A 143,504-nucleotide genomic window follows, 5' to 3' on the forward strand; every position below is an offset into this window, starting at 1 on the left:
ACCAATGCCACGTTGCACCACAGACTGTCCGGGAGTTGGCGGATGCTTTAGTCCAGGTCTGGGAGGAGATCCCTCAGGAGACCATCCGCCACCTCATCAAGAGCATGCCAGGCGTTGTAGGGAGGTCATACAGGCACGTGGAGGCCACACACACACACACTACTGAACCTCATTTTGACTTGTTTTAAGGACATTACATCAAAGTTGGATCAGCCGGTAGTGTGATTTTCCACTTTAATTTTGAGTGTGACTCCAAATCCAGAACTCAATGGGTTGATAAATTTGATTTCCATTGATAATTTGTGTGATTGTTGTCAGCACATTCAACTATGTAAATAAAGTAGTATTTAATAAGAATATTTCATTCATTCAAATCTAGGATGTGTTATTTTAGTGTTCCCTTTATTTTTTTGAGCAGTGTAAAATATGTAGGTCGCTGGTCTATTGGTTTATTGGTCCCTTCTCCTCAGATGATTATTTCAGGAGAGTTATGTAATTTATTTACAGACTGGAATGGGTAGGAACTTCAACAAACACCTACCACTACAGTAGAGACCAGAACGCAAGCAAAGGAGCAGGAGAAAAGAGAAGCATAGAAATTGACGGAGAGAGAGAAAGAGAGCTGAACATGTAAATGATCTGTAAAACGGGGAGCCAGAGATGATTGTTGTGATGGTGGTAGGGAGGATGGAGGAAGAAGCCTTTAGACAGAGTAGTGCACTGGGAACAGGAAACTCTGATCAGGACTGACGAAGTGCTTGGATGTGCAGGCTGAAGATAAGGCCTTACTGATGGTATGTGTTGTGGACTGGACCATACACTGCAACCACTCTCTCAACAATCCTCACGTTACTGCATACCTGAGGGGCCCATTCACTAATCACAACCCATTCTTAAGCTCCAATCACAATCTTCCCAAGATACTCAATCACCAAAGTTCTCTTGAATACAAGGCTACGCATAAGCCATGGAGAGTACTGGGATCGTATGGAAAATATACATCATACAAACACTCCCGAGTGGCGCAGCGTTCTAAAGCACTGAATCTCAGTGCTAGAGGCATCACTACAGATCCTGGTTCGATTCCAGGCTGTATCACAACCAGCCATGATTGGGAGTCCCATGGGCGGTGCACAATTGGCTCAGCGTCGTCTGGGTTAGGGTTTGGCTGGGGTAGGCAGTCATTGTAAATAAGAATTTGTTCTTAACTGACTTTCCTGGTAAAATAAAGGTAAGTCAAATAAAAACACAAAGATAAGCTTGGTCTTCATGTATTTCTCAGTCTAACTCACCCTGGTGTTAAACTATGCATGCAACTTATTGTGAGAAGTATGAATCATATCCACTTATCTGGTGCAGATCAGAGGGCACATGCATGGTCTCTGTTAAAACTTCTTATGGCTTGAATCCCGCTAACAGGACCGATATGACAACAGCCAGTGAAAGTGCAGGGCGCCAAATTCAAACAGAAATCTCATAATTACAATTCCTCAAACAGAAGTATTTTACACCATTTTAAAGATAAAATTGTTGTTAATCCCACCACAGTGTGCGATTTCGAAAAGGCTTTACGACAAAAGCACACCAAACGATTATGTTAGGTCTGCACCTAGTCACAGAAAAACAGCCATTTTTCCAGCCAAAGAGAGGGGTCACAAAAAGCAGAAAGAGATCAAATTAATCACTAACCTTAGATGATCTTCATCAGATGACACTCATAGGACTTCATGTTACACAATACATGTATGTTTTGTTCGATAAAGTTCATATTTATATACAAAAATCGGAGAATACATTGGCGCGTTACGTTCAGTAGTTCCAAATCATCCGGTGATTTTGCAGAGAGCCACATCAATTTACCGAAATACTCATAACATTGATAAAAGATACAACTATTATGCATGGAATTATAGATACACTTATCCTTAACCTCTTTAATGCAACCGCTGTGTCAGATTTAAAATGAGCTTTCCCGAAAAGCACACCATGCAATAATCTGAGTACAGCGCTCAGACAATAAATCAAGCCATACAGATACCCGCCTTGTTGTGGAATCAACCGAAGTCAGAAATAGCATTATATTCACTTACCTTTGATGATCTTCATCAGAATGCACTCCCAGGAATCCCAGTTCCACAATAAATGTTTGATTTGTTCGATAAAGTCAATAATTTATGTCCAAATACCTCCTTTTTGTTCGCGCGTTTAGCTCAGTAATCCAAATGCTCAATGCGCGATCGCTTAGTTCAGACAAAAAATCCCAAAAGTTATATTACAGTTCGTAAAACATGTCAAACGATGTATAGAAGCAATCTTTAGGATGTTATCATAAATCTTCAATAATGTTCCAACCGGAGAATTCCTTTGTCTTCAGAAATGCAATGGCACTCAAGCTAACTCTCACATGAAATCGGGTGGTCAGCTCATGCCACTCTGCCAGACCTCTGACTCATTCCCTCCTCCTTCACAGTAGAAGCATCAAACAAGGTTCTAAAGAATGTTGATATCTAGTGGAAGCCTTGGGAAGTGCAATTTGACCCCATAACCACGGTGTATTCGATAGTCAAAGAGTTGAAAAACTACAAACCTCAGATTTCCCACTTCCTGGTTGGATTTTTTCTCAGGGTTTTGCCTGCCATACGAGTTATGTTATACTCACAGACATCATTCAAACAGTTTTAGAAACTTCAGAGTGTTTTCTATCCAATAGTATTATATCTAATACTATGCATATATTAGCAACTGGGCCTGAGTAGTAGGCAGTTTACTCTGGGCACCTTATTCATCCAAGCTACTCCATACTGCCCCCAGCCAAAACAAGTTAATGTTTTGATCAACATCTAGAATGCTGTTTTTCCTCCACAGAATCAAAAACCTGTTGACAATGACCATCTGAGGAGCAGAGTGAGGTTACGCACACACAGAGAATGTGAGACTTACTGGAAGATGATTGGGCAGTCCTCTCTGGACATCCACTGCCATTGGATGTGTGCGGGGGTGGGGATTCCACGGGCTGTGCACCTGAGGGTGGGGCTGCTGAGGGTGGGGCTGCCATACATGTAGACATCAGTGTCCATGACAACCCCCTTCTCAATGATATGGGGACATACTGAGCAGGCATGAACAAAGACTTTACAGGTGAAATTCCACATGGCCCTGGGAGTGCAGTGTGAACGAAGCACTGGTGACATCTGTGGTGGCTTATGTCTGCTTTACCAAATGAGGAGAGTTACAAACTTCACACAACAGTCAGAGTTATACTTAAACTACATCTTTAATAATAAGAGCTTTGCAATAGCAATTTGACTTTCAATGATGCACCATTTCTAATGAACCATTGGAAGTGACATCAGAAAAGTACAAAGATATTTTATAGCCAATATACAACCCTCTCAACTTACATGACGAACCGCAGATCTTAGAAACAGTTCACAAAGGAAAACTTACACACACACACACACACACACACACACACACACACACACACACACACACACACACACACACACACACACACACACAGACAGAGAGACAGAGACAGAGACAGAGAGAGAAAGAGAGAGATCCTATAGCCAGATAGCATTCGCTATAAATTATCGTTCAGTTTAGTCCCTAAAACGAGGTTCTAATCTCGTTCCTCGTACTTCATAGCACAGAACCATTACCTCATCCAATGGCATAACTCAATTGTCAACTCTAGATACTCCCATCTCAAGTGAACCCCCTCTTGACCCCACTCCTGGACAAGCTCACCGAGGGCAGTGACTTGTGCACAGACATTGTGGAGACAAGTAATTGGTTCCCCCTTAATCACGCCATTATGACCGCATTATCTACCAAGAGAATTCTCTTCGATTATAGTCACAGCTGTGTATATCCCTCCCAAGCAGATACCTCGAAGGCCCTGAAAGAACTTCACTGGATTCTATGTAAACTGGAAACCATACATCCTGAGGGTACATTTATTGTAGCTGGGGATTTTAAAAAGTGAATCTGAGAACAAGTCTTCCTAAATTCTATCAGCATATCGAACGCATGACACAGGCAGGTAGCATTCTCAACCATTTCTACTCTAACTTCCGCAATGTATACAAAGCCCTCCCCCGCCCTCCCTTCGGGCAAATCTGACCATGACTCCATTTTGTTGCTCCCAGCCTATATACAGAAACTAAAACAGGAAACGCTTGTGCTCAGGTCTATCCCATGCTGGTCTGACCAATCGGATTCCACACTTCAAGATCGCTTTGATCATGTGGACTGGGATATGTTCCGGGTAGCCTCAGACAACAACATTGATGTATACGCTGACTCAGTGAGCAAGTTTACTAGCAAATGCATCGGTGATGTTGTACCCACTGTGACTATTAAAACCTTCCCTAACCAGAAACCGTGGATTGGTGGCAGCATTTGTGCAAAACTAAAAGCGCGCCTTCTTAGCCCTCTCCTGTACTCCCTGTTCACCCACGACTGTGTGGCCATGCACGCCTCCAACTCAATCATCCAGTTTGCAGACAACACTACAGTGGTAGGCTTGATTACCAACAACAACGAGACGGCCTACAGGGAGGTGAGGGCCCTCGGAGTGTGGTGTCAGGAAAATAACCTCTCACTCAACGTCAACAAAACAATCGTGTACTTCAGGAAACAGCAGAGGGAGCATCCCCCCATCCACATCGGCGGGACAGGTGGAAAAGGGGAAGGTGGAAAGTTTTAAGTTCCTCGGCGTACACATCACGGACAAACTGAAATGGTCCACCCACACAGGCAGTGTGGTGAAGAAGGCGCAACAGCGCCTCTTCAACCTCAGGAGATTTAAGAAATTTGTCTTGTCACCTAAAACACTCACAAACTTTTACAGATGCACAATCAAGAGCATCCTGTGGGGCTGTATCACCACCTGGTACGGCAACTGCGCCACCCATAACCGCAAGGCTCTCCAGAGGGTCAAGGACAAAAGATCAAGGACCATGACCCCCCACGCCACTTTTATAAAGTCTACATATCCTACATTACTCATCTCATATGTATATACTGTATTCTATACCATCTACTGCATTTTGCCTATGTCGCACGGCCATCGCTCATCCATATATTTACATGTACATATTATTATTCATCCCTTTACATTTGTGTGTATAAGGTAGTTGTGGTGAATTTGTAAGATTACTTGTTAGATATTACTGCACTGTCAGAACTAGAAGCACGAGCATTTCGCTACACTCGCATTAACATCTGCTAACCATGTGTATGTGACCAATAAAATTTGATTTGAACCCATGCTTGTGGTTGTGTCTTCACATCTTCCTACATTTCTGAAGGATATTTTCATCTAGGTCATATGAAACCGCTAGCATTTGCAGTGCACTTTTGAGAACTGTGTTTTCCCACTAATTGCATTTTGGAACATTTGCTCTTACTGCCGTGTGCGCATTGCTGTGATTATAATGTGAAGAAATAGCCTAACAGTTTATCAACATTTTAAGCTAAACGTTCTGATCTGTTGCAACAGCCTCATAGCTTTTAAAAGTGTGGTTGTATTAATTTGGATCTATCGCGTCCCACAACAGTCCCAGCTTGTCCTTCTCACACAGAAGGACAAGCTGACCAATAGAATAGGTAAACTTTTGTACTATGGGATATAGTAGATTGACATAGGCTAGTGCTTTTGCTGTTCCTTACTCATCTTGTTGGCTGACAAAGTAAATGTAGACCGTTCTTCTAATTTCTTGTCAATATGTGCCTCTGAATTTGATAAGAAGGAGGTGCGACGTTGCATCCCTGATGCGTCTGTCTTCACTTGTAGACTACTTTGGAGCTGCAATACCTGTGAGAAGGATCTGATCAGGTGAAGGGCATTGGCTAATAAGAATTTAGATATCTGAAAGAGCCATGTAAGTGAGAGGTGCTTTAGAGCACAGATGATTGGCAGTCTGGAGAAGGGAATTATATTTATTATATTCAGCCCAAGGGCACAATGCACAGATTTTGAACGCTTGCTCGGCATCACTACTTCCCACGACTATGCCTGCAGCATGTATATATATATATATATATATATTTTTTTTCCTTTATTTTTAAAATTCATAATACAAAATGATCAACAACTTACATCGCTACATCAAACATGTATAATAAAACAGGTATACAGGTATAAACAAGAAAATGCTAAAAATTATATCAATATATAAAACTTTTTTTTTTAAAGAACGACAATTCTAATGCAATTGTATACACTCAGAAATAGGGATATTGTCTTAACGAGATGATTAAATTCAATCAAAAATATTTGTAATTTTGGTATAGAATTCTGGAACTTTTGTTTGTGTATAAAAAACATGGGGGTAGTGTTCAAAATGGTAAATATGTATTCTGCAAGGTTTTCCCAAAATTCTATCACAGATTTACATTCATAGAACGAGTGAGTCAGATTTTCACATTTTTTTGCAGAAAACGCAGATATCATCAATAGCTACAAATTTGTACAACATAGAATTACATGGATATATCTTATGTAGAATCTTAAAGTGCACTTCCTTAAATTGGTTTGGTATACAATATTTGTAAGGCATCAACCAAGCTTTTTTCCAGACAATGTCAGGAATAAGCATGTTCCAGAAAAATGTTCCTCTAGGCGTTAGTTGGTTCCGTGAATGGAAAATGTGTCTTATGTATTTATTACAACAAGATTTCTCAAGTAAGCCCATGCCTTCCAAACTGAGTTCTGGATACGCTTTGTGATCATCACCAAAGCTAAGATGAGTTTATTAGTGTAGTTAGACCACTGGAAATGGCTTCGATCACAGAAATAAACTCTCTAAAAGGTATTGCAAACTCATTCAATGTTATAAATTGTTCATATGCAAGAATATTAACCCTGCTGTCGAAAACATCAAAAACAATGTAAATATTCCTCTCATGCCAGCTAGGGTAGAACAATGACTTATTCATTAAAGTTATGTCTGAAAAAATGTGCAGGAAACATATTTTCCAGGACATTAAAGCTTGTTGGTGAAACCTAGACAATTTAGCGGATAAACACTTCCAGACCTCCTTCAGCTGATATATTTGAGAGGACTGACTTTTTTCCGTTAGTAAGATTTATTTTTCCAGATTAAGTTAAGAAAGTTCTTGATGATCTCTATACAGGTAGAGGGATTTACAAATACAGATAATGAGAAGTACACAACGCGTGACAGTCCCTCTGCCTTGGACAGAAGCACTATCCCAAGCATAAACAGATCCCAATGATTAAATATGTTTTCTTAATTTTAGGAGAAATTCGAATGTTGTCTGACTAACATGGGTTTGCAAGCATCTCTAGTGACATTTTCCATGACATCTAAAAATTGAAAGTTGAAATAGCCAATGACAGTACTGCAGAGTAGGTACACGTAGGGACATTACATACACGCCCTCCTTTCAGCGGTCCAATCACATAAGTGGTTTGTGTACTTGTCTTTCAGGTAACAACTTCACATACCGTATGAGTTCTATCAGTCAGTGAGGGACAGATTGCCTTTACTAGCTAGCTATGTAGTTAGGCCATTTACAGCTAATTATACCGAGTAATTCATGCAGTCAGGGGGCAGTCATTTTTATAATTTAACACATAGCTACGCTACTACAAATTGCCCGTATTATCAGCATTTTAACACAATCTGCACGCTTCGCTGAAATGCTTCTCCTGGCCGGCGTAAGGGATGGAAGGGCTAACAGAAGTGTGATATGCGTTCTGCTGCCCATGGCTGTCGCGGTGTTGCTGTCGGTCGGAGTTGCTGGGATCCAGGAGGAAAACAAACATGTCCAAGAACAAACGCCACAAGAGGTAGTTAGCTAGCAATCATTAATCAAATGCAATACACCGATGTTTCGCATGCATGCTAACGGTAGCATACTAGCTAACTATGGTTAGCAACTCGAAAGCATTCCACATAGATAGCTAATGCTAACTAGCTAGCCAAAGCAACGTCACCGCCACCAGTATATATTCCCCTAGTCACTGACCTCCTTTCGAGGTTCACGTTTTAGGGTCGACATAGCTAACGTTAGCTGGCTGTTCCTTTCCAGCTCGTGTGGTGTTCAGTTCCGCGTTGTTATGTCCATGTCACGAGCCCAAGTCAGGAAGTTGAACTGGCAATGAGTGAAGTAATTGATTCTCATAGCTAACAAGTATTATTGTGCCCCTCCCTCTACGTGACTTGACTACCTGCTTCAATTAGACAGCCTTTACACATTCCAAGATACAGTATGTGGACATACAAATCATAACATGGTTTTCATGGCCAACCTGTTCTGGACCTCAAGTGACATGTGTTTCCCCCTTCAACAGAAAGCACCTACTGCTCATGCCATTGGCCCCGAGGTCAGTGGAAATGACTCCAGCAAATCCGAGAACCTGGGCTTCATCCATGCCTTTGTAGCTGCCATCTCTGTCATCATTGTCTCTGAGCTGGGAGATAAGACGTTCTTCATCGCGGCCATCATGGCAATGCGCTACAACCGCCTGACTGTGCTGTTGGGGGCAATGCTAGCTCTTGGCTTTATGACCTGCATCTCGGGTTAGTGGATGAGATGGGGGGGCTGATGATCCTGGGGTTTTTCCTGGGGGGGGGGGGGGGTTCTGGTTCAAAATGGGGTATACAGTTGAAGTTGGGAGTTTACGTACACTTAGGTTGGAGTCATTAAAACTCATTTTCCAACCACTCCACAAATTTCTTGTTAACAAACTATAGTTTTGGCAAGTCGGTTAGGACATCAACTTTGTGCATGACACAAACAATTGTTTACAGACAGATTATTTCACTTATCATTCACTATCGAAAATTCCAGTGGGTCAGAAGTTTACATACACTAAGTTGACTGTGCCTTTAAACAGCTTGGAAAATTCCAGAAAATGACATCATGGCTTTAGAAGCTTCTGATAGGCTAATTGACATAATTTTAGTCAATTGGAGGTGTACCTGTGGATGTATTTCAAGGCCTTACCTTCAAACTCTGTGTTTCTTTGCTTGACATCATGGGAAAATCTAAATAAATCAGCCAAGACCTCAGAAAAAAATTGTAGACCTCGACAAGTCTGGTTCATCCTTGGGAGCAATTTCCAAATGCCTGAAGGTACCACGTTCATCTGTACAAACAATAGTACGCAAGTGTAAACACCATGGGACCACGCAGCCGTCATACCGCTCAGTAAGGAGACACGTTCTGTTTCCTAGAGATGAACGGACTTGGTGCGAAAAGTGCAAATCAATCCCAGAACAACAGCAAAGGACTGTGTGAAGTTGCTGGAGGAAATGGGTACAAAAGTATCTACATCCACAGTAAAACGAGTGCTACATCGACAACCTGAAAGGCCGCTCAGCAAGGAAGAAGCCACTGCCCCAAAACCCGCCTTTAAAAAAGCCAGACTACAGTTTGCAACTGCACATGGGGACAAAGATCGTGCCGTTTGGAGAAAAGTCCTCTGGTCTGATGAAACAAAAATAGAACTGTTTGGCCATAATGACCATCGTTATGTTTGCCGAAGAACACCATCCCAACCGTGAAGCACGGGGGTGGCAGCATCATGTTGTGGGGGTGCTTTGCTGCAGGAGGGACTGGTGCACAAAATAGATGGCATCATGAGGGAGGAAAATTATGTGGACATGTTGCTTCAATATCTCAAGACATCAGTCAGGAAGTTAAAGCTTGGTCGCAAATGGGTCTTCCAAATGGACAATGACCCCAAGCATTCTTCAAAAGTTGTGGCAAAATGGCTTAAGGACAACAAAGTCAAGGTATTGGAGTGGCCATCACAAACCCTGACTGCAATCATATAGAAAATGTGTGGGCAGAACTGAAAAAGTGTGTAAGAGCAAGGAGACCTACAAACCTGACTGTTACACCAGCTCTGTCAGGAGGAATGGGGCAACATTCACCCAACTTATTGTGGGAAGCTTGTGGTAGGCTACCTGAAACGTTTGACCCAAGTTAAACAATTTAAAGGCAATGCTACCCAATACTATTTGAGTGTATGTAAACTTCTGACCCACTGGGAATGTGATGAAAGAAATAAAGGCTGAAATAAATCACTCTCTCTCCTATGATTCTGACATTTCACATTCTTAAAATAAAGTGGTGATCCAAACTGACCTAAGACAGGGAATTTTTACTAGGATTAAATGTCAGGAATTGTGAAAAACTAAGTATAAATGTGTTAGGCTGTATGTAAACTTCTGACTTCAACTGTAAGTGGTGGGCATGGCCATGGTCGATGGTGTAGTAGGTGACCAAACATTTTAGAGGCCTTCCTGTTTCCTGCAGTGATCCAATTTAGCTTTTTTTAAAGCTAATTTTATGCAATTCTACACATTTTGCCATGTGGCGGAGATACAATGTTGCAGTTTGCTAATTTCCTGCAATTATACATATTTTGCTTTGAGGCTGAGAGAAAGAAATTCAGTTTTAATACAAATTTCCTGAAATTCTACACAATTTGCCATGACCAAAATACTCTTGAATGCCTAGCTTTTATTTTGGTGATTGTTAGTTATCAAATATTATCTTATTTAAAAATATCTAGGTCTATTATCTTTTCTACATACTTTATTTCGTAAACTTAAGCAAAGTTTGAATTGTTTAAGTTTACACGGAAATATTTGTTTTAATGTTTGGACATAGGTGGCCTGAAAAAAACACTTTTCTATGCAGAAAGCCCCCTGTGACTGGATATGACATGGCTTCTAAGTTCATTAATGTATCCCAATTAGTGGAGGTACCACTGATGAATCCTGGGTTTGTCCGAATGTTTGTCAGAATATTTGGATCTGTACAGACTACAGGGCCGTCACCTTGCCTGTTCTTTGTCTTTCTGTTTTTATCAGTGATGTTTGGCTATGCCACCACCATCATCCCCAGGATCTACACATACTACGTGTCTACGGCTCTGTTCGCCATCTTTGGTGTGCGCATGCTGAGAGAGGGGCTGAAGATGAGTCCAGACGAGGGTCAGGAGGAGCTGGAGGAGGTGCAGGCTGATATTAAAAAGAAGGATGAGGAGGTCTGTACACACACACACACTGCCCATACCTACATTTGCATTTGTTATGCATTTTCATATTACCCTGCTGTATCTTGTTCTAGGGATTCAATGTTTGGTTGTATTCCTATTTCCTATAGCTGCAGATGTCTAAGCTGCTAAATGGGGCTGCAGATGTGGAGTCGGGCTCAGGATCAAGCCATCCTCAGAGGAAGTGGCACAGCTTCATCTCGCCTGTGTTCATCCAGGCCTTTACCCTCACCTTCCTGGCAGAGTGGGGAGACCGCTCTCAGCTCACCACCATCATCCTGGGTGCCCAGGAGGTGAGTCCTGACAGAGCCACTGTCGAGTCTGTCTGCTTGCCTAGTCAAAATGGGACATACTGGCAAATGTTACACTGACTTCAAACCAAGGCTATAATGCTTAGGTGTGGCAGTGGATAGAAAGTCAGTTAATGATTATGGTCAGGATGAAGAGTTACTGTTGCTGTGTATGCTCAAAATGAATTATATTGTTAGGGAATTATTGTTGTGTGTTTTTTCTACTGTACTGTCATGCTTTTTGGTTCTGTGAGAATGTTAAAAATGTCATAAACCAATGCTCTGTCTCAGGATCCTTTTGGAGTGGCGGTGGGTGGTACTCTGGGGCACTGTCTGTGCACAGGACTGGCTGTGGTTGGAGGAAGGATGATTGCACAGAAGATTTCTGTCAGAACTGGTAATGTTTTATTTTCTTCCTTTCAGTGTTTCTGGTCAAGTGGTCATCATAGCCTATACTGTAATACATGTAGTAGTCATCAGAATTGTGTTATGGACTGTTTTTCTCTCCTCCTCAGTTACAATCATTGGTGGGATCATGTTCCTGGCCTTTGCCTTCTCTGCCCTCTTCATCAAACCGGATGCTGGATTCTAATTGGAGGGAAGACTTTCAGGCAAATTTTGTACATATCTGTAAAGCTCAACTATGTTTATTTAGTGTGTGTGTGGTTGAGAGGGAGAAATATGGAGAATATTCTCTAATGGGACTGAGCGAGTGTGTGTGATTTCTGTTCTCTTGTCTTACTAAGTCTGTGATCCCTCACCAGTCTGAGTCCTGTGGCCTACACTAAGAACAAGACTTACCTCTCCCTCACACTCAGGCCCGTCAGTACTGAGCTTGGGTCTGTTTATTCATTAATTCCCCATCCTTATTATTATATTATGCTTTAAAGTCCTACTCCAATCTAATTTTCACCTCATTTAACACCTGATTTACGTAACGGGGGGCGCTTTCCTCTTTTGTTCTCTATTGCACCAGTATTGTTCCTCAAGCAAGCCGGGAAGTCAATGACATCATAGGGCACCATCAGACAAACTCATCAAAAGCCCTACTCCTTGAAGTTTGCAAAAAAAACACCTGTGGCAAAAAAAACATCTTCTTTTTTTTACCCTTGTGTACTTTAATGTATTTATACTTGGGATATTGCTTTTCAATAGGAAAAGTACAACAACAACAAAATATGCCGGCTGAACACTGACTCCAGGTCTGTCCCATGGAGTCCAGTGTTATGGCCACTGTGAAGCGATTCAGTCCCTTTGATCTATGGCCAGGCCTCAGGCCAACTCCCATAAGTTTTGTTCCCCTCAGAATATCATCTGAGAACAGTAACATTGGGCTGCCTTTGCTTCATAAACCACATAATTAGTTGATCTACCATTTCTCCAGCTGTATCAGGGATGTGAATCTTTTCACGGTTGTGAGTATTACTGTTTTCCATCTGCTAGACAGGACATGCCAGTTCTAAGCATCATGGGGATCTTGAAGCAGCAGTAACCCATTCAGTGTCAGTATTCTACATTCCAGCTTCAAGGCAGCAAAGGGGGGAAAACACTCCACGGCCAGTGTGTCCCAATGGAGGCTGTGGGGGGAGCTATAGGAGGATGGGCTCAATGTCTGGAATAGAACCGTATCAAACCCCGTTTGACTCCGTTCCATTAATTCCATTCCAGCCATTACAATGAGCGCTTCCTCCTATAGCTCCCCCATCAGCCTCTGGTCTGTCTGCCACTCATATTGCTACTAGGGTTTATTAAGAGGTTGTGTCTGATGCCTACTGGCGACGAAATCATGGAACAAAATATTTCTTTGCTTCCTCCTAAATTTCACTGCTGATAAAAAGGACCTAAGCCACTAAGTCTACTGCACCTGTCCTGAGTGGTTGGTTATGGTAGTTATTTACAACTTTGAGGCACAGATGAGGATTTTGTTCTTGTTAAGGTTTGTATTTTTGAAGGTACTGTAGAGAATAATCTTTTTTTTTTTTAAGTGCACAGGGTAATGTGACTCCATTGTCAATATTTGACCAGTTGTACCCTGTGACGACCAAACAGGCGTGTACATGTACGTGGTTTGAGACAGATGAACTTTTGATTGTTGTAAATCCTGATCAATGCTTAAATGCTCAATAAAACCTGTCTTGCCTAGACTCTCTTACCTTAACTACTTTTTCAGCCCCTACATTTTATGTACCAAGTTATTCTGGATATTTACATTTGTTATTTAGCAGACGCTTAGTCTTATCCAGAGAGACTTACAGGTGCAATTAGGGTTAAGTGCCTTGCTCAAGGGCACAGATTGATGTTTCACCTAGTCAGTTCATGGATTTGAACTAGCAACCTTTCAGTTACTTGCCGGATATGAGTGATTGCAGCGAATTGCAAGCAGGTTTCTTACCTGACCATTGACACTCGATTTCTGGTTTGGTTTGTCCATCAAATGATTCTTCAACTGAAAACATCAAGTTGTTTTTATTGAGTAAGGGGAGAAAACAGCACTGTTTGCTTTAAAATGTTCCATTATATTTAGTGTACGTATGATTAGTCTGGCTCTAGAAACTCATTTATAGCAGTACACTCCTTGCAGGGATATTAAAATGCCTTCAGAATATGTGTCTTAAGGTTTTCACACAACTTAATTTAGCTATGCTGCAGTGCAGGGTTAGCACCATAGACATAAAATGGGTAGAACAGACTGCACTCTAAGTCCACACAGGGTTCAAGGAATGAAACTCCAGAATGTGAAATGTCAGAATAATAGTTAAGAATGATTTCAGCTTTTATTTATTTTATCACATTCCCAGTGGGTCAGAAGTTTACATACACTCAATTTGTATTTAGTAGCATTGCCTTTAAATTATTTAACTTGGGTCAAACGTTTCAGGTAGCCTTCCACAAGCTTCCCACAATAAGTTGGGTTAATTTTGGCCCATTCCTCCTGACAGCTGGTGTAACTGAGTCAGGTTTGTAGGCCTCCTTGCTCTCACACGCTTTTTCAATTCTGCCCACAAATGTTCTATAGGATTGAGGTCAGGGTTTGTGATGGCCACACTTTGTTGTCCTTAAGCCATTTTGCTACAACTTTGGAAGTATGCTTGGGGTCATTGTCGATTTGGAAGACCCATTTGCGACCAAGCTTTAACTTCCTGACTAATATCTTGAGATGTTGCTTCAATATATCCACATCATTTTCCTCCCTCATGATGCCATCTCTTTTGTAAAGTGCACCAGGCCCCCCTGCAGCAAAGCACCCCCACAACATGATGCTGCCACCCCCGTGCTTCACGGTTGGGATGGTGTTCTTCAGCTTGCAAGCCTCCCCCTTTTTCCTCCAAAGATAATGGTCATTATGGCCAAACAGTTCTATTTTTGTTTCATCAGACCAGAGGACATTTCTCCAAAAGGTACAATCTTTGTCCCCATGTGCAGTTGCAAACCGTAGTCTGGCTTTTTTATGGTGGTTTTGGAGCAGTGGCTTCTTCCTTGCTGAGCAGCCTTTCAGGTTTGTCGATATAGGACTAATTTTTACTGTGGATATAGATACTTTTGTACCTGTTTCCTCCAGCATCTTCACAAGGTCCTTTGTTGTTCTGGGATTGATTTGCACTTTTCGCACCAATGTTCGTTCATCTCTAGGAGACAGAACGCGTCTCTTTCCTGAGGGGTATGACGGCTGTGTGGTCCCATGGTATTTATACTTGCAAACTATTGTTTGTACAGACAAATGTGGTACCTTCAGGCGTTTTGAAATTGCTCTCAATGATGGACCAGACTTGTGGTCTACAATTTTGTTTGAGGATTTCGTTAGATTTTCCCATGATGTCAAGTAAAGAGGCACTGAGTTTGAAGGTAGGCCTTGAAATACATCCACAGGTACACCTCCAATTGACTCAAAATATGTTAACTAGCCTATCAGAAGCTTCTAAAGCCATGATGTCATTTTCTGGAATTTTCCAAGCTGTTGAAAGGCATAGTCAACTTAGTGTATGTAAACGTCTGACCCACTGGAATTGTGAAACAATGACTTATAAGTGAAATAATCTGTCTGTAAACAATTGTTGGAAAAATTACTTGTGTCTTACACAAAGTAGATGTCTTAACCGACTTGCCAAAACTATAGTTTGTTTACAAGAAATGTGTGGAGTGGTTGAAAAACGAGTTTTAATGACTCCAACCTAAGTGTATGTAAATTTCCGACTTCAACTGTATGTTGGTCCGTTCTACTGATTTCTGGGCACCCTCAAGGATTAATGTGTTTGAATTTTGTGGTTCAACTAATATGGTGTCACAGAACTACCCAGAAGTTGTGGAATTTTTTACTTGACTAAAATGCTAAGAAATGCATTGAACTACAAACTGTCCATTCTACTTGTTCTAACTCTATAATTAAAAGTATTATGGGTTAGCCCCAGTCAAGAACAGCTGGTGTAAAAAGTGACACATGGCACAATTGAGTCATAGCCAATGGCTAAGAGATATTGAGTATTAAAACAGCATTTTCCAGTTCCAGGTGCTTTCTGCAAAGTGTACTGCACAGATTAATTTCATGAGCCAAACAAGTGTTCTGCAAAGAACACCACACACACAAAGATTAAATGATAGAAAGAAGAACACTCACTGATAAGACATTCAGAACATCTAGTGCATACAGTACCAGTCAAAAGTTTGGACACCTACTCTTTCCAGGGTTTCTTCATTTTTACTATTTTCTACATTGTAGAATAAATGAAGATATCAAAATGATGAAATAATGGAATCATGTAGTAACCAAAAAAAGTGTTAATATAAAATATTTTCATTTTCATTTGTTTAAAGATTCTTCAAAGTAGCCACCCTCAGCCTTGACAGCTTTGCACACTCTTGGCATTCTCTCAACCAGCTTCATGAGGTAGTCACCTAGAATGCATTTCAATTAACAGGTGTGCCTTGTTAAAAGTTAATTTGTTTTATTTATTTTTAATGTGTTTGAGCCAAGCAGTTGTGTTGTGACAAGGTAGGGTGGTATACAGAAGATATATAGCCTTATTTGGTACAAACCAAGTCCATATTATGGCAAGAACAGCTCAAATAAGCAAAGAGAAACAACAGTCCATCATTACTTTAAGACATGCAGGTCAGTCAATCTGGAAAAGTGCAAGAACTTCAAGTGCAGTCGCAAAAACCATGAAGCGCTATGATGAAACTGCCTCTCATGAGGACCGCCACAGGAAAGGAAGACCCAGAGTTACCTCTACTGCAGAGGTGACACTGTCAGTCATTTATTTAGAATTCAAGGCACACTTAACCAGCATGGCTACCACAATATTCTGCAGCGACATGCCATCCCATCTGGTTTGCGCTTAGTGGGACGATCTGTTTTTCAGGACCATGACACAACACACCTCCATGCTGTGTAAGACATCAGACGACCCCAACCGAATTGAGATGGTTTGGGATGAGTTGGATTGCAGAGTGAAGGAAAAGCCGCTAACAAGTGCTCAGAATATGTGGCAACTCTTTCAAGACTGTTGGAAAAGCATCCCAGGTGAATCAGTTTGAGAGAATGCCAAGAATGTGCAAAGCTGTCATCAAAGCAAAGTGTGGCTCCTTTGAAAATATATTTTGATTTGTTTAACACATTTTTTTGGTTACTACATGATTTAATGTGTTATTTCATAGTTTTGATGTCTTCATTTATTCTACAATGTAGAAAATAGTAAAAATAAAGAATCACCCTTGAGTGAGTAGGTGTGTCCAAACTGACTGGTACTGTACATTAGAACATGATTCACCACCTTTTACATTGGGCTTCCCATCTGGGTATTAAAACCAGGTATAACCATTTATTCCCATCTTTCACTTTGGATACAACACATCAATACCACTCCCTCCATTTTCCCCACCTCACAAAGTCTGGGTTGAATTACCTTATTGTAGCCTTTTGAGAAACAACATAGGGGATCCCTACTTTGATACGTCCAATAAACATGTGGATAAGTCTTAAGGGTCATTTGTTAAAAGGTACCATGAATGTGGTCATCCTAGAGATGATCCAAAATATTTAAATCTAGCATTCCTAATTGTTAAAACTTAATAAAAACAAAAAAATGTATCTAGTATTCCTCATCACATTTTCAGAGAATTTACAACATTTATTGGGAAAAAGAAACCAATTACATGGGGGGATATATGATGTTAAATAGGTATTTCTTTAAATATTTCTGTACACCTTTGCATAACCATGAGCTTGTGATGAGCTCATGATGAGTTCTGTTTTGGGTACATTAGATCAACAGCATGTCACAGTTTGTTTAATTCCTTTCTCATTTGAGGTAACGCATTGGGTAGGATTTTGTTTTCCTTTCTTTTCTACACAGAGAACGCAGTATATTACAGTGTATGACCTTATATATCTACCTACTCGCTCAATTCATCGTTTGAGGTCTAGCTTGGCCATAGAAAAATAATCTTAAAATCTGAGGTTTGTTTTCTGTTAAAATATTTTTAACTAAGCCCTCCTCGTCTATTCATTTATTTATGCATGACCATCTTCAGACAGCTATGTTAGCGTTTGATATTGAATTACATTCATTCAAGTATTGCACTGCCTGACCCGGTACTGGTAGCTGTAAGGTTTATCACACCATTGGTGGCACAGGTTTACTTTGTGTCCCAAAAAATATTATAAAATCACAGTGACCAAACAACTTTACGTAAGAGTCACGGACAGTTTCGGTACAACGTGTTGAATAAATCTGTGTCGATATGCATTACTGGCAAGACAATAACTTTGTGGTTATAAGAAGTACCAGCTAAGTTCTGCTGTACATGGCAATGCACCACCAATAACCTAGCAGCAGGGACCACCATTTGCACTAAGCGTGAATTTCAAAAAGCAGAGACGAGCAGACTGACTTACTGCACTGTAAACACAAGGGCCTGGGACTGTTTTGCCATGAGGTACATGAACATACTGTGCATTTGGAAAGTATTCAGACCCCTTGACTTAATCCACATTTTATTACATTACAGGCTTTTTCTAAAATGTATTACATATTTTTTTCCTGATCAATCTACACACAACACCCCAAAATAACAAAGCACATACAAATGTATTAAAAATACAATTATTCAGACCCTTTGCTATGAGACTCGAAATTGAGATCAGGTGCATCCTGTTTCCATTGATCACCCTTGCTGTTTCTACAACTTGATTGAAGCTCACCTGTAGTAAATTCAATTGACTGGACATGATTTAGAAAGGCAAATACCTGTCTTTATAAGGTCCCACAGTTGACAGTGCATGTCAGAGCAAAAACCAAGCCATGAGGTCAAAGGAATTGTCCATAGAGCTCCGAGACAGGATTGTGTCAAGGTACAGATCTGGGGAAGGGTACCAAAACATTTCTGCATCATTGAAGGTCCCCAAGAACACAGTGGCCTCCATCATTCTTAAATGGAAGAAGTTTGGAACCACCAAGACTCTTCTTAGAGCTGGCCGCCCGGCCAAACTGAGCAATTGTGGGAGAAGGGCTTTGGTCAGGGAGGTGACCAAGAACCCGATATCACTGACAGAGCTCCAGAGTTCCTTTGTGGAGATGGGTGAACCTTTCAGAAGAATAACCATCTCTGCAGCACTCCACCAATCAGGCTTTTATGGTAGAGTGGCCAGACAGAAGTCACTCCTCAGTAAAAGACACATGACAGCCCGCATGGATTTTGCCAAAAGGCACCTATAGACTCCCAGATCATGAGAAACAAGCTTCTCTGTTCTGATGAAACCAAGATTGAAGTCTTTGGCCTGAATGCCAAGCGTCACATCTGGAGGAAACCTGGCACCATCCCTTCAGTGAAGCATGGTGATGGCAGCATCATGATGTGGGGAGTTTTTTCAGCGGCAGGGACTGGGAGACTAGTCAGGATCGAGGTAAAGATGAACGGAGAAAAGTACAGAGAACCTTGATGAAAACCTGCTCCAGGGCGCTCAGGACCTCAGACTGGGGTGAAGGTTCACCTTCCAACAGGACAACGACCTTATGCAGACAGCCAAGACAATGCAGGAGTGGCTTCGGGATAAGTCTCTGAGTGGTCCAGCCAGAGCCCGGACCCAATAGAACTCTCTGGAGAGACCTGAAAATAGCTTTGCAGCAACACTTTCCATCCAACCTGACAGAGCTTAAGAGGATCTGCAGAGAAGAATGGGAGAAACTCCCCAAATACAGGTGTGCCAAGCTTGTAGCATCATACCCAAGAAGACTCGAGGCTGTAATCACTGCCAAAGGTACACACAAAGTACTGAGTAAAGGGTTTGAATACTTATGTAAATGTACTATTTTTTATTTGATACATTTGCTAAAATAAAAAATAAAACGTTTTTGCATTGTCATTATGGGGTATTGTGTGTAGATTGAGGAAGAAAAAAACAATTTAATCAATTTTAGAATACGGCTGTAACGTATCAGAATTAGAAAAAAAGTATAGGGGTCTGAATACTTTCCCAATGCACTGTAGATTGGAGCAGCCAGCCATGTTAGAGACCGGAGCAGGAAATGACCCCTAGAGGGCCCAGACATTCTACATAGTGTTGTGCTATGATACCAGAGAGGTTTGATATGTGATTTTCTTCCACCAATAAAAAGCGAAATAATGTAGGTTTCACACAGTCCTCAATTAAAAAAAATTGCCATCTATTAAGAAAAGTCCATTGAAATCGAACAGACCACAAAGATAAATGCTACCAATTAAACAATAACTTCTTTCTGACCACATGATTCAGGATTGTCACACTGAAAATCGAGGAATGAGGGAAATGCCCAAGCAAGCATAACTAAATAGTTTGGCTATAGTTTTTTTCTTGAGATGAACATAACTTGTCACGGTAAGGGACAGGATTAGTTAACATTCAATACGACTACTACTAAAGTGCCATTCTACAGAGGCCCCTGACAGGAAATGAGCAGCTTGGAAAACCAGAGGCTCGACCCCCAAGAGCCCCACTCCACAACATTTACAATAGAAACCTGGAAATCCCCTATAGAAGTTAATATGGCAACGTACAACAACCAGTTCATAGGACCCCACTCAACAAACATCGTTTTAAATTTGCCATGGCAAGCGACACCCCATCAGCACGACAATCAAACCATCACCTTATAACACAGTAACACGGGGATAAGTACTGTCTGACAGAAGCGGCAGAGGAGCAGGAGCAGAAAAACTTCAAACATACCACATCTGTTATCCGTATGATGAATTGTTTCAATTCATTCTCTTGGCAGGTCCAACTAACACCAGTTTCACTTATTTCAGAGGTAATTTGTGTTCTAGGCCATGGATCAAATAGCCTTAGCATTCGCTCTATACTTGTCTGGACTGGGCTTAGCCATAGTACACATTAGGAAACATTTTTGTAGTTTCTCTTCTCCCATTCAAACAACTGAGAAGTGGAGAATACTGTCTGTAAGGGGTACTTAGTGTTAGAGAGGTATAAATAAGTGCTATATGTTTACTTTAATGACCCCAGCAGCTCAGATTTGCATTTCTTGGTTAAAACAGTAACCCCCCCCCCCCCCCATCCCATCCCACCACACACTATAATGCCTCCAGCACTGTCTGACTGGCTTTAGATAAAACAGACAAGCTCACTTTATTAACACATGAAGATGAACTCAGATCACAACAATTGCTAGCGGCATTCTGTCCAAACACTTATTTGATGAGATCCACCATCATTTAATGTTCTAAAGAGGAGAGAGATCCCTCGTTTGTTTGTTCTGACATTGCCAACCCATAAAACGCTTAATAGGAGATAAACATGCTGTAGTTGCAAGTGACAGGAGAGAGTAGGAACATAAGGGGATGCATTTCATTCATAGAACAGACACTAGATTTCTAACGGCAGAAATAGGATAATGTGCAGAAATATCACTGCGTGAATTGCATTTCTGAGTTTAAGGTAATTTTTGTGACTATTTAAAACGTAATTGAATATATATTTCTATGAGAATACTCGTTTTTCTACACAAGCCTTTAGGGCTAAAAAAGTACAGTATTGTAAAGCACTAGTATAGTCTGTACCTAGAGGTACTTTGCATGCATCGCTATGAGCGTTACGAGACCACACTAAAACAGTCATAATGCCTCACTCATATTTAAATCAACTAAAGATAAACACTAAGGACTTTTTAAAAGTAAACATTTTTTTATGAATAGCTATGGCAACTGTTATGAGGCATGATGGCAGAGAAAATAATGAGCTCATAAGCTTTCCATAGGATACGTTGAAAGTATTTTTGGTAAACTTTGGGTCTTTGCTTTATTTACAATTTAAAATATTGTTCTGAGTAAAATCATGTATCTATTTAGTCCTCAACATGTCGCGTTGGACCACATTATATATTCTAAAAAAATATTGTAACTTTAAAACATTTCTGTTTTTAATCTCAATAGAGGAGTTTTATTAAAACTACGAAAGTGAGGAAGAGGATGAAACAAACTGTGACATGACCAGCAGCATCAGCTACACAGACACCCACGGTCCCAAAAAGACACACGGCCCCTGGGAAGAAGAAAATCTGTGAAAAGATCAGCCATTAAGCGTGTTTAGGTTCTTTTTTTCATAGAGTACTAGAAAAAAAGGTATATTCAAAGCTACAAATAACAGACTATGCTTTTAATTTCATGCATCATATAAAATATTAGTTATTTCTTTTTTTCCATATATTTACATATTCTTTTTTGTTCTGTACAATAAAAGTTCAATCCACATGACATTCTTAAAAATATTTTCTGACCCATAATTACTTTGACATGAAAAACAATATGAGAAAACCAGAAAACAAACGAGGCGTCTGTCTACTCTCTGTAGGACTTCTTTGAAGCCTTGATTGAAGCTCCAGACTGGATCGTCCTGCATAAATAAAATCTGTGAGGGTGACGGGAGCACACACTGAACACACAACAAGAGGGCAGGGTAGGGGACAAGCACTGGCCCCTGTCACAGTGGTGAGGGGACCTCGACAGAGTGGAGGTCTCTGTGGGAAAGAGTTCTAAGCATGGCCATGAAGCGGAGCGACTCCGTGCTCACTGTGAGCACAGCATTGTTTTCTATCTGACGCACCAGTGGCTCATGAGTTCAGTGCAGGCAGCCAGAGATCCATCTATTGATCCATCACAAACTCTACAGACCAAGTTGAAGCAGGGTAGTCTTAGAGGCATAGTTTCAATACTGCTTTCTCAACCGATCTCTTCACCCCATCACACAGACTTGGTTCAGTCCACATGTCTGATCGGACGTTGCCAGGTTACTGGGGCTGTGTGCTGGAGCGGCCTGACATGCTATCTGCCCTGTGAGAGGCCAGCTGCTGCTCCTGTTGCTGCTGTTGTTGGAGCTGTTGTTGCTGTTGTTGTTGATGCTGCTGGAGTTGTTGCTGCTGCTGCTGATGTTGCTGTTGTAGCTGCTGCTGCTGCTGGTGTTGTGTGCTGGCGAAGGCTCCTTGCTGCTGCAGTGGGAATGCCGTTTGCAGGATCAACTGGGTGGACTGGTTTCCATGGAGCAGCCGAGGGCCCTAGATAGGAAGAACAGAGAGGTGAGTGGCTGGTCAGAATAGGGACAAGTACCGGATCTACCTTTAGAAACGTTACTCTCTGGTGGTCACCTCACCTGGAGGAACTGTGTTTGTTGCTGGGCCAGCCCTTGCTGTGTGGCTTCGGCCTGAGACTGAGCCTGCTGCTCCTGCTGCTGAGGCTGCTGCTGGGCAATGCTGATGGTCTGAGTCTGGCCCTGCTGAGGAGCGAATGCTGTCACCACCTGGCCCATGAACATGGTTGTAGGGACCATGACCGCTCCACACGCCATCGGCCCAGTCACCAGCTTAGTCAGCAACTGAGAGCCAGCAGGGAACCTGAGAGAGATGAGGGAGTGAGGGTGGTAATGAATGAGCAACAGATTTTTTTAAACAGACACATGAAAATGTATGCAAATCCTGTGGATAATCAGCATATTTCTCAGTAACATCAGCCACTGAGTGTGGCGCATACCGAGTGAGAGGAGAACATACCCTGTTGGTGGCATCGTGTACCTGATCTGTCCCGAGCGGTCCTGGGCAAAGTTTGCCATGGCAGCTGTGTTGTTGCTGCTGTTCTGGGCCAAGTTGGTAGCGATCTGGACCACATTGGCCTGGTTGGGCTGAGAGATCATCATGGTGTTGTAGAGGGAAGCCGGCAGGGCACTCTGCTGGGGCGGCAGAGAGTGGGTCGACCGCACTGAAGACTGTGAGAGGACAGAGCTGGTGTCTCGTAACAGGTTCTGTTGTTGGGGCTGGGACTGCTGCTGGGGTTGTTGTTGGACCGTATGCTGCTGTGGAGTGCTGCCCTGCAGACTGCCTGCAGACACCACTTGGCCATGCATGGTGAGAGCACCCCCTGGCTGCATGGTGGTCCCGTGTGCCAGCTGCACAGAGCCCAGGCTCAGCCCACTTGTACCCGGCTGGAGAAACATCTGCACCAGAGCAAATACCACAGAGTAAGACGAATCTCCTTTCATAGACAAACACAGGCATAATGACAGATGCATGCATCCACGCAAATGTGCAGACATTTTGGTTCAAGTACTCACACAGTTCTACATAAGAGGGCAGGTGGTTAGTATATGAGGCCCAATAGCGCTATTCCCCAGACAGACATTAGGGGGCAGTGCTCACCTGTAGGCCATGGCCCTGCACCTTGTTGAGCTCTTCCTGGATCTGCCTGAGCTCCTGCTGCTGCCTCTGGATGTTGGCCTCGATCATCCTGGTCCTCTGCTCCAGCTGATCCTTCAGGTGCTGCATTGCGTCCAGCTGGGTGGAAAACTGTACCATGGGCTAACAAAGTTAACTGTCTTTCAAAGATAATTCGTAAAAATCCAAATAACTTCATAGATCTTCATTGTAAAGGGTTTAAACACTGTTTCCCATGCTTGTTCAATGAACCATAAACAATTAACGAACATGCACCTGTGGAACGGTCGTTAAGACACTAACAGCTTACAGACGGTAGGCAATTAAGGTCACAGTTATGAAAACCTAGGACACTAAAGAGGCCTTTCTACTGACTCTGAAAAACACCAAAAGAAAGATGCCCAGGGTCCCTGCTCATCATGCCTTAGGCATGCTGCAAGGAGGAATGAGGACTGCAGATGTAGCCAGAGCAATAAATTGCAATGTCCGTACTGTGAGACGCCTAAGACAGCGCTACAGGGAGACAGGACGGACAGCTGATCATCAACGCAGTGGCAGAACCACGTGTAACAACTCCTGCACAGGATCGATACATTCGAACATCACACCTGCGGGACAGGTACAGGATGGCAACAACAACTGCCCGAGTTACACCAGGAACGCACAATCCCTCCATCAGTGCTGACTGTTCGCAATAGGCGGAGAGAGGCTGGACTGAGGGCTTGTAGGCCTGTTGTAAGGCAGGTCCTCACCAGAAATCACCGGCAACAATGTCGCCTGTGGGCACAAACCCACCGTCACTGGCCCAGATAGGACTGGCAAAAAGTGCTCTTCACTGACGAGTCGCGGTTTTGTCTCACCAGGGTGATGATCGGATTCGTGTTTATCTTCGAAGGAATGCGCGTTACACCGAGGCCTGTACTCTGGAGCGGGATCGATTTGGAGGTGAGGGTCCGTCGTGGTCTGGGGCGGTGTGTCACAGCATCCTCGGACTGAGCTTGTTGTCATTGCAGGTAATCTCAACGCTGTACGTTACAGGGAAGACATCCTCCTCCCTCATGTGGTACCCTTCCTGCAGGCTCATACTGACATGACCCTCCAGCATGACAATGCCACCAACCACACGGCTCATTCTGTGCATGATTTCCTGCAAGACAGGAATGTCAGTGTTCTGCCATGGCCAGCAAAGAGCCCAGATCTCAATCCCATTGAGCACGTCTGGGACCTGTTGGATCGGAGGGCGAGGGCTAGGGCCATTCCCCCCAGAAATGTCTGGGAACTTGCAGTTGTCTTGGTGGAAGAGTGGGGTAACATCTCACACCAAGACCTGGCAAATCTGGTGCTGTCCATGCATGAGGAGGAGATGCACTGCAGTACTTAATGCAGCTGGTGGCCACACCAGATACTGACTGTTACTTTTGACCCCCCCTTTGTTCAGGGACACATTATTCAATTTCTGTTAGTGACAGTGTATGTCTCAGTTGTTGAATCTTGTTATGTTCATACAAACATTTACACATGTTAAGTTTGCTGAAAATAAACGCAGTTGATAGTGAGAGGACAATTTTTGCTGTTGTTGAGTTTCTGTGTCACTGACTCTAGCAAAAGAAACTGCCAAATTACAATCATGAGGAAGATTTCTCACCTGGACACTGGGCTGGATCTGAAGCTGCTGCTGTTGAGGTGGTGGTTGCTGCTGTTGCAGTTGTTGTTGTTGCTGCGGTTGTTGTTGTGGAACCATGGACGGGGTCATGTTCTGCCCTGTGTTCTGGGTGTGCTGGGAGCTCATCGATTGCTGTTGGATACAAGCACAGGAACTACATTAGGAACCAAATCACTATCAAATATAGAGAGAGGCTTGACCGCAAGCTGAAAGAAACCCACTCTGACCTGACTGCTGATGGATGATCTTCGCTGTGATGTCATCTCAATAGCAGAGACGGACTGGCATCCCGGTGTACCCCTGTCTGTCTTAAGCTTAGGTGCTGAGAAGGAAAAAACAAACACCTTACTCTTAGGATCAAAGAAGCTCTCAGGACAGATGACATCATATTAGACAAGATGGATGTAGTAACGTCATGTGGTCAGCGCTTACAGGCTGGGTTGGAGATGGCAGTGTGGGACGAGGACTTGCGGGAGCTGTGTGAGGAGGCCGAGGGCGTCCGGCTGCGGTCAAAGCCCTCTAGGGCCTCCTTCAGACTGGAGGTGTTGAGCTGGTGTTGAGACTCAGAACCCGAGTCCTGAGACTGCTGTGAGATGAGAGAGCAGAGAGAACAGTCAGTAGAGACTCACTACTAGAACTCCCAAGCCTTGTTAGAACACTTGGGAAATACATCCTTCCTTCCTCTCTTGCATGAGGTAATCACTGATCTAACACAGTTGGATTGGTGAAAAGAAGGATCGTACTACTGGGATTGAAGGACGCATTCAAAACCCATAACCCCACTGTTTGCTCACCAAAGATGTTTTCACATCCTCCTTGTTGTCTGAGCACTTAACCATGTCTTACTCCAGTGAGAGTCACAGACAGTGAGACATCGTATCCCTTAAACTGAACAAGACCTCATTAACCAAACTCAGCCATCTCTTTATTCCTGCTCAGTGATTTCTTATGGTCAGTGGTCAGCAAGTTCTCACATTGGTCTTATAAGTGTCTCACCTTATCTACTGCAGAGATCTCTGGCGGTGACTCCTCAACAATCCCCAGCTCTCTGCGCTGTTCAGCCCTCACCTCAGCATAGCTGCTCCACAAGAGAGAGACAGTGTTGAACACCATGCCCGATGGTGGTGTATGTGATAGTGTTTAGGATGTCAATGCAATACTGCTGGTTATATGTAGTATGACTGACACATTGATACTTGTTGCGAGATATGCATATGAATATCCTTTTTAGTGCTTAGTCGATCTTCACCTGACGACAGTGTGCGTGCAGACGATGAACTCGGGCCTGGAGTTCCACTGGTGGTAGGTGATGTAGTAATGGGTTTGGAGCCAGATCCACTGTTGACCTTTGGTGAGAAACCTGTAGTAGCACGATTTCCCCTTCCCATACTGCATTACTGCAGAATGCAGCAAGAGAGAGAGAGGAGAGAGATGATGTCACAGATCTGTACATGCGACAGTAAAACACAAACACACTCATAAAATGTGCACTTACAAAATACACAAATGCGACAAAAAAAATTACTCACAGTGTTCGTGGCATTTGGCCAGTGTCTCCAGGTCATCTACGTGGTAGTAGTCATATCCAGATGTACCCAGAACCTCAAATGGCAGGTAACCTATTATGGGCGGAGCCCTGGGGAGATAAACAAGCAATGTTATTAATGTGACAGCATAACCCATTTAAATACAATGATATACAGTTTCTCAGCCTTTTAAGCAGTAATGACACATTAAAACCCCATACAAAGCATTGTATTAACCTCTGGACATAGTGTCTACAAAGGTCCATATAATAGAGGTTTTCAGTAGCAGTGAAACACTAAGTACTCCATCTAGTGCTGTTGCTCCTAAACGGTTGAGACTCAGAGCTGTCTCCTCTAGAGAGCAAGCCGACTGACTGGCCCAGATATAGAACATAGCAGCCAGCTAACAGAGTTAACCCAAACACACTCTCACTGGGTCTGTGTTCTGACTGATGTGCTGAGTCTCACACAGCTAGAGGCTAACTCTCTCTTGCATGACATAGGCAAGTAAGCACACACACAGACATGGATATAGACAGCACACATTACCTGTGGTCCAAGAAGAGGAACTTCCATTCTAAGCTGTGTCTAGAGGTGAATTCTTCATTGGGTTCTTCAACAGTGCACATCTCCTGTGGGGTGAATTAAGAAAAACTAGATGTTTACATCTCACACAAAGAAAATAATTTACAGTGCTCCTACTAAGAACACTTTACAGTACAACATTAGACATATTTGGTTACCTAGCTACCGAAATATGCAGTCTGTGATATATAAGTCTCTAGAATTCCAATTGTCTTACCTTGATAAACTGTGGTTTGGCTAATCTCACAGTTGCTATGAAACAGACTCGGTCCTCAAAAGCGGGCCGGAGTGACCGCTGGATCACCCCTTCCAAGCCATTTCGAGTTGAGTTAGGCACTATAGGAGAAAGGGAAAATTAGTCATTGTTGCCTTTTGGTCAGTCTAAGTGCATTTATGGTCACAAACCAAATACAGGCCAGCTACTTGTGTACTACATTCAAAGTCAAATTTTTCCTAAATCAATATAATGAAAACGTACCATTATTCAGGGACTTGAAGTTTCCGATGAACTTAACATACTCATACACAGGAGGCTCTTTGGGGTCGATCGTTCCTCGGAGCATGTGGCAACAGAATTCTAACTGGTTTTTCGCTGAAAACAAATTAAATCATACAATAAAGCAGAGTACAATTTGATAGACTTGGTTTAAATAAACTCATCTAGTTCTGAAACAAATCATCTACTCATGGCATGCTGTGGCCAAAACTTGACATAGGCCATTTAGACCATGAACATGATAGAAACTACTAGACAATACTGAAACAGCTCCAGTACTTACTCTTGAGATACTCTGGCGTTAGCGTCTCTCCCTCCAGTATGTGAGACGACAGGGCTTTATACACGTCTGAATGTTCCCCCAGGGGCAGGAAGTTCAACAGGTTCTGATCCACCAGGTCAGACTGAAACCAACACACACATGTATGTCATCCTTGGTCATGGATGTCAACCTCACATACTGTAGGCATTAACTCATGTACAGTGCCTTGCGAAAGTATTCGGCCCCCTTGAACTTTGCGACCCGTTGCCACATTTCAGGCTTCAAACATAAATATATAAAATTGTATTTTTTTGTGAAGAATCAACAACAAGTGGGACACAATCATGAAGTGGAACGACATTTATTGGATATTTCAAACTTTTTTAACAAATCACAAACTGAAAAATTGGGCGTGCAAAATTATTCAGTCCCCTTAAGTTAATACTTTGTAGCGCCACCTTTTGCTGCGATTACAGCTGTAAGTCGCTTGGGGTATGTCTCTATCAGTTTTGCACATCGAGAGACTGAAATTTTTTCCCATTCCTCCTTGCAAAACAGCTCGAGCTCAGTGAGGTTGGATGGAGAGCATTTGTGAACAGCAGTTTTCAGTTCTTTCCACAGATTCTCGATTGGATTCAGGTCTGGACTTTGACTTGGCCATTCTAACACCTGGATATGTTTATTTTTGAACCATTCCATTGTAGATTTTGCTTTATGTTTTGGATCATTGTCTTGTTGGAAGACAAATCTCCGTCCCAGTCTCAGGTCTTTTGCAGACTCCATCAGGTTTTCTTCCAGAATGGTCCTGTATTTGGCTCCATCCATCTTCCCATCAATTTTAACCATCTTCCCTGTCCCTGCTGAAGAAAAGCAGGCCCAAACCATGATGCTGCCACCACCATGTTTGACAGTGGGGATGGTGTGTTGCTTTTACGCCAAACATAACGTTTTGCATTGTTGCCAAAAAGTTCAATTTTGGTTTCATCTGACCAGAGCACCTTCTTCCACATGTTTGGTGTGTCTCCCAGGTGGCTTGTGGCAAACTTTACACAACACTTTTTATGGATATCTTTAAGAAATGGCTTTCTTCTTGCCACTCTTCCATAAAGGCCAGATTTGTGCAATATACGACTGATTGTTGTCCTATGGACAGAGTCTCCCACCTCAGCTGTAGATCTCTGCAGTTCATCCAGAGTGATCATGGGCCTCTTGGCTGCATCTCTGATCAGTCTTCTTGTATGAGCTGAAAGTTTAGAGGGACGGCCAGGTCTTGGTAGATTTGCAGTGGTCTGATACTCCTTCCATTTCAATATTATCGCTTGCACAGTGCTCCTTGGGATGTTTAAAGCTTGGGAAATATTTTTGTATCCAGATCCGGCTTTAAACTTCTTCACAACAGTATCTCGGATCTGCCTGGTGTGTTCCTTGTTCTTCATGATGCTCTCTGCGCTTTTGACGGACCTCTGAGACTATCACAGTGCAGGTGCATTTATACGGAGACTTGATTACACACAGGTGGATTGTATTTATCATCATTAGTCATTTAGGTCAACATTGGATCATTCAGAGATCCTCACTGAACTTCTGGAGAGAGTTTACTGCACTGAAAGTAAAGGGGCTGAATAATTTTGCACGCCCAATTTTTTGATTTGTTAAAAAAGTTTGAAATATCCAATAATGTCGTTCCACTTCATGATTGTGTCCCACTTGTTGTTGATTCTTCACAAAAAAATACAGTTTTATATCTTTATGTTTGAAGCCTGAAATGTGGCAAAAGGTCACAAAGTTCAAGGGGGCCGAATACTTTCGCAAGGCACTGTATATGCATGGAGTGAATACTTACAGGAAGATGTTCCAGTAGAGATGTAACGCTCTCTGAGACATAGATTATGTTCCCATCTGTCATAATTGCTAGGAAGAAGCCGTCTAATGCCTAGCAGATACAAAACAGTGTGTTAAAACACCATCTACTTGCAAAATAGAATGTGAGAAAGTGAACTATGTAGAAAACAGGTACCATTGCGCTCAACCTTGAACTTGAATAGTCCTTGGTGCGTTAAACCAAAAAGGGTGGGGGGGTTTTCTTGCTTACACAGCAGGCAGGGAAAAAAATTCACAGACGTTTCGTTGTCAACCTTCTTCAGTTAACTACAAAAACAGTACAGAATGTTGCTACTGATATCCTTGGACTGACATCCTTTCTTTCAGGATACTTCTTAGTGAAAGGATGTGCAAACTACTGTACTTTAGTGTGTCAAGTGCCACTGACCTCCAGCATCAGCTGTGTGAACTCTTCATTACTAAGAAAAGGAGGTTTCCAGTCCTGTCGGATCTCACTCGACTCTGACTGCGCAGCTATTTCTGACAGAAACACAGATGGGGGAGTTACTGATGTTAAATACTCAGACAGCTTGGTAAAAACACAGAAATGTTCCTATTCTTCCAGACATGTTGATTTCCGAGGGCTAGGAGGAGAGGTCTTTACCTTTATGCTTGCGTAGGAAGTCGATGCTCTTCTGTAAGATGGTGGACTTGTCCATCTTTCGGGTGTTGCCTGGCAGCATGGTACCCAGCTCCTTGATGAGGACATTGAACTGGTCTCTGCGCTTCTTCTCAGACTTGTTACGGGACACTCTGGAGGGTTGGACATGAGAAACAAGAATACACATACTAAGATTCTAACAAAAACAACACAATGATTACATGCAACATTCGCACTGAGCTAAAGGGTAGAGCTGCCACTTTCAAGGAGCGGGACACTAACCAGGAAGCTTATAAGAAATCCCGCTATGCCCTTCGACGAACCATCAAACAGGCAAAGCATCAATACAGGACTAAGATTGAATCGTACTACACTGGCTCAGACGCTCGTCTTATGTGGCAGGGCTTGCAAACTATTACAGACTACAAAGGGAAGCACAGTCGAGAGCTGCCCAGTGACACAAGCCTACCAGACGAGCTAAATAACTTCTTTGCTCGCGTCGAGGCAAGTAACACTGAAACATACATGAGAGCATCAGCTGTTCCGGACGACTGTGTGATCATGCTCCCTGCAGCCGATGTGAGTAAGACCTTAAAAAAGGTCAACATTCACAAGGCCGCAGGGCCAGGCGTATTACCAGGACTTGTACTCCGAGGATGTGCAGGCCAACTGGCAAGTGTCTTTACTGATATTTTCAACCTCTCCCTGTCTGAGTCTATAATACCAACACGTTTCAAGCAGACCACCATAGTCCCTTTGCCCAAGAACACTAAGGTAACCTGCCTAAATGACTACCGACCCGTAGTGCTCATGTCTGTAGCCATGAAATGCTTTGAAAGGCTGGTCATGGCTCACATCAACACCATTATCCCAGAAACCCTAGACCCACTCCAATTTGCATACCGCACCAACAGATCCACAGTTTATGCCATCTCTATTGCACTCCACACTGCCCTTTCACACCTGGACAAAAGGAACACCTATGTGAGAATGCTATTCATTGACTACAGCTCAGCGTTCCAACACCATAGTGCCCTCAAAGCTCATCACTAAGCTAAGGACCCTTGGACTAAACACCTCCCTCTGCAACTGGATCCTGGACTTCTTGACGGGCCACCCCCATGTGGTAAGGGTAGGTAACAACACAGCCGCCACGCTGATCATCAACACTTGGGACCCTCAGGGGGTGTGCTAAGCCCCCTCCTGTACTCCCTGTTCACTCATGACTGCATGGTCAGGCAAGACTCCAACACCATCATTAAGTTTTCTGATGAAACAACAGTGGTAGGCCTGATCACCGACAACAATCAGACAGCCTATAGGGAGGAGGTCAGAGACCTGACCGTGTGGTGCAAGGACCACAACCTCTCCCTCAACGTGATCAAGACAAAGGAGATAATTGTGGACTAACAGGAAAAGAAGGATCGAGCACACCCCCATTCTCATTGACGGGGCTGCAGTGGAGCAGGTTGAGTGTGTTCCTTGGTGTCCACATCACCAACAAACAATCATGGTCCAAACACACTAAAATAGTAATGAAGAGGGCACGACAAAGCCTATTCCCCCTCAGGAGACTGAAAAAAGTTGGCATGGTCCTCAGATCCTCAAAAGGTTTTATAGCTGCACCATCGAGAGCATCCTGATGGGTTTCATCACTGCCTGGTATGGCAACTGCTCGGCCTCCGGCCGCAAGGCACTACAGGAGGTAGTGCGTACGGCCCAGTACGTCACAGAGGCCAAGCTTCCTGCCATCCTGGACCTCTATACCAGGCGGTGTCAGAAGAAGGCCCTAAAAATTGTCAAAGACTCCAACCACCCGTGTCATAGACTGTTCTCTCTGCTACCACACATCTAGGTCCAAGATGCTCCTAAATAGCATCTACCCCCAAGCCGTAAGACTTCTGAACAACTAATCTAATGGCTACCCATAAAGCTGCTGCTACTCTGTTATTATCTATGCATCGTCACTTTAATAACTCTACCTACATGTACATATTACCTCAACAGCAGTGCCACCGCAGATTGACATTGTACCGGTACCCCCTGTAATAAAGCCCCGCTATTGTTATTTCCCGCTGCTCTTTCATTATTTGTTTTTCTTATCTATTACTTCATTCTTTAGGTATTTTCTTAAAACTGCATTGATGGTTAAGGGCTTGTAAGTAAGCATTTCACTGTAAGGTCTGCACCTCTTGTATTCGGCGCATGTGACAAATAAAATGTGATTTGATTTGATCAAACTAAGCCTACGTACAGAGTTGTCTTTAATGTAGCGCTTGAGCTCATAAAGACCTCACCGTTTTGCTTTGTCCTTTTCATCTTCTTCCATTAACCCATCAAAGATACTGCTGGCGTCATCCCTGCAAAACAAACAACCAACCATTTTTATTTCGGGCCAAAACGCTGGTGCAGATAGCATTGGTCAGACTGCTACCCCAGCCCGGTCCGTAGAGGGCAGTGCGAAGCATAGTCTAAATTTAGACAGAGCCCATGCTCAATGACTCAGCTGGTATTGAGGCAGAATGACCAGGAATGCAACTCATTTGCCTTGGAAGGCAGAACCTTTTGCTTACTCAGCAGACTAGGACTGACGTCACTAACATGTAGGTCAGATGGTCATTATTAGAACCTTGACAAGTGGCATAGCTAATGTTCTGCCTGCAGTTAGAATAATAAACCTGAAGTAGTGTCAGCATGGATGTGACCTATTGTAGCCTATGGTGTTGTGTATGTGCCAGTATGCATGTAGCTGTGTGTATATAAGTGTGTACACCCAGTAAATGTCAATACACACCTTCAAGAACAGAATTAAAGTGCTCGTCTGTCTGTTTGCATGCGTGGATATTCAGGTGCACTTTCCTCAGGTCCAGGTGAGCGTTCACTGTGCTCCTCAGTCCTTCCAACCAGTTCTACATTGTTGTTATATACACTACATGACCAAAAGCATATGGACACCTGCTTGTCGACCATCTCATTCCAAAATCATGGGCATTAATATAAAGTTGGTCCCCCTTTGCTGCTATAACAGCCTCCACTCTTATGGGAAGGCTTTCCAGTAGATGTTGGAACATTGCGGCAGGGATTTGCTTCCATTCAGTGACAGTAGCATTAGTGAGGTCGGGCACTGACGTTGGATGATTAGGCCTGGCTCGCAGTTGGCGTTCGAAATTCATCCCAAAGGTGTTCGATGGGGTTGAGGTCAAGGCTCTTTGCAGGCCAGTCAAGTTCTTACAAACCAATCTCGACAAACCATTTCTGTATGGACCTCTGTTTGTGCATGGGGGCATTGTCATGCTGAAACAGGAAAGGTTCTTCCCCAAACTGTTGCCACAAAGTTGAAAGGTCATAATTGTCTAGAATGTCATTGTATGCTGTAGGGTTAGGATTTCCCTTCATTGGAACTATTCCTCCTCCAAACTTTACAGTTGGCCCTATGCTTTAGGGCAGGTAGCGTTCTCCTGGCATCTGCCAAACCCAGATTCTTCTGTTGGACTGCCAGATGGTGAAGTGTGATTCATCTTTCCATAGTAACGCGATTCCACTGCTCCAGAGTCCAATGGCGGCAAGCTTTACACCACTCCAGCTGACGCTTGGCATTGCGCATGGTGATCATAGGCTTGTGTGCGGCTGCTCGGCCATGGAAATCCATTTCATAAAGCTGCCGACTAACAGTTCTTGTGTGGACATTGCTTCCAGAAGCAGTTCGGAACCCGGTAGTGAGTGAAGCAACAGAGGACAGATGATTTTTTACACGCTATACGTTTCAGCACTTGTTGGCTTACCACTTTGCGGCTGAGCCGTTGTTGCTCCTAGCTCTAGCAGGGCAGAAATTTGACGAACTGACTTGTTGGAAAGGTGGCATCCTATGAAGGTGCCACATTGAAAGTCACTGGGGCGCTTCAGTAAGGACATTTTATTTCCTATGTTTGTCTATGGAGATTGCATGGCTGTGTGCTTCATTTTATACACCGTCAGCAATGGGTGTGACTGAAATAGCTGAATCCACTAATTTGAAGGGGTGCCCACATACTTTCGTGTGTGTGTGTGTGTGTGTGTATTTGTCAATTTTTTCATACACTCCAGATTCAAACCACCCATGCTATCCCAATAATAAATGATTCGATTTTTCCATTGTGTCAATTATGGCAGATTGATTGACTTCCAAGTTTTTTCAAGATGAGAAGAGAATTGTCCAGCCCATTGCGCATCTCACTACACCCAGTGCTTGACTTGGGATGGAAGAATTGCAGGAGCTGTCTTTTTCCAAGTCGGTACATTATACTATGTTCACCGAAATTCACAAATTGCATTAGGCTATATAGACCTCTATACTTTTAACCATATTTTGATGACTTATTATAGCCTACATGAAAAAGTAAACATTATTGACACTGGAAAACTTTTGTCTAATCCCATGTAGATATACCAACTCCTGCCATTGATCAAGGCACTTAGCCCCCACATAACATGTGACTAACAGTTCAGTTCTATCAACATGTGGTCAACCCTCCATCAGGAGAGCTCCTTGGTGTGCAGGCTTGACTTTTTCAACATCACAACCAAATACTTTTGTCTTTATAAAATTATTTCTTCATTCAATAAATCAGGGATCAAATGGATAAGGTAGGCTACTTCAAAGCAAGATGTCTAAGTAGACGACGGACAGACGCAACGGACAGATCAAAAGCAAAGGTTTGGACACCTACTCATTCAAGTTTTTTTTACATTTGTAGAATAATAGTAAAGACAACAAAACTATGAAATAACACATGGAATCATGTAGTAACCACAAAAAAAAGTGTATTTGAGATTCTTCAAAGTAGCCACCCTTAGCCTTGAAGACCGCTTTGCACACTCTTGGCATTCTCTTAACCAGCTTCATGAGGTAGTCATCTGGAATGCATTTCAATTAACAGGTGTACTTTGTTAAAAGTTAATGTGCAAAATGTATTTCCTTCTTAATGCGTTTGAGCCAATCAGTTGTGTCGTGACAAGGTAGGGGTGGTATACAGAAGATGGTCTTTTACCAAATAGGGCTACGTCCATATTATGGCAAGAACAGCTCAAATAAGGAAAGAGAAATGACAGTCCATCATTACTTTAAGACATGCAGGTCAGTCAAGTTTCTTCAAGTGCAGTTTTAAAAACCATCAAGCTCTATGATGAAACTGGCTCTCATAAGGACCGCCACAGGAAAGGAAGACCCAGAGTTACCTCTGCTGCAGAGGATAAGTTCATTAGAGTTACCAGCCTCAGAAATTGCAGCCCAAACAAATGCTTCACAGAGTTCAAGTAATTTCCTTATATGAACTCTAACTCAGTAAAATTGTTAAAATTGCTGCATGTTGTGTTGATATTTTTGTTCAGTATAGTTAGTCTCCAATTATTTTATACCTGCTACTGAAATGACGCACTCTCTCCCCTCGGGCAACGACCCACTCACACTGGCACACACGCAGCACCAGACATGCACTGAAGGGCCATTCCGATAATGGCTGATATGTGCTTTCATGAATTATATTAACAACAATTATGAAACTAATTTCCATGACTTTTCCTGACTACACAAACCCTCATTTGACCCTCATCTGGCACATTTTTAATCAGTGCAATCTCGAACAGCCTACTGTCACTCAAGGATTCACAGACTAACGGCAAATAAATTGAACAAACCGGAAATCAGGAAATGAATGCCCACTCTCCATTGCTATTCAATGAAGATCCCGCCTTCATTCCACTTTGATGAACCTTTTTTGCCAGAGTGTGTGAATCTGGGCCAGCAAAAGGCTACTTTATTTTTGTTACCGGTATGCAATTCCCCAAAAATTGAAAGTGCCAGTATGGTGTTCCGGACAGCTTCAGCGCAAGTCAAGCACTGAATACACACCCATAGGCACGTCTTAAAATAGGCAGGCAGACAGATTAAAAGTACATTTACATTGTAATACTTCTGACAGCCAACTTTCTAGCGCTGCCCACAACTTCCACACTTTATAGCATTCCCAGAAAGCATGGATTATGGAATCATTATTAGTTTTACACTTAAAGACATGACTCTGCAGTTGTGCTGTAGAATTTGTGAATTCTCTCATGTATAATAAATTCCATACATTAGTTTATACTGGATTAAGCCTATATTTTCATAAACTGTCATTTTGTTAGTAATGCTCCAACTTTCCCTCCATCTTGTGCCAACATCAGTTACTTTGTATTTTTTCCTAAGAGATTATCAGTTGGATATGCTCTCTGCAAGGCTTCCTATATCTTCCCTGTCATATGAACATACATTTCTGACTCAAATAAGATTCCCTCAAGGTTTCTCCCTCCAAGGTCTATTTTCACTGCACACTTCTCATTGAACAATAATTAATGGACCAATGGGGGGGAGGGGGGGGATGACATATACTGGCATGCTTTTCTGTATGTGTGCATGTGTGCCTAATTTGCCTTCATGCATTTCTGTGCATGCTGTGTGAGCATGAGAATAATGTGGTGCCTGTGTTTTTTTACCCCAGGGCTACTTCAAACAAATAAGCTCCAATTACACTCACCAATGCTATTTTTAGACAAGCCCATTAAAGTCAACAATGTAGAAACACAATAGATTAATAGCAAACAACAAATACAGTAATGAAGAGTAAACAAGCATTTTACAACAATGTGCTGGGCGATATGAACCAAAAGTAATATAAAATGTAACCATTTTGCTTGATAGAGATATATATCTCAATCGTTGTATTTATCACTAACGTATTTATTTATATATATTTTTTTTAAATGGACAATTATGCCTACTTTCCATTAGTGGCAGTTTTTTTGTTGTTGTGCCAAGACAACTGAGATGGTATAGCCTATGATAGAAAATGTTAATTATTTCCAGGGAATGCATGATGGATATTTTGATGTGCAAACCTGTCAAAATAGGATCCAGAATGATCAGATTTGTTTTGAGGTCTTCAGAGATGAATTTGCCCACGCCTATTGGCCTTGGCCACAGGTGTCAAATTTATTCCACGGAGGGCTGAGATGTTTGCAGGTTCACACTCCTCCTTTGTACTTGATTGATGAATTATGGTCACTAATTAGTAAGGAACTCCCACCACCTGGTTGTCTAGAGCTTAATTGAAAGGGAAAAACCCAAACCCTGCAGACACTAGGCCCTCCATGGAATGAGTTTGACACCCATGTTCTAGGTTATATTGTTCACCACGTGTGGAAGTGAGAACTCAAAACACTTAGCCATGTAGAGTTAGCAATCTAGCTATCAGTAAATGTAATGTCCAAAAAAACTTTTCAGTACTAGGCCTAGGCTACTTGATGTAAGCATATTCAGCGCAAATGGTGCACTCCGCTCTGTGGCACATCAAAACCATACTCCGGTTGTAAAGTGGTGCCATGAACTCAATATTAAGAGGTGAGAAAAAACAGTAGTAACTTTGAAAACAGTCTGTCGCGCAATTGCATTTGGAGCAATGGTCATATGCTTGTGCTTATCAGAAAGCATCCCTCCCTCCTCTGTGCGCACAGTGGGGAGAGGGAGCGATCAATGTTGGCCAAATAATCGTCTTAGAACAAAACAATATGTGCAGGAACGTTGTGTAGAATTTTTTTAAATTACCGACCTAAGCAAACTGCAATGGAGGGCAATGTCAGTGTGGGTAATTTTGGGTTTATCATCCCAGCTCTCTTGTACATCCCACACCAAGCCAAAGATACAGTGCCTTGCGAAAGTATTCGGCCCCCTTGAACTTTGCGACCTTTTGCCACATTTCAGGCTTCAAACATAAAGATATAAAACTGTATTTTATTGTGAAGAATCAACAACAAGTGGGACACAATCATGAAGTGGAACGACATTTATTGGATATTTCAAACTTTAACAACTCAAAAACTGAAAAATTGGGCGTGCAAAATTATTCAGCCCCCTTAAGTTAATACTTTGTAGCGCCACCTTTTGCTGCGATTACAGCTGTAAATCGCTTGGGGTATGTCTCTATCAGTTTTGCACATCGAGAGACTGACATTTTTTCCCATTCCTCCTTGCAAAACAGCTCGAGCTCAGTGAGGTTGGATGGAGAGCATTTGTGAACAGCAGTTTTCAGTTCTTTCCACAGATTCTCGAACTCTGAATGATCCAATGTTGACCTAAATAACTAATGATGATAAATACAATCCACCTGTGTGTAATCAAGTCTCCGTATAAATGCACCTGCACTGTGATAGTCTCAGAGGTCCGTTAAAAGCGCAGAGAGCATCATGAAGAACAAGGAACACACCAGGCAGGTCCGAGATACTGTTGTGAAGAAGTTTAAAGCCGGATTTGGATACAAAAATATTTCCCAAGCTTTAAACATCCCAAGGAGCACTGTGCAAGCGATAATATTGAAATGGAAGGAGTATCAGACCACTGCAACTCTACCAAGACCTGGCCGTCCCTCTAAACTTTCAACTCATACAAGGAGAAGACTGATCAGAGATGCAGCCAAGAGGCCCATGATCACTCTGGATTAACTGCAGAGATCTACAGCTGAGGTGGGAGACTCTGTCCATAGGACAACAATCAGCCGTATATTGCACAAATCTGGCCTTTATGGAAGAGTGTCAAGAAGAAAGCCATTTCTTAAAGATATCCATAAAAAGTGTTGTTTAAAGTTTGCCACAAGCCACCTGGGAGACACACCAAACATGTGGAAGAAGGTGCTCTGGTCAGATGAAACCAAAATTGAACTTTTTGGCAACAATGCAAAACGTTATGTTGGCGTAAAAGCAACACAGCTCATCACCCTGAACACACCATCCCCACTGTCAAACATGGTGGTGGCAGCATCATGGTTTGGGCCTGCTTTTCTTCAGCAGGGACAGGGAAGATGGTTAAAATTGATGGGAAGACGGATGGAGCCAAATACAGGACCATTCTGGAAGAAAACCTGATGGAGTCTGCAAAAGACCTGAGACTGGGACGGAGATTTGTCTTCCAACAAGACAATGATACAAAACATAAAGCAAAATCTACAATGGAATGGTTAAAAAATAAACATATCCAGGTGTTAGAATGGCCAAGTCAAAGTCCAGACCTGAATCCAATCGAGAATCTGTGGAAAGAACTGAAAACTGTTGTTCACAAATGCTCTCCATCCATCCTCACTGAGCTCGAGCTGTTTTGCAAGGAGGAATGGGAAAAAATGTCAGTCTCTCGATGTGCAAAACTGATAGACATACCCCAAGCGACTTACAGCTGTAATCGCAGCAAAAGGTGGCGCTACAAAGTATTAACTTAAGGGGACTGAATAATTTTGCACGCCCAATTTTTCAGTTTTTGATTTGTTAAAAAAGTTTGAAATATCCAATAAATGTCGTTCCACTTCATGATTGTGTCCCACTTGTTGTTGATTCTTCACAAAAATATACAGTTTTATATCTTTATGTTTGAAGCCTGAAATGTGGCAAAAGGTCGCAAAGTTCAAGGGGGCCGAATACTTTCGCAAGGCACTGTACTTACACAACTGCCATCAACATACCTTAGACCACGTGTCAAACTCAAGGCCCATTTTAATCTTGTTTTTGTAAATTTTCCCCTGAAAAACCATCTCAAATCGACAATGAAATGACAAAAACCATATCGAAACTGTGTAGAAATAATGGACCTACATTTAGTCTCTTCACTCTGTCCAGCTTGCTATTAGTCATTGAAACGAAAGCTAGACAGTCAGGGAATGTAGAAAATTCCAGAAGCGATTGATAGAGGACAATTTTTTGCATGTTTTGACGGCGAGGAAATATCAATATTATGTGCGGCACTCAACCTCAGTGAAGACCAAGTGCAGCCCACAGGGCAAATGAGTTTGACACCCCTGCTAAACTATCAACATAGCTTACACAAAACTAATAAAGGACTTTTGACAAAGGGTATTTCTATAGCGGTTGTGCAGTTTGTTTTCAATCATCACAAATCATTACCATTTGTTCCTTTAAGTAGCAGCTAATGTGAATAAATAAATGGATTTAAAAATGTTTTAACCTCTATTCAACCCCGTACACTTGCTGGAGTTGTCCTATATGAATAGGGCTAAATTGAAATGTTTCTTACAGAAGTAATATGGAAAATATATGCATAACCATGGCAGCAATTTAAAAAAGGGGAACATTTAGGAGATTATGGGAAACATTTTAGACTAAAAGGTGAGGACAAAACAGTTCATCTGACAAGACTGAATCCAAACATTACACTGTTGATTATATATGCATTTTACATTTGCTGTACTTTCATTGCATTTGTTGATAACGAAATCTGACAATACTCTGGATACATTCAGTAACATAATATTCATGGCAAATTTGGGGTAGGTGCAAAATAGGATGAAAATATGACAAGGTTTTGAGGGAGAGGTCTAACTAGTGTCTCCAAGTGGCCACATACAGCGTCTCCAGAAATGATTCATAACTCTATACTTTTTTTCAAAATGTTGTTGTGTTACAGCCTGAATTTCAAATGTATTACATTTTGATTTTGTATCTCTGATATGCACACAATAAGCCCATAATGTCAAGTGGAATTGTCTTCATAGAACCTTCAAAATGTAAAAATGTGCTTAAATTCACATAAGATGCATGGACTCATTCTGTGTTCAATAATAGTGGTTAACATGATTTTTGAATGACTAGCCCATCTCTGTACCCCACGCATAAAAATAATTGTAAGGTCCCTCAAATCGAGTAGTGAATTTCAAGCACCGATTCAACCAAAGACCAGGGAGGCTTTTCAATGCCTAACAAAGAAGGGCACCGATTGGTAGATAAAAAGCAGACACTGAAAATCCCTTTGAGCATGGTAAAGTTATTAATTAGGCTTTGGATGATGTATAAATACACACAGTCACTACAAAGATGCAGACGTCCTTCCTACCTCAGTTGCCAGAGAGGAAGGAAACTGCTCAGGGATTTCACCATGAGGCCAATGGCGATTTTAAAACGGAGTTTAATGATTGTGATATGAAAAAAAGGAGGATGGATCAACAACATTGTAGTTATACTCCACAATACTAACCTAAATGACAGTAACTTTTTGTCCTGAATACAAAGCGTTATGTTTGGGGCAAATCCAACAACACATAACTGAGTACCACTATTCATATTTTCAAGCATTGGTGGTGGCTGCATCATTTTATTGGTATGCTCGTCATCGGAAAGGGAGTTTTTTTTAGGATAGAAAGTAACAATACAGCTATGCACAGTCAAAATCCTAGAGGAAAACCTGGTCCAGTCTTCTTTCCAACAGACACTGGGAGACAAATTCACCTTTCAGCAGGACAATAACCTAAAACACATGGCCAAATCTACACTGGAGTTGCTCACCAAGATGACATTGAATGTTCCTGAGTGGGCTAGTTAGTTTTGACTGAAAATCTATGGCAAGACTTGGAAATAGCATAATAGCAATAACCAACTTGACAGAGCTTGAATAATTTTATATTGTACAATCCAGGTGTGCAAAGCTCTTAAAGACTTATCCTAAAAGATTCACAGCTGTAGTCACTGCCAAAAGGTATTTCTAACATGTATTGTCTCAAGATAGTGTTTTATTTGTCAAATTTTTTGTTTGAATTATTCTTCCACTCTGACAGAGTTTTGTGTAGACCGTTAGCAAAAATTACAATTAAATGAATTTTAATCCCACTTTAACATGTGGGAAAAGTTGAGGGGTGTGAATACTTTCTGAAGGCACTGTACCTCTCCAAAGTGTGCACGGTTCCTACATAATTCCAATGCACTTTTATGACTCAAAGAAGAGTCTTCAACTATAAAGGTGCTATTTTTAGCTCTCAGCTGTGCTGTCGAGGAACTAGAGCAAACAGACTTGTTTGTTTTCTTTTGGAACACAGCCCAGCATCCCCACTATCACACAATTACTGTTGTTGTTTATGCATTCCAAAAATGTTCCATTATAATTCACAATCCGGTCTGGTGGGCATTATTTGAAAGCATGTTCTACGGCCAACATGGAAAAGTTGTAAAATATGATCTTACAGTGTTAGGCTTTCACATGGCAAGTGCACATACAGTGCATTCGGAAAATATTCAGACTCCTTGACTTTTTCCACTTTGTTACGTTACAGCCTTATTCTTATTCTTTTTAAATTTCCTCCTCAAACTCCACACAATAACCCATAATGACAAAGCAAAAAACAGGTGTAGAAATTATTTGCAAGTTCATTAAACATAAAAAAAACTGAAATATACATTTACTTAAGTATTCAGACCCTTTACTCAGTCATTTGTTGAAGCACCTTTGGCAGTGATTACAGCATCGAGTCTTCTTGGGTATGATGCTACAAGTTTGGCACACCTGTATTTGGGGAGATGCTCCCATTCTTCTCTGCAGATCCTCTTAAGCTCTGTCATGTTGGGTGGGGAGCATCGCTGGACAGCTATTTCCAGAGCCCGGACTTGAGGAAACCAATCAAGGAAACCAATCTTGGTTTCATCAGACCAGATAATCTTGTTTCTCATGGTCTGAGAGTCATTTAGGTGCCTTTTACTGAGGAGCGGCTTCCGTCTGGCCACTACCATAAAGGCCTGATTGGTGGAGTGTTGCAGAGATGGGAGAACCTTCCTGAAGGACAACCATCTCCACAGAGGATCTCTGTAGCTCTGTCAGAGTGACCATCAGGTTCTTGGTCACCTCCCTGACCAAGTCACTTCTCCCCCGATTGCTCAGTTTGGCCCTGTGGCTAGTTTTAGGAAGAGTCTTGGTGGTTCCAAACTTCTTCCATTTAAGAATGGAGGCTACTGTGTTCTTGGGGACCTTCAATGCTGCAGAAATGTTTTGGTACCCTTCCCCAGATCTGTGCCTTGACACAATCCTGTCTCGGAGCTCTACGGACAATTCCTTCCAACTCATGGCTTGGTTTTTGCGCTGACATGCACTGTCAACTGTGGGACCTTGTATAGACAGGTGTGTGCTTTTCCAAATCATGTCCAAACAATTACAAATGTACCCCAGGTGGATTCCAATCAAGTTGTAGAAACATCAAGGATGATCAATGGAAACAGGATGAACTTGAGCAAAATGTTGAGTCTCATCGAAAATGGTCTGAATACTTGTGAATAAGATAGTTTTTTTATTTTTAATACATTTGCACAAAGAAAAACCTTTTCACTTCATCATTATGGGGTATTGTGTGTAGGTTGAGGAGGAAAAAATGTATTCAATACATTCTAGAATAAGGCTGTAACGTAACAAAATGTGGAAAAAGTCAAGGGGTCTGAATACTTTCTGAAGGCATTGTAGAAAAGAGTGACGAGTGCATTCAAATGTGTGTTCCCCGCCAAACATCTTCACAATATGACAAACATAGGCTCATTCTGTTCAGGACAACCCAGGGTATGACACCATGTCAACTTGTAACTGTACATCAAGCAGTGTGGTCATAAACGTTGACACAATGAAATTTGTTTTATGATATGGAAATGTGAAGTGCAGATTTAGGTGTGTTTGGCTCGCTTGTAAGACATCAAAGTGGTATTTATTATAATCCTTAACGACTCAATATATTTATGAGACCTCTATTTAGAGCATTTCCCTTACTCAGACAAAAAAAAACTGCGGGAGGTGGGGCAACTTCTTGCCACACGCAGTGTTCACATTCAGAACGGCTGTCAGTCAAAACCAATACTGAGCTGTAAAGCGGAGACCTTGAGCTGACATCATGTTTTTGTACACCACATGCATTTCAATTTAAGCATTTATCAGCATCCAAATCTGCTATTTTAACTAGAGGTCGACCGATTATGATTTTTCAACGCCGATACCGATTATTGGAGGACCGAGAGAAAAAAGCAGATTAAAATCAACCGATTTTTTATTTTTATTTGTAATAATGACAATTACAACAATACTGAATGAACACTTTTATTTGAATTTAATATAATACGTCAATAAAATCAATTCAGCCTCAAATAAATCATGAAACATGTTCAATTTGGTTTAAATAATGCAAATAATGTTGGAGAAGAAAGTAAAAGTGCAATATGTGCCATGTAAAAAAGCTAACGTTTAAGTTCCTTGCTCAGAACATGAGAAAATATGAAAGCTGGTGGTTTCTTTTAACAAGAGTCTTCAATATTCCCAGGTAAGAAGTTTTAGGTTGTAGTTATTATAGGACTATTTCTCTCTATACCATTTGTATTTCATATACCTTTGACTATTGGATGTTCTTATAGGCACTTTAGTAATGCCAGTGTAACAGTATAGCTTCCGTCCCTCTCCTCGCCCCTACCTGGGAACACATCGACAACCAGGAACACATCGACAACAGCCACCCTCGAAGCATCGTTACCCATCGCTCTTGCAGAGCAAGGGGAACAACTACTTCAAGGTCTCAGAGCGAGCTATGTCACCGATTGAAACGCTATTAGCGAGCACCCCGCTAACTAGCTAGCCATTTCACATCTGTTACACCAGCCTAATCTCGGAGTTGATAGGCTTGAAATCATAAAAAACTCAATGCTTGAAGCACAGGGAAGAGCTACTGGCAAACGCACGAAAGTGCTGTTTGAATGAATGCTTACGAGCCTGCTGCTGCCTACCACCGCTCAGTCAGACTGCTCTATCAAATATCAAATCAGACTTAATTATAAACATAATAGCACACAGAAATATGTCATTAATATGGTCAAATCCGGAAACTATCATTTGAAAACAAAAAGTTTATTATTTCAGTGAAATACGCAACTGTTCCATATTTTATCTAACGGGTGGCTTCCATAAGTCCAAATATTCCTGGTACATTGCACAACCTTCAATGTTATGTCATAATTACGTAAAATTCTGGCAAATTAGTTCGCAACGAGTCAGGCAGCCCAAACTGTTGAATATACCCTGACTCTGCGTGCAATTAACGCAAGAGAAGTGACACAATTTCCCTAGTTTAATATTGCCTGCTAACCTGGATTTACTAAATATGCAGGTTTTAAAAAATATACCTCTGTGTATTGATTTTAAGAAAAGCATTGATGTTTATGGTTAGGTACATTCATGCTTTTTTCGCAAATGCGCTTTTGTTAAATCATCCCCCGTTTGGCGAAGTTGGTCTTCACACAGTTCGCAACGAGCCAGGCGGCCCAAACTGCTGCATATAGCCTGACTCTGTTGCACAGAACGCAAGAGAACTGACACAATTTCCCTAGTTAAAATAAATTAATGTTAGCAGGCAATATTAACTAAATATGCAGGTTTAAAAAGATATACTTGTGTATTGATTTTAAGAAATGCGTTGATATTTATGGTTAGGTACACATTGGTGCAACAACAGTGCTTTTTTCACAAATGCGCTTGTTAAAAAAACGTTTGGCGAAGTAGGTTATGATTCAATGATAAATTAACAGGCACCGCATCGATTATATGCAACGCAGGACAAGCTAGATAAACTAGTAATATCATCAACCATGTGTAGTTAACTAGTGATTATGTTAAGATTGATTGTTTTTTATAAGATGTGTTTAATGCTAGCTAGCACCTTACCTCCTTGCTGCACTCACATAACAGGCAGTCAGCCTGCCACGCAGTCTCCTCGTGGAGTGCAATATAATCGGCCATGATCGGTGTCCAAAAATGACGATTGTTATGAAAACTTGAAATCGGCCCTAATTAAAATCGCCCATTCCGATTAATCGGTCGACCTCTAATTTTAACCTATATACGGGTATGAGTGTAAAGAGTTAACCAGGCAAGTCCATTAAGAACAACTTATTATTTCCAGGTCCAGAGCCACCCACACACACAGGTCAGTCACACACACACACACCTAAAGATCCACCAAATGTTGCTTGAAATCACCACTAAATCCAGGGAAAGTAAAGCACCGATTGAGAACATTTAAAAAATGTTTTATTTTATAGATTGTTAGTCACAGATGATTTGACAGACAGACCAGTTAGATGAGTAGGTAGGGTAGGATATCCATTTCTCTCAAGTTTAGGAGGAGATTGGTAGACTAACTCACCCGCCTATACTGGAAGTCATTTTGTAGCCTGTTCAGGGTCGCAGTTATGGAGAGGGGCCTTTTAATCGTGAGGTAGACATTTGTGAATGAACCTGTCAGAAAAAGCGAGATTAACAGTGATGTACATGTACAGTACATGGCCTGAAACTAAAAATAATGTACAGTACCAGTCAAAAGTTTGGACACATACTCATTCAAGGGTTTTCCTTTATTTTTACTATTTTCTACATTATAGAATAATAAAGACATCAAAACTATGAAATAACATATGGGATCATGAAGAAACCAATTAAAAGTTAATTTGTGGAATTTCTTTCCTTCTTAATGCGTTTGAGCCAATCAGTTGTGTTGTGACTCCTTCAAGACTGTTGGAAAAGCATTGAAACATGAAACAAAATGTTGGACTCATCAGACCTGGGTCTTCCTTTCCTGTGGCGGTCCACATGAGAGCCAGATTCATCATAGCACTTGATGGTTATTGCGAATGCACTTGAAGAAACTTTCAAAGTTGTTGAAATGTTTCATATTGACTGACCTTCGTGTCTTAAAGTAATGGACTCTTTGCTTATTTGAGCTGTTCTTGCCATTATATGGTCTTTTACCAAATAGAGCTCACTCTGTATACCACCCCTACCATGTCACAACACAACTGATTGGCTCAAACGCATTAAGGATAGAAATTCAACACAAACTTTTAACAAGGCACACCTGTTAATTGAAATGCATTCCAGGTGACTACCTCATGAATCTGGTTGAGAGAATTTCAAGAGTGTGCGAAGCTGTCAAGGCTGAGGGTGGCTACTTTGAAGAATCTCAAATATAAAACATATTTTGGTTTGTTTAACACTTTTGGTTTCTAAATGATTCCATATTTGTTACTTCATAGTTTATGTCTTCATTATTATTCTACAATGTAGAAAATAGTAAAAATAAAGAATAACCATGGAATGAGTAGGTATGTCCAAACCTTTGACTGTGTGTGTGTGTGTGTGTGTGTGTGTGTGTGTGTGTGTGTGTGTGTGTGTGTGTGATATATACAGTGGGGAGAACAAGTATTTGATACACTGCCGAGTTTGCAGGTTTTCCTACTTGCCAAGCATGTAGAGGTCTGTAATTTTTATCATAAGTACACTTCAACTGTGAGAGATGGAATCTAAAACAAAAATCCAGAAAATCATATTGTATGATTTTTAAGTAATTCATTTGCATTTGTGTGTGTGTGTGTGTGTGTGTGTGTGTATGCATACATGCATACATACATACACAGACTCCACAAATTTCTTGTTAAGAAACTATAATTTTGGCAAGTCGGTTAAGACATCTACTGCGTGCATGACAAGTAATTTTTCCAACAATTGTTTACAGACATATTATTTCACTTATAATTCACTGCATCACAATCCCAGTTGGTCAGAAGATTACATACACTAAGTTGACTGTGCCTTTAAACAGCTTGGAAAATTCCAGAAAATGACATCACGGCTTTAGAAGCTGCTGATATGCTAATTGACGTCATCTGTGTACCTGTGGATGTATTTCAAGGCCTACCTTCAAACTCAGTTCCTCTTTGCGTGACATCATGGGAAAATCTAAAGAAATCAACCAAGACCTCAGAAAAAACATTGTACACCTCCACAAGTCTGGTCCATCATTGGGAGCAATTTCCAAACACCTGAAGGTACCACTTTCATCTGTACAAACAATAGTACCAAGTATAACCACCATGGGACCACGCAGCCGTCATAGCGCTCTGGAAGGAGATGCATTCTGTCTCCTAGAGATGAAGGTACTTTGGTGCGAAAAGTGAAAATCAATCCCAGAACAACAGCAGAGGACCTTGTGAAGATGCTGGACGAAACAGGTACAAAATTATCTATATCCACAGTAAAACAAGTTCTACATCGACATAACCTGAAAGGCCACTCAGCAAGGAAGAAGCTACTGCTCCAAAACCACCATAAAAAAAGAGACTACGGTTTAAAACTGCACATGGGGACAAAGATCATACTTTTTGGAGAAATTCCCTCTGGTCTGATGAAACAAAAATAGAACTGTTTGGCCATAATGACCATCGTTATGTTTGGAGGAAAAGGGGGAGACTTGCAAGCCGAAGAACACCATCCCAACCATGAAGCACGGGGGTGGCAGCAGCATGTTGTGGGGGTTCTTTGCGGCAGGAAGGAGTGGTGCACTTCGCAAAAATAGATTGCATCATGAGGGAGGAAAATTGTGTGGATATATTGAAGCAACATCTCAAGACATCAGTCAGGAAGTTAAAGCTTGGTCGCAAATGGGTCTTGCAAATGGACAATGACCCCAAACATACTTCCAAAGTTGTGGCAAAATGGCTTAAGGACAACAAAGTCAAGGTATTGGAGTGGCCATCACAAATCCCTGACCTCAATCCTATAGAAAATTTGCGGGCAGAACTGAAAAGGCGTGTACGAGCAATGAGGCCTACAAACCTGACTCAGTTCCACCAGCTCTGTCAGGAGGAATGGGCCAAAATTCACCCAACTTATTGTGGGAAGCTTGTGGAAGGCTACCTGAAACGTTTGACCCAAGTTAAACAATTTAAAGGCAATGCTACCAAATACTAATTGAGTGTATGTAAACTTCTGATCCACTGGGAATGTGATGAAAGAAATAAAAGCTGAAATAAATCGCTCTCTACTATAATTCTGATATTTCACATTCTTAAAATAAAGTGGTGATTCTAACTGACCTAAGACATGGGAATTTTTACTAGGATTAAATGTCAGGAAATTTGAAAAACTGAGTTTAAATGTATTTGGCTGAGGTGTATGTAAACTTCCGACTTCAACTGTGTGTGTGTGAGAGATATACGTATATCTATCTATCTCACACAGAATAACCCACAGCCTCTATTCCTGAAGGGCAGCAGCACCCGGCCCAACCTTACCTCCTGTCTAGCAGACTCTGTGGGAGGATGAGGAGTGTGGTGTAGGATGAAGGTCCACCCAATGTGGAGGCACTGTGGGGATGGCAGAGGTCTGTGTCCCCCCTAGGGGAGGGGGGTAGTTACAAGAGTCACTGGGAGGATCCTTTGTCAAAGGCCAGCGGTTGTCAACGGCTCCTTGCTGAGCTGAGCATTCCGCCGTGCTGGGCTGTGGATGTACCACATGACAGCTACATCGGATGCTCTAACTGGTTACAAAACAGAAGACATTACATGAATTAACCTGTAAAGTGGTCTATTTACTCAATCCCAATTCAACCATAGCCTCTGTACCGTAGGTTCTTGTCTATCTGGAATTAATTTATTCGATAAATGTTATATGGCAGAAATTCCACTTAGCATATCAGTGGGCTAAGCATAGCTATATGTTTAGTACAGAGCAGAGGTGAGCACTTACCAATCACATGGTTCGTCTGGAGCCGCTATGGTACTGGACTAGAAAAGAGATGTTTTCCTTCGGGGATCTAAAATAAGAAAAAAAACACACAACATATACCCTGAAAACACACACATCCTTTAACCCTGCAACAGACACACTAATAACCTTACGTATAGACGTACACAGTACCTTATATCCTTAGCGATGACATGATGGAAAAGCTGATTCAACCGATTGCTGCAGCTGTACATAGCCCATCTGTAAATAGCCCACCCAATCTACCTACCTCATCCCCATATTGTTTTTATTTAATTTTCTGCTCTTTTGCACACCAGTATATCTACTTGAGCAGATGATGTGCATCTATCACTCCAGTGTTAATTTGCTAAACTGTAATTACTTCGCTACTATGGCCTATTTATTGCCTTACCTCCTCACGTCATTTGCACACACTGTATATAGACAATTTTTTTATATTGTGTTATTGACTGTATGCTTGTTTATTCAATGTGTAACTCTGTTGTTGTTTGTGTCGCACTGCTTTGCTTTATCTTGGCCAGGTCGCAGTTGTAAATGAGAACTTGTTCTCAACTGGCCTACCTGGTTAAATAAAGGTGAAATAAAAAATAAAGAGCCAGAAAGGTCATGACAGCCACAGCCTGAAATACGCAACCAAAAACACAAACTGACATGATAAAATCCTGGTTTAGACACATGCCCTAGTTTCTAAACTAGTTAGGGATCCTAATAATGCCTAATTGTGGCAATGCGAGGACGTCAACAGTGGAGCTCGACTGACCAATATGTCTCTAATAGTGAGCTTTCCTAAAATGACCAGCATCATGATTAATCCCATTCTGACCCAACAGACTGCAATGCTTTCACACAAACTGGACTAATTCCTGGATAGAACAGAACATTAAAGTGAATGTTTTCCAACATGTTAAACTATGAACATATTTTTGGGAGAGGAAGAGAGTGACAGACACAGAGACAGACATAGGGGTGTGGTGGCTGTGGCGGAGTGTCTAGGTGAATGAGGGGAGTGCTGGGAAATCTATAGAGCATCTACAGATGGACTACCCAAATAAAGTGTGACCCCAAGTGCCTGAAAGGAAGGGGGAGGGGCATTGTCACAGCCCATTGACTTTCAGCTATGCCCATTTCTCTGCTCTCTGGACGTGACTTAAATGCAAGTAAAACTAAAAATGCATGCTATTCAATCGATCACTGCCCGCCCGTCCAGCATCACCACTCTGGACGGCTCTGACTTAAAATACGTGGACAACTACAAATACCTAGGTGTCTGGCTAGACTGTAAACTCTCCTTCCAGACTCACATTAAGCATCTCCAATCCAAAATTAAATCTAGAATCGGCTTCATATATCGCAACAAAGCATCCTTCACTCATGCTGCCAAACATACCCTCGTAAAACTGACCATCCTACCGATCCTTGACTTCGGCGATGTCATCTATAAAATATCCTCAAACACTCTACTTAACAAATTGGATGCAGTCTATCACAGTGCCATCCGTTTTATCACCAAAGCCCCATACACTACCCACCACTGCGACCTGTATGCTCTCGTTGGCTGGCCCTCGCTTCATACTCGTCGCCAAACCCACTGCTAGGTTTTTTTACATTTTATTTGACCTTTATTTAACCAGGCAAGTCAGTTAATTAAGAACACATTCTTATTTTCAATGACGACCTAGGAACGGTGGGTTAACTGCCTTGTTCAGGGGCAGAATGACAGATTTTCACCTTGTCAGCTCAGGGGATCCAATCTTGCAACCGTACAGTTAACTAGTCCAACGCTCTAACCATTGCACTCCACGAGGAGCCTGCCTGTTACGCAAATGCAGTAGAAGCCAAGGTAAATTGCTAGCTAGCATTAAACTTATCTTATAAAAACCAATCAATCCTAATCACTAGTTATAACTACTAATCCAGTTTAGCAGGCAATATTAACCAGGTGAAATTGTGTCATTTCTCTTGCGTTCATTGCACGCAGAGTCAGGGTATATGCAACAGTTTGGGCTGCCTGGCTCATTGCGAACTAATTTGCCAGAATTTTATGTAATTGTGACATAACATTGAAGGTTGTGCAATGTAACAAGAATATTTAGACTTAGGGATGCCACCCGTTAGATAAAATACAGAACGGTTCCGTATTTCACTGAAATAAACGTTTTGTTTTCTAAATGATAGTTTCCGGATTCTATCATATTAATGACCAAAGGCTCGTATTTCTGTGTGTTATTATGTTATAATTAAGTCTGATTTGATAGAGCAGTCTGACTGAGCAGCAGCAGGCCCGTAATCATTCATTCAAACAGCACTTTCGTGCGTTTGCCAGCAGCTCTTCGCAAGCACAGCGCTGTTTATGACTTCAAGCCTATCAGCCTAATGGCTGGTGTAACCAATGTGAAATAGCTAGCTAGTTAGCTGGGTGTGCGCTAATACCGTTTCAAACGTCACTCGCTTTTAGATTTGGAGTAGTTATTCCCCTTGCAGCGGGGCCGCGGCTTTTGTGGAGCGTTGGGTAACGCTGCTTCGAGTGTGGCTGTTGTCGATGTGTTCCTGGTTCGAGCCCAGGTAGGGGCGAGGAGAGGGACGGAAGCTATACTGTTACACTGGCATTACTATAGTGCCTATAAAGACATTCAATAGTCAAAGGTATATGAAATATAGAGAGAAATAGTCCTATAAATACTATATTAACTAGAACCTAAAACCTCTTACCTTGGAATATTCTCCTTTTAACATAGTCTCATGTTAAAAGGAACCACCAACTTTCATATAGTCTTATGTTCTGAGCAAGGAACTTAAATGTTAGCTTTTTTTACATGTCACACATTTTTATATGGCACATACATGGCACATATTGCATATTGGCACATCTTACTTTCTTCTCCAACACTATGATTTTGCATTATTTAAACCAAATTGAACAAGTTTCAGGATTTAATTGAGGCTAAATTAATTGTATTGATGTATTATATTAAGTTAAAATAAGTGTTCATTCAGTATTGTTGTAATTGTCATTATTACAAATGTTTAAATAATAATAAAAATAATAATAATAATAAAACAAAAATACGTTTTTAAAAAAATAGGCAGATTAATCGGTATCGGCTTTTTTGGTCCTCCAATAATCAGTATCGCCGTTGAAAAAAAAAAATCGTAATCGGTCGACATCTACTGGTCACCCCCAAAGCCAATTCCTCCTTTGGTCGCCTTTCCTTCCAGTTCTCTGCTGCCAATGACTGGAAAGAACTGCAAAAATCACTGAAGCTGGAGACTCATATCTCCCTCACTAGCTTTAAGCACCAGCTGTCAGAGCAGCTCACAGATCACTGCATATAGCCCATCTATCTACCTCATCCCCATACTGTATTTATCTTGCTCCTTTGCACCCCAGTATCTTTACTTGCACATTCATCTTCTGCACATCTATCACTCCAGTGTTTAATTGCTATATTGTAATTACTTCGCCACCATGCCTATTTATTGCCTTAACTCCCTTATCTTACCTCATTTGCACTCAATGTATATAGACTTTTGTTTTATTTTTTCTACTGTATTATTGACTGTATGTTTTGTTTATTCCATGTGTAACTCTGTGTTGTTGTATGTGTCGAATTGCTATGCTTTATCTTGGCCAGGTCGCAGTTGCAAATGAGAACTTGTTCTCAACTAGCCTACCTGGTTAAATAATGGTGAAATTAAAAATTAAAAAACAGATACATTTGACCTGCACAAGCAGCACGACACACAGGGTCTCACACCACAAACACATCACACAGAAAATGTGAGGGTCTCTGTCGAAAACATAAGGTTACAGGTTTAATAAATTCTCAACATGACCATGTATGTAACAGTAGCAGCAGAGTTTCTATCCACCTTATGTAACCTGGCAACAAGGGCACCATCTGATTGGTCCAGAAACCGATGGGTTGGGCCAGAGCCAGAACACGTGGACAAGCAGCGAGGGAATTGGTCATTGGCTTTGATACTCATTGGTTAGAGATGCTCAAAAATAGCTGTTGACACCTCTCGTCACCACAAACAACTTCAATGATGTCCGTCTCACACTCAAGCATGTGGCAAACAGAGCAGCGGATGAAATTAGTGTGAGTCATCAGGCTATAAATAAAGTGCATAGAATTGTAAGATATTTTCATTTCATGGTGGGGGAAAACATTGAAAATGTGTTTTCGTAGTATAAGCACTCGGAAGCCGACATTAGCATAATTAGCATTCCCATAGAGTTAACATGGCAGGTTAGCTAGTTAGCTTTGAGGCACAACAGATCAAATATCCTAATGTTATTTACATAAAACATTTCGGGCACAATTTGTCTTTTGTCATTGATATTCTGCGTTAATGACATTGTCCATTCAAGCATTGATTGAAAAAAATGTGGCTAACATTAAAATGTTTTCAGACATTTTCATCAACAGATAACATATTTCAAATTCTGTGCACATTATTTAATAGTTTTGAGAAATGTAATTCATATTTTACAATGGTTTTACTTGTGTCAATGTGCAGGAAGTTGAAATACAAACACGTTCAAAATAGCTCAGGTCAAGTGGGCAGGGCTACATAAGGTGAATATGGGTCACAGCAAGTGAGTGGTGTCTCATCTCACCTACAGCTTTTGGAGGGGTAATCATACCAAAGCATAGAGCACGGTTTCATTCATACACTGTTGTTTTAAAAGCTGCCAATCACAAACTTTGTCAACACTGAAAAGAGTCAGTGTTTTGACAGTGGGAAAAGACATGCAGACAAAGCATGATGTGAGAGCAAAAGAATGATAGGAAGTAGGGTTAAGTGTAGCAGCAGGAACACAAGCGGTAGCTGCAGCAAAAAGCTGTGCTTGTATAACTGCACTCAGTGCTTCACTGACCTGCTGACACAATGACCTACTTTCTTCCTCCTTCCCCTTTAAACTTCATCACAGCTCCACTTGCAGCCAATAACAGAGCACTTTCAGTCACCGTAAAACCCTGAGCAGCCAACCAGTGAGCAGAGTATGTCACCATGAGCCCTGAAGAGCCAATCAAGTCCCTAACTGGCATTTTACAACATTTGGAAGCTAATCACACAGTAACCAAATGCATCCTGGCTTCCCCGGGGCAGTAGTGAGACAAAGGAACTACGAAGAGAAGAGAGGGAGGGAAATGGAAAATGAAGTGGTGGAAGGGAAAGAGAAATGTTTAAAGCAGCCACTCAAATCACTGATGCCGCAAATGATCTTTCTCCCTCATATACACCCGAACAGACAAATACACCTCCCACACAGAAGCCCCTTCATCATTTCTCAGTAGCCTCAAATACATCGCTTCTCGCACTCAAAATCTCACTCACCAACACTTTCTCACCATTTCTACACACACAAATTGTGCTGATGTGCTGTGCGTGAAGTGGATCCTCGGTGCCGCTTGTCATCACGCACTCATAGCGACGGTGCCCATCGGCAACGCCATAGCAACCACCCGCGCCATGCAGGGTAAAAATAGCATAGCTGAATTCCTCTACAGTTAAGACTCCATCACGGAGTGAGCCTCCCCTATTCTATAATAGAGCAGAGAGAGAATCCCTTTATATCTGGCTAAGGCTGCCCTATGATGGTCTAACTACCACAGAGAGGACCTACCTCCATCACTGGATGCTGCTCGCAAGCAGTCTAAACCATCCACTACCGTTTGAGTGTTCTGTAATGCTATTGAGAAGAGACTGTCCTCATACGTGTGCTTTCTATGTTATACAGTAGAAACCCCCTGTTTTTAATATATGAGAGAGAGAGAGAGAGACTCAATCACCAAGCATGCCCACCCCCCTGCCATTATACAGCAGAAACTCTTTCCATCAAGGAAATTGCTTCCCCCATTCTGGTCTAGAAGCATTGTAAAAATAAAACAGGGTTAAAATGAATATAGCTGGGTAAACAGAGCAGAACAAAGAAGGAATACAGAAAATTAAGGTAAGGAAAACAGAAAAGAAAAAAATGTATACCTAGATTAAACAAAAAATCTGATCTGGATCATATGGACCTTGGCATACAGAATGGGTCCTCTCTAAACTGAGCCTAAGCCTGTATGTACCATTCCTGACACCTGAAACCAATGAGGATTTGTGGTCCATTTATTAGTGAGTGGGTAGGATAGCCCGATTGTCGACGTTTGAAAAGTAGCAGCAGGTTGCTTACAGTAGGGATGGGAAAAATGAGTCCGCCATAGCCATTGAAACAGGTCCATCGGCTCGCATTGCCAACATTTAAAACCTTCAGAGAATAAACTGGATTAGAGGTTCTGCTCTATGGCTGCGTTGACACAGGCAGCCCAATTCTGATATTTTTATTTCACTAATTGGTCTTTTGACCAATCAGATCAGCTCTGATATGTGAAATGATCTGATGTGATTGGTCAAAAGACCAATTAGTGGAAAAAAAGATCAGAATTGGGCTGCCTGTGTAAACACAGCCATTGTGGCAGAGAATCCCTCATTGATCTAATGCAGTCAGAAACCACCAACGAGCATCAACACATTCACTCCTGGGAACTGCAACCAAATACACAGTTACACACACTTTGTATATACACCTTCTTTCTCTCCCGCTATCAGATCAGAGGCTGCACCTCCCCCTGTTAAATCACGTTCAGACAATAAGAGAGGGTGTGCCTGCTACAGTGCACACTGTGGTTAATGGTTTCTAATTAGTAGGCTGACATTTCCAAGAATACAGAGAATACAGTGGATTTCTTGGTAAGTGAAGTTACTGACAAACAGCAGCAGGCTTGATTCTTCTGATGGTCATTGACCCATACTGTAGCTGGGCTTAGGCTAAAGCCTAGGTCTGGAGCTATTCCTATATCCATGCTGCTGCCCAGTGCCCTGCCCACCCCAGCCAGTCTCTCCACCACTGGGCAGCTGAAGCCTCCCAGAGCTGGGCAGCAAGCTGTGTTCCACCCAAGAACATGCACCCGCAGCCCCGGGCAGCACAAAATGAGTCTTTGCTTGCATGTGTCCCACAGGCCACAGACAGGAATGTCTTAGAGAAGAGCAGCGGTTTCCACTAGCAGCGGGAGAAGGGAGAGGCTGGCAGGGGTCCCGCCACTGTCCCACAGGGGCCTGAACCATACCAAGGGCCCCGCACTGCAGCCAAATGGGTCAGTGGGGTTAAAAAAAAAGAGAGAGAAAGAGGGAGGGGGAATGAGCACTGCCAGGCCAGCACATGAGAGGAGGAAATAAAAAGATACCATGCCAACTGCCCACTGGTCACCACCTACCTCCATATGCATCATGAGTGTTGGCCTACATGAGTGTTTTTCTCTGCATGTGAAAAGGTCCTGCCGACACGCCTGGTCCAAAGGTTGTCTTTATTGGCTGGGGTCAAACAGACTAACAAAAACATTTCCGATTTCACAGTCACCTGCTACACTATCATGACTCATCAGACAACAGAGTCAACAAACACCTCACCTACTGCACACACATATGGCAACAATATCTCCGACACTGATTCTCAACACGGGGGCCCCACATGGGGTGTGTCCTCAGTACCCTCCTGTACTCAAATCTAATTTTATTGGTCACATACACATATTTACCAGATGTTATTGCAGGTGTAGGAAAATGCTTATGTTCCTAGCTCCAACAGTGCAGTAGTATCTAACAATTAACTCATCTAAAAGTAAAAGAATAGAATAAAGAAATATATAAATATTAGGACAAGCAATGTCAGAGTGGCATTGACTAAAACACAGTAGAATAGAATACAATATACATATGAGATGAGTAAAGCAGTATGTAAACATTGTTAAAGTGACTAGTGTTTTATAATTAAAGTGACCACTGATTCCATGTCTATGTTTATAGTGCAGTAGCCTCTAAGGTGCAGGGTTGAGTAGCCGGGTGGTGGTCGGCTAGTGAGGTCTATTTAACAGTCTGATGGCCTTGAGATAGGTGTTTTACAGTCTCTCGGCCCCAGCTTTGATACACCTGTACCATCCTCGCCTTCTGGATGATAGCTGGGTGAACAGGCAGTGGCGCGGGTGGTTGACATTCTTGATGATCTTTTTGGCCTTCCTGTGACATCAGGTGCTGTAGGTGTCCTGGAGAGCAGGCAGTGTGCCCCCGGTGATGCGTTGGGCAGACTGTACCACCCTTTGGTGTAGAGGTCAACCGATTAATCGGAATGGCCGATTAATTAGGTATTTTTGGGCGCCGATTTCTGATTCTTTTTTTTCTTTTTTTTTAAAGAATACTTTTTGTAATACTTTTTATTTAACTAGGCAAGACAGTTAAGAACACATTCTTATTTTCAATGACTGCCTAGGAACTTTGGGTTAACTGCCTTGTTCAGGGGCAGAACGACAGATTTTCACCTTGTCAGCTCAGGGGTTTCAATCTTGCAACTGCAGTTAACTAGTCCAACGCTCTAAACAATTGCACTCCGCGAGTAGCCTGCCTGTTACGTGAATGCAGTAGAAGCCAAGGTAAATTGCTAGCTAGCATTAAACTTATCTTATAAAAAACAATCAATTAAAATCACTAGTTATAACTACTAATCCAGTTTAGCAGGCAATATTAACCAGGTGAAATTGTGTCATTTCTCTTGCGTTCATTGCACGCAGAGTCAGGGTATATGCAACAGTTTGGGCTGCCTGGCTCATTGCGAACTAATTTGCCAGAATTTTATGTAATTATGTCATAACATTGAAGGTTGTACAATGTAACACAAATATTTAGACTTAGGGATGCCACCCGTTAGATAAAATACAGAACGGTTCCGTATTTCACTGAAATAAACGTTTTGTTTTCTAAATGATAGTTTCCGGATTCTATCATATTAATGACCAAAGGCTCGTATTTCTGTGTGTTATTATGTTATAATTAAGTCTGATTTGATAGAGCAGTCTGACTGAGCAGCAGCAGGCCCGTAATCATTCATTCAAACAGCACTTTCGTGCGTTTGCCAGCAGCTCTTCGCAAGCACAGCGCTGTTTATGACTTCAAGTTTATCAATCTAATGGCTGTTGTAACCATTGTGAAATGGCTAGCTAGTTAGCTGTGTGTGCGTTAATACCGTTTCAAACGTCACTCGCTTTTAGATTTGGAGTAGTTATTCCCCTTGCGCTGCAAGGGCCGCGGCTTTTGTGGAGCGATGGGTAACGATGCTTCGAGTGTGGCTGTAGTCGATGTGTTCCTGGTTCGAGCCCAGGTAGGGGCGAGGAGGGGGACGGAAGCTATACTGTTACACTGGCAATACTATAGTACCTATAAGAACATCCAATAGTCAAAGGTATATGAAATACAAATGGTATAGAGAGAAATAGTTCTATAAATACTATATTAACTACAACCTAAAACCTCTTACCTTGGAATATTGAAGTCTCACGTTAAAAGGAACCACCAAGTTTCATGTGTTCTCATGTTCTGAGCAAGGAACTTAAACGTTAGCTTTTTTACATGGCACATATTTTACATGGCACACATTTTTACATGGCACATATTACTTTCTTCTCCAACACTTTGTTTTTGCATTATTTAAACCAAATTGAACATGTTTCATTATTTATTTGAGGCTAAATAGATTTTATTGATGTTTTATATTAAGTTAAAATAAGTGTTAATTCAATATTGTTGTAATTGTCATTATTACAAATAAAAATAAAAATACATTTTAAAATCAGCCGATTAATCGGTATCGGCTTTTTTGGTCCTCCAATAATCGGTATCGGCGTTGAAAAATCATAATCGGTCGACCTCTACTTTGGTGAGCCCTGTGGTTGCAGGCTGTGCAGTTGCCATACCAGGCGGTGGTGATACAGCTTGACAGGATGCTCTCAATTGTACATCTGTAAAAGTTTCAGAGGGCCAAGACAAATTTCTTCAGCCTCCTGAGGTTGAAGAGGCGAGTACAGAAGGGGGCTGAGCACACACCCTTGTGGGGCCCCTGTGTTGAGGATCACAAAGTGGAGGTGTTGTTTCCTACTATTACCATCTGGGGCGGCCCGTCAGGAAATCCAGGACCTAGTTGCACAGGGCGGAGTTCGGACCCAGGGCCCCGAGCTTAATGATGAGCTTGAAGGGTACTATGGTGTTGAATGAACAGCGTTCCTACATAGCTATTCCTCTTGTCCAGATGGGATAGGGCAGTGTGCATTACGATGGTGATTGTATCATCTGTGAATCTATTGAGTCAGTAAGGGAAATTAAATGTGTCTAGGGTGTCAGGTAAAGTGGAGTTAATATGATCTGTCATGACGTTGGCCTGTTGGGGGAGGTTTATGACCCCCATAAATACCTTTCCCCTTTTCTCTCTATCTAATTTATAGAGTTGACTCTTGTAAAGCCTTTGTAAAGAAGAGAGTCTGGTAACATCAAAAGGTGGGAAATGGAACCATATTTCAGTAATTCAACCAGTTGAAAATATGCTTAATGAATATGATCTCAGATCAGTTGTTGTCTGAGACATTACTACTAATGGACAGGAAGACAAACTATCTTGGAAAGTTGACACATTCTAGTTCAGATTCACATGGAATTGTTGTGCAATTTAAAATGTTTAAATATTAAACTATTTGTGAAAAGATGAAATGTAATTTTAGCTTCTTAAATGAGAGAAAGGTTTGTCATAGAGAAACTCTGCTCACTTAGAGGCCCCACCCAAGTGAACAGACATTGGTTGTAAACTATGAAACACGCCCTTCTTTCACCATAATATAAACCCATTGACGAAAATTAAACTTTCTGTTCCAAGGACGTGAGGACTTGCGGTCCGCACGTTGACAGGACAAAGATCACCTACAGAACTAAGCCAACCTCAGCGTGAGCTCTGTTTGAACGTCAATAACCTAACAAAATTAGCATCGAATTTCAACGTGAAGATGACGATTCAATAGGATGAATTTCGACTATACCAGCCAGAATATAACACAAGCTTAAAAGTATGGCAACCTGGTATGAGCTTTGAACTCTGATTCACTCCAGATGTGATACCTCCTAGCCGTTGAGTTAGCAGCAGCCGCTGTAAACGTGGGCTAGGAAAGGACGGACAACATATCCAGTCTAACACACACAACGATACTACAACGTATCTCGTTTACCACCAGAGACATTCTTCAGAGGACAAGAGATCCATGCTGGACAACCCGGCCTTCTATCTACGACCAATCTACCGAAGCACAGCTCAGAGTAAATATTTATTGTATTTTCCTTTTTCAAATGGGTGGTTATTTAGAATGCATAAGATACTGTATTTACAATAGCGTAGCTGCCTATGGCCCTGATAGAGACAAAATATTTTTGTTTCTCCGTCTTCCCTCTCTTTCATTCAAAACCCAACCCCCTTTCTTTGCGTAACCAGCCGTCATATCTGTTCCGTCCGCTAGGGACGTTTTCCTTTATGACATAATTTGTAATCAATGTATGATCCATTCTGTGTAGATGTAATTCTGTGTGATTAGTTAGCTATTTAGTAAATAAATAATTCAACCAAATGTTATATTGCTGATTCAAATTGTTTGCCAGGGTTCGAATTTACAACTTTCAGATGGGACTGAATAAAGTGAGGATTAAATATTGACTGCTACTGATGTAAAAGATTACTAGGTCTTTAAGAGTTTATTCGGATGATAACAGCTCTATAATCATTATTTTGTGGTGACCCGACTTTCTAGTTAATTACATTTACCTGATTAGCTTAGTCAGGTAATATTAATTACAGAGAAATGATTTTATAGAATAGCATGTCATATCACTTAATCTGGCATAGCCAAAGACACGACAGATCCTTAACTAGCCTCTCAAAGCACTTCATAATGATAGAAGTGAGTGCTTCATGGCGATAGTCATTTCGTTCAGTTGCCTTTGTTTCTTCAGTACAGGAACAATTATGGACATTTTGAAGCATGTGGGGACAGCAGACTGGGATAAGGATAGATTGAATATGTCCGTAAAACACTCCAGAAAGCTGGTCTGCACATGCTCCGAAGACGCGGCTTGGGATGCCGTCTGGACCGGGTTAACATGCCTTGCGAGGGTTAACACGCTTAAATGTCTTACTCACGTCGGCCACGGAGAATGAGAGCCCACAGTACTTGGGAGCGGGCCGCATCGGTGGCACTGTGTGATCCTCAAAACAGGCGAAGGTGTTTAGCTTGTCTAGGAGCAAGACGTTGATGTCCGCAACATGGCTGGTTTTCCCTTTGTAATCTTGTGATGGTCTGTAGACCCTGCCACATATGTCTTGTGTCTGAGCTGTTGAATTGCAACACTTTGTCTCTGTACTGACGTTTTGCTTGTTTGATTGACTTACGGAGGGAATAACTACACGGTTTGTATTCGACCATATTGTCAGTCACCTTGCCATGGTTAAATGCGGTAGTTCGCACTTTCAGTTTTGCGAGAATGCTGCCATCCATCCACGGTTTGGGTAGGTTTTAATAGACACCGTGAGAACAACATCCCTCTACACTTCCTGATGAACTCAGTCACAGGGTCCAGGTAAACGTCAATGTTATTCTCTGAAGCTACCCTGAACATATCCCAGTCCGCATGATGAAAACAATCTTGAAGCATGTATTCCGATTGGTCAGACCAGACTTGAATAGTCCTTAGCATGGGTACGTCCTGTTCAAGTTTCTGCCTATAGGAAGGGAGGAGCAAAATGGTGTCATGATCTGATTTGCCAAAGGGAGGGCGGGGGAGGGCCTTGTAGGAGTCTTGAAAAGGCGAGTAGCAGTGATCTGTTTTTCCTAAGCGAGTACTACAGTCAATAAGTTGATAAACACTACTGAAGTTCTTTCTCAAAATGTGCTTTGTTAAAATCCCCAGCACCAGTAAATGCAGCCTCGGGATGTAGTTTCCAGTTTGCATAAAGTCAAGTGTAGTTCCTTGAGGGCCGTCGTGGTATCGGCTTGAGGGGGAATATACACGGCTGTGACTATAACTGAAGAGTATTCTCTTGGAAGGTAATACGGTCGGCATTTGATTGTGAGGTATTCTAGGTTGGGTGAACAAAAGGACTTGATTTTATATATGTTATCACAATCACACCATGAGTAGTTCATGGTAGTTCAATCATGAAACATCCTTTCTTCTCAGAGAGTTCTTTATTCCTGTCTGCGCGATGAACTGAGAACTCAGGTGGCTGTATGGACGGGGACAGTATAACCCGAGGGAGCCATGATTCTGTATGTTACAGTCCCTGATGTCTCTCTGGATGGAGATCCTCGACCTGAGCTTGTCTACTTTATTGTCCAGAGACTGAACATTAGCGAGTAATCTAATCGGAAGCGGTGGATGGTGTGCCAGCCTCCTGAGTCGGACTAGAAGTCCACCCCGAATACCCCTTCTCTGCCGGCGGCGTCTTGGAGCAGCCTCTGGGATAAGTTCAATTGCCATGGGGGGTACAAACAAAGGATCCAATTCGGGAACGTCGTATTCCTGGTCATCAACGGGATCACAGCGGACACGGTCTAAAACGTTCAGTTCTTCAGCGTACACATCTCCGAGGAGCTGAAATGGTCAAACCACACCAACACCATGGTGAACTAGTCACGACAGAGTCTTCAACCGCAGGATGCTGAAGAAATGTAGACTGTCTCCGAGGGCACTCCGTGTTCTACAGGGGCACCATCGAGAGCATCCTGTCGGGCTGCATCACAGCCTGGTACGGCAACTCCACAGCCAGGGACCGCAAAGCGCTACAGAGGGAGGTACGCTCTGTCAAACACTGCCTGCATATGACAATTAAACTTCTAATTCAATCATCATAAAAACACTGGAGTGCACAGCAGCATATAGGCTAGCATCATAGCCAATGGTGATGATGATCAGGGATGTCAATTTATCAAAAAGGCACAATTTTTTTCAGTTTGGAGCCTTTAATCCGAATACTTGTTGCAGAGTTTTCTTCACAAATCCGTTTGCCACATACATCCCAAAATGTTGGAATTTACCCTACAGATGACCAACTACAGCCCAGCAACAATGTATTCCTGCTGAAATCAACTCCATTAGGCCTAATGTTCATATCATCAAACTCAGTCATGGGGCTGAATGGAGGGAGGGTGGAAGGAGACATCAGTTCAGTGGTTGTCTGTCTGCTGTAGCCCAGACAGTGAGATCATTGGCTATAGGGGAAATTCCCACAGTTACAGACTGCTGAATGAGGAAGAGTGTGCTCTCTGGAGATGCAAGATACAGACAGACTGCTCTGGCAAAGTCATCAAGGAGCCCTCAGTATGTCCAAGCTTTCTAAGACTAGCCTACATCATAGCAATACACCAACAACACAAACAAACAAAAACAAGTACAAGTACAACAGTAGACAATCACATCAACATCAGAAACCGTATTCAATAGATCTTTTACCTATTTATTCCATGATAGTCAGGCGATCATTATTTTCTTTTGTATATATTTTTGTTGCTTTAAAAATCAGGCCATGATCCCAAAACACTTACGTAACACCATTTTTACTTATTACCTGGACACATTTTACCAACGACTTTACTTCGGCAAACCCAAAGACCAGCATTGAGAAACCCATCCCCCAATAGGCTGCCACATAGCTAGATCATCCAATCTAAATTACATATACACATAACCTAAATTGGTCACAGCGTTTATGCAGAAATTATTCAGACCGTCACACCAATGGTGCCAGTCTAAATGGAATCCTTGCATACAGACTGTACATTCCTCAAAATCCACGCAGTCTTTTTCCTCATCTCCTTACTTCCTTCACTTTAAGAGATGTCTTGTAAGGCAACAAACCCTCTGCAGGCTGTGGTCTCTGCACATCCGCCTTGTTTAAAATGTCCACATGGAAAATAGAAAAACAAAGGCCAATGATAATCATGCTCAAATTATATCAAGATTGCCCTGTGGTTTGGGATAGTCTACATGGTAGGAATATGAAACAGTTGTTACCTGACATTCTTGTGACGTGACCCTCCTGAAGCTTCTCAAATGTCCTTGTGACCAGCCAAAGAAACAAACAATGTATCGTGCCAGAATGCAGTCTTTAGCAGGCAGAGACCCAGAGGGAATTGGATACTAGCCTAATACAATCCACTATTTGGGAAAACAGCCTCAAAACACCCATCACATTCTTTCTTGCTCTTAAGTCCACAGTTTTGGTTTATATTAATCCAATAAGCTGTTGGACCGAGGATGGTGTTATGGTGTAGATTTGGGTTTCATTGGGGTTGGCTGTGGTGGCCTGTGTATATTTTCAGAGGACAAGGTGGTGCCATGTGAGAGAAGTGCAGTGCTGATGGTTCTGTTCTAGAACTGTCAGCCCAGAGAGCCGTCCTGCCTGCTCTGCTACTCCCAGAGGTTTTGATTAGAGATGAATCACAACTAAAACATCTGGGTCATCCTGAAGCTCCCACAGTAGTCACACACCAGTCAGAAACACACACACACAATCAATTAAAGTGCTATAATAAAGCAAGGAAATTAGGCTACATTCTGATGAAAGCAAACCAATCCCTGTTTCCATCCTCTTTGCACAAAGACAGAGCCAGTCTGACCACCATTACCACTGTAGAGGAGGGCACCACTTGAGTGGAGATCACATTCTACACAGAATATCCACCGGCTGGTCTGAGTCACCACTGACCTAGGTAGTGCTAGACTAAAGTTTACATACCCTGAAACTTCTGGCAATATACAAGGAATACATAAGAGAAAAATACATTAAACCCGACAATTTGAAGATGAAGTCAATGCTATATAAGAGCAATGAACTTCGACACCAAAGGATTAAATGGATGTGTTGTGCGTTAAAACAAAAGGCCAATGTATCCTTTCCAATAAGATGCTCATTAAATAAAAAATGTGGCTAAAGGTTTGCTATTTCAGACGATGGTCAAAGACGTGACATATTGTTGTCGGTGATGAAAGCTTTGGTGCTTTGCTATAACAAAGACTGTAATTTCAGGCAGCACCACAATAGCGTACAAATGCCAGAGACAAGCTTATGCTAGAAGAAAAAGCCATCTGCGTCCATTTCTTCCTGAACATCATGACACAGAGTGGTCAGTTCGCATCAAACGGTTGACATACATCCCAAGAAGAGAGGTGGTGTCCTACACTGAGTTAGACCTAGATACATTACTGTACATTACTGGAAAAGACCCCCTCTATACCTAAAAGGGGAACAGAAGTGTCAAGTAGGCCTTTTGGAACGAGCTGGATTTGCATATTAGCCTCCATTCTACCGGAAGATCATAATGAAAATGAGGGCAAGTTCAGAGTAGCTACACAAGGAATGTGGTCTTACAGCCGTACTACCACATGCCTGTTTCGATCTCTCCTCACTCTGCCACCTTAAAAAAGGACATTCTGCTTGTGTGTTTCCTCATTAATTATTTCCAACAGAGAATTCATCACACCCCCACATCATGGATCGATTCCTGAACTCCACAGCTTATTTTGTACACATTTCACAAAGGTTTGGATCGATTCTTTAACACTGCAATTGATTTCAAGACTGTCAAAGGTATTTTGCAGTGAAGAACTAATAACACGCTCCAAGATCAAAAGCCCTAAGGACATAATACTATCAGGCTGTAATGTAACTGTAGTCGGTGGGCATACGATCTGAGCTGCCATTCCCTGCTGCATTGCTGTCAGGTTCAGCTTAGAGATCCCTAGGCTGTTGTGTTGTGCTTCTGTAAAAGCAAACGACTGGCAATCAACTAGCCAGCTAATTCACCCCACCTTTAAATCAATGGGACTTGCAACAGAGAGCATCCTGACTGGTTGCATCACTGCCTAGTACGGCAACTGCTCGGCCTCCGACCGCAAGGCACTACAGAGGGTAGTGCGTACGGCCCAGTACATCACTGGGGCTAAGCTGCCTGCCATCCAGGACATCTACACCAGGCGGTGTCAGAGGAAGGCCCTAACAATTATCAAAGACCCCATAGACTGTTCTCTCTACTACCGCATGTCAAGCGGTACCGGAGTGCCAAGTCTAGGACCAAAAGGCTTCTCAACAGCTTTTACCCCCAAACCATAAGACTCCTGAACAGGTAAACAGATGGTTACCCGGACTATTTGCATTGTGTGCCCCCCTCCAAACCCCTATTTTACGCTGCTGCTACTCTGTTTATCATATATGCCTAGTCACTTTAACAATACATTCATGTACATACTACCTCAATTAGCCCCGACCAACAAGTGCCCCCGCACATTAGCTAACCGGGCTCTCTGCATTGTGTCCTGCCACCCACCACCCCCTCTTTCACGCTACTGCTACTATCTGTTTATCATATATGCAGTCACTTTAACCATATCTACATGTACATACTACCTCAATCAGCCCAACTAACCAGTGCCTGTATGTAGCCTCACTACTGTATATAGCCTCGCTACTGTTATTTTTCACTGTCTTTTTACTGTTTTTATTTTTTACTTACCTATTGTTCACCTAATACCTTTTTTAAATGTTTTTATTGCACTGTTGGTTAGAGCCTGCCTGTAAGCAAGCATTTCACTGTAAGGTCTACACCTGCTATATTCGGCACACGTGACAAATAAACTTTGATTTGATTTTATCTTAGCATCAAATGAACAACACCATACGTCACTCCATCTGAGGGCAGCTAATATTGTATGCCGGAGTCTAGGTGTCAAATGCACATCGCCTCAAACATATTTCCTTACTGTGCAGTTTCTAAGAATACAAGGTTTAGGCTAAGAAATAAACCGACACACCTAACTTGGCCACAGTCAAACCAAAGGTCACTGTGCAGTTTCTAGAATTCAGACAACAGGCTACTTACTGTGCAGCAGGTTATGGCTTCCTGCCCAATATTGTGTGAGAGCTGTGACGTGGCACCCAATGATGGTTTGAGGGAAGACAGCTGCCAAGGGCCATAAAGGCCATGCTCTGTGCAGTACTCAAAGACAACTTCGCCACAAACTCCTAAACACAAACACTAAGGTCACTCAGACAAGTCACACAGACGCAGCACTAAAGATATCACTAGATGCAGGGCAAACAAGGTATCTCTAGTACTGTCAACAAAACAGATACAGCTCAGAGTGGATAACTATTAAGAATGATAAGAATGTGTATGCTCTGATGAAGGTCTTGCGACTGAAAGCTTAGCATACTTAAATGAAATTTGTGCATTGATCCTGAGTGTGTAGAATCTTTATTCCATTACAGAATAGGAATTACTAACCATGGCCTGCCCTCAACTTGTTCAACCATAGAGCCACTGAACAACTTGTTATTCCATTTGCATGGTTAAATGGATGTTTCAGCATTGGTTACACGCTGCATCCGCCAGTGCAGATATTGGATCGGCATAAGTCAGAGGGCAACTTATCAATAACAGATGACGTATCCATCCTGGACTAGGCAAACATTGGCCATTGTTAGGTGATACTGGGCAATTCCACGATAACAGAGTGCAGATGCAAAGTTTAGTAACAATGACTGCACAAACAGTGCATCACTCTGTTACTAAAATTGTGTATAGAGTTGTATGGTTTGTTTAACTTTGCAATCATTGGTTTTTGTTTAACATACATTTTAAAGTGAAAAATCTTGTATTACTGTTACCTACCATGGAATTGCTTGTTTTACAGCTGATTAAGACACATATCGGTATTTTTCCAACACTACTGAGCATCACAGGAGCCAGTGAACCCAAATTGCATTTGTCAGGCATTCCGTGCATAAATAAACAACATTTTTAGCCTACATCAAGGCAGTACAATAAAAGAATGAAGATGGTCAGATAGGTTACTCAACTGATTTGGTTACTAGAACTAAAGCCATTTAGACTTTTACCAGTGGAATACATTGTAGCCGAGTCAAAAGCCATATACACTGAACAAAAATATGAACTCAACACATAGTGTTGGTTTCATGAGCTGAATTTTTTTTTTTTTTAATACCAGAAATGTTCCAAAATTCTCTCAAAATCTCCACCAATTTGAGCATTGCTACTTTGCCAAGATAATCCATCCACCTGACAGGTGTGGCATATCAAGAAGCTGATTAACCAGCATGATCATTACACAAAGTGCACCTTGTGCTGGGGACCATAAAAGGCAACTCTAAAATGTGCAGTTTTGTCACAACACAATGCCACAGATATCTCAAGTTGAGGTCAGTGTGCAATTGGCATACTTAACTGCAGGAATGTCAACCAGAGCTGTTGCCAGAGAATTGAGAGTTAATTTCTCTACCATACGCTGAGGAGTATTTCTGTCTGTAATAAAGCCATTTTGTGGGGGAAACTCATTCTGATTTGCTGGGCCTGGCTCCCCAGTGGGTGGGCTGCACCCCTGCCCAGTCATGTGAAATCCATAGATTAGGGCCTGGTTAATTTATTTGAATTGACTGATTTCATTATATGATGTGTAACTCAGTAAAATATTTGAAATTGTTGCATGTTATATTTATGTTCAGTATATATGCTCAAAATTGTGCTTACAAGAGCCACTGTATCTGCGTACAGTGGTCTGCATTTTTTTACCCATAGCCTACATTGTGTATTTTTCTCAAAATGTTGCAAACTGCAGCTATTTAGTTTACTGGCGCACAATGCTCTCCCTCATTCTATGAGCCAAAATCCGTGGTTCGAATTGTAACTGTAGCTCATTCTTGATTACAGTGTCCATTATGTCCATTGGCAGTATATCTGATCACTGACAAACCCATTCAAGCTCATGCTAAATGTTCATCCCCGTTATAGCCAACGGATTTCCTCTGCATAATATTGATTTGAATTTCTCACTGGATCAACCCGCTCGCTGCGTTTACAGGTTGCGTCCGCGGAACCTAGGTGAAAATGTTCTGGATAACTTGGACTTGTTTCACACGGGAGAGCCCAAATCCATGAGAAAGCATCCGATTGCACAGTAAAAACGTAACAATCGCATCCACAGCTAATGGCACCTTCGCTGCACAACCGCAGCGTTCAACCCCAAAATGAACATAGCTAGAAATTACTGTGAAACAGACGCAACTGTGCTGTCATTCCAAACGCGCACCCAAAACCAACTGCGCGTTTCATCACTCCAAAACAAGGGTCACTGCGAGCAACCAGGTTAAATATAGAAACAAAGTTAACACATTATGCGATAGATATAGCAACAATATTACAGAAGATTGTAAACATACGAAACCCGGGGAATATTTAAACCTCAAAAACATCTGCGGCGTTCTGCTGCTCACTCTCCGGTATTTGTAGCCTAGATTATGAATGTGGGTCACCAGGCCTTCTGAATCAAGCAAACATAGCAACAACAAGAAAACATCTCCGTTGACTCCTCTTCAATGTGACTGCGTCCGCACTATAACAGGCGCGTTTCCATATTATTGTAGATTTTGTCGGTAAAAAATGTAATTCTTACCTTCTCTGTTCATCGGGATTTTCCTGCTCCTTGTTTTTTTGCGCTGGGTTGAACTGGAGTTGGATAAACAGCAGGGCCTACCGCGGTCTCCTGACGCGCATGCGCATTTTTTACTGAGCATTCAATTTGGCACAATAAACTCATCCAGATCTTGCAAATATTGTAAGACGTTTGAGTGAATTATGTTTCGCTTAGATAATAACACAAAGCATCTATCCTAGCACAACAACCATAACCATAATAGTTTGTTGTTGAATTATTATATTTTTGGAAAGAAGTAGCCTATACATTTTCGAGGCACTTAAAAAAGTGTTCTGCGTATAGGCATATATACGGAATTATAAACTTTAAAGTCAACATGGATAAATGGCTCATTTGGTATTTTATAGGAATATTAAATACAAAAACAGATGTTTTATATAAATCATATATATTCAATGATTTATTATGTTTCATAGTTTATATTAGTGGTTCATTATCTGTAAACTAAAAGGGTTGCCATCACACAGCCAAACACATTTTGTTTCTTCCATGCAATAATGTAAAGTACTATTATTTTTTTAATCTTCCTCATATTTCCTTTAATTTTATTATAGTTGTTGTGTATCTAGAACGGGTCTATTGCTGTGTTTATGTATTATCCGAGATATTGGAAGTTCCTAGTTCCTATTCGTAAGTTCACTTGAAAGACCATTCAAGTCTGAATAAGTTTACAAGTGGGGAATAAAAGATTATAACAAATCCGTTTTAAACAACTACAGATATTGTCATCGTTAAGAAAGCTAGATAAGTTAATTATAAGCAACGTTAGCTAGCCTATCAACCTTATCAAGATAGCTAACGTCTTATTATAGGTTGAAGAATTGTTCCGACCAAAAAGTACATGAATGAAACGAAGTCGTATTTCCGACATCACAGGTAGGAAATAGGAAGCTACGACAAGCATATGAACGCAGCGCATAGCCTATCATTTGTTGCTACTGAACACCTTTTCTCATAATAGCCTAACCTACAAACATTTTATTCATGTAGGCCTATGTATACTGAACAAAAATATAAACACAACATGTAAAGTGTTGGACCCATGTTTCATGAGCTGAAATAAAAGATTACAGAAATTTTCCACACACACAAAAAGCGTATTTCTCTAAAATGTTTGTTTGTTTGTTTACATGCCTGTTAGTGAGCATTTCTCATTTTCCAATATAATCCATCCACCTGACAGGTGTGGTATATCAAGAAGCTGATTAAGCAGCATGATCATTACACCGGTGCACCTTGTGCTGGGGACAATAAAAGGCAACTCTAAAACGTGCTGTTTTGTCACACAACACAATGCCACAGTCTCAAGTTTTGATGGAGCATACAATTGGCATGATGACTGCAGGAATGTCCAATATAGCTGTTGCCAGAGAATTGAATGTCAATTTATCTACTATAAACCGCCTCCAACGTAATTTTCGATAATTTGGCTGTATATCCAACCAGCCTCACAACCGCAGACCACATGTACCCACGCCAAGCCCAGGAACTCCACATCCAGCTTCTTCACCTGCTGGATCATCTGAGTAAAATCTTTGAAATTGTTGCATTTTGCATTTATATTTTTGTTCATTATAGAAATGTGCTTTTAGTTGTATATATTCTTATCATAAAACAGAATGACAGCAAACACAATCCTTATTTTGCTATTAGATGGTGTAAACAACATGTTGGCTGCTATGTTTGTTTCATGTGAATCCTTTTAAGAATGGTTTGTGGCTACGCACGCGCTCTCTGAATTCCTGTTATACAAACGTTCCAAATCTTTGGCCTCCATGAGCGCTCACTGAGTTGGCAGAGTGCCAATTAGGTCAAACTCACGAGTCAACCAACCTTTACTGTGCGCGGGAAAATAGATGCTTGGCAGCTGATGTGTCGTATCACTGGATTGTGCGTTTTCTCAACAGGATTTACGTCAAACAGAACGTCTCTTTAAAAGTTGGGCACGAGCTTGAAATATTTTTGGACTATCCGTTTGTTAGATTCTGAACAATTAAGGGTGGAACAAGGAGAGACATACTGTATAATCGAAATGGACCAGGACTATTGTTCAGCTCAGCTGTAAACCCACACAATCCACAGAAATAACAAAGCCAGTAAGACAATATTAGCCTACTACAGAACTTCATATTTATTTGGGGTCTTCAGACATGACCTGACCTGGTTGTTTGGAAATTATGGACTTTTTGTTTTAGCAATTGTTATCACCATATCATAGCCTACTCTGAAATGTATCCCATTGATAATAGTATAAAGTACAGCAAGAACATGAAATCTGGCACAGTACTTGAACTATAGTCTTTATTGTGTTAGCACTATTGACCTCACATTCCATTAATGATAGCTCTCTGGGGCATAGTTCAGTGCAAAGTCAGTTTGCAGGTTTGCAAGCTGACAAATAAACTGTATTTAGGCTACTGTTTTACTAAAGATTTTGCAGCATGCTGGATGTGGGAGATTTACTGCATAGGCCTACATAGTCATTGCAAATAACAATGTGCTCTTAACTGACTTGCCTGGTTAAATAAATAAATAATAAAAATGAACATAGGTCCAGTAGTCCTACGCTATTATTACTAACTACCATCATGACACAAAGTTCTGTCTGCTTTAGGATATTCTGTGGCCCCTGCTCAAATGTGCTGTTTCCCTGAAGGAATTGAGAGAGAAACAAGCACTCAGAACCTGACCCAATAACTGAGAACAAACAAACACTTTATTTTGTATGGTTTTCAACACTATGATAATCTTAAACAAATGTACACAACTTCTAAATGAGGGAACTGTACCATTTCCTTGGAATGGGCTTGGTGCTGAAGAGAGGACTATGTTTTCTGAGATGTTGTTTTGACAACCACCAGAAAGCGCCATTATCAAATATTTTTTTAACATAAACATTTGTTTTTTTCAATCATTTTGGTACATTTTTCAGATGTAAGTGGTATATTTCCAAAGCTCTAAGTACAAAACTCTATAAACGTATAACACTTGTAATGCCTCTTCTCTTATGTTCAGAACCTTTGAGCATTTATTGGGGTTTCAAACATCTTTCACCCAAGTATTTTCATGCAAAATCAGTTTTGCTGAGAAATATTTGTCACCAATTCATCAGATAAGGAATGCTAGGCTCAATCTAATAGCTAAAAATACAAGGTAGGCATTTCAAAACTGTTATTTTTAAAGTGATGAATAGAAATAGATGGTAAAACTAATTTTCTATACAGTATTTACTATAAATTGACATGCACAATTTCTTTATAATTTGTATCTAATGGCAGGTTGTGAGCATGTTGTATCTTTATATAGTACATACAGTTGAAGTCGGAAGTTTACATACACCTTAGCCAAATACATTTAAACTCAGTTTTTCACAATTCCTGACATTTAATCCTGTCTTAGGTCAGTTAGGGTCACTACCTTTTAAGAATGTGAAATGTCAGAATAATAGTAGATAATTATTTATTTCAGCTTTTATTTATTTCATCACATTCCCAGTGGGTCAGAAGTTTACATACACTCAATTAGTATTTGGTAGCATTGTCTTTAAATTGTTTAACTTGGGTCAAACATTTAGGGTAGCCTTCCACAAGATTCCCACAATAAATTGGGTGAATTTTGGCCCATTCCTCCTGACAGTGCTGGAGTAACTGAGTCAGCTTTGTAGGCCACCTTGCTCGTACACGCTTTTTCAGTTCAAATTTTCTATAGGATTGAGGTCAGTGCTTTGTGATGGCCACTCCAATACCTTGACTTTGTTGTCCTTAAGCCAACTTTGGAAGTATGCTTGGGGTCATTGTCCATTTGAAAGACCCATTTGTGACCAAGCTTTAACTTCCTGACTAATGTCTTGAGATGTTGCTTCAATATATCCACATAATTTTCCTCCCTCACGATGCCATCTATTTTGTGAAGTGCACCAGTCCCTCCTGCAGCAAAGTACCCCCACAACATGATGCTGCCACCCCTGTGCTTCATGGTTGGGATGGTGTTCTTCGGCTTACAAGCCTCCCCCTTTTTCCTCCAAACGATGGTCATTATGACCAAACAGTTCTATTTTTGTTTCATCAGACCAGAGGACATTTCCCAAAAAAGTATGAGCTTTGTCCCCATGTGCAGTTACAAACCGTAGTCTGGCTTTTTTATGGTGTTTTTTGAGCAGTGGCTTCTTCCTTGCTGAGTGGCATTTCAGGTTATGTCGATATATGACTCATTTTACTGTGGATATAGATACTTTTGTACCTCTTTCCTCTAGCATCTTCACAAGGTCCTTTGCTGTTGTTCTGGGATTGATTTGCACTTTTCGCACCAAAATACGTTCATCTCTAAGAGACGTCTCCATCCTGACCAATATGACGGCTGCGTGGTCCCATGATGTTTATACTTGCGTACTATTGTTTGCTCAGATGAATGTGGTACCTTCAGGCATTTGTAAATTGCTCCCAAGGATGAACCAGACTTGTGGAGGTCTACATTTTTTTTCTGAGGTCTTGGCTGATTTATTTGAATTTTCCCATGATGTCACGCAAAGAGACACTGAGATTGAAGGTAGGCCTTGAAATACATCCAAAGGTCCACTTTCAATTGACTCAAATGATGTCAATTAGCCTATCAGAAGCTTCTAAAGCCATGGCATTATTTTCTTGAATTTTCCAAGCTGTTTAAAGGCACAGTCAACTTAGTGTATGTACATTTCTGACCCACTGGAATTGTCTGTAAAAAATTGTTGGAAAAATGGCGTGTGTCATGCACAAAGTAGATTTCCTAACCGACTGGCCAAAACTAGTTTGTTAACAAGAAATTTGTGGAGTGGTTGAAAAATGAGTTTTCAACCTGAATGTATGTAAAATTCCGACTTCAACTGTACGTTAGACAAATCATCAGAAATAAAGGTATTGTAAAGCAGTTGGCTACGTAGCACAGTGTTGTATGCCATTTTTGCCCCATGCAACATTATACAAGATCACCTTTTTTCCGTGACTTGTAATCTGATACAGTATCGCCTGTCTCTCTGCTTGAAATTCATCAGTTTAGAGTGTATCAATGAAATTCAGATGAGCGGAATATATTGTTACTGTATATACAACCTAGGTATTTCTGCAGTGCATTGAACAGAACAATATAATTCCAAATGTTAGCACATTGTGACTAATTTCACTTTGTCCTATTGAAGCCACCTGACTGATGGAGAATGATTTAATATTTATAGCCACATCCATATGTGATTTGTTTTTTAATATGTTTGTCAAATTTATACATTTATGAGGTGAACATATGCATTTACAGTGTTCAGCAATCAGCTGTTATCAAACTATATTCGTTAGTTTTTATTAAATCACATTGGTGCAATTTTCACAAGTATGTGGTACATTTTTACAACTCTTAGTACAAATTTCCAAACAGATAATCAAAAAGGCAGTTGTTTTCAAAACTGTAAGCTCATTTTCAATTGACTAAAAGTACAACACAAAAAATCATACAATCACTAATCAGTGTTTCATCTAGAAATACATGTTTCACATTGCAACATATGTTCATATAAAGTAATTGCCTTTCACAATACAATATACACATTCGTTTTTATATGATTATCTTCTCAATTAAAAAAACAAACATTTTATTATTACAAAATCTTTAATTGATGATCACTAAAGGAGGAAGTACCAGTGACTCGCTCAATACGGAAATGGTCAGACAATGCTACAGGACTGTTTTGCTAGCACAGACTGGAATGTTTCGGGATTCATCCAATGGCATTGAGGAGTATATCACCTCAGTCTCAGGCTTCATCAATATGTGCATCGACAACGTCATCCCCCAGTGACCGTACGTACATATCCCAACCAGAAGCCATGGGTTCCAGGCAACATCCACACCGAGTTAAAAGCCTAGATCTGCCGCTTTCAAGAAGTGACACTAAACCAGACGCTTATAAGAAATCCTGCTATGCCCTCCGACGAACCGTCAAACAGGCAAAGCGTCCATACAGAATTAAGACTGAATCCTACTACACTAGCTCTGACACTCATCGGATGTGGCAGGGCTTGCAAACTATTACGGACTACAAAAGGAAAAGCAGCCGCAAGCTGCCCAGTGATGCAAGCCTACCAGATGGGCTAAATGTCTTTTGTGCTCGCTTCGAGGCAAGCAACACTGAAGCATGCATGAGAGCACCAGCTATTCTGGACGATTGTGTGATCACACGCTCCATAGCCGATGTGTGCAAGACCTTTAAACAGGTCAACATTCACAAAGCCGAGGGGCCAGACAGATTACCAGGATGTGTACTCAGAGCATGCGCAGACCAACTGGAAAGTGTCTTCACTGACATTTTCAACCTCTCCCTGACAGTCTGTAATACCTACATGTTTCAAGCAGACCACCATAGTCCCTGTGCCTAAGAAAGCGAAGGTAACCTGCCTAAATGACTACCGCCCCGTAGCACTCACGTCGGTAGCCAAGAAGTGGCCAAGCATGATTCCAACACCATCATTACGTTTGCTGACGACACCTCAGTTGTACGCCTGATCACCGACAACGATGACACAGCCTATAGGTAGGAGGTCAGAGACCTGGCAGTGTGGTGCCAGGACAACAACCTCTCCCTCAACATGAGCAAGACTAAGGAGATGATCATGGACTACAGGGAAAGGGAGGTCCGAACATGCCCCCATTCACATCGATCACCAACAAACTATCATGGTCCAAGTCAGGAGACTTGGCATGGGTGCCCCAGATCCTCAATAAGTTCTACAGCTGCTCCATCGAGAGCATCCTGAGCGGTTGCATCACCGCCTGGTATGGAAACTGCTCGGCATCTGACCGTAAGGCGTTACAGAGGGTAGTGCTTACAGCCCAGTGCATCACTGGGGCCAAGCTTCCTGCCATCCATGACCTTTACACTAGGTGGTGTCAGAGGAAGGCCCAAAATATTGTCAAAGACTCCAGTCACTCAAGTCATAGACCGTTCCCTCTGCTACCGCACAGCAAAGCGGTACCGGAGCTTGTCTTGGTCAAAAGGCTCCTTAACAGCTTCTACCCCCAAGCCATAAAATTGCTGAACAATTAATCAAATGGCCACCAGGACTTGATTTATTTGACCCCCCCCCCCCCCCCCCCCCCTTTGTTTTTACACTGCTGCTACTCGCAGTTTACTATCTACGCATAGTCACTTTACTCCTACCTACATGTACAAATTACCTCGACTAACCTTTACCCCCGCACATTGACTCGGTACCTGCCACCCCAGTCATAGACTGTTCTCTCTACTACCGCATGGCAAGGGGTACCGGAGTGCCAAGTCTAGGACAAAAAGGCACCTCAACAGTTTTTACCCCCAAGCCATAAGACTCCTAAACCGGTAACCAGATGGTTACCCAGACTATTTGCATTGTGTGCCACCCCCCCCCCCCCCAACCCATCTTTTACGCTGCTGCTGCTCTCTGTTTATCTTATACGTATAGTCACTTTAACTGTACATACTACCTCAATTGGCCCGACCAACCAGTGCTCCCGCACATTGGCTAACCGGGCTATCTGCATTGTGTCCCATCACCCACCAAACCCTCTTTTTATGCTACTGCTACTCTCTGTTCATCATATATATGTATAGTCACTTTAACCATACCCACATGTACATACTACCTCAAGCCTGACTAACCAGTGTCTGTATAAAGCCTTGCTACTCTTTTTTTCAAATGTCTTTTTACTGTTTTATTTCTTTACTTACCTACACACACATATTATTTTTTCTCCGCACTATTGGTTAGAGCCTGAATGTAAGCATTTCACTGTAAACTTTGATTTGATATAGAATAAAAATGTATACTTTGTTTTCTGTTACCTAAAAACTATTCATATCAGTGTCACTCTTTTTCCTTTCTTGTATCTCACTGTGGGAGTATTTATTTGAAAGAAGTATCTGAAGACAGCGGACTGACAGTGACACATTAGTCCATGAGCAGGCTGCGGTGCCCTGGCAAGCCAGAGCTGGGTGGGGGGGTTGAGGTGGGTGGGGGTGTGAAACGACAAGCATCCCCAAGACAACTCTCTGAGTGTGAGATCTCAGCCAAGTGGAAAGCCTATGTTCTGTCACCAGCCAGAATGCTCTGTCAAAGGGTGAGAGAAGGGCTGGTAAAATACAATACCTGCCAACTAGACATAATATTGCACCAGATAAAACAGAAGACTGACACACATCTGTATCGTAGGACCCATGCCAAATCTTTTTAGTTTCATGAGGGGGAATAGGCTTTGTTGTGCCCTCTTCACGACTGTCTTGGTGTGTTTGGACCATTCTAGTTTGTTGTTGATGTGGACACCAAGGAATTTGAAGCTCTCAACCTGCTCCACTACAGCCCCGTCGATGAGAATGGGGACGTGCTCGGTGCTCCTTTTCCTGTAGTCCATAATCATCTCCTTAGTCTTGGTTTTGTATATTCTAGACCAGACAAAAATATGATTTATGCTTCAATGCTGTAAGGTAAACACAATTAGTAAGTCATCAGAATGAGTTTAGTTCTTCACCTGAATGTAATAGTTGGTAGCTGAAACAATTTGATAATATATAACTAATACATGCCATTTAGCAGAAGCTTTTATCCAGAGCAACTTAGTCATGCGTGCATACATTTTACATATGGGTGGCCAGGGGAATCAAACCCATAATCCTGGCATTGCAAATTCCAATGCTCTACCAACTGAGCCATACAGAACCATACAAGACTATGGGTGGGAGGCTGAAGGAGTTGGGAGTGTGAAACGACAAGCCACCCCCAAGACAACTCTCTGAGTGTGAGAACTCAGCCAAGTGCAAAGCATGTGATCTGTCACCAGCCAGAATGCTCTGTCAAAGGATGAGAAGGGCTGGTAAAATACAACTTATTTAACCTTTATTTAACTAGGCAAGTCCGTTAAGAACAAATTCCTATTTACGATGACGGCCTACACAATACCTGCCAGCTGGACATAATATTGCACCAGATAAAACAGAAGACGTACACACATCTGTATCATGATGCAGGATCCATTACAGTTTTTTTCAATCACTTCAGTGCAATTTTCAGAAGTAATGTATGTGGCACAAAAACCAAACAGATAATCAAAATGGCTCATGTTTCAAAACTCTACAACCAAATTCTCAGTCACTTGTTCACTGCACCAAATCACACTCTCAATTTGAATAGATATTCAATCTGCTTTTTAAAATGCAATATTGACTTTAGTTTTGAAATTTTTTCTTGAAATTTGTTAACAATACAATTAAAGATGCACTATGCAGATATCGCTCCGCCATTTCATAGTTGCTAAAATTCAAATAGTTCGCCTAATTTCAATTTGTGACAAAACAAGCAAGTATAGTGTAGAGAGAATCATTGTACCATCTAAACCACCATAAAATATATATTTACCTAAAAATATTGTATTTTCAAAACCGAAAGTAAAAGATGCAAAAATAAATGTAAGAACGGGAAGCATAAAAATAGCGCACATAGAACAGATCTAACACTTCTTAAACTATGTGAATTTGGTTCGGTCGCCCAAACTTAACTCACTTAATTAATCCTCTCAAAACCGAAAACTACTGAACCAAAATGATAGTGCCTAGTCAACAGTTTTTTTTTTCAATTGTTCTTGTGCTAGTTTCACAAGTATGTGGGGAATTTTCTAAATTCTTAGTACAAAACTCCAAACGGGAACACTTGTTATGCAGCCAGTCTTAAAGTCATTGGTATATTCCCACCGGGCACAGACGTCAGTTCAAAGTCTAGTTGATTTACATTTGCTTGAGTTGTCAACTAACGTGAATTCAATGTGAAATCAACAAAAGAATGTCAGCTTGTCATATGATTTAGGTTCAAACTTGGATAAAAAAAAAATGAAATGTTGATTCAATGTCATAAAATGTATTTTGGGGGGTTTAAATGACGTGGAGACAACATTGATTTAACCAGTTTTTGTACAGTGCATTGAGACAATAAGCAGCCTTTCTGGTCTAGTCTGTTTAGAAAGGTGGATTTGAATCATAACAGAATGTGGTGCAGCACAATAGTGTTGGGTGAGATCTCAATCTTGTGTTATTATAGGAGATGTTTCAGAGAAAGACAACATTTGTGTGTGTAGTTTTTTTGAGCACACTAAGTAGGCTATGGTAATGAATATTTCAGCTAACACACATACGCACTCCGCTTTTGTGTTCACTGACAATTTTACAGTTGAGCCAGGACCTCTTTGTGCAAGTATCTGTCTTTCTGCAAAATCATGCCACCACAAAAATAACCATAACAATGCTTTTAATTCAAGACACCTCGTAACACAAATAAGACTTTTGGACCAACAAAGACAATTTTATTTGGATTCTTTCATTTCATTGTGTACATTCAACATCACTGTACAATGATCATTAAGGGGTTGTGGCAGAGGTCTGGACCACTCTATGAAGGTTGTGGCTGTTCAGTTCAATACCCCATACCTTACATTTAATCAAATTCTAGGGATCTTCTTCCATTTCTTGGCTGTAAGTAAGATAGGGAAATGTTACTGATGAATGAAATCATAACAAACATTTTAACAGAGTTTATTCCTGTGCTCTGAATGTGTGTATTCATACCCGATATAAGAAGTATCCTCTGCTCTGAATTCCCTCAGGTCCTTGGAGATCATCCTAAACAGAAGGCACAGCAGGACAGAATATATAAATGAACAGGTGCTCTACATTCAGGTATGGTCTCATTTGAGTATGGCAGTATTTATTCAGCCGACAACTGCTTCCAGACGAAAAGAAAGTCTTACAATTTCAGTTGGAACAGAAAGCAGTGTGCTAGATGTTGAAGCTTATTTCCACTTATTTCATTCTTTCGTAGGCAAAACCATTAGAGTAGAGATCACTCCCATTGACTTTCCACTGTAAACAGACACACACTAAGCTGAGCACTTTTCCTCTCACAGTTCTGCTGTAGCTACTATGTCAACGCCAATCCCATGTAGGATGACGGATTAATTATGTTGAGTTTAAGCACAGCAATGTGGAAGTTCACCTGTCAGATGCACTAATTTTAGACCGTAATTACCTGCATCATGGAAAAGAACAGCTAATGTAGACAGAGCGAGTACAGAGTGACAGTATGTGTGTAAAAAAAAAGGTAGCCTCGATACGCACAATGAATAACATGCATATACTGTACACACAGACATCACATACACAACAGTCTCATAATAGGGTAACACACTGAAAAAATGACAAATCCTGTACACATTGTCAAAGTGAAAAGAGCATATCCTCCAGATGCCCTATATTGACTCCTGAGTGGTGCAGCGGCACTGCATCTCAGTGCTACAGACCCTGGTTCGATCCCGGGCTGTATTACAGCCAGCCGTTTTCGGGAGGGCGGCGCACAATTGGCCCAGCGTCGTCCAGGTTAGGGGAGGGTTTAGCCGGGATCGGCCGTCATTGCAAGATCTTACAAGATCTTTCATTTGATCATTACTATAACAAAGTATTGTAAATTGTGGTGGCTTTGTTGTAAACTCAGCAATAAAAGAAACAGCCATTTTCAGGACCCTGTCTTTCAAAGATAATTAGTAAAAATCCAAATAACTTCACAGATCTTCATTGGAAAGTGTTTAAAAACTGTTTCCCATGCTTGTTCAATGAACCATAAACAATTAATGAACATGTACCTGTGGAACAGTCGTTAAGACACTAACAGCTTACAGACGGTAGGCAATTAAGGTCACAGTTATGAAAACTTAGGTTTGGGCGACCGAACCTAAAGAGGCCTTTCTACTGACTATGGAAAAACACCAAAAGAAAGATGCCCAGGGTCCCTGCTCACCTGAGTGAACGTGCCTTAGGCATGCTACAAGGAAGCATGCAGATGTGGCCAGGGCAATAAATTGCAATGTCCGTACTGTGAGACACCTAAGACAGCACTACAGGGAAACAGGACGGACAGCTGATCATCCTCGCAGTGGCAGACCACATGTAACAACACCTGCACAGGATCGGTACATCCGAACATCACACCTGCGGGACAGGTACAGGATGGCAACAACAACTGCCCGAGTTACACCAGGAACACACAATCCCTCCATCAGTGCTCAGACTGTCCTCAATAGGCTGAGAGAGGCTGGACTGAGGGCTTGTAGGCCTGTTGTAAGGCAGGTCCTCACCAGACATCACCGGCAACAACTTTGCCTATGGGCACAAACCCACCGTCACTGGACCAGACAGGACTGGCAAAAAGTGCTCTTCACTGATGAGTCACGGTTTTGTCTCACCAGGGGAGATGGTCAGATTCATGTTTATCGTCGAAGGAATGCGCGTCCCCCCGAGACCTGTACTCTGGAGCGGGATCGATTTGGAGGTGGAGGGTTTGTCGTGGTCTGGGGCGGTGTGTCACAGCATGAGCTTGTTGTCATTGCAGACAATCTCAATGCTGTGCAAGACATCCTCCTCCCTCATGTGGTACCCTTCCTGCAGGCTCATCCTGACATGACCCTCCAGCATGACAATGCCACCAACAACACTGCTCGTTCTGTGCGTGATTTGCTGCAAGACAGGAATGTCAGTGTTCTGCCATGGCCAGTGAAGAGCCCGGATCTCAATCCCATTGAGCACGTCTGGGACCTGTTGGATCGGAGGGTGAGGGCTAGGGTCATTCCCCCCAGAAATGTCTGGGAACTTGCAGTTGCCTTGGTGGAAGAATGGGGTAACATCTCACAGCAAGACCTGGCAAATCTGGTGCAGTCCATGAGGAGGAGATGCACTGCAGTACTTAATGCAGCTGGTGGCCACACCAGATACTGACTGTTACTTTTGATTTTGACCCCCCCTTTGTTCAGGGACACATGATTCCATTTCTGTTAGTCACATGTCTGTGGAACTTGTTCAGTTTATGTCTCAGTTGTTGAATCTTGATATGTACAAATATTTACACATGTTAAGTTTGCTGAAAATGAACGCAGTTGACACAGAGGACGTTTCTTTTTTTGCTAAATAAATAATAATAATTTGGTGGGTGCCTATATTCTATTTCACACATGTACAAGTGTGTATTAATACGCATGTGTGAATTAGAATAGGTTTTTTTGCATATCCGAAATCTCCCTGAGACACTCTTTGAGAATGGGGCCATGGTCTGCTATTATCAACGGCAACCCTGGAGCAATTAGGAGTAAGTTCCTTGCTCAAGGGCACATTGACAGATTTTTGACGTTGTCGGCTCGGGGATTCAAACTAGCGACCGGCCCAATGCTCTAAACGCTAGGCTACCTGCCACCAGCTAATAAAATATTACCGTAGGGGTCTCCAACAGGTCAATCGTGAGCTACCAGTAGCTCGCAGACCACCTATGAGTAGCTAGCCAAACAATTATGAAAGTACATGCAATGTTCACGTGTTCCAGAGCAAGCTGTCATAAATAAATCTCACATATACCAGACAGCCAAGCTCCCAGCTACTGTCTAACCAACTCAACATTAACATTATCCCACACCTGGTTAGCCACTATTGGCTTAAAAAGCCAAACCTAACACTATCTGGCAATTAGTTCCAGCAATATTGCCCCTTTATATCTGTGCGGTGCGGACCTTTGTCTATCACTCCGTGTGTAGCCAGTAGTGATGGGTCATTCGCAAACCATTGGCTCTTTTTGAACGCCTCTTTTTGGTGAACATTGGCTCCCATATTTGCATACTTTTACCACTGCTTTTTGACCTCCAGGCGTCGATTATCTGCAGATAAATTATAAAAACATTATCTGAAGATGGTAATTCCTTAGTGCAGGAACAATATAGTGACGAGAGAGCCTCATCCTAGTCCAAGCAAATCTTTTCAGTGTGTAACTGTCTTCATTTATTTTGTAGGCAATCTAATAATTTGGTCAGGAAATGTTTTATTTGAACTCACATTTCACGATCTGACATAATGTTAGGTAATTTTTTAGGCTTTAAAATGGTTTTAGGTCCATTTCTAAGCATTACCTAACAAAGAGTCACTTGGGAGCCAAAGGTCTCTTTTAGGTGAACTGAACCAAATGATCCGGCTCAAAGAAAAGACTCGGAATGCCCATCACAGTTGATGTGATAGTTTTCCCAAAACCTTCTCAATTAAATGTTAACTGCAAAGTAGGCTTATCTGGCAGAAATATATCATGAGTAGGTACAGTATATACTTTGTATCTATTGTTATTTTCAAACTTTGCAATGAAATGAGCAGTAACAGTACAGAACCATTAGTAGCTTGTGACATGTTTCATTTTTTTTAAAGTAGCTCTCATGCTAGAAAAGGTTGGAGACCCCTGGATTAGTGTGATATTTCCTCTCCAAAGAATCTATTTGTTTTATTTGTCACATGCGCCGAATACAACAGCTGTAGACCTTATAGTGAAATGTTTACTTACAGGCCCTTAACCAACAATGCATAAAATAAAAAATAAAAATAAATAATTAAAGAGCAGCAGTAAAATAACAATAGCGAGGCTATATACAGGGGGTACCGGTACAGAGTCAATGTGCAGGGGCACCGGTTAGTCGAGGTAATATGTACATGTAGGTAGAGTTATTCAAGTTATGACGCAGATATGTAAAAAGGAACATGCAGATGGTACATACGCGGACCACAAACTCCTCTCCTCTCTCTCGTCTGGTATTGAGTTGAGGAACTAGCTGCAGGAGAGGATGCATCACAGGGGACTGACACATCCACCAAACATACGGACAGACATGAAGAAACATGAGAACCATGAACAACTGCTCTGAGACAGAGACAAAAGGGTGGGAGCTGTAGAGAGGACTCCATATACACACACATTACCACTAGACACCCCATCCACACCCCACACACACACCTCAGTACAACCCTGTGTTCATTTGCAGACTCTGCATTCATGTTTAGATCAACAAAGCACATAGTGACAACACGCTCTCCCCATGCAGGCCATGCACAATGTCTAGGAAATACGTCATATTTTCATCGTTATCTGGTTGACATATTTTACATTTTGTCAACTCAGCTTGATTTTACTGTGCTAACATCCTCTGAGGATAATCTATAACAAACCTTTGCAAAGCCAATCTCTGCCCAGTGACTGTAAACAAAGCTATATCCTAAATGAAGCCTTCACTAGAAATGGAGGATGGCATTTTGGTTCCATTACAATAACTTGGAGACTTGAGAAGAAAATGGTTGGCACTTAAAAATACAGTCTGCCATGAATTATTCAGATGGGGCAGAAAATGTATCCGTTCCTTGTCATTTCTGTTTATCTAATTTACACTGATGGCGTTCCCCACGTCAGTCAAACTGATGATGCAGCGGAAGGGAGGGAGGCATGAGGAATTCAAAGTAACTTGTGCAAACAAGACAAGATATATGGATGTGGACACATGCCACACCTAAAATTGTTTCCAATAAAGTGTGCATCTTGCATGTAGAGCAAGAGACAAGGAGAAGGGAAGCCCTGTGACAGGGGGAGCAGTGTTTTTCCAACTTTCTTTATACCACAGAAAACTATGGTATTCTCTATACCAAGAACCAGAAATGTAGGGGACTATCTCCTTTGAGGACAGCTATTGACAACTGACTATGTTAACAATCTGAGGGACTGGGCAGCAATAGGGTCTGTGTTTGTCTGCGTGCATGCATTTTGAGAAGGTAAGAGCTGGGTAATGTAATATGCAGAAGAGTGTGCAATTCATGCCTCATAATATTTTGGTTACTCTGGAAATAAAAACTAAGCTAAAACGTAACACATTTTCAGGATAAAAATTAATGTTCTAGAGTAAATAAGTCATACAATACTAAAAGCACAGTACAAGTAACAAAGAATAAAAAAATTCAGTGTGCCTTGGCAAGCAGTGCAAAGTGAACTTTAACCCAACTTACCGCCCCCTCTGTTAGGCCAGCACCTTGTTGCTTGGCATAATGAAATAAAAACTATACACAAGCAAACACACACACACACACAAATAAAATTGTTGATTGCATTGATTGCATCCCTTCACTAAAGGGAACATATTTCAATAGACAGATGAAAGACTTGATGAAGCAGACATGATAAAACCGACAATGTCACACTTACCCTTTTACTAGGATTGTCCCGCACTTTCATGTCCTGCAATGACAAGAAAACAAAACTACATTTACGATTGAAAATGATTAAAGGAGTAATTCACTATTTTACAACTTGATGTTAGATGGTTCCTCACCCTGAAAGTAGTCTCTGAGCCAGGAGAAACTGTAATCCATGGTCCAGTTTCTTTCAACAGCCATTACAAATACACTGCTATTTAAAAATCTATGGAAATGATAGTGGCACATGTGCATGTTTAAAAAAATATGTCCAAATCACCTGAAATCAACTATATTTGGTTTGATGTTACTTAAAGGTGATTTGGCCATTTAAAAAGAGAACTCACGTACCGCCATCACTTCCATAGATTTTTCACTAGAGGTGGACAAAGGGTAGCTGAAGTTTGTAATGGCTGTTTGAAGAAAACTGAACCATGGATTCATGAACTACTCCTTTAAACACTGCATATACACTGAGTGTACAAAACTCTTTCCATGACAGACTGACCAGGTGAAAGCTACGATCCCTTAGTGATGTCCCTTGTTAAATCCACTTCAATCAGAGTAGATGAAGGGGAGGAGACAGGTTAAAAAATGATGATTTAGCCTTGAGAGAATTGAGACATGGATTGTGTATGTGCCATTCAGAGGGTGAACATACAGCCAACTTGACACAACAGTGGGAAGCATTGGAGCAACATGGGCCTGCATCCCTGTGGAACGCTTTCGACAACTTGTAGAGTCCATGCTCCGACAAATTGAGGCTGTTTTGAGGGAATCTCAATAGGAGGAGGTGTTCTTAATGTGTTGTACACTCAGTGTATGTACAACTGTGCTGTGCTCACAGAACAGAATAAACCACTATGTGTGTACATGTGATATGATTATTGTTTGAGCTACTATGCTGGAACATGAAGGGTGGAATACCTTAGACTTCTGTACAAGGATTAACACACAGAGTTCTCCCAAAACATCAGGTGTCTAGAGTAGCAACCAGAGAGCAAGGGGGAGGAGGTGAGAGAAAGAATCTGATACAGTTGTACAGACTTTTTCATTTCAAGCCTGTAAGTGACTACCGTAGTTCAATTTGATCATAATTGGAATTGATCCTGAACTTGAAAATATACGAAAGTGAGAAAACATTGAACATGCATCTTTCCCTTCAGTGCTTTTTTTGTACCTTTATTTAACTTCCTTTGATAATTTCATAATTCTAGTCTTACTCACCCGAAATGGCAGGTCTGCAGAAAAGTAGGATGAGCACACATCTTCAAGCTATGGGAGACAATACAGGTGAGTGCTGTTATGAGAGGGGGAGTGAAAAATACACATCTCTTTGTTTCAAAGGAAAGCAACAACTCACAGTCTTAGTTTGGGAAAATGTATTGACACAGAGAGTGTGAGAGAGAGAGAAAGAGATGTGCTGTGGTTCTGTGGCCTACCTGGTTGAGAAGCTGGTCCTGGTATATATTTGCTCTCTGCTGTTGTATTGGAACACCTTCCATTGAAACAGACAGACACAAGAATCATTACATCTCTATCATCATATTGATGCTGTAGCAGTAAGGTGGTAGGAGTGTGCAGATTGTGATTACACAGCCATAACAATCCACTTCCAGTGCATCACGGATATCAATTAATGCATTTTAACAACATAACATAAGGATGGGGACTTGGAGAATGCATTGAAGCTTTCCTACACTCTTAGAAAAAAAGGATTCTTTGGTCATCCCCATAGAACACTTTTTGGTTCCAGATAGAACCCTTTTTGGTTTCAGGTAGAACCCTCTGTAAAAAGGTTACTTCAAAGGGTTCCCCTATGGGGACAGCCAAAGAACCCTTTTAGGTTTTAGATAACTTTTTAAGAGTATGTTATGCTGTAATCATATCTGTTCATATTCAAAAATTCATAGTGACCAACAAATTGAGGCTGTGCTTCTACATCTGCATTGCTTGCTGTTTGGGGTTTTAGACTGGGTTTCTGTATAGCACTTTGTAACATCGGTAGATGTAAAAGGGGCTTTATAAATAAATACATTTGATTGATTGATCAGTCAAAGCCGCATCAAATTGCTCAATGTCACAGAAAATAACCCTTAACAAATATAATTTCTCACGTCACTGAAGAGGGATTGACACAGTTGCCATTGTAAATCTATTTATGTTTCAATTATTTGTGATATTATTGCTGTTTGGAGCCAAATCCAAGCCACTGTTAGGAGTCATTAAGATTTTGCCTGTTTGTCAAGGCCACGGTTTGCCTGAATAAGATTAGGCTGACATGCCTCTGCCCCATCAAGCTGTCAGTCATAGAACAAAGAAAGGAGTTAGAGAGGGAGAAGAGAGCCATGCATGAGAGAGAATAGAGAGAGTGAAATTACCAATGCAGTAAGTACTGTTACAGGTTTAGGTTTTTCCATTTATGTTTTGAGGTTGGACATTAGCACGTAGGGCTCACCGATTGGTGTCACCTCATTAGTCAGTATGTGTTACACCTGTACTGGTTACCATCTTGTTAGTGGGAAGGTGTTTCACCTGTGCTAGCCCAGGTACTATTTAAGAGTGGCTGGCCCAGTGCTCCAGTTGTTTTGATGGATGCGGAGGGTTAACACCTTTAGTTGGCACACCCTTTTTTGTGTTCTATACAAACAATCCTTTGTTTGATTTTGTTTGCTTCCTGTCTTTATTAAGTTTGGTGTGGGTTTTTCTTTTGTTTGCAAATTTAGTGGGCGCTGATGGTGGATGTCTTTAAGGTTTCAGTTGTTGTTGCTTGTCAACTTTCAGTGGACAACCCCATGAGTGTCTTTCAGAATCCCTCCTAAAATCCCACGTTTCATTTTGGTTGTTGGTCAGTGACTGTTAGTTCCCCTTCTGTTTGAGTGAAATGTTTTGCTTTAGAACACTCAAATCCACATTTTACAGAATATTACCAAAACATTAGGAGTTCCTCTCCAACTGATGTATGTTATGTATATGGTTATGTGGAGGCATTTGAGTAAAAGTATAATTACGTAGTAGAACAACAGGCTGAAGTCGCATTAGGCCTACTGGTGGGTGCAGCTTCTATATGCTTAGGCTACACCAGTTATCTATGCTGCACAGATTAGAATAAATAAAATTCCAGTCAGAGAAAATCCCATAACAAAAATACAGTCTTGGATAATAGGTTATAAACCAACAAGACACCAGGGCCACTTCATAAAATAAACTTACAAATTGAAAGTGCTTAAGTATGTCAAATATTTCTCAAACCTTCTCTCAGTTGCGCAAGTTCACAAGAATGCGTAATTACGCACAATATGATTGTGGTGTAAGAATCTTGAGTTTAAACATTTATGGGTAAGTTCATATTGTAAACAATTCAAATATACTGTACCTTTGGTCTACAGTTTTATTTAAGGAGAAGTAAACTCATTGCACTTTAAACCTATAACGTTTTATTTGTAAGGTAAACGAGTTCCTTTCAATCTTTTCAACATATTGTTTTTTTGCAAAAAATGTAAACGCAAATAGATTAACTGAATGATTTAAATTAGCTTGTTGATTACCAATTTATGTTGAATGGTTTTGAACAACTATATGTTTCCTAAACTATTCAACTAGGCTACATCAGATCCGCAAACATGTTCCATGGCCTAAAGTTTTACGTTTTTACATATTGACTTGGACCTATAGCAATGCATAAGTCTGTCCATATTCTATACCCAAAGCATGGTCAAAATATGTATATTTACTTACTTTTGCAGACTGGGATCGCTGAGATGAGGAGAACAAGAAGCGTGAGGCTCGTGCTGCTGAGCGTGTTCATTGCGCTGGTGCTGAGAACGCTCACGTAGCTCGCGCTGCCGCTCTGAGAGACTCTGGTTTGGCACTGAGAGGTCTTCATCATTACCGTTCTCTGGTTGCTCTTGGTTTATGTTCTAGCCGATCTGTGATTTATAATATTTCACGGGAACAATTTTAAAGCACGATCAATGACACTACACTGCGTCATTAATTCCACGCGTGCATACACTAGGGCCTATCTAATTGATGAGTAAGGCTAGGAGGGAACGTGGTGCTATAACAGAAATAACATTCTGCCTGAACAAATAAACTAATAAGATATAAAACACCATATGTTTGACATAATATCTGAAAATATTATTAGTTTTACAATTATTTTATCGTATAGTCTAAATCCAGGCCTTTATAACACCAAACCGTAAATTAAAGGAAATAGATATTGTAGCTTAATGAATTTATATCCTCATTGTCAATCAAATGGGTTCAGACATGACAAAAAAGTGACAAGAAGTAATGAAAACACAATATTTTGTCTGCAGGAACTCGCTCTTTTTCACTCGGTCCACTTGTCCAAGTGCCTATGTATTTGTGGCATGATGTGAACAATACAAATTTGTGTCACTACCAAAGTCTAATGGTTTTAAATGACTGTTTTGTATTGTCTGGCAACTCACTTGTAGAATTCGCTTGCAGTAGGTCTCTTAAAAAAGAGAAGCAGTGCAAGGTTATTAAACAGAGGTGCCTAGTTATTCTTCTTTTGTTGATATCAGGTAACATGCAACCTAACCCTGGCCCTGATATGCAATGTTTCCAAACCCCCTCTGATTTTAAATCAAGATCTGGTTTTGGTATGTTTCATTTAAATGTGTGTTGTCAAAAATGGATGGGGTTAGGATTGGGGCTAAATCAACTGATGCTGATGTAATTTTGTTTTCTGAAACCTGGCTCAGCAAGTCTGTTTTTGATAAGGATATTTGTATAAGTGGTTACAATGTTTTTCACACTGATCAGGTTATTATGAAAGGTGGGGGTGTGGCTATATATGGCAAATCTAAATTCCCTGTAAGTGTGGCAAAGTCTGAAACTATTTGTAAACGGTTGGAATTTCTTGCTTTGAATATTGAGGTTTCAAAGGGCCTCTCTATAACTGTGATTGGCTGTTATAGACCCCCCTCTGCTCTCGGTGATGCATTTTCTTCTTTGACGCCCCTTATGTCTAAACTTCTTTACAGTGAAATTATCTTGATTGGTGATCTCAACTGGTGTTGGTTAAAGCCGGTGGTCTGATGATAAAATAAAAAAAATGTAATTCTATGAATCTTACCCGGTTGATTAACTGACCCACTCGCCCAAATCTTAAATGCCCAGATAAATCTACCCGGATTGATTTGATATTGATAAATGTAATAAATATTCTGCGGTTGGTGTTTTTTGTAATGATTTAGTGACCATTGTGACCAAGTGACCATTGTGCTATTGTTGCTGTTAGAAATACTAAGGTTCCTAAGACAAAACCACGTTTTATTCGTAAGAGAAATTTGAAGTGTTTTAATGAGCAGGCTTTCTTTCATGATTTGTTTTATTTTGACTGGAGCAATATTGAGCTTATCCCTGATGTGGAAACTGCCTGGTAAATTCTTTCATTATGGTTTTTCCCAAATAGTAAACAAACATGCCCCATTCCGCAGGTTCAGGGTTAAAGGGCGGGATAATCCATGGTTTTCTTCTGAGCTGTCATGTATTATTCACGACCGTAATCTAGCCTGGGCTAAAGCAAGGAAATCATGTTCTGATGCTGATTGGCTTATTTTTGGGCAGTTACGAAACAAGTGTTCTTTTCTTCTCAAAAAGGCCAAGTCTGAATATGTTATGTCTGTTACCACTGATAACCTGAATGACCCTAGAAAGTTTGGAAGGCTATTAAGTCTATGTCTGGTAACAGTAATGTTAATGAATTACCGTCATGTGTTTTGAAGGACTCTGTTGCTGTATATGACAACTGAAATGCTGAATTGTTTCAATGAGCACTTTGTATCATCTGGTAGGCTGTTTGATTCAGTGTCCTCTGTCTCTGTACAAACCTGTGTGGATGAACCAGTGAGAGCTGGTCAAACTTTTAGCTTTTTGCCATTCTCAGTACAGGTGGTACATAAAGCCCTGAAATCCTTAGATCAGAGAAAGCCTGCAGGTCCTGATCTTTTGGATCCCTGCTTTTTAAATCTGGCAGCTGATTTCATAGCTGAACCACTTACATCTCTGTTCAATCTAACCCAGGAATGTAATGAAATTCCAAAGATCTGGAAATTAGCATTTGTCCTAACACTTTTAAAAGTGTTTTAAATAATTATAGGCCAATCTCAAAGCTGTCACCCCTGGTGAAAATACTTGAAACCCTTGTAAGTGAACAGCTAAAATAGTTTTTATTTACTAACTCTATTTTATCAATGTACCAATTGAGCTTTGGGAAGAAGCATCGCACAATTACAACAGCCATAAAGGTTTTAAATTATATCACTGAAGCCATTGACAAAAAAGTCTGTGTCTCACTTTTTATTGATCTCTCTAAGGCTTTTGATACAGTTGATCATGCTATACTAAGGCAGAGATTGTCGAGTGTAGGTCTTTCGGAGCATGCAGTTGCATGGTTTGCTAACTATCTGTCTGATAGAACTCAGTGCACTCAATTTGATGGTCTGTTAAATTGTCTGTCTTGAATGGTGTGCGCCATGGCTCTGTACTTGGTCCTCTCTTATTCACTATTTATATAAATTATTTAGACAAAAATGTCCAAAATGCACAACTTCATTTTTATGCTGATGACACTGTTATTTACTGTGGTGCCTCGTCTCTTACAAAAGCTTTCCAGAATATGCAAACTGCTTTTTATACTGTTCAACATAACTTGTGTCAATTGAAGCTTATCCTCAATACTGACAACTAAACTAATGGTGTTTTCTAATGCAAGAAATAGACCTCTGAACCTTTCACCTATTACTACCTGTCAGGGCAAGGAGATTGAGGTTGTAACCTCATATAAATATCTTGGAATTTTAATTGATGACGGCCTCTCTTTTAAATTGCATATTCAACAACTTACAAAAAAATTGAAGCTGAAATTGGGATTTTATTTTAGGAATAAGGCCGGGTTTTTTTTTGAAGCCAGAAAGAGGCTAGTATCAGCTACATTTATGCCTTTACTAGACTATGGGGATATTTTATATATGAATGCTTCCGCTCAGTGTCTGAGATCAATTGACACTCTTTACCATGGCACTTTGAGATTTATTTTAAACTGCAAAACCCTTACGCACCACTGCACTTTGTATACCAGGGTTGGCTGGCCTTCTCTAGTCACTCGTAGGCTCAGTCACTGGTATACTTTAATTTACAAAGCCATTTTGGGTTTACTACCTTTTTATTTGTGCATTTTTATTGTTCAGAAATGTGGTGGGTACTCTCTTCATTCACTGGACTTTATCCTGCTAACTGTTCCAAATGTCCGAACTGAATTTGGTAAAAGTGCTTCTATGTACTCTGCGCCATCTTCTTGGAACACCTTACAAAATACTTTTAAACTGGAAGAACTTGTCCCGATTGGTGTTTTTAAATCACTGATGAAGGATTTTGAGGCTGATTCCCTGACCTGTCAATGTTTTTATTTTGCTGTTTTATATTCTTGTGAATTCAATGGTTTTTACTAGATGACTTGTAGTTTTTCATGTTGTCTGTCTGTCATTTTTTTGTAATGACTTGGTGCTGCCTACCTTGGCCAGGGCACTCTTGAAAAATAGATTTTCATCTCAATGAGCCCTTCCTGGTTAAATAAAATAAATAAATAAAATATCAAAGATCAAATCTTTACTATTTTAGACTGTGGGAATTGAACAGTAGTCTATTCAGACCTACTGTTAAAATAAATATTCAGCTTATATGTTTTAAAAAACAACTTAAAGTTCGCAAATTTGATAGTGATTCATTGGAATTCATCAACTCTGTTGGAGAAGAGAAAACGTGTCTTTCTGGTATGTGGAAGATCCTCCAGTGAGGCAGCACTCATCCATTAAGGGTATTATGGAGGCAGGAAATTGCATAATCAGGCGAGTGCCTTTATGTCAAGAGGTCCTATGAAACACCACGACTGCCTTGTATGTGACTGCTGTTTTTCCACCCCACTCATATAAGAAATGGAAGGGCCATTTTACAGTCTTTCAAACAATGTAGTCTGGAATAGAAGATTTGAGGCCCCCAGCCTGCACAGCGGGTCAGCGAATCGAACTTCACCCCAAAATAGAACAATAAGAAGGCAGGCAGAAGAATATCAAACTTGATGTGGATAAACTAATACACATTAGCTCTCACGCACCACCACCCAAGGGTCACCAGAACAGAGCCATGTATTGTAGACTACTGTGAGAAGTTATGGTTGACCTATATAAGACAACTTTATACAAACAAAAGCCTTATGAGAGAGCCTTATGACATAATCAGACACTGAATTATATAGAAACAAAGCACACATTACTTCATACCAAGCTCAGGTTGACATTGTCATCTGAGACTTTTTAATTTATGTCCAGAGCAATTGTGACTGTATGTGTACCCTGTTTCAGAATAAAAAATACTGTTGCACAGTAAACCCATTAGAACGATTAAACATCTGTTAAACTTCACTATTTATCAAAGTTGTGCATAACAAATTAACACCATCACAGATTGGTTCAGCAACCACATAGATGCTGAGCCAGTCAACCATTTTATTCAACCTGTCAGTTCTCTGTTTCCATCTTCTCAAATGTACTATTTATGTAGCAGTAGTGTGACCCCAGTTATCTCAAAGCCAGCCTTTTCTCAGTAAGTTCACACAATTAGACCACGGCAATGTGCATCTGTATTCTTCAATTGATATCTATAAAACTGTAATCAAGTTTGTCATTACTATCTGTACTAAATGGCCAACGGTCCATCATGTCAACATCAGTTAATCCATATTCTACGCCTGCTGTGTTGAATATGGCTTCAACTGAATAGTATACTACACTGTTAAAATTAAGTGCTTTGTAACACTAAATCTAGTAGCAAATGAGCTGCCATCACCTTAAAGGAGCCAAAACCTTAACTTGGCTGGAGTATTGAAACATGGTTGTGAGTGTATTGGGACAGATTTAAGGTGTACTGAAACATTAATCCGGAGGTGTTCTGAAACATGACATGGTGTGTTGTAACATCACATAATCAAGAGTTGTGCAACTCTTGGAAACACTATTATGGTGTTAGAGCCCTGTGTAGAGCAGAATTAGATCCCTTCTCTTTTGGTGTCGTTTCCTCTCTAAAGCTCCTAAACACTATGATGGCGTCTCAAATCGTGTCTAGTGCAAAATTAGATCCCTTCTTCGGGAGTTTTCAAATACTGTAAATGGGAGTCCCTTCTCTTGTATAATATTCCCTGTGCTTATATGGTGTGTTAATAAACTCATCGATTTGATCATATTACTCCAGTGCTAGCCTCTCTACACTGGCTTCCTGTTAAGGCAAGGGATGATTTCAAGGTTTTACTGCTAACCTACAAAGCATTACATGGGCCTGCTCCTACCTATCTTTCCGATTTGGTCCTGCCGTACATACCTACACGTACGCTACGGTCACAAGACGCAGGCCTCCTAAATGTCACTAGAATTTCCAAGCAAACAGCTGGAGGCAGGGCTTTCTCCTATAGAGCTCCATTTTTATAGAATGGTCTGCCTATCCATGTGAGAGACGCAGACTCGGTCTCAACCTTTAAGTCTTTATTGAAGACTCATCTCTTCAGTAGGTCCTATGATTGAGTGTATTCTGGCCCAGGCGTGTGAAGGTGAACGGAAAGGCACTGGAACAACGAACTGCCCTTGCTGTCTCGGCCTGGCCGGTTCCACTCTCTCCACTGGGATTCTCTGCCTCAAAACCCTATTACAGGGACTGAGTCACTGGCTTACTGGTGCTCTTCCATGCCATCCCAAGGAGGGGTGCGTCACTTGAGTGGGTTGAGTCACTGATGTGATCTTCCTGTCCGGGTTGCCCCTGCCTGTTTGGCCCTGTCCGGCGGTATCGTATGTCACCAGAATAAGACCCTCAATATTTATTGGAAAGGAGCAGCAAGCGCATCACCTTGCACTTTCACCACCCTGTGAAGTTCATCCTAACTTATTTCATCTGTAGCCTAACGTTGTGTGGGAGGACCACACAACGTGTCATCGCATGACTTCAAGTTTACTTTGATAGGATGGCTATTATATCAGTGGCGCAGTGGTCTAAGTCACTGCATTGCACTACAGGCTGGGGTTCGATCCCAGGCTGTGTCACAACCACCCCAATTGGGTTAGGGGACCACACAACGTGGCTCATCATGCTCTAGCGACTCCTTGTGGCGGTCCGGCACCTGCAAACTGACTTTGATTGTCAGTCAAATGTGTTTACTCTGGCACATTGGTGCTTCTGGGTTAAGCGAGCAGTGTGTTAAGAAGCAGCACAGTTTGGCGGGTCATGTTTCTGAGGACACATGTCTTGACCTTCGCCTCACCTGAGCCCGTTGAGGAGTTGCAGGATAAGAAAATATCATAACTAGCAATTGGATATGATGAAAATGAGAAGAAAAAAGGGCCAAAAAAAATAGTGTTTCCACTGACATTTCTCACATAATTTATTTTACAGACACAAAAAGATCCCACCTTGTCTTGCGTATTTTGTTTTGTGCTGACATTTGGAAAGTTTACCAATAAATGTTCTGTTTCCATCAGGCCTGTCATGACATTTCTTATCTGACATGTACTTTACAGGAAACCTGGTTATTGAGTGAATTCCTTTTCTGTTTCCTTCTTCAACCTGGTCTCAGAGCATTCCGTATTCTATATGCAAATCCAAGACACTCCATTTGGTATATGTTACATTTCATATGGTATGTATTAATTTGTGGATGTCCATCACCCATTTCATATGATATGTTACGAATTACATTTTGTATTTTATGTTATACATTTTCTAAATGTACAATATGTTACGAATTTGCAAAACATATGACATGTTACGAGTTACAATAGTAGGATCTCTTCTGGATGTTGGGGTCATAGTAGGCTAGAGAAACCTAATGCATATGCGTGTCATATGTAAAGCTAAACCACAACTCATCAATGCTATCCATATTAGCTCTATTTCATAAACATCTCAGGTGACTAATACAAAAATGTGTTGGATGATTCTCTAACCTTTATGTGTGTGTTTTCACTGTTTCACTCCAGTTATACAGTAACTGATGCACATGTGGGAACAATATCTGATACACACAATATGTTCAGCGCCATTGGGAAATATACCGCAAATATCAGATGAATGAATAAATATGAGAAGATCCCTTACAAGAGGGTTATTGCTTGAGCTGTAATTGGTCACATTGATGATATAGTTGTTCAAATGGAATACCGATTTGCATTTATAACTGATGAGGAAGAGGATGGAGATATTGAGGAAGTTGAATAAGAGGCAGTTAAAGAAAATCAAGGACAAATATGATTAGGATTTATTTATTTATTTTCAACCAATGACTCCTAAAGATCTACCTTTCCCACTGGCATGTAGAAGCACTCAAAACAAAATATAATTCTGCAATCATTCAGCGCTCAAGCCCAGAAGTCATATCTATAGAACGTGAATCAAAATGAGAGCAACAGCCCACCTGAGTGTATTACACTAATACTTGGATGTGCCATTAGATTATTAGAGCATCCATCCAAAAATGTCTCCTCTTTTGGGTCCAGCTGTTACATTATCTTTTACCATATTAACCTGAGACCGACCCTTAGCTCAAAGGCGTGGAGGAGTGCAGTAATGAACCAGTACTATTTCCTGTCAGTGTTTACACTTGACTCATCCACACCCTTCTGCACTTCCTACGCTAATCTGTAACTGTCTCTCTCTAACTCAAACTCCCTCCTTCTTGCTTGATTACTGTAAGATGGGTTCATCTGTGGAGGTCATTGTGATTGTCATTTTCCTGATTAGTATTACTACCAAATAGTAGCTCATGAAATGCGAAACACAATGGCTGTATCTGAAGACCATACTAGTTCCAGGGGAGGAGCCTTTGATCCTCTTGTCCAATGCGCTTTGAAAGTGTTATGGTGAGTGAATGAGGACCCAAAAGCGAATCAACTTAAACAGAGCTTCTTTAATTACCAAACATAGGTAGGCTCAGATGGACCGGCAGATTCCGACAGGACAGGACAAGGTTACAGCAAACATGACGACAGTCTGGTTCAGGCATGAATGACACAAACAAACAAGAATCCGACAAGGACAGGAGCAGAAACAGAGAGAGATATTGGGACCTAATCAGAGGGAAAAAAGGGAACAGGTGGGGAACGGGGTGAATGGGTAGTTAGAGGAGACAAGGGACAGCTGGGGGAAAGCGGGGGAGAAAAGGTAACCTAACACGACCAGCAGAGGGAGACAGGGTGAAGGGAAAGGACAGAGACAAGACAACATGACAGTACATGACAGTACCCCCCCACTCACCGAGCGCCTCCTGGCGCACTCGAGGAGGAAACCTGGCGGCAACGGAGGAAATCATCAATCAGCGCACGGTCCAGCACGTCCCGAGAGGGAACCCAACTCCTCTCCTCAGGACCGTACCCCTCCCAGTCAACTAGGTACTGATGACCACGGCCCCGAGGACGCATGTCCAAGATTTTACGGACCCTGTAGATAGGTGCGCCCTCGACAAGGATGGGGGGGGGGGGGGGAAGACGAGCGGGGGCGCGAAGAACGGGCTTAACACAGGAGACATGGAAGACCGGGTGGACGCGACGAAGATATCGCGGAAGAAGAAGTCGCACTGCGACAGGATTAATGACCTGAGAGATACGGAATGGACCAATGAACCGCGGGGTCAACTTGCGAGAAGTCGTCTTAAGGGGAAGGTTCTGAGTGGAGAGCCAAACTCTCTGACCGCGACAATATCTAGGGCTCTTAGTTCTACGCTTATTAGCAGCTCTCACAGTCTGCGCCCTATAACGGCAAAGTGCAGACCTGACCCTCTTCCAGGTGCGCTCGCAACGTTGGACAAAAGCCTGAGCGGAGGGGACGCTGGACTCGGCGAACTGAGATGAGAACAACGGAGGCTGGTACCCGAGGCTACTCTGAAAAGGAGATAGCCCGGTCGCAGACGAAGGAAGCGAGTTGTGGGCGTATTCTGCCCAGGGGAGCTGTTCTGACCAAGACGCAGGGTTGCGAAAAGAAAGACTGCGTAAGATGCGACCAATAGTCTGATTGGCCCGTTCTGCTTGACCGTTAGACTGGGGGTGAAAGCCGGAAGAGAGACTGACGGAAGCCCCAATCAAACGGCAAAACTCCCTCCAAAATTGAGACGTGAATTGCGGACCTCTGTCCGAAACGACGTCTGACGGAAGGCCATGAATTCTGAAAACATTCTCGATGATGATTTGTGCCGTCTCTTTAGCAGAAGGAAGCTTAGCAAGGGGAATGAAATGAGCCGCCTTAGAGAACCTATCGACAACCGTAAGAATAACAGTCTTCCCCGCTGACGAAGGCAGTCCGGTGACAAAATCTAAGGCGATGTGAGACCACGGTCGAGAGGGAATAGGAAGCGGCCTGAGACGGCCGGCAGGAGGAGAGTTACCGGACTTAGTCTGCGCGCAGACCGAGCAAGCAGCCACGAAACGACGCGTGTCATGCTCCCGGGTGGGCCACCAGAAACGCTGGCGAATGGAAGCAAGCGTACCCCGAACGCCAGGGTGGCCGGCTAACTTGGCAGAGTGAGCCCACTGAAGAACGGCCAGACGAGTAGGAACGGGAACGAAAAGAAGGTTCCTAGGACAAGCGCGCGGTGACGGAGTTTGAGTGAGTGCTTGCTTTACCTGCCTCTCAATTCCCCAGACAGTCAACCCGACAACACGCCCCTCAGGGAGAATCCCCTCGGGGTCAGTGGAGGCTACTGAAGAACTGAAGAGACGAGACAAAGCATCAGGCTTGGTGTTCTTAGAGCCCGGACGATAAGAAATCACGAACTCGAAACGAGCGAAAAACAGCGCCCAACGCGCCTGACGCGCATTAAGTCGTTTGGCAGAACGGATGTACTCAAGGTTCCTATGGTCAGTCCAAACGACAAAAGGAACGGTCGCCCCCTCCAACCACTGTCGCCATTCGCCTAGGGCTAACCGGATGGCGAGCAGTTCGCGGTTACCCACATCATAGTTACGTTCCGACGGCGACAGGCGATGAGAAAAATACGCGCATGGGTGGACCTTGTCGTCAGAGAGGGAGCGCTGAGAAAGGATGGCTCCCACTCCCACCTCTGACGCGTCAACCTCGACAACGAACTGTCTAGAGACGTCAGGTGTAACAAGGATAGGAGCGGATGTAAAACGATTCTTGAGGAGATCAAAAGCTCCCTGGGCGGAAACGGACCACTTAAAGCACGTCTTGACAGAAGTAAGGGCTGTGAGAGGAGCTGCCACCTGACCGAAATTACGGATGAAACGACGATAGAAGTTCGCGAAGCCGAGAAAGCGCTGCAGCTCGACGCGTGACTTAGGGACGGGCCAATCAATGACAGCTTGGACCTTAGCGGGATCCATCTTAATGCCTTCAGCGGAAATAACAGAACCGAGAAATGTGACGGAGGAGGCATGAAAAGTGCACTTTTCAGCCTTCACAAAAAGACAATTCTCTAAAAGGCGCTGGAGGACACGTCGAACGTGCTGAACATGAATCTGGAGTGACGGTGAAAAAATCAGGATATCGTCAAGGTAAACGAAAACAAAGATGTTCAGCATGTCTCTCAGGACATCATTGACTAATGCCTGAAAGACAGCTGGAGCGTTAGCGAGGCCGAAAGGAAGAACCCGGTATTCAAAGTGCCCTAACGGAGTGTTAAACGCCGTCTTCCACTCGTCCCCCTCCCTGATGCGCACGAGATGGTAAGCGTTACGAAGGTCCAACTTAGTGAAAAACCTGGCTCCCTGCAGGATCTCGAAGGCTGAAGACATAAGAGGAAGCGGATAACGATTCTTCACTGTTATGTCATTCAGCCCTCGATAATCTATGCAGGGGCGCAGAGACCCGTCCTTCTTCTTGACAAAAAAAAACCCCGCTCCGGCGGGAGAGGAGGAGGGGACTATGGTACCGGCGTCAAGAGCTACAGACAAATAATCCTCGAGAGCCTTACGTTCGGGAGCCGACAGAGAGTATAGTCTACCCCGGGGGGGGGTGGTTCCCGGAAGGAGATCAATACTACAATCATACGACCGGTGTGGAGGAAGAGAGGTGGCCCTGGACCGACTGAACACCGTGCGCAGATCGTGATATTCCTCCGGCACCCCTGTCAAATCACCAGGCTCCTCCTGTGAAGAAGAGACAGAGGAAACAGGAGGGATAGCAGACATTAAACATTTCACATGACAAGAGACGTTCCAGGAGAGGATAGAATTACTAGACCAATTAATGGAAGGATTATGACAAACTAGCCAGGGATGGCCCAAAACAACAGGTGTAAAAGGTGAACGAAAAATTAAAAAAGAAATGGTTTCACTATGATTACCAGAAACAGTGAGGGTTAAAGGTAGCGTCTCACGCTGAATCCTGGGGAGAGGACTACCATCCAGGGCGAACAAGGCCGTGGGCTCCTTTAACTGTCTGAGAGGAATGTCATGTTCCCGAGCCCAGGTCTCGTCCATAAAACAGCCCTCCGCCCCAGAGTCTATTAAGGCACTGCAGGAAGCTGACGAACCGGTCCAGCGTAGATGGACCGACAAGGTAGTGCAGGATCTTGAAGGAGAGACAGGAGTAGTAGCGCTCACCAGTAGCCCTCCGCTTACTGACGAGCTCTGGCCTTTTACTGGACATGAAGTGACAAAATGACCAGCGGAACCGCAATAGAGACAGAGGCGGTTGGTGATTCTCCGTTCCCTCTCCTCAGTCGAGATGCGGATACCTCCCAGCTGCATGGGCTCAGCACCCGAGCCGGCAGAGGAAGATGGTAGTGATGCGGAGAGGGAGGCGACGGAGAGCGCGAGCTCCTTTCCACGAGCTCGGTGACGAAGATCAACCCGTCGCTCAATGCGAATAGCGAGTTCAATCAAGGAATCCACGCTGGAAGGAACCTCCCGGGAGAGAATCTCATCCTTTACCTCTGCGCGGAAACCCTCCAGAAGACGAGCGAGCAAGGCCGGCTCGTTCCAGCCACTGGAGACAGCAAGAGTGCGAAACTCAATAGAGTAGTCTGTTATGGATCGATTGCCTTGACATAGGGAAGACAGGGCCCTGGAAGCCTCCTCCCCAAAAACAGATCGATCAAAAACCCGTATCATCTCCTCCTTAAAGTCTTGATACTGGTTAGTACACTCAGCCCTTGCCTCCCAGATTGCCGTGCCCCACTCACGAGCCCGTCCAATAAGGAGAGATATGACGTAGGCGACACGAGCAGTGCTCCTGGAGTAAGTGTTGGGCTGGAGAGAAAACACAATATCACACTGGGTGAGGAACGAGCGGCATTCAGTGGGCTCCCCAGAGTAACACGGCGGGTTATTGATTCTGGGCTCCGGAGATTCGAAAGCCCTGGAAGTGGCCGGTGGATCGAGGCGGAGATGGTGAACCTGTTCTGTGAGGTTGGAGACTTGGGTGGCCAGGGTCTCAACGGCATGTCGAGCAGCAGACAATTCCTGCTTGTGTCTGCCTAGCATCGCTCCCTGGATCTCGACGGCTGAGTGGAGAGGATCCGAAGTCGCTGGGTCCATTCTTGGTCGGATTCTTCTGTTATGGTGAGTGAATGAGGACCCAAAAGCGAATCAACTTAAACAGAGCTTCTTTAATTACCAAACATAGGTAGGCTCAGATGGACCGGCAGATTCCGACAGGACAGGACAAGGTTACAGCAAACATGACGACAGTCTGGTTCAGGCATGAATGACACAAACAAACAAGAATCCGACAAGGACAGGAGCAGAAACAGAGAGAGATATTGGGACCTAATCAGAGGGAAAAAAGGGAACAGGTGGGGAACGGGGTGAATGGGTAGTTAGAGGAGACAAGGGACAGCTGGGGGAAAGCGGGGGAGAAAAGGTAACCTAACACGACCAGCAGAGGGAGACAGGGTGAAGGGAAAGGACAGAGACAAGACAACATGACAGTACATGACAGAAAGGGGTGAGGAATTGGAGGAAACAAGTATGGAGGAAACAAAGATTTGAAAACAAGATGCAGCTTTTGGGACTCATTAGTACTCAGGGAGATTTCACTTCTCAAGAGTCTTAACTAAATTCCCCAATAAACATACAGTACCACACAGCGGCACAAATTGGGTACGATGAGCATAGCCTTCTTTACACTGTATGTGGTCGTGATATGTACAGTTTTTGTTTCCTTCCAAACCTGACTGCTAAATCCTCTTGTTCTTCAATGAAACAGATGCCTTTGGCTGAAATGTGGTGAAATGTCACAACCTTTTGTGAGTTCTAGATCACGCTGCAGTCTGGAGTTTGGAGATGGGTATGAGGTCTAGATTGGCATTTGTATGCCCAGCTCTAATTGGCTTGTTTGAGACGGGACCAGAGGTATTGTGGGAAGGTTACTTTCTCTGTGACGTATCACTGGAGAAATTACATTTAGCCATGCTCACCTCAACTTCTCTGATCATAGCACTGTTTTCCTCAGTACTGTTTTCCTCAGTACTGCCTGTAGAGAAAGTGTCATGAAGTGAATCAATATATTTCCTATCCAGACATGTTGCTTATAGAAGCCTAGCATACATCATGTCCATAAAGGTTTTTACATTCAAAGACAAAATGTCCTCTTATTCAGTCTATCATTTTATTTATTTAGGATGATTTTGGATGGAGATTATTCCATTCTCAAATAATTTTTCCTGTCCTATTGTTTACAAACTGCCCAGAAAAATCACTCACAGACAGGTATTGTCTTCCTATAAATAAATAAGATTAACCTTATCAATATGGCAAGTCACTGACAATATTGCATTTCTTGGGGAAATTTATGATTAGAAAACAGCTGTACACAACTCATATACCAGTGTCCTGTGAGTGTCTACAATTATCCTGTGTTTTTCCATCTTTAGTGAACTGTGGAAAAGCCCCTCTGGAAGCAGTAAACACTGATGTGCAACAATGATAATATAGTGCTCATTGTGTCTCTGAGAAGAGCAGGCAGTTATCAAGATCCATTTGTCTGGTGAGGAATCTCAATAGAGCGACGCGAAGACCGGTTGACACTATCATAGAATATGATTGAATATTGTCACTAATAAGATATCCACACTAGTTCATGTCATATAAATGAAATCACACATTCTAGTTCTGTGGTTCATACTTTACCCACTGATTACAATTTGCTAGTTCATCCTACTAACACGAGTGTATACTATACCCTAAATATTATTTTAGCTCTAAGGTTTTCCATCTAGGTCATTCGTGACTCCATGATAGAGAAATCCATGCTCTTGAAATCATGGTCAAACTAATATCCTTTACCTTGGTCTCACTTTACATAATGAGTAATTATATTATTATAACAATAATGGTCAGCAGAGCAGCAAAAGTAGCATGCATGTTTTTCAACCCTCAGTCAGGTCAAAAACTGACCACACTAATGTAATTCTGAACATTGAACAGAGGGTTGTGGACCACAAACAAACCCTTACAGAACATTTTGTTTGAGAAGCAACAGTTTCTATATAAACGAGGAGAGGAGTTAAAAGTCCTCTATTATATCTGCCAGAGCACACTACAGAATGTGAAGTAGAGATCTTAAATCACCTGCTAAGGCCACAGGCACCAATGGTAATTACACTTGCTTTCATATTGTGTAATTATTTTTTAAATCAGATTGTATGCTCAACTAATTGCTTATCATCATCTTTTTGTATTAATTTAAAAAATGTCACACAGATACACACCCTACCCCCTCCCTACCACCACCACCATCTCAAACTGTCTCTGCTTTGTACCATTTCTCCAAATATTTAAATAATGATTTATTATAATTTCTATTTTTATGGGCAGATGGGACGGTAGCGTTGCAGAGCGTGAAATTCAAAAATACCAAATTCAAATATTTAACATTCTTGAAAATATATGTGTTATACATCAAAATAACGCTTAACTTCTTGTTAATCCAGCCGCTGTGTCAGATTTCAAAAGGCTTTATGACGAAAGCAAACCATGCGATTATCTGAGGACAGCGCCCCGCATACAAACACATGAAAATCATATTTCAACCAGGCAGAAATAGCGATATAATTCATGCCTTACCTTTGAAGATCTTCTTCTGTTGGCACACCAAAATGTCCCAGAAACATCACAAATGGTCCTTTTGTTCGATAATGTCCTTCTTTATGTCCCAAAAATGTCAATTTATTTGATTCAGAAATACACCGGTTTCAACTCGCCCAACTTGCCTACAAAGTATCTAATAAGTTACTTGTAAACTTGGCCGAAACATTTCAAACAACGTTCCTAATCCAACCTCAGGTACCCTAAAACGTAAATAATCGATACAATTTAAGATGGAATAAACTGTTTCCAATATCGGATTAAAAAAACATGAAGCATGCTCCAGTTCACGCGCATCAAAACAATAGAGTACCCCTGGAGTGACACTTATCATGAATAGCACTACTTATTTATTTCTCAAAAGAAAAACATAGAACAATTTCTAAAGACTGTTGACATCTAGTGGAAGCCATAGAACTGCAACCAGGCTCCTAACAATAAGGGTATCCCATAGAAAACAAATGGAAAATCCTATGACCTCAACATTTTTTCCCTGGATGGTTTGTCCTCTGGGTTTTGCTTGCCATATCATTCTGTTATACTCACAGACATTATTTAAACAGTTTTAGAAACTTTAGAGTGTTTTCTATCCAAATCTACCAATCTATATGCATATCCTAGCTTCTGGGCCTGAGTAACATGCAGTTTTCTTTGGGAATGCGTTTCATCCGGAGGTGAAAGTACTGCCCCCTACCCATCCTTGTACAAGATGCCGAGTTACATGGTTAAATATAACACAATCTCACACACCACCTATCATGACAACCATTGAGCTCTACTCATCCAGGACCTCTATATCAGGCCCGGTGAAAGGAAGGCCTGGAAATACGTTCAAGACTCCAGGCGCAGCGGTCTAGGGTACTGCGTCGCAGTGCTTGAGACGTCACTACTGACCTGGGTTCGATCCCAGGCTGTGTCACAGCCGGCTGTGACTGGGAGACCCGTGAGGTGGCGCACAATTGGCCCAGTGTTGTCCGGGTTAGGGGAAGATTTGGCCGGTCGGGATGTTCTTGTCCCATCACGCTCTAGCGACTCCTTGTGGCGGGCCAGGTGCCTGAAAGCTGACTTCGGTTGCCAGTACGGTATTTCCTCCAAAACAATGGTGTGGCTGGCTTCTGGATTAAGTGAGCAGTGTGTCAAGAAGCAGTGCGGCTTGACAGAGTCGTGTTTAGGGGACGCATGGTTCTCGACTTTCACCTCTCCTGAGTCCATACGGGAGTTGCAGCCATAGACTGTTCTCTCTGCTTTCACACTGCAATCGGTACCGGTGCATCAAGTATGGCACCAACAGGCTCCTGAACAGCTACTATCCGCAAGCCATAAGAGTACTAAATAGCTAACAAAATGGCTACAAGGACTATCTGAGTTGATCCATGTATTTTATTTTAAAAAATTGCACTGTCTCTATGCACACTCACAGGGCCCTACACACTCACGCACACTGGCACTCCTTAACACACACACAAATACTCCATCATTTGCACACACTCACATAATATGCACATACATTTATACTGACTCTACACACACGCACACCCACTCACATACGAATCATCATATACACTGCTGCTACTCTATTTATATCCTAATGCCTAGTAATCTTACCCCTATCATTCCAGTATCCCTGCACATTGTAAATATGGTACTAGAAATGACTGACTCTGTATACAGTGAGGGAAAAAAGTATTTCATCCCCTGCTGATTTTGTACGTTTGCCCACTGACAAATAAATTATCAGTCTATAATTTTAAAGGTAGGTTTATTTGAACAGTGAGAGACAGAATAACAACAAAAAAATCCAGAAAAACGCATGTAAAAAATGTTATAAATGGATTTGCATTTTAATGAGAGCAATAAGTATTTGACCCCTCTGCAAAACAGGACTTAGTACTTGGTGGCAAAACCCTTGTTGGCAATCACAGAGGTCAGACGTTTCTTATAGTTGGCCACCAGATTTGCACACATCTCAGGAGGGATTTTGTCCCACTCCTTTTTGCAGATTTTCTCCAAGTCATTAAGGTTTCGAGGCTGACGTTTGGCAACTCGAACCTTCAGCTCCCTCCACAGATTTTATATTGGATTAAGGTCTGGAGACTGGCTAGGCCACTCCAGGACCTTAATGTGCTTCTTCTTGAGCCACTCCCTTGTTGCCTTGGCCATGTGTTTTGGGTCATTGTCATGCTGGAATACCCATCCACGACCCATTTTCAATGCCCTGGCTAAGGGAAAGAGGTTCTCACCCAAGATTTGATGGTACATGGCCCTGTCCATCGTCCCTTTGATGCGGTGAAGTTGTCCTGTCCCCTTAGCAGAAAACCACCCCCAAAGCATAATGTTTCCACCTCCATGTTTGACGGTGGGGATGGTGTTCTTGGGGTCATAGGTAGCATTCCTCCTCCTTCAAACACGGCGAGTTGAGTTGAAGCCAAAGAGCTCCATTTTGGTCTCATCTGACCACAACACTTTCACCCAGTTGTCCTCTGAATCATTCAGATGTTCATTGGCAAACTTCAGACGGGTATGTATATGTGCTTTTTTGAGCAGGGGGACTTTGCGGGCGCTGCAGGATTTCAGTCCTTCACGGTGTAGTGTGTTACCAATTGTTTTCTTGGTGACTATGGTCGCAGCTGCCTTGAGATCATTGACAAGATCCTCCCATGTAGTTCTGGGCTGATTCCTCACAGTTCTCATGATCATTGCAACTCCACGAGGTGAGATCTTGCACGGAGCCCCAGGCCTTGGGAGATTGACAGTTCTTTTATATTTCTTCCATTTGCGAATAATCGCACCAACTGTTGTCACCTTCTCACCAAGCTGCTTGGCGATGGTCTTGTAGCCTATTCCAGCCTTGTGCAGGTCTACAATCTTGTCCCTGACATCCTTGGAGAGCTCTTTGGTCTTGGCCACGGTGGAGAGTTTGGAATCTGATTGATTTATTGCTTCTGTGGACAGGTGTCTTTTATACAGGTAACAAATTGAGATTAGGAGCACTCCCTTTAAGAGTGTGCTCCTAATCTCAGCTCGTTACTTGTATAAAAGACACCTGGAAGCCCGAAAACTTTCTGATTGAGAGGGGGTCAAATACTTATTTCCCTCATTAAAATACAAATCAATTTATACAATTTTTAACACAGGTTTTTCTTGATTTTTTTGTTGTTATTCTGTCTCTCACTGTTCAAATAAACCTACTATTAAAATTATAGACTGATCATTTCTTTGTCAGTGTGCAAATGTACAAAATCAGCAGGGGATCAAATACTTTTTTCCCTCACTGTATATACTGAACAAAAATATAAACACAACATACAACAATTTCAATGATTTTACTGAGTTACAGTCATATAAAGAAATCAGTCAATTGAAATAAATGTATTAGGCCCTAATCTTTGGATTTTACATGACTGGGCAGTGGCACAGCCATGGGTGGGTCTAGGAGGGCATAGGCCCACCCACTTGGAAGCCAGGCCCACCCACTGGGAAGCCAGGCGCAGCCAATCAGAATGAGTTTTTCACCACAAAATGGCTTTATTACAGACAGAAATACTCCTCAATTTCATCAGCTGTCCGGGTGGCTTGTCTCACACAATCCTGCAGGTGAAGAAGCTGGATGTGGAGGACCTGGGATGGTGTGGTTACACGTGGTCTGCGGTTGTGAGGCCGGTTGGATGTACTGTCAAGTTCTCTAAAATGACATTGCCTTTTATTGTCCCCAGCACAAGGTGCACCATGTAATCAAATCAAATCAAATACAGAAACCCAGCCTAAAACCCCAAACAGCAAGCATTGCAGGTGTATAATCATTAGAAGTTTAATGTCATGCTGTTTAATCAGCTTCTTGATATGTCACACTGTCAGGTGAATGGATTATCTTGGCAAAGTAGCAACGCTCACGAACAGGGATGTAAACAAATTTGTACACAAAATTTGAGAGAAATGTGCTTTTTGTGTGTATGGAACATTTCTGGGGTATTTTATTTCAGCTCATGAAACATGCTGTGTTTATATTTTGGTTTCAAAATATATTTGATTTCTGTTGTGTTTTTGTTCTACCTTATGTTATTTTTAGTATTACGTTGTTAGTGATTACTTCATTGTTGGGTTCAGAGCTGGCAAGAAAGACACAGTTGTGCATGTAACATTCAAACTTAACTTGAAACTTGAAAGAGACTACTGCTTAGTAAAATTGCCACAGCTTTTGAGCATACTGTACTTCAGTTGGGAAGACCATCAGTATCTTTATGTTTAAGTGCAATTTGCTAATGACGACGAGGACTATCCACATAAGATGAGGTTACGAAGTTGGGTATGCAGTCAACAAACCTGTTTCCTGTTGAGAATATGTGAGCCCTAGTGAGCCCTGTTCATGAGTGCTTGGACATAGGGCTCAGTATTACAGGGGAGGCAGATGACACTACTCTGCCACATTGGTTTAGATGACATGTGGAGAGGAAGGTCACAACAACAACACAGCAGTAATACACACTTCAACGGTGCAGCGGATACCAACACAAGGTCAATAATATTGGAGGACCCTTGAAAGAAAATAGGGTGCAGGATACTCATATTCATTTCCTACACAAAAAGTACATGTTTTCAACAGCTTTCACATACCAAATTCATATTTTGCTGATCGCCTTGAACAATTGTATACAATCTTATTTTAGGTTTGCAGTATAGTAGCCAAGAGTACTCATATTATTCAGTATTATTAATTATAATCATTCATATAATTTGCTTAACTACCCTCTATGTTATTCCTGGCAATAGAACAAGACATGGATGAAACACAGATATGATCATTTGAACATGCTAATACAGGGCCACACAAAATGTTCACCTGATATCAACTCGTCATAAAATGCTTATTTAGATACCTTTCTGATTATTAATCAAAGATAGAAAGGCTGTCAATGTTTTCATCACCAGTGTGAATGTACACACAGATTCCATCAGTCTCCCTCCACGCTGCAGTTCCGGTGTGAAAAAAACTTTTGTTTGCAGGTCACATTTGCATGTTATTTGCTGTAAGGGGTTCCCACAGCACCGTAGTAGGCTACACTCCTGCCAGGTTTGTTTACAAGAGACACCTCTTGTCTCTGGAGGCGTGGCGGTCGAGCTTACAAGATGGGAAAAGTGGAGTGGCCGGGCAGGTTTTAACACTTGTCCTAAATTGCATTCACACTTTGCCAAAGAGCTTGCTGGTCATATGCAGTGATTGCAATCAAAGTCGCTAGAGGTTATTGTTTTGTGTCAACACTTCTATCGACAGAATGTCTACGTGGGCACTGACATCTTACTTTGACATTTTCAAAATATATAAATATGTGGACAGTGAGATCAAGCACAAAAATAGCAGGACCAGCGTGTGAATCACGACCACGGCAAGCAGAGCTTGTGGCATAAAATAAATGTGTGTTGGTAAAAGCTAATGGCTGTGTATGTATGTGGGCTGTCAGAACCACAGGATATACATTAAACATGTTGGGCTAAAACAGGCTCCTTTTCCTCAAACGCACTGAACCAAACACACGCATCAGCATGTCACATTGAACTACTCAGGACTATTGTGGGAAGTTTTCTGGCAGAAGTCAATGTAAAGTGTCACCACCAAATTAAGAGTTTATTCCAAAATGCTATATATCCTTTTACTGAAATGTTGGTAAATTTTCATTTAATTGTTTAAAGAACTTGGATATTGGTGTGCTTTGTCACCATCTAATCATGGAATTGGGTTCAGTGACAGACATGTATTTGTTTGAAATCCATCAGTTAATGGTTTCATTTCAGAGAGACAAATAATCATGTTTTGTTATAAAACGCTATATATCCTCCTCACTCTCAGAGAAATACAGTGCCTTGCGAAAGTATTCGGCCCCCTTGAACTTTGCGACCTTTTGCCACATTTCAGGCTTCAAACATAAAGATATAAAACTGTATTTTTTTGTGAATAATCAACAACAAGTGGGACACAATCATGAAGTGGAACGACATTTATTGGATATTTCAAACTTTTTTAACAAATCAAAACCTGAAAAATTGGGCGTGCAAAATTATTCAGCCCCCTTAAGTTAATACTTTGTAGCGCCACCTTTTGCTGCGATTACAGCTGTAAGTCGCTTGGGGTATGTCTCTATCAGTTTTGCACATCGAGAGAATGACATTTTTTCCCATTCCTCCTTGCAAAACAGCTCGAGCTCAGTGAGGTTGGATGGAGAGCATTTGTGAACAGCAGTTTTCAGTTCTTTCCACAGATTCTCGATTGGATTCAGGTCTGGACTTTGACTTGGCCATTCTAACACCTGGATATGTTTATTTATGAACCATTCCATTGTAGATTTTGCTTTATGTTTTGGATCATTGTCTTGTTGGAAGACAAATCTCCGTCCCAGTCTCAGGTCTTTTGCAGACTCCATCAGGTTTTCTTCCAGAATGGTCCTGTATTTGGCTCCATCCATCTTCCCATCAATTTTAACCATCTTCCCTGTCCCTGCTGAAGAAAAGCAGGCCCAAACCATGATGCTGCCGCCACCACCATGTTTGACAGTGGGGATGGTGTGTTCAGGGTTGCTTTTACGCCAAACATAACGTTTTGCATTGTTGCCAAAAAGTTCAATTTTGGTTTCATCTGACCAGAGCACCTTCTTCCACATGTTTGGTGTGTCTCCCAGGTGGCTTGTGGCAAACTTTAAACGACACTTTTTATGGATATCTTTAAGAAATGGCTTTCTTCTTGCCACTCTACCATAAAGGCCAGATTTGTGCAATATACGACTGATTGTTGTCCTATGGACAGAGTCTCCCACCTCAGCTGTAGATCTCTGTAGTTCATCCAGAGTGATCATGGGCCTCTTGGCTGCATCTCTGATCAGTCTTCTCCTTGTATGAGCTGAAAGTTTAGAGGGACGGCCAGGTCTTGGTAGATTTGCAGTGGTCTGATACTCCTTCCATTTCAATATTATCGCTTGCACAGTGCTCCTTGAGATGTTTAAAGCTTGGGAAATATTTTTGTATCCAAATCCGGCTTTAAACTTCTTCACAACAGTATCTCGGACCTGCCTGGTGTGTTCCTTGTTCTTCATGATGCTCTCTGAGCTTTTAACAGACCTCTGAGACTATCACAGTGCAGGTGCATTTATACGGAGACTTGATTACACACAGGTGGATTGTATTTATCATCATTAGTCATTTAGGTCAACATTGGATCATTCAGAGATCCTCACTGAACTTCTGGAGAGAGTTTGCTGCACTGAAAGTAAAGGGGCTGAATAATTTTGCACGTCCAATTTTTCAGTTTTTGATATGTTAAAAAAAGTTTGAAATATCCAATAAATGTCGTTCCACTTCATGATTGTGTCCCACTTGTTGTTGATTCTTCACAAAAAAAATACAGTTTTATATCTTTATGTTTGAAGCCTGAAATGTGGCAAAAGGTCGCAAAGTTCAAGGGGGCCGAATACTTTCGCAAGGCACTGTAAGTAGTACTGCTAGGTTTTACACAGTCAAATGTAACAAATAGCATTTTTTAAAATGAAGAACTGTACGAATGATGCATTTGTGACATCAATATAAAACTGTTTTATTTTTAAATGAATCACTACAGTTATATGAGTTAAAATATTTACATTTGACATTTTAGCCATCTAGCAGATTCTCTTGATTAAAGAGCATGATCATTTCACCTTGTGCTGGGGACAATAAAAGGCCACTCTAAAATGTGCAGTTTTGTCACACAACAAACACAATGTCACAGATGTCTCAAGTTTTGAGGGAGCGTGCAATTAGCATGCTGACTGCAGGAATGTCCACCAGAGCTGTTGCCAGATAATTGAATGTTAATTTCTCTACCATAAGCCACCTCCAACATTGTTTTTGAGAATTTGGCAGTACGTCCAACCGACCTCACAATCACAGATCACGTGTATGGCGTTGTGTGGGCGAGCGGTTTGCTGATGTCAACGTTGTGTACAGAGTGCCCCATGGTGGGGGTGGGGTTATGGAATGGGCAGGCATAAACTGCGGACAACAAACACAATTGCATTGTATCAATTGCAATTTTAATGCACAGAGGTAATGTGCCAAGATCCTGAAACCCATTGTGAGGCCCATTTTTTAAGGTATCTGTGACCAACAGATGCATATCTGTATTCCAAGCACAGGAGGTTGGTGACACATTAATTGGGGAGAACGGGCTAGCGGTAATGGCTGGAGTGGAATGGTTTCAAATACATGTGTTTGATGCCATTTAATTAGCTCTTTTTCAGACATTATTATGAGCCGTCCTCCCCTCAGCAGCCTCCACTGATTCCCAGTCATGGGAAATTCATAGATTAGGGCCTAATAGATTTATTTAAATTGACTGATTTCCTCATATGAACTGTAATCTTTGAAATTGTTGCATGTTGCATTTTTATTTTTGTTCAGTATAGCTTCAATGACTGTAATTTTCATCCAGATCGTTCAAGATTTTTTAACATTTTTTTACAATTGTATTATGTTATAGCCAGCAATATTCATTAAATACTTTGAAAAAAATCCCAATTTTTCTTTTTTCAGATTATATATATTTCTTATCGCAGACCCTTGCAGTACCTCTGAGAACCCCTAGGGAGCCACGGAACCCAGTTTGAAAACCCCTGATTTAAGACGCTCCTATTCAGCTGCTCATTTGACGCATGCACAATTCCTTTATGGAATTATTGCCATCTCTTTGACCTTATTAGGAGATTAATTTGGACAATAAGTGATTGTGTACCAGTATTTTATTCAATGTGTCAAATGATAATGCATATAGGCTACTGTATAAACACTGCTCTACATCACTTCTCTAAAAACAAAATGTAATATCACACTAAACATTTATTTTCATATTAAAGCAATAACTGTGTTCAAAGTCTTATTGTGGGATGTGAGAAGCTCAGTACGTCTTAGTGCACTCCTATAATCAGATATCCAACACCGCCAACTCCAACATCCAGTTATCTCGAAGAGCCATGCTTGGCCAGTAGTTCCCCACCATTCTTAAGACTCCAGGAGAGCCATGGGTACCCTTGGGCCCAAACCATGCCAGAGAGCTGAAAATAACTTGGCGAGAAACACACAGGCACTAACAACTGCTGCTTAAAGTGTGGTTGTACCCTTTAAAACCCCTTACCCCAGAGTCTTGACCTCTTTCACACACTTCTGAGTTACTCATCTCATTGAATCTGCTTCAGACCTCTGGGACTATAATCTTGTTATCTCCTATTTCATATTAGTCTCCTATTATCTCCTATTTCATATTAGTCATATTAAACATATCCTTCTGGGTCAACATGTGAGAACTGCAAATAATTAGATCACAGTCGGGGGGCTATAAGGACACACGTATGTTTTGGTTAGGACATGTTCAATTAACCTTTAAACCAATTACTGTGGAAGATCAAAAAGACACACTAATATCAGCATTACAGAAAATTTCAAAATGACCCCCCCAAAAAAACTAAATGAACACATTAAACCACCTTAGTTATTGTGAATATTGATAATGGGAACCGATGATACAATTGTAACGATTTGCACTGCTAGTTTGGACGCAAGGTCAGGGAGTGAGTGTTATAATAAATAAACACAACATAAGTCAAACTAAGAAACACAGACAACGCACAGCCATGACACAGAAACAGAAACAATAACTCCTGGAGAAGGAACCAAAGGGAGTGACATATATAGGGAAGGTAATCAGGGAAGTGATGGAGTCCAGGTGAGTGATGACGCGCAGGTGAGCGTAACGATGGTGATCATGCGCCATCATGAACAGCCTGGTGACCTAGAGACCGGAAAGGGAGCACATGTGACAACAATGACAGAGACAAGACACAAATATGTATTTGTTGAAAACAAAACATAATTGTGGAACCCAACCTCTTTCGACTGCCTCACTATATTACACTATCTCTATTATCTGACCAACCCACACAATTGATTGAATCACGAGATGTCTCTGAGGGACCTGTACAGTATGTGGATGGGGTTTACAGATCCTCCCAAAAGTAAAGATGATCTAGAGCACCCACTTAATTTGGTATAATGATGCTCATCTAGTGTATCCAGGACAGTGAGACAAAATAATGTTTTTGAGACATTTCAGTATTCTTATCCAGCTATTTGAAATTATAGATAATTAACAAGACAATTGTTATCATAAATAGTTATCTATATGTTACATAAAGCTGTGAGTAAGGAAACAGATGAATGTTGCCATCTGATGTTCTTTGATTGAAATTGGGTCCTGGTGTGAGTCTCACCAGAGGTGTAGGCAGAGAGGAGAGAGCGATGTGTTGTGTCATGTCCACAGGGACTAGCTAGGCTGTAAAAGTGAGAAGTGGTGTCCATTTGGTCCTGAAAAGGTCATTCTAACACTTTCAGCAGAAATCAAACAAGCAAGCACATTGTCCATGCAGTCACCAAAATAGAGTCAGGAACAGTCACACACAACCATACTCAGTAAAGACACACACATTTTGTGCTTTCACTGAGTGACATCAGTGTTGTTTGAGTTTGTGCCAATTTAATGTGATTCTTCACTAATAACTTAGAAAAGTAGACAATTCCCACTTATTTAGATAAATTGATTACAGTAGGCCTCAATTCGCATTCGGATGAGATATTCTGGGGATTGAGTCTCACCTTGGTGTCTGAAAACTACATAAGCCTGTGTGTTCAACCTACAGAAAACATACTGCCTATACACAACAAAAACATGTTTACATTTATTTAAAAACTAGCTACGTTTCTTCATGAATGATGGAAAAGTCTTCACCAAGGACCAGACTGAAAGAGGCAGGTTGTGATGTGACTCGTCATCAGTAGTGCGTCACGTGACTGGTCCAGCCCATCCCGGAAACAGAAAACAGCAGGGCAGTGGCCGAAGAAGACTGTTTACCATTTTCCTTTATTAGCGATTGGAAAAATAACACAATTAAATGAAAATAAACAGTTATTAAATGTCTTGTGCATGACTTTTTCTATTCACATCCTATTTGAGGTAAGTGTATAAAACTTGGGGCGGGAGGTTTTAATTTTATTTAACTTGGCAAGTCAGTTAAGAGCAAATTCTTATTATGACGACCTACCGGGGAACAGGTTAACTGCCTTGTTCAGGGGCAGAACGACAGATGTTTACCTTGTCAGCTCGGGGATTTGAGCTTGCAACCTTTCGGTTACTAGTCCAACACTCTAACCACCTGCCGCCCCGAGGTAGCCTAGTGGTTGGAGTATTAGGTCAGTAACTGACATGTTGCTGAATCGAAACCCCGAGCTGACAACGTAAAAATCTGTTGTTCTGCCCCTGAACAAGGCAGTTAACCCTTATTATTTAACCCCGGTAGGCCGTCATTGAAAATAAGAATTAGTTCTTAACTGACTGGCCAAGTTAAATAATAAGATAAGACATAAAGCTAGCGTGGTGTTCATACGTTTCTAGACAGCTAACGTTATATACCTGAAGAAGGGCACTGTCTTCACTACAGAACGAGATATGTAGCTAACGTAATTGCACTTGTGTACAAAAGCTGTCTGGCCTCGCATCGTGATGTGACGCGTGTTTAGTAACTAGACACGCCCAGAACCATGTTAGTTCGCTTAATAGATACATGCTAGCCAATCTTTGTTGCTTTAGTTGACTGCACCATTGATCAGCAATAATGTGATGTCAATGGTGCAGACGTTCTTGGTAATATATATTTTAGGAAGGTCGGAAAATGTTATGGTACAAATCTTGAATATGGTACTTAACTAGTTGTACTTGTAAATTATAGTGTCATAGGCTGTGCCCCACTGGGAGGAGTACAATGGTGTTTTCCTGCAGCAAAAATGTAATATGTTTAACGTTAGTTGCTTTCACATAAAGGTTATGATTGCAGTAATGGTGCAACAATTGGGAACTCAAGGGTAAAAAACGAGGTCAAATCATGACGTCAGTGATCTTCAGGTCAGAATGTCAGAACTCTAAAAAGAGGCCCGATTTCCCGACTTGATATTCCATTTTTTACCAAGTTCCCAGTTGCCTTGAACACACTGAAGCTGTTTTGAAAGCAGCATAAGTCTGTCTGATTTATATTTTACAGTCACCACAATGACAGCCATCAAGCACGCCCTCCAGAGGGACATATTTACGCCCAACGATGAGCGTCTCCTCAGCATTGTCAACGTCTGCAAGGCGGGGAAGAAGAAGAAGAACTGCTTCCTGTGTGCCACAGGTAGAGCATAAATGCCTTTAAAGTCTGACATAAATCAGCTAATTTCACCATATCAGTGTGAAATAATGTACACATTCAAAACATGAAAACCACTGTCAGAGATTTAACATCAGAATCAAATGTCTCTGAACAGTGATTTCACTGAAAATACTAGTTATCAATGGATCCACAGCTCACTCACACCCCAGTATTATAACTGTTTGATGTTTCTACCCCAGTCACCACAGAGAGGCCTGTGCAGGTGAGGGTGGTGAAGGTGAAGAAGTCAGACAAAGGGGATTTCTACAAGCGACAGATGGCCTGGGAACTGAGGGATCTGGCTGAAGTGGATGCAAAAGATGCCAGCAAGGTCAGGGAAAGACTGCTTTTTCTCATCTTCCTCTCACTGCCTGAATGTAATTTCTCATAACTTTGTCTTTCTCTCCTCCTCTTCCACTCCCTATGGCCATTCTTATTTGTCTTCCTTTCCTCTTATGCTTTGTCCTCCTACTAATTTATTTGATATTGACATTTGGCATCGCTGCTGTTCTTGTCATTCAGGAGAACCCAGAGTTTGACCTCCATTTTGAGAAGGTGTATCGATGGGTGGCCAGCAGCACAGCTGAGAAGAATTCCTTCATCTCCTGCATCTGGAAGCTGAATCAGCGTTACCTGCGGAAGAAGGTGGAGTTTGTGAATGTCAGTTCCCAGCTGCTGGAAGGTATGACGGCTCTCTAACTATGGGGGAGGATCACAAGCTTGTGTGTTTTCTAGTGACTCTCGCTGTCCCCTGTGCCTTGCATCTATGAGACTCTTCTTTCTTGCCTGTTCCCAATCTCCTGAACTCAACCTGAAGTGTCTATGTAAGATGTGAGTTGACCTTGGTGTGGCTTAACTTTATTCTTACTCTTCTCTCTTAAACTCTCACTGGCCAGAGCTTCCTAAAGCAGAAGGTTGGTAGCACTTAACTTCTTTTCCCATTTCCTCTCCATTGGGATTTCACTGTGATGAGTAACCATTCTCATAGTGGACGCACACATCTTTGAAAGCTGTTACGATTGTTTGCCGCCTTTGGCTATTAAGTGAGTGGCTGTTGAATGGGTGCTACTGTATGAATAATAATTGTCTGTTCTGCTTTTTGTTTAGTTTGTTGTATTATGTAGTGTATATGTGTTTTTTGATGATATAGTTGAATGAATAGCAGGGTGATGTTTGTTTGTTTGTGTTCATTTGTGTGAACTGTGCTGTATGCGCATAGCACAATGTTAAACCATCCTGTCCATCCCTGGTTTAGAGTCAGTCCCCAGTGGTGAGAGTCAAAGTGTTGCCGGGGGTGACGAGGATGCTCTGGATGACTACCAGGAGCTGAATGCCCGTGAGGAGCAAGACATCGAGGGCATGATGGAGGTGTGCGAGTACGCCATCTCTAATGCTGAGGCCTTTGCTGAGAAACTCTCCAAAGAGCTACAGGTTCTGGATGGGGTGAGTAGACAGCCATGGAGCCTTGGGTCTTCTTGATACAGAGCTACAACATAGACTTGAGTTGGCTGACATATACAGACTACACTGACCATTGTACTATGGTTTATCTGTGGTTGAGCACATTAGTGTGGTTTAGAGAATGATAGAGGCCATAGAGAATGATAGAGGCCTCTAGTGGCCAAAAGGCCATTTTAGCATGGTCAGCGCCATTGAGGGCTTCCACTAAGCGTCCGCCATTTTAAAGTGGTTAACTGGGTGGGGATTCCTATTGGTTGTAGCCACAGTGGCGCCACCCATGCTGTCACAGATGCTAAAGTGGCACAGATGTAAAGATGAGTCCTATTTATCTTCCATAATCCCCCTAATCCCAGGCCAACATCCACTCCATCATGGCATCTGAGAAGCAGGTGAACATCCTGATGCAGCTGCTGGACGAGGCTCTGTCAGAGGTGGACACCATCGAGGGCAAGATGAGCAGCTATGAGGAGATGCTGCAGAGCGTCAAGGAGCAAATGGACCAGATCTCCCAGAGCAACCGCCTCATCCAGATCAGCAACACCAACAACGGCAAGCTCCTGGACGAGATCCAGTTCCTGGTGGTGAGGATAGGGTTTCATGTTTCAGTTGGTTTGGTTTTTTGAGATGGCGTTGAATGATGAATGCCTGTCTCTCAGAACTACATGGACCTGTCGAAGGGACACATCAGGGCCCTACAGGAAGGAGACCTCTCCTCCTCCAAAGGCATTGAGGCCTGTATCAATGCCTCTGAGGCTCTACTGCAGTGCATGAATGTGCCACTCAGACCAGGTCATGAGAAACTGATGTCTGTGAAGCAGCAGCAGCACCTGTTCACTGAGCTCAGAGATACCTTTTCCCGGCGCCTCACCAACCACCTCAACAACGTGTTCGTCCACCAGGTAATCTACACACCACGGTAACACTTTGCTAATCCACAATGATCTCAAGATTTTTATTCTGATTTCAATTAAAAACAAAGACACCTGAACAGCATTCATGACTAGATACCAGGCATAACAGTGCACCATATTTGTGTTTCTTGTTACAGTATTTTAGTCTTTCCTCATTTTGGCAGGCAGCTCTTTCTGTCCTCATCCACTTCTTGGTTAAGTTCTAACTCCTCTGATCCTGTCTTTTCCTGTCTCTATCCTGTTTTCTTCCAGTACTGCTCTGGTCATCCTATTCTTCACTCTCTGCCTCACTCTAAACCACCCCACTTTGATCTCTCTGCTCTCTGTCCCTGTACTTGTCAGTGCCACTTCAGTCACTTCAAAATGACCATCCCTCAGTTCTATAGGTCCTCCTGTATGTCACTTCCAGTGAGTAGTACCCTCACAGCACCCCCCCTTGACAATCCACTCTAAACTACGGCCTTTCTTACTTATCTACACACCCGTGTTTTTTTGTTGAAAAAACGCATTAATGACCGTATGGGTTGTGCTGCTTGTGACTACATTGCTAACCTTCCTCTTTCATCTCAATGGGTCTAAAAGCCTCAGAAGTGCCTCAGACTTTCCTCGTTCATTGAAGGCCTTGGTTCTTCTTGTCCTGACTGTCAGTGTGCTGTGCTGGGGTGCCAAGTCATTATACCTCTGCCTGTCTGCTCTGCCTGCATGCTTGGTTGCAGCACCAATGGCAAGTAAATAGACTGAGAATGGTAGAATATGAGGAAACCCACTGATATGGGAATTTTAGCAGCAAATGAAACACGTGTTATTGGCAATGAAGTTATTTGATTTTGAATGCTAAGGTCTGGGATATGGACTTAAGAGTAAACTCAACAACAACAAAAAATAACTTCACTAATCTTCAATGCAAAGGGTTTAAACACTGTTTCCAATGCTTGTTCAATGAACCATAAATAATGAATGAGCATGCACCTGTGGAACGGTCGTTAAGACACTAACGGCTTACAGACGGTAGGCAATTAAGGTCACAGTTATGAAAACCTAGGACACTAAAGAGGCCTTTCTACTGACTCTGTAAAACACCAAAAGAAAGATGCCCAGGGTCCCTGCTCATCATGCCTTAGGCATGCTGCAAGGAGACATGAGGACTGCAGATGTGGCCAGGGCAATGAATTGTAATGTCCGTACTGTGAGATGCCTAAGACGGCACTACAGGGAGACAGGACGGAAAGCTGATCGTCCTCGCAGTGGCAGACCATGTGTAACAACACCTGCACAGGATTGGTACATCCAAACATCACATCTGTGGGACAGGTACAGGATGGCAACAACAACTGTCCGAGTTACACCAGGAACGCACAATCCCTCCATCAGTGCTCAGACTGTCCGCAATAGGCTGAGAGAGGCGGGACTGAGGGCTTGTAGGCCTGTTGTAAGGCATGTCTTAACCAGACATCACCAGCAACAAGATCGCCTATGGGCACAAGCCCACCGTCGCTGGACCAGACAGGACTGGCAAAAAGTGCTCTTCACAGACAAGTTGCGGTTTTGTCTCACATGGGGTGATGGTCGGATTTGTGTTTATCTTCGAAGGAATGTGCGTTACACCGAGACCTGTCCGTCATGGTCTGGGGCGGTGTGTCACAGCATCATCGGACTGAGCTTGTTGTCATTGCAGGCAATCTCAACGCTGTGCGTTACAGGGAAGACATCCTCCTCCCTCATGTGGTACCCTTCCTGCAGGCTCATCCTGACATGACCCTCCAGCATGACAATGCCACCAGCCATACTGCTCGTTCTGTGCGTGACTTCCTGCGAGACAGGAATGTCAGTGTTCTGCCATGGCCAGCAACGAGCCTGTATCTCAATCCCATTGAGCACGTCTGGGACCTGTTGGATCGGAGGGTGAGGGTTAGGGTCATTCTCCCCAGAAATGATCGGGAACTTGTTGGTGGAAGAGTGGGGTAATATCTAACAGCAAGAACTGGCAAATCTGGTGCTGTCCATGAGGAGATGGACTGCAGTACTTAATGCAGCTGGTGGCCACACCATATACTGACTGTTACTTTTGATTTTGACCCCCCCTTTGTTTAAGGACACATTATTCCATTTCTGTTAGTCACATGTCTGTGGAACTTGTTCAGTTTGTCTCAGTTGTTGAATCTTGATATGTTCATACAAATATTTACACATGTTAAGTTTGCTGAAAATGAACGACGTTGACAGTGAGAGGATGTTTATTTTTTTGCTGAGTTTTTATTAAATGGTTAATCTTCTACTAACACCAGTTTTAATGGTGTATTAGGCCATACATTTGTCCCCAATCTCATGATTGCAGGGGATGTCCCTAAATGGTCCAAGAGAGTCAAAGTCAGTCTCTCTCTGCCTGTGTGTGAAACTGAGAGTTTGTGTTTCTCTATTTGTCGAGCCCTTGTTAATTCCCTGTGCTGCCTACGTCCAGGGCCATGACCAAAGCTCCGTGCTGTCCCAGCACATGGCAGAGCTGACCCTGCCTAAACATAGCCCCCTACACAGGGACCTATTACATTACTCCAAGCTCATGGAGTGGCTCAAGAACACCCAGAGAGAGAAGTACGAAGGCCTGTCCAGGGTGAGTGGCTTTGTCATCATCATTACCACTATCTGGTATTATCAGTGCCTCTATCAGGTATAATCAGTACCACTATCAGGTATCATCATTATTATGATCAGCACCACCATTACATCTCTATTTATATCATCATCACCAGCAGCACAACAATAACGTCTTATTGCATTTCATGACAATTAAACAATATATATTTTTTTTTTCTCAATTTTCAGACTTATGTTGATTACATGACCAGATTATATGAACGAGAAATCAAAGATTTCTTTGAGGTGGCGAAGATCAAAATGGCGAGCACAGTCAAGGAGGGGAAGGGAAATAAGTTTGGTAAGACCTTGAGTGTTTTTTTTTAAATGTGGAATGTGTGTGTGTGATTGTTTCTTTTCTTTTCTCTGTGTAGCCTTGTAGTTTGCTGTGTTGTTTGTTTGAGGTGTTTAGCCAATTAGTTGTTCTTTTTCCCTTGGGTTCTTGAGTATGGTTTGTATTTGTGGTGTGTGTGTACTGTATGTGGTTTGATTTTCAGGTAAGTGTGTGTGTATATTTGTTCAATATTTGACCAGCTTTTTCTGCATGGTTCAATTCAGCAAACATGTACTTACCTGGTCATACTGCCTCCTCTTTCGTAGCCTTTCACTGCCTAGGAAATGCCCCTGTGTCATGTCATTGTCCTGCTCAGTGTTGCTAGCTGGTGTTTTGCTCAATGTTATTTCCCTATTTGGCTGTTTACTGTATGAAGCCATGACATAAACCAAAGCCTGATATTATCCCTACTACTCATTCTGACTTCAGAGTATGACTTCACTATTTGAGTTTTTTAAGACCAACTAGAGATCCTAAACATTACAAGAAGAATGAAAACACGAATTTACATTTTCCTGTAAAATAAACTGATATATATTAAAGTAAGGGCTCGAGTCAATCCCTAGCGAGGAAGATCTGCGATGTAGCACGGTTGAAATTTCAATGTAATTTCTGTTTTAGCCGACATGCAGCATTTACCGTGAATGCAGTCTCTACGAACGTGGAAACATTGCCTTTAAATGTCAATCACGCTATAACGCTAATGTTTTGCAATACGAATTGAATCAGCACTCAATCAATTTACAGTGCCTTGCAAAAGTATTAATCTCCCTTGGCGTTTAGTAGTAGTCCAAATTGGTGAAGTTAAATGATAAACATTACTTGTTTCAAAAAATTCAAAAAAAAAAAAAATGGAAAAGTGGTGCTTGCATATGTATCCACCCCCTTTGCTATGAAGCCCCTAAATAAGATCTGGTACAACCAATTACCTTCAGAAGTCACATAATTAGTTAAATAACGTCCACCTGTGTGCAATCTGTGTCACATGATCTGTCACGTGTGTGTGTGTGTGTGTATATATATATATATATATATATATATATATATATATATATATATATATATATTAATTAGTCGTGGCCAAAAGTTTTGAGAATGACACAAATATTAATTTCCACAAAGTTTGCTGCTTCAGTGTCTTTAGATATTTTGTCAGGTGTTACTATGGAATATTGAAGTATAATTACAAGCATTTCATAAGTGTCAAAGGCTTTGATTGACAATTACATGAAGTTGATGCAAAGAGTCAATATTTGCAGTGTTGGCCCTTCTTTTTCAAGACCTCTGCAATCCGCCCTGGCATGCTGTCAATTACCTTCTGGGCCACATCCTGACTGATGGCAGCCCATTCTTGCATAATCAATGCTTGGAGTTTGTCAGAATTTGTGGGCTTTTGTTTGTCCACCTGCCTCTTGAGGATTGACCTCAAGTTCTCAATGGGATTAAGGTCTGGGGAGTTTCCTGGCCATGGACCCAAAATATCAACGTTTTGATCCACGAACCAGTTAGTTATCACTTTTGCCTTTCAGGCAAGGTGCTCCATAATGCTGGAAAAGATGTTGTTCGTTACCAAACTGTTCCTGGATGGTTGGGAGAAGTTGCTCTCGGAGGATGTGTTGGTACCATTCTTTATTCATGGCTGTGTTCTTAGGCAAAATTGTGAGTGAACCCACTCCCTTGGCGGAGAAGCAACCCCACACATGAATGGTCTCAGGATGCTTTACTGTTGGCATGACACAGGACTGATGATAGCGCTCACCTTGTCTTCTCCAGACAAGCTTTTTTCTGGATGCCTCAAACAATCGGAAAGGGGATTCATCAGAGAAAATTACTTTACCCCAGTCCTCAGCAGTCCGATCCCTGTTCCTTTTGCAGAATATCAGTCTGTCCCTGATGTTTTTCCTGGAGAGAAGTGGCTACTTTGCTGCCCTTCTAGACACCAGGCCATCCTCCAAAAGCAGCTGAATCAACTTTAGGAGACGGTCCTGGCGCTTGCTGGACTTTCTTGGGTGCCCTGAAGCCTTCTTCACAACAATTGAACCGCTCTCCTTGAAGTTCTTGATGATCCGATAAATGGTTGATTTAGGTGCAATCTTACTGGCAGCAATATCCTTGCCTGGGAAGCCCTTTTTGTGCAAAGCAATGATGATGGCACATGTTTCCTTGCATGTAACCATGATTGACAGAGGAAGAACAACGATTCCAAGCACCACCCTCCTTTTTGAAGCTTCCAGTCTGTTCGAACTCAATCAGCATGACAGAGTGATCTCCAGCCTTGTCCTTGTCAACACTCACACCTGTGTTAAAGAGAGAATCACTGACATGATGTCAGCTGGTCCTTTTGTGGCAGGGCTGAAATGCAGTGGAATTGTGTTTTTTGGGATTCAGTTCATATGCATGGCAAAGAGGGACTTTGCAATTAATTGCAATTCATCTGATCACTCTTCATAGCATTGTGGAGTATATGCAAATTGCCATCATACAACTGAGGCAGCAGACTTTGTGAAAATTAATATTTGTGTCATTCTCAAAACATTTGGCCACGACTGAACACCTGTTCTGAAAGGCCCCAGATTCTGCAACACCACTTAGCAAGGGGCACCACCAAGCAAGCAGCACCATGAAGATCAAGGAGCTCTCCAAACAGGTCATGGACAAAGTTGTAGAGAAGTACAGATCAGAGTTGGTTATAAAAAATATCTGAAACTTTGAACATCCCACAGAGCACCATTATATCCATTATTAAAAAATTGAAAGAATATGGCACCACAACAAACCTGCCAAGAGAGTGCTGCCCACCAAAACTCACAGACCAGGCAAGGAATGTATTAATCAGAGGCAAAAAACTAACCAAAGATAACCCTGAAGGAGCTGCAAAGCTCCACAGCGGAGATTGGAGTATCTGTCCATAGGACCACTTTAAGCCGCACACTCAACAGAGCTGGGCTTTACAGAAGAGTGTCCAGAAAAAAAGCTATTGCTTAAAGAAAAAAATAAGCAAACACGTTTGGGGTTCGACAAAGGCATGTGGGCGACCCCCAAACATATGGAAGAAGGTACTCTGGTCAGATGAGACTAAAATGTAGCTTTTTGGCCATCAAGGAGAACTCTATGTCTGGCGCAAACCCTACACCTCTCATCACCCCGAGAATACCATTCCCACAGTGAAGCATGGTGGTGGCAGCATCATGCTGTGGGGATGTTTTTCATCGGCAAGGACTGGGAATGGGTGGTCGCTAAATACAGGGAAATTCTTGACCTGTTTCAGTCTTCCAGAGATCTGAGACTGGGACGGAGGTTCACCTTCCAGCAGGACAATGACCCGAAGCATACTGCTAAAGCTACACTCGAGTGATTTAAGGGGAAATATTTAAATGTCTTGGAATGGCCTAGTCAAAGCCCAGACCTCAATCCAATTGAGTATTTGTGGTATGACTTAAAGATTGCTGCACAACAGCGGAACCCATCCAACTTGAAGGACCTGGAACAGTTTTGCCTTGAAGAATGGGCAAAAATCCCAGTGGCTAGATTTGGCAAGCTTATAGAGACATACCCCAAGAGACTTGCAGCTGTATTTGCTGAAAAATGTGACTCTACAAAGTATTGACTTTTGGGGGGGGTGAATAGTTATGCGCGCTCAAGTTTTCAGTTTTTTTGTCTTATTTCTTGTTTGTTTCACACACAAAAATATTTTGCATCTTCAAAGTGGTAGAGATGTCGTGTAAATCAAATTATACATACCCCCAACAAAATCCATTTTAATCCAGGTTGTAAGGCAACAAAATAGGAAATATGCCAAGGGGGTGAATACTTTCGCAAGCCACTGTATTTATATTTCAATGCTCTGAAAAACAACCTTTTCATTTAGAGAGCTTTGGTTTGGCAGGAGTACAAGGCTCTGCCTTCCAAATTCAGAATTTCAGTTTTTTCTTCTACAGAACAAAATGAACAAAATGTTTGTTTTCCAAAAGGTTGTCTTCAGGACAATTACAGACTTTGTAGCGTATGTCAGTCTGTTACCGTTGACCTCTAAATGTGCCCCCATGCTGCATGTCATGAGCCTAACATGTCTTTGTCTCTGATGCCTGCCTTTCTAACCGTTCGCCAGCCACGCTTCCGCGGAAAGAGAGTGCTTTCAAACAGGAAACGGAAAGTAAGTATCCCATGTGGTTCACGCAGTCCCACATCTGTAACCTGCCCACACCCCTACCCACCTGCTCCCCACTACTATGTCCCTGATACTGCAGCACAGCCAGGACCCCCTTCCCCCTGCTCAGAACCCTCCTCCTCAACAGACTTATTCTGCCTAGAGTACACCCAACCTTCCATTTATAGAGCACATAGATGTTAATTTATCAGACAAAAACAATAAGCATGTACATTCTGTATTTGTGGCATAGGATACTACTCATTCACAATACAAAATTATACATTGAGGTCAACATATCCAGCGAGTTTCTCTGATAATGAATGTCCAACATCCATAATAAGATTAATTTGAACTCTTACAAATGGTCTTTATTACCAAGCACACATTTAAATGTTTCATATTTTCTTCTCTCTCAATTGTCTTCAGCTGTTCATGTTATGTGTAATTACTGCTAAACCATTTAAAAAAAAAAAGATGCATATTCACATGTGCTTTGTGGCACACTTTCAGATGCCACAGTTATTTATTTTCAACAGCACAGTTGCTCTGCTTTTAAAATAAGTCAATGTGAATGCAGCTTTGGTCTCAGGGGCTATAGATAGGGCAGTGTTCCAGAGACTAGTATTTAGCCTGTGGTTTGAACATGTTTTCAACTGTTACCTCTCTCGTGCCCCAGGCCTGCATGGCAGCTCCGGGAAGCTTACAGGCTCCACCTCCAGTCTGAATAAGCTGGCAGTGCAGAGCTCCAGCAGCAGGCGCTCCCAGTCCTCCTCACTGCTGGACATGGGCAACATGTCTGCCTCAGACCTGGATGTGGCCGACAGGACCAAGTTTGACAAGGTGATAGTCACTGAGAGGACCATAGCCACCATACTACAGTCTTTATCGTGCAGATACTACCTGTGGGTTTTTGTTCATCTCTTTCTCATTTTAGATGCGTAATTAGTTTTGTGTGTTTTTTTTTTTTATATTGATCAATTGATTTAGGTGTCTCTCTGTAGATCTTTGAGCAGGTTCTAAGTGAGCTGGAGCCTCTCTGTCTAGCAGAACAAGACTTCATCAGCAAGTTCTTCAAGCTACAGCAGCACCCCACCCTGGCTCAGGTAAATGACATGCTAATCTGACTGGCTGAGTGTTTGCAAGTGAGATTATAAACAATTTTCAATTAACCACAGTTTTTTTCTATCAGGGAGAAGTGGAGGAATCGGATGGGGGGGTGCCCTCCAGACAGCCACCTCCAGGGGAGTACAGACACTTCATATCATCGACTGAGTGAGTAGCTAGCTTCTCATTTCTTACTGACATTTACTGTATGCCCTTAATGTCCATCAATAGTACTAGGGGCACTAAACATGCAACAAATATGACAAGTCCATGTGTCATCTTTCATGGTCCACCTCTCTGCTATCCTCTTCACTCTTCCCATATTCTCTTTCCTTCTGTCTTATCACCTGTCTGGGCCTCCTCAGGAAGGACATGGTGCGGTTGATGATGAACAAGGTCTTCCAGAGCATTGAGACAGAACTTAACAGCCTCATCACTCTGGGAGACAAGATTGACACCTTCCACTCCCTGTACATGTTGGTGAAGATGAGTCATCACGTGTGGACGGCAGAGAATGTGGACCCTGCCTCCTACCTCAGCACCACCCTCGGCAACGTGCTGGTCACCGTCAAAAGGAACTTTGACAAGTGCATTGTGAGTAGTGCTCACGTAAAAAAAAATTTAAGGAATCTGTGTATCTAGTGCTGTTAGACTATTAGCTGTGTGTGAACCAGTTCTTTTTCCATCTCAGTCGGGTCAGATCAGACAGATGGAGGAGGTTAAGATCTCTAAGAAGAGCAAGGTGGGCATCCTGCCCTTTGTCGCTGGGTTTGAGGAGTTTGCTGAGCTGGCTGAAACCATCTTCCGTAATGCAGAGCGCAGAGGAGATCTGGACAAGGCATATGTCAAACTCATCAGAGCTGTCTTCATGAATGGTGGGTCTAATATTTGATTATGATTTGGTGGACAAGTTAAATAGAGTCATGTGGTTGGGAAGCAGTGCTCTGATTGGTGTTGGTCTTGCTGTGGGGTGTTTCCAGTGGAGAAAGTGGCCAATGAGAGTCAGAAGACGCCCCGTGACGTGGTGATGATGGAGAACTTCCACCACATCTTCTCCACACTGTCCCACCTTAAGATCTCCTGCCTGGAGACAGAGAGACGAGAGGCCAAACACAAGTACACAGACCACCTGCAGTCCTATGTCATCAACTCCCTGGGACAGCCCCTAGAGAAACTCAATGTGAGAGAGAGAGTTTATACTTGGCAATGTTAAAGTGTTGTGAGGGAGTGCGCCATGGGTGTAGAAACTGAATTGAATTTGTTTCATGGTTGTATTTAATCTATACATTGTATGATAAATATAACTCATTCGAACTATCAGATATTTCAGACATACTCAAAACGTAATCAGTTATGCCCCTCTATGCTTTGCAGCACTTCTTTGAGGGAGTGGAGGCACGTGTGGCCCAGGGCGTACGTGAGGATGAGGTGAGCTACCAGCTGGCGTTCAACAAACAGGAGCTGCGTAAAGTGATAAAGGAGTACCCCGGCAAGGAGGTAAAGAAGGGACTGGACAACCTGTACAAGAAGGTGGACAAGCATCTGTGTGAGGAAGAGAGCCTGTTACAGGTGACAGACAATCTAGCAGTTTATAATACATATATTCTGTTCAGTTTAACAGCTGGTTATGTAAATGTGTTTTAATGGTTGATCCAAGTTGTTTGTACAACAGTTGAATGAATTCCCCATTTTCTCCACTAGGTGGTGTGGCATTCCATGCAGGATGAGTTCATCCGTCAGTACAAGCACTTTGAAGGCTTGATTGGCCGTTGCTACCCTGGGTCTGGAATTACTATGGAGTTTACCATTGGAGACATGTTGGAGTACTTCTCAAGCATTGCTCAATCACATTAAGTGTGTGTGTGTGTGTGTGCGCGCGCGTACGTGCTGAACAAAAATATAAATGCAACAATTTCAAAGACTTTACTGAGTTACAGTTCATATTAGGAAATCAGTCAATTTAAATAAATAAATTAGGCCCTAATCTATGGATTCCATATGACTGGGAATACAAATATGCATCTGTTGGTTAGATACGTTTAAAAAATAAAATAAAAGTAGGGGCATGGATCAGAAAACCAGTCAGTATCTGGTGTGACAACCATGTGTCTCATGCAGTGCGACATACCTCCTGTGCATAGAGTTGATCAGGCTGTTGATTGTGGCCTGTGGAAGGTTGTCCAACTCCTCTTCAATTGCTGTGCGAAGTTGCTGGAACACGCTGTCGTAGACGTTGATCCAGAGCATCCCAAACATGCTCAATGGGTGACATGTCTGGTGAGTATGCAGGCCATGGAAGAACTGGGACATTTTCAGCTTCCAGGAATTCTGTACAGAGGGGCGACATGGGGCTGTGCATCACCCTGAAACATGAGGTGATGGCGGTGGATGAACGGCACGACCATGCTCCTCAGGATCTTGTCACGATATCTCTGTGCATGGATATTGCCATCGATAAAATGCAATTGTGTTCGTTGTACTTAGCTTATGCCTACCCATACCATAACCCCACTGCCACCATGGGGCACTCTGTTCACGTTGACATCAGCAAACCGCTCGTCCACACCGCTGCCATCTGCCCGGTACAGTTGAAACTGTGATAAATCTGGGGAGCACACTTCTCCAGCGTGCCAATGGCCATCAAAGGTGAGCATTTGCCCACTGAAGTTGGTTACGACGCCTAACTATAGTCAGGTTAAGACCCTGGTGAGGACAATGAGCATGCAGATGGTCCCGCAGGTGAAGAAGCCGGATGTGGAGGTCCTGGGCTGGTGTGGTTACACGTGGTCTGCGTTTGGGAAGCCAGTTGGACGTACTGCAAAATTCTTTAAAACAATGTTGGAGGTGGCTTATGGTAGAGAAATTAACATTAAATTTCTTGCAACAGCTCTAGTGGAGTCAGCATGCCATCCTGCAGTCAGCATGCCAATTGCACACTCCCTCAAAACTTGAGACATCTGTGGCATTGTGTGACAAAACTGCACATTTAAAAGGAGCCTTATTGTCCTCAAGCACAAGGTGCACCTATGTAATGAGCATGCTGTATAAACAGCTTCTTGATATGCTACACCTGTCAGCTGGATGGATTATCTTGGCAATGGAGAAATGCTCACTAACGGGGATATAAACAAATGTGTGCACTTTAGAGAAGTAAGCTTTTTGTGCATATAGAACATTTCTGGGATCTTTTATTTCAGCTCACGAAACATAGGAACAGGACTTTACATGTTGCATTTATAAGTTTGTTCAGTATAACATTACACATGCTCTTTGTTGCGTCATAGTGCTTCACACAAAATAAACGTTATTTACTGGAATCAATCCGGCGTTGCTGTGTGTGTGGCCAATATAAAGTAGATTGAATGAAACTGATTGAACTGCACTTGAAATTGTCTGGAAGGGAATGAATGAATGAACAGTTGTCAAAAGGTAGTGTGTGTGCGTCTGTCAGGTAGCCTAGTAGCTAAGAGCATTGGGCCAGTAACCGAAAGGTTGCTGGTTCAAATCCCAGAGCCAACTAGGAGAACAATCTGCCGATGTCCCTTGAGCAAAGCACTTTAATTGCGCCTGTAAGTCGCTCTGGGTAAGTGTTTGCTAAATGACTTCTGTGTGTGTGTTCATATTTTCACATGTTACTGATTCTCATTAAATTGTAATTGTGATTTGTCTTCCTTTGTTATAACACTAATCACCTAATACACAACAAACTATTCAAAATTAAGATGTTAAAATGTTGGCTTGTATATCACTGCTCAAAAAATCTTAAACCCTCTGTGATCACTGATGTCTTTAACTTTGTAGAGTCACAGAATATCATCTACTGGAATCTTCATCCCAAATGTGACTTTCAACAGAATGCCACATTGCCAAATACATTTCTTTTTTGTATGTCCATTTTTTAAACTTTTATTTTATACTTGATGATAGTACTACAACCTATGAATAATATAGACAGTCACAGTTGTCCTCTTTTGTAAAAGGGGATGAGGACCGATTAGATTTGGCATTAGCCCTGAGCTCATTCACTTTCTAAAATAAGAACTAGAACTGCAAGACAGTGCATTTTCTCACGAGTTTACCATTTGGAGCTTTTCACTGGCGCAGGTTCATGGGGTCCGTGCTATCCGGGACCCTGTCCTTGGGACAAAGATTTGCATAACTAAACCATAATTCTACGAAGATTTGCATAACTAAACCATCATTGTACGATCTGTACTTGGGACATCCCTAACCCATTGAAGTTGACATAATGGTACAATTTCGTATTAGTGTTAAGGTAGGGACGTCCCAAGGATACTAGATAGTACTGACCAAGGTTCACGTGTCTCGTTTCCATGGATAAAGTAAAGAGACTTGGGCTGTGTGCTTCGGCGCCATTTTCAAACTACTTTACCGCGGACAAAGTCAAACAAAAAGCTAGTTCAGGTCAGGACGAGTCGAATGAGATCTTTGCATTCATGAAAAATCCATGCACTGACCACAAAAGAGACCACCATCGCAAACCCCTTAAAGGCATTCCACATACGCGAAAGAGCCTCAGTCTTGTGCAATCTATTCAGCCTTGTTGGTTCGACAACTTTCTATAGCTACAGAAGTCATGTCAAGAATCACAGGCTGACGAGCTAACGCTAGCTGTCTAACAGTAGCTAACCGTGCCGTGGATTTCTGAGTACAGTAAAACTTACTAGTTAAAGTTTACTGACAAGAATATATAGCTATTATGATGTTATATAGCTAGACTGTGTCAGTGAAATCCTGTTTTCCCTGTTGCCTCAACTTTACCTGGCCTGAACAAGCTAACTTATCTAGCCATGCTACAGTAGCTAGCTCCAGCTTGACATGTAAACTACTTGCTCTGGTCCAATAGAAGGCCATTTCATTGACTCTCAGTGCATTAACAGCCCATATTTGGCTAAACCAATAGTATTGAGTGTTTTATTGCAGGCTAGCTATCTAGTCAATAAACAATAGTCAGCTAACAAACTAGTTATAACCACATATATATGTATATATACAGAACCAGTCAAAAGTTTGGACACACCTGCTCATTCATTGTAGAATAATAGTGAAGACATCAAAACTGAAATAACACATGGAATCACGTAGTAACAAAAAAGTGTCAAACAAATCAAAATAGATTTTATATTCAGATTCTTCAAAGTAGCCACCCTTTGCCTTGATGACAGCTTTGCACAGCCTTGGCATTCTTTCAACCAGCTTCATGAGGTAGTCACCTGGAATGCGTTACAATTAATTAACAGGTGTGCTTTGTTAAAAGTTCATTTGTGGAATTTCTTTCCTTTTTAATGCATTTGAGCCAATCAGTTGTGTTGTGACAAGGTAGGGGTGGGATTACAGAAGGTAGTCCTATTTGGTAAAAGACCAAGTCCATATTATGGCAAGAACAGCTCAAATTAACAAAGAGAAATTACAGTCCATCATTACTTTAAGACATGAAGGGCAGTCAATCTGTAAAATTTCAAGAACTTTGAAAGTTTCTTCAAGTGCAGTCGTAAAAACCATCAAGCGCTATGATGAAATTGGCTCTCCTGAGGACAGGAAAGGAAGACCCAGAGTTACCTCTGCTGCATAGGATAAGTTCATTAGAGTTACCATTCTCAGAAATTGCAGCCCAAATAAATGCTTCACAGAGTTCAAGTAACAGACACATCTCAACTTCAACTGTTCAGAGGAGACTGCGCAAATCAGGCCTTCATGGTCTAATTGCTACAAAGAAACCACTACTGTACTAAAGGACAAAAATAATAAGAAGAGACTTGTGCTTGGGCCGTCATTAGACCGGTGGAAATCTGTCCTTTGGTCTGGAGTCCAAATCTGAGACTTTTGGTTCCAACTGCTGTGTCTTTATGAGACGCAGAGTAGGTGAACGGATGATCTCCGCATGTGTGGTTCCCACCGGGAAGCACGGAGGAAGAGGTGTGGGGGTGCTTTGCGGGTGACACTGTGGGTGATTTATTTAGAATTCAAGGCACATTTACAGTGGGGCAAAAAAGTATTTAGTGAGCCACCAATTGTGCAAGTTCTCCCACTTAAAAAGATGAAAGAGGCCTGTAATTTTCATCATAGGTACACTTCAACTATGACAGACAAAATGAGGAAAAAAATCCAGAAAATCACATTGTAGGATTATTTATGAATTTATTTGCAAATTATGGTGGAAAATAAGTATTTGGTCACCTACAAACAAGCAAGATTTCTGGCTCTCACAGACCTGTAACTTCTTCTTTAAGAGGCTCCTCTGTCCTCCACTCGTTACCTGTATTAATGGCACCTGTTTGAACTTGTTATCAGTAATTATTAGGAAATGGAAGACATACAAGACCACTGATAATCTCCCTCGATCTGGGGCTCCACGCAAGATCTCACCCCGTGGGGTCAGAATGATCACAAGAACGGTGAGCAAAAATCCCAGAACCACACAAGGGGACCTAGTGAGTGACCTGCAGATAGCTGGGACCAAAGTAACAAAGCCTACCATCAGTAACACACCGCCGCCAGGGACTCAAATCCTGCAGTGCCAGACGTGTCCCCCTGCTTAAGCCAGTACATGTCCAGGCCCGTCTGAAGTTTGCTAGAGCGCATTTGGATGATCCAGAAGAAGATTGGGAGAATGTCATATGGTCAGATGAAACCAAAATATAACTTTTTGGGAAAAACTCAACTCGTCGTGTTTGGAGGACAAATAATGCTGAGTTGCATCCAAAGAACACCATACCTACTGTGAAGCATAAGGGTGGAAACATCATGCTTTGGGGCTGTTTTTCTGCAAAGGGACCAGGACGACTGATCCGTGTAAAGGAAAGCATGAATGGGGCCATGTATCGTGAGATTTTGAGTGAAAACCTCCTTCCATCAGCAAGGGCATTGAAGATGAAACATGGCTGGGTCTTTCAGCATGACAATGATCCCAAACACACTGCCCGGCCAACGAAGGAGTGGCTTCGTAAGAAGCATTTCAAGGTCCTGGAGTGGCCTAGCCAGTCTCCAGATCTCAACCCCATAGAAAATCTTTGGAGGGAGTTGAAAGTCTGTTTTGCCCAGCAACAGCCCCAAAACATCACTGCTCTAGAGGAGATCTGCATGGAGGAATGGGCCAAAATACCAGCAACAGTGTGTGAAAACCTTGTGAAGACTTACAGAAAACATTTGACCTCTGTCATTGCAAACAAAGGGTATATAACAAAGTATTGAGATAAACTTTTGTTATTGACCAAATACTTACTTTCCACCATAATTTGCAAATAAATTCATTAAAAATCCTACAATGTGATTTTCTGGATTTTTTTTCTCATTTTGTCTGTCATAGTTGAAGTGTGCCTATGATGAAAATTACAGGCCTCTCTCATCTTTTTAAGTGGGAGAACTTGCACAATTGGTGGCTGACTAAATACGTTTTTGCCCCACTGTATATGATGGGTGAGATCTTATGGCTTATATAGCATTGTTTAGCCTATCATGTTTTAGCGCCACTCACCCCCTAACGTGAGAGGTAAGTGTTATTTAATATTAGTTTATATGCGGAGCATCTATAGATGACGAGTTAGTTCAAGCTGTATGTCTAGACACCCTAAGGTTTGTGTGTTAGTCAAGGAGTTCTTCTTTCGTGTAATGGAACGGCAGGGGCGGTGGGGTCTGTTTTATGTTCACATTTATTAATACAGGTGGCATGACAAGCTCCAGCAGGGCGGGACGTTTTTCTTTTGGGCTTTGTATGACAGCAACAATTTGCTCTAAAACAAGTAATGCCACATAGTGACCTAGCACAGAGTAGACCTGGTGGAATAAAGATAGTCAGCTGGAACTATAATGGCTTAGGGTATGTCATGAAACGAGCTAAGGTTTTTTTCTCATCTTAATCTTAAATCACTGGGCGCTGACATAGTGCTTCTTCAAGAAACTCATATTAAACGCTCCGCTCAGGCCAAGCTACGAGTCGGCTGGATCGGTCAGATATACCAGTCTAACTTTGATACAAAAGCGAGAGGGTTAGCAATCCTGATAAGGAAAAACATGTATTTTATTTACTCATCCTCGATTTCAGATCCTAATGGTCGGTATATTATTGTGGCTGGTACACTGAATTCGAAACCAGTAACCTTGGTCAATTTATATGGACCCAACTTCGATGATCCATTATTTTTTCAAATGGCATTTAAGACCATACCAAATATCTCAATACAAGTGTTATTCTTGGAGGTGACTTTAATTGTACGTTAGATCCTCTTTTAGTTAAACAGCTATCAAGGTCACTTCAACAATCAAATGCCAGTGTCTGTCTAAATACGTTGATAACAAACCTTAACATTGTCGATATTTGGAGACTGACACACCCAACAGATAGGGATTATTCTTTCTTTTCGTCAGTTCATAAATCATATTCCAGAATTGACAATTTTTTGTTGTACTCCAAACTAATTTCAGCAGCTGCATCGGTTACCTATCACCCAATTCTAATTACGGACCACTCTCCTCTGTCCATGGTGCTGAAACTCGACAATATGTCTACAGGTCGGCGGCTACGGTGGCGCTTAGACGCATACCTGTTGAAAGATTATACTTTTGTCAGTATTTAAAGGAGCAGATTGCCTTTTTCCTCGGAGCTAACGACACGGGGGATGTTGACGACTCCACCCTTTGGGAATCTCTAAAGGCTGTGATTGGAGGTTACATTATTTCATACACATCAGAGAGGAATAGGCTGAGAGAAATTGAAAGAGAGTTAGGGGAACAGGAGAACGTTTTTAGGACGAATTCCTCGAATGCAGTCGTCGAGAAAATCACAAAGTTGAAATATGAATACAATACCATCCTTTCGAAACGGGTGGGCTCTTTACTTGCTGGAACGCAACAAAGTTATTTTGAACTGGGTGACAAACCACATTATGACGGCTAAGGCATGTACAGGCATCTAGAGCTATTCACAAAATAAAAGACAAGAAGGGTGAAATAGTAACAGATCCGCAGGATATTAATAAGTGCTTTGCGCAGTTTTACTCAGAGCTATACCAATCCAAATGCGATGCTACTGATCCACAAACTACGGAACGCTTTCTCACTGAATGTGAACTTCCTAAACTAGACAGGGGGCAGCTGATGCACTTGATGCAGGGATACCTTTGGAGGAAATTAACACAGCGATAGCACAATTTCCAAACAGCAAGTACTGCACCAGTCTAGCTCCACTTATGTTGCGAATGTTTAAACAAGCCAAAGAAAATGCCAAACTCCCGCAAACACTGTATGAGGCTACAATAGCACTGATCTTGAAAAAAGATAGGGATTCCATGGAGATGTCGTCTTATCGCCCTGTGTCGTTACTCCCCATAGAAAATAAGGCGTTGACAAAGATATTGACAAACCGACCGAAAAATATATATTTCTGACATCATACACCCTGACCAGACATGTTTTATCCCGGGCCGACATATATACTACAATTTGAGACGCATTTTCAACGTAATGTATCATGATCATAAAGTTGAGGCAGTGGTAATAGCTCTTGACGCAGAGAAGGCATTTGATCAGATTGAGTGGAAGTATATGATATCGGTTCTGGAGCATTTCTGGTTTGGAAAGGAATGTTTTAATTGGATAATAATTATTTATGCACACCCAATGGCGTCCGTGGTAACCAATCAGGAAATGTCGCAGTCATTCCGCCTGTTCAAAGGGCTGCTGACAGGGGTGCCCTATTTCGCCTGCTCTCTTCGTTATAGCTATGGAACCCCTTGCTACTCGCATTCGGACATGTGCAGATATTGCTCCGGTTAAAATAAAAGACACGCAGCACAAAATGTCTCTATATGCAGACGATGTTCTTTTATTTTTATCCCAGCCTAAAACTTATATTCCCCCCTTACTTAACTTGATATATACATTCGGCGCCTTCTCTGGCTCCAAGATAAACTTTCAAAAAAGCGAATTGATGCCGATATCACTTCCTGTGGATATGCAATTTCTGCAATCTACCCCATTTAGAACAGTGATGGACAAGTTCACAAGCCTTGGCATTGTAGTGACGAGACCTTGATCAGCTATTGAAAGTGAATTGGGATATGAACATTTATCAGCTTAAACAAAATATAGATTTTTGGAAAACTCTGCCTATCTTCTTGGTTGGTCGTATAAACGCTGTTAAAATGGTTGTCCAACCGAGGTTTCTTTACCTCTTCCAATGTCTACCCAATTTCATACCACAAAGCTATTTTAAGAAACTGGATTCAATAGTAACTCCATTTTTATGGGATAACAAGGCAGTCAGAATTTCAAAGAAGCATTTATGCAAGTACAATATAGAGGGGGGCTTTGGCCTTCCTCACTTTAAACTGTATTATTGGGCTGCTAATCTGAACATTGTGTCTTTCTGAAGGGAAAGTTGACCTGGTATGCGACATGATATCTCTTCATGGCTTTTGATTGAACAGGCCTCCTGTCAACGTTTCTCACTAGCTGCACTTGTTAATAGTCCAGCATATGTGAAAAAAAGCCACTTATGACTCTAATCCAGTCATTTGTCATAATCTTAGGATCTGGAAACAGATTAGTTATTTTCTTAACATACCCACTGTATACACTGACAGCCCGATTTGCCTGAATCATGCTTTCCACCCTGCATTGGATGAAATGGTGTTTTCACAGTGGAGGGAAAAGGGGCTCACAACAATTGGTAACTTATACATAGATGGTCAGTTAGCTTCATTTCAACAATTACAGGGTAAGTTTAACATGCCAACAACAAATTTTTTCAGATACCTACAAATCAGGAATTTCTTCAGGACACATCTTTTTTTCCACCTTTATTTAACCAGGTAAGCTAGTTGAGAACAAGTTCTAATTTGCAACTGCAACCTGGCCAAGATAAAGCATAGCAGTTCGACACATACAACAACACAGAGTTACACATGGAATGAACAAAACATACGGTCAATAATACAGTAGAAAAAAAGAAAACAAAGTCTATATACAGTGATTGCAAATTAGGTCATATAAGGGAGTTAAGGCAATAAATAGGCCATGGTGGCGAAGTAATTACAATATGGCAATTAAACACTGGAATGGTAGATGTGCAAAAGATGGATGTGCAAGTAGAGATACTGGTCGCAGTGGTGGGTAGTATATGGGACTTTGGTGACAAAACGGGTGGCACTGTGATAGACTACATCCAGTTTGCTGAGTAGAGTGTTGGAGGCTATTTTATAGATGACATTGCCGAAGTCAAGGATCGGTAGGATGGTCAGTTTTACGAGGGTATGTTTGGCAGCATGAGTGAAGGAAGCTTTGTTGCGAAATATGAAGCCGATTCTAGATTACATTTTTGATTGGAGATGTTTAATGTGAGTCTGGAAGGAGAGTTTACAGTCTAGCCAGACACCTAGGTATTTGTAGTTATCCACGTATTCTAAGTCAGAGCCGTCCAGAGTAGTGTTCTATCTTGTCGGAAAATGTTATAGTTAGGAATGGACATTTCAAGGTTTTTGGTGGTCTTCCTAAACCAGGATTCAGACACGGCTAGGACATCCGGATTGGTGGAGTGTGCTAGGGCAGTGAATAAAACAAACTTAGGGAGGAGGCTTCTAATGTTAACATGCATGAAACCAAGGCTTTTACGGTTGCAGAAGTCCACAAATGAGAGAGCCAGGGAGATGGGAGTGGAGGTAGACACTGCAGGGCCTGGATTAACCTCTACATCGCCAGAGGAACAGAAGAGGAGTAGGATAAGTATGGCATTATCCACAGTATGGCATTAAGCCAAATAGTCCTACAGTAGATAGCCTGATCCTTCTCAAACCCCATTCAAAAGGGTCAGTCTCTACACTGTATGATGTGCTACAGGCCCACATAGAGGTATCCACAGACATTATTAAAAGGGCTTGGGAACAAGAACTTGGTTCAGAAATCTCAGATGAGGACTGGGTAGAAGCTCTCAGGAACATAAACCATAGTTCAGGTTATACACAGGTTACATTACTCAAAAGTAGAATTGCATAAAATATTCCACTGTGTGAGGGGATGTTGACCCACTTATTTTGGACATGTCCTAAGTTACATGCTTACTGGGCTCTCATTTTTGATTACTTATGTTAATGCTTTCAATAGAGTTCTAGCCCCAGACCCATTGATCGCTCTGTTTAGTACAATTGATGGGAATAACCAGGAGGGGAGGCTGTCTCTCTTTGTACTCTATTAGCCAAAAGGCTCATATTGCAATTTTGGAAATTGGAGACTGTACCTACCTTTGAAATGTGGTTACGGGATTTAGGGAATGTAATACATATGGAAAAGATTCAATACAATACCTCCAATAGAAGTCCATTGTTTTACAAAATATGGCAGCCGATACTGGATAAATGGTCTAGTCAAGGTTCATAACTGGGTTGATGATCTGCTGCTACTCTGTGCTGTACTCCACTCAATTTTTTTAATTTTTGGCTTAACTGCACTGCTTGTAATGACTATATGCTGTCATCTTATACATGTACCACCTAATAGGATTTTGTTTTATTTTGTGTATGTGTGAGTTAAGTGTTGTCCGGGTTAGGGAGGGTTTGGCCGGCAGGGATATCCTTGTCTCATTGCGTACTAGCGACTCCTGTGGTGGCCCGGGGGTAGTGCACGCTGACGCGGTAGCCAGGTGTACGGTGTTTCCTCTGACGCATTGGTGCGGTTGGCTTCCGGGTTGGTTGTGTTTCAGAGGACGCTTGACTCTCGACCTTCGCCTCTCCCACGTCCGTATGGGAGTTGCAGCAATGAGACAAGACTGTAACTACTACCAATTGGATACCACGAAAATGGGGGAGAAAAAAGGGGTGAAAAATAAAAAATAAAAAATAATAATAAGACATAACTCAATCGAAGTGTATCAGTAATTGGGAGTTTTTATCATCCGTCTTTGACATTGGTTGTGTGTGTAGGTTCAGAAAGAGCTGAGGCAGAGCCAGAGAGGATCAGAGCTGTGAACTGAGGTCCTGGGGTTAAAGAGTGAGAGGAAGCTGATACTGACCTACAAACCTTAGCGGAATTAGGTATGGGCACCCGCACAACATTTTTCAGAATGGTGACATTTGCACTATCGGTTTTCTATCGCTCATTTGCACGTCAAGTCAATGATATCATGTCACCATGTGGGACTGAGGGTCAATTAACCTTGACGGAGTGGGCGTCCTGATTCTAGTTTCTGAGCTAGGCAGGCCTGGGAAGGTCTCCCTCTCAGAAGTACGAGATGGCGGGGGTAGGTTGACCTCAGGTCTCCCCACTGGAAGCCCAAGGTAGGGGGAGCAAGGGAATCTATCAAATAGCGCACCTCTAACTTTGTACAGTACTAATGCAATTAGTCAAATCAGTCACACTATGAAATGCTACCAAATAAACCACAATTCATTCATAATACTGTGAATATATAGTTTCACAGACATACTTTTGCATTTTTGTCCTGGTTTATGTGAAGTTGTTAAGAATAATATAAAACCAGGCTGCACACCATCAAGGTGAATTGGTTTAGTCTTGACTTTTGCTTGACAGTGTTGGGGGATGGGTAAGGTATTAGATGCTCGAGTGCCAAATCAACACAAATGGATAAGAAAAGTATTAAGACATCAGGTGCCCAGTTTAGGAAAAAGAGGAAAGAAGAAGAGGAGAAAAAGATAAAGATATGCAGCTATGTCATCTCTTTATGAGTATAATATTATGCATGTATTGAAATTGGCTAGTATAACACTTATGTTTGTTAGCCTATGTTGCTATACATATGGCCCATTTTTTAACCTTTATTTTACCAGGCAAGTCAGTTAAGAACATATTCTTATTTACCGGGGAACAGTGAAAGTTTGATAAATTGTGCATAATGAAATGCATATTTAATTGTGCAACAAATGTATTTAGGGTGTCAAACTCATATACCGTATTTCAATGCAAATTCAGGGGCACTTCCAAAATATTTTGGAGCACCCTCTGGCACTGGCCTTGTGCCTTGTTCAGGTGCAGAATGACAGATTTTTACATTGTCAGTTTAGGGATTTGATCCAGCAACCTTTTGGTTAATGGCCCAACATTCTAACCACTAGGCTACCTGCACATAGGGTGACACTTTTCCATTTTCTGTCCAACTACCTTACATAACAATGGATATAATTTCACACAGTTTCATCATGATAATGTGTGTAGCCTGCAGCAAAACGAGTACAACCTAAATAACACATTATTGATTCGGTTAACTTTCATTGAGGTAACATCAAAGGTTTTCTGTGATTGTATTGACTAGGTCTTGAGCTCAGTAAGGAGAATTTCCAATGCTGTAGGCTAACTTAAAAGACATCGATATTATGCTGATATTTTGTATATTTTGTGATATATGTAGTCTTTTGGGGTGTCTTTTGCCTAAAATTAGCCAAGGAGGTTGTATGGTTCATTTGGTTCCTATTCTGAAAGTTTGATAAATTGTGCATAATGACATGTATATTTAATTGTGCAGCAAATGTATTTAAGGTGTCGGACTCATATACTGTATTTCAATGCCAATTCATGGGCACTTCTGAAATATTTTGGAGCACCCTCTGGCACTGGCCAGGATGAGGAGCCATCTACCTCTTCAGCCACACAGGCCT

General features: G+C 41.8%; 5 protein-coding genes and 1 long non-coding RNA gene across 28 annotated transcripts in view; 2 read left to right on the forward strand and 4 right to left on the reverse strand.

The window, feature by feature from the left end:
* The window catches only part of LOC118964644 (vascular endothelial growth factor receptor 2-like), a 5,077-nt gene extending 1,635 nt beyond the window's left edge, over positions 1–3,442 (reverse strand). Inside the window, exon 1 of the mRNA XM_090236008.1 lies at positions 2,941–3,442. Coding sequence (XP_090092134.1) covers positions 2,941–3,191 — 251 coding nt within the window. The 5' untranslated portion in view covers positions 3,192–3,442. The remainder of the gene's footprint in view (positions 1–2,940) is intronic.
* A 3,637-nt stretch (positions 3,443–7,079) lies between these two features.
* LOC149983580 (uncharacterized) lies at positions 7,080–8,156 on the reverse strand. The gene is made up of 2 exons (XR_016496318.1): positions 8,005–8,156; positions 7,080–7,775 (listed from the first exon to the last, which is right to left on the reverse strand). It is a non-coding gene; the product is annotated as an uncharacterized LOC149983580 (long non-coding RNA).
* On the forward strand, positions 7,368–13,481 carry LOC110524561 (putative divalent cation/proton antiporter TMEM165). Its single transcript, XM_021604337.3, has 6 exons — positions 7,368–7,825; positions 8,330–8,558; positions 10,863–11,038; positions 11,158–11,340; positions 11,629–11,734; positions 11,853–13,481. The coding sequence occupies exons 1-6, from the start codon at positions 7,676–7,678 to the stop codon at positions 11,927–11,929; spliced, it is 921 nt and encodes a 306-aa protein (XP_021460012.1). The 5' UTR covers positions 7,368–7,675; the 3' UTR covers positions 11,930–13,481.
* An 8,533-nt stretch (positions 13,482–22,014) lies between these two features.
* LOC100135915 (circadian locomoter output cycles protein kaput) lies at positions 22,015–70,927 on the reverse strand. 13 transcript variants are annotated; one of them, XM_090235999.1, is made up of 23 exons: positions 70,813–70,925; positions 50,419–50,485; positions 49,965–50,209; positions 47,042–47,133; positions 33,338–33,400; positions 31,044–31,192; positions 30,828–30,919; positions 30,576–30,605; positions 30,402–30,491; positions 28,580–28,700; positions 28,279–28,392; positions 28,018–28,136; positions 27,765–27,847; positions 27,219–27,325; positions 26,939–27,086; positions 26,686–26,767; positions 26,122–26,272; positions 25,917–26,011; positions 25,672–25,821; positions 24,012–24,158; positions 23,391–23,809; positions 22,973–23,213; positions 22,015–22,877 (listed from the first exon to the last, which is right to left on the reverse strand). In XM_090235999.1, the coding sequence occupies exons 4-23, from the start codon at positions 47,059–47,061 to the stop codon at positions 22,614–22,616; spliced, it is 2,685 nt and encodes an 894-aa protein (XP_090092125.1). In that variant the 5' UTR covers positions 47,062–47,133; positions 49,965–50,209; positions 50,419–50,485; positions 70,813–70,925; the 3' UTR covers positions 22,015–22,613. The 13 variants fall into 13 exon arrangements, with proteins under 13 accessions (XP_090092125.1, XP_090092122.1, XP_021460016.3 ...); XM_090235996.1 differs by having other exon boundaries at positions 26,122–26,275; XM_021604341.3 differs by having other exon boundaries at positions 23,370–23,809; positions 26,122–26,275.
* A 10,246-nt stretch (positions 70,928–81,173) lies between these two features.
* LOC110522887 (neuromedin-U) lies at positions 81,174–90,912 on the reverse strand. Of its 4 annotated transcripts, XM_021601336.3 has the most exons (9): positions 90,662–90,912; positions 88,366–88,421; positions 88,151–88,198; positions 87,851–87,904; positions 86,934–86,966; positions 86,738–86,788; positions 85,465–85,545; positions 81,461–81,514; positions 81,174–81,365 (listed from the first exon to the last, which is right to left on the reverse strand). In XM_021601336.3, the coding sequence occupies exons 1-9, from the start codon at positions 90,810–90,812 to the stop codon at positions 81,330–81,332; spliced, it is 564 nt and encodes a 187-aa protein (XP_021457011.3). In that variant the 5' UTR covers positions 90,813–90,912; the 3' UTR covers positions 81,174–81,329. The 4 variants fall into 4 exon arrangements, with proteins under 4 accessions (XP_021457011.3, XP_036834294.2, XP_021457013.3 ...); XM_036978399.2 differs by lacking the exon at positions 87,851–87,904 and having other exon boundaries at positions 90,662–90,888; XM_021601338.3 differs by lacking the exons at positions 85,465–85,545; positions 86,738–86,788.
* A 25,958-nt stretch (positions 90,913–116,870) lies between these two features.
* Positions 116,871–132,544, forward strand: LOC110524562 (exocyst complex component 1). 8 transcript variants are annotated; one of them, XM_021604347.3, is made up of 20 exons: positions 116,888–117,061; positions 118,143–118,274; positions 118,493–118,623; positions 118,815–118,974; positions 119,189–119,206; positions 119,548–119,735; positions 120,107–120,334; positions 120,410–120,652; positions 121,007–121,072; positions 123,123–123,272; positions 123,485–123,596; positions 127,738–127,782; positions 128,456–128,619; positions 128,781–128,882; positions 128,969–129,051; positions 129,249–129,477; positions 129,575–129,758; positions 129,864–130,063; positions 130,258–130,452; positions 130,585–132,544. In XM_021604347.3, exons 2-20 carry the CDS (start codon positions 118,151–118,153, stop codon positions 130,735–130,737), a joined length of 2,775 nt encoding a protein of 924 aa, XP_021460022.3. In that variant the 5' UTR covers positions 116,888–117,061; positions 118,143–118,150; the 3' UTR covers positions 130,738–132,544. The 8 variants fall into 8 exon arrangements, with proteins under 8 accessions (XP_021460025.3, XP_021460022.3, XP_021460024.3 ...); XM_021604350.3 differs by lacking the exon at positions 121,007–121,072 and having other exon boundaries at positions 116,871–117,061; XM_021604349.3 differs by lacking the exon at positions 127,738–127,782.
* The last annotated feature ends 10,960 nt before the right edge of the window (positions 132,545–143,504 follow it).

The sequence above is a fragment of the Oncorhynchus mykiss genome, chromosome 5 (genome assembly GCF_057628025.1).
Source record: "Oncorhynchus mykiss isolate SJ-2025 chromosome 5, ASM5762802v1, whole genome shotgun sequence".
Classification (NCBI taxonomy): domain Eukaryota; kingdom Metazoa; phylum Chordata; class Actinopteri; order Salmoniformes; family Salmonidae; genus Oncorhynchus; species Oncorhynchus mykiss.

What these genes read in the sequence shown, in the direction of transcription:
- LOC100135915 (XM_021604341.3), bottom strand. Translation starts at nt 47,061, where the DNA reads ATGACTTCCAGTATAGGCGG. An exon ending in GAAAAGGACAAAGCAAAACG is followed by an intron (nt 31,193 to 33,337) that starts GTGAGGTCTTTA and finishes CCAACCCTCCAG; the next exon opens with AGTGTCCCGTAACAAGTCTG. An exon ending in TACACGATGCCACCAACAGG is followed by an intron (nt 23,214 to 23,369) that starts GTATGTTCTCCT and finishes CATCTCTCTCAG; the next exon opens with GTTCCCTGCTGGCTCTCAGT.
- LOC110524561 (XM_021604337.3), top strand. Translation starts at nt 7,676, where the DNA reads ATGCTTCTCCTGGCCGGCGTAAGGGATGGAAGGGCTAACAGAAGTGTG. An exon ending in TTAAAAAGAAGGATGAGGAG is followed by an intron (nt 11,039 to 11,157) that starts GTCTGTACACAC and finishes TATTTCCTATAG; the next exon opens with CTGCAGATGTCTAAGCTGCT. An exon ending in TCATCCTGGGTGCCCAGGAG is followed by an intron (nt 11,341 to 11,628) that starts GTGAGTCCTGAC and finishes GCTCTGTCTCAG; the next exon opens with GATCCTTTTGGAGTGGCGGT.
- LOC110524562 (XM_021604347.3), top strand. Translation starts at nt 118,151, where the DNA reads ATGACAGCCATCAAGCACGCCCTCCAGAGGGACATATTTACGCCCAAC. An exon ending in AGTACGAAGGCCTGTCCAGG is followed by an intron (nt 123,273 to 123,484) that starts GTGAGTGGCTTT and finishes CTCAATTTTCAG; the next exon opens with ACTTATGTTGATTACATGAC. An exon ending in CAGAGCTGTCTTCATGAATG is followed by an intron (nt 129,759 to 129,863) that starts GTGGGTCTAATA and finishes GGGTGTTTCCAG; the next exon opens with TGGAGAAAGTGGCCAATGAG.
- LOC110522887 (XM_021601336.3), bottom strand. Translation starts at nt 90,812, where the DNA reads ATGATGAAGACCTCTCAGTGCCAAACCAGAGTCTCTCAGAGCGGCAGC. An exon ending in AGCGATCCCAGTCTGCAAAA is followed by an intron (nt 88,422 to 90,661) that starts GTAAGTAAATAT and finishes TTTCAATGGAAG; the next exon opens with GTGTTCCAATACAACAGCAG. An exon ending in GGGACAATCCTAGTAAAAGG is followed by an intron (nt 86,789 to 86,933) that starts GTAAGTGTGACA and finishes GCTTGTGTATAG; the next exon opens with TTTTTATTTCATTATGCCAA.